This window comes from Hyperolius riggenbachi, chromosome 1 (genome assembly GCF_040937935.1).
Source record: "Hyperolius riggenbachi isolate aHypRig1 chromosome 1, aHypRig1.pri, whole genome shotgun sequence".
Taxonomy (NCBI): domain Eukaryota; kingdom Metazoa; phylum Chordata; class Amphibia; order Anura; family Hyperoliidae; genus Hyperolius; species Hyperolius riggenbachi.
This window is the reverse complement of record NC_090646.1, coordinates 580,994,834-581,139,012: the sequence shown is the minus strand read 5'-3', so window position 1 is coordinate 581,139,012 and position 144,179 is coordinate 580,994,834. Positions and strand designations below refer to the sequence as shown.

General features: G+C 45.7%; 2 protein-coding genes across 2 annotated transcripts; both read right to left on the bottom strand.

Moving 5' to 3' along the window:
• Positions 1-29,850: 29,850 nt before the first annotated feature.
• On the bottom strand, positions 29,851-95,669 carry LOC137538683 (baculoviral IAP repeat-containing protein 1g-like). The gene is made up of 5 exons (XM_068261008.1): positions 95,543-95,669; positions 92,352-92,513; positions 66,618-66,704; positions 32,348-32,512; positions 29,851-30,215 (listed from the first exon to the last, which is right to left on the bottom strand). Exons 1-5 carry the CDS (start codon positions 95,667-95,669, stop codon positions 29,851-29,853), a joined length of 906 nt encoding a protein of 301 aa, XP_068117109.1.
• A 3,241-nt stretch (positions 95,670-98,910) lies between these two features.
• LOC137538607 (baculoviral IAP repeat-containing protein 1-like) lies at positions 98,911-112,073 on the bottom strand. Its single transcript, XM_068260911.1, has 6 exons — positions 111,554-112,073; positions 111,334-111,433; positions 108,292-108,373; positions 105,034-105,082; positions 100,683-102,827; positions 98,911-99,059 (listed from the first exon to the last, which is right to left on the bottom strand). The coding sequence occupies exons 1-6, from the start codon at positions 112,041-112,043 to the stop codon at positions 98,911-98,913; spliced, it is 3,015 nt and encodes a 1,004-aa protein (XP_068117012.1). The 5' UTR covers positions 112,044-112,073.
• Positions 112,074-144,179: the final 32,106 nt, after the last annotated feature.

The following is a 144,179-nucleotide window of genomic DNA, read 5'->3' as shown; positions in this document are numbered from 1 at the left end:
CTTTACAGGGGTGCTTACAATTTAGCACCCCCCAAAATGCCAGGACAGTAAATACACCCCTCAAATTACCCCATTTTGGAAAGTAGACACTTCAAGGTATTCAGAGAGGGCTATGGTGAGTCTGTGGCAAATTTCATTTTTTTTTGTCACAAGTTAGCAGAAATGGAATTTTTTTTTTTTTGTGTCACAAAGTGTCATTTTCCGCTAACTTGTGACAAAAAATAAAATCTTCTATGAACTCACCATGCCTCTTTGTGAATACTTTGGGATGTCTTCTTTCCAAAATGGGGTCATTTGGGGGGTATTTATACTATCCTGGAATTTTAGCACCTCATGAAACCTGACAGGTGGTCAGAAAAGTCAGAGATGCTTTAAAATGGGAAAATTCACTTTTGGCACCATAGTTTGTAAACGCTATAACTTTTACCCAATCCAATAAATATACACTGAATGTTTGTTTTTTTTCATCAAAGACATGTAGCAGAATAACTTTTGCGCTCAAATGTATAGGAAATTTTACTTTATTTGAAAAATGTCAGCACAGAAAGTTAAAAAAGTCATTTTTTTGACAAAATTCATGTCTTTTTTGATGAATATAATAAAAACTAAAACTTGCAGCAGCAATCAAATAGCACCAAAAGAAAGCTCTATTAGTGACAAGAAAAGGAGGTAAAATTCATTTAGGTGGTAGGTTGTATGACCGAGCAATAAACCGTGAAAGCTGCAGTGGTCTGAATGGAGAAAAAGGCTCTGGTCCTTAAGGGGCGAAAAGACTGTGGTCCTCAAGTGGTTAAGCTATCAACAGAATCTGTCTAAGTGTGGATCCCCAGCTCCTGCGGGTTCTAGGCACACTTTCGGATCTGACTATGTGTCTGAGTGCTAACACGTAGCATATGCAACAGCAGACGAGGAACAACTGACAGGCCTGTTCTATATATACTGGAAGCGCTCCTAAGCACCGCCCCAGTCACTCAGCCAATCAGGATCAGTGCTGGAGTCAGCTGACCGGCTGATCAGCTGACTCCCCTTCTGCTTGCATAAAGAGCCTGTCTGTGCGTGCGCACGCGTAGACCTCAGTCTATGTGCGACTGAAGGAGCAGGCAAAGTTCCACCATGCGGCGAAAGCCGCTGGCTGAGACGCGGAGACAGCCACCATGCCACTCGGCGATGCGGCGGCTTCCTCCTCATTCCCCGCAATCCCAGGCATAATTCCATCATGTATCCGCGCGGCGGAAACCGCCGGCTGAGACGCGGAGATAGCCGCCATGCCACTCTCTGATGCGGCGGCATCTCCGCAATCCCTTACAGTACCTCCCCCAAGAGGAGTGGACTCCGGACGCTTCTTACACGGCTTTTCAGGATATCGCTCATGAAACTCTCTTTTCAGATCCTCGGCATGCATGCGGTACTCCGGAACCCAAGTTCTCTCCTCTAGACCATACCCCTTCTAATGGACCAAGTACTTTACAGAATTCTGCACTAATCGAGAATCCAAAATTTTTTCGATCTCATACTCAGGTTGATCATCAACCATCACAGGGGGGGAGGAAGTTGCAGCAGGCTTCAACAAGGAAACATGAAATGATCTCACACCTCTCATGCTGGCTGGGAGATCAATCATATATGTCACATCATTAATCTTTTTGGATACCGGGTATGGGCCTACAAATCTGGGTCCCATCTTGGGAGATGGTTGCTTTAACGCCAGATGCTGAGTAGACAAATGTCACCTGGAGACAATTTCCACTCCACAGACCACCTTTTATCCGCCTGTCTTTTCTGCGTTCGAAAGGCTTTTCCCAGATTCCTCTTTACCAGCACCCACACTTCCTTCAATGCCCTTTGCCAATAGTCTAGAGCAGGGTAAGGGGATGATGCCACAGGTAAAGGAGAGAATTTGGGAGATCTCCCTGAAACTACCTGAAAAGGAGAAAAACCTGAAGAAGATCTCTTCAGGTTATTATGCGCAAATTCCCCAAAAAGGCAAAAACTTCACCCAGTCTGACTGGGCATCTGCCACATAACACCTGAGAAATTGCTCCAGGGACTGGTTAACTCTCTCAGTCTGTCCGTTTGTCTGTGGGTGGTAGCCCGATGAAAATGACAGGTCCATATCAAGCTGTTTGCAAAAGGCTCTCCAGAATTCAGACACGAACTGGACTCCCCTATCTGATACCACATTCTCCGGAATGCCATGCAGCCGGAAAATGTGCTGGATGAAAAGATCGGCCAATTCCTGAGCTGAGGGGAGTCCTTTTAATGGGACGAAATGAGCCATTTTACTGAACCTGTCAACTACTACCAAGATGACCATCTTGCCCTCAGACCTGGGGAGTTCTCCCACGAAGTCCATAGACAAATGAGTGCATGGTTCACTTGGCACTGGCAAGGATTGTAGCGTACCCACTGGTGCCTGCCGAGAGGGCTTATTTCTGGCACAAACAGAGCACTCTCTCACAAACTCCTTGCAATCAAGTGCCAAAGAAGGCCACCATACACATCTAGCCAATAGATCCTGAGTTCGAGCAGCCCGGGATGCCCTGCATTCTTATGGGCGTGAAACAACTGTAGAAGTTGTAAGCGAAAGGGAAGTGGCACAAACAATACCCCCTCGGGCTTCCCTTCCGGAATATCCTGCTGATAGGGCGCTAAGGTCAGTGCCCAATCATGCTAGGTTTCCGTGGCGGCTACCACCAATCTTTGAGGTAGAATGGTCTCAGGGGTTGCTGGCTGAACTGTCTCAGGCTCAAAGCACCTAGACAGTGCGTCTGCTTTGACATTTTTACTGCCCGGAGTATACGTTATAATAAATCTGAATCTTGAAAAGAACAAAGACCAACGAGCCTGTCGGGGGCTAAGCCTTTTGGCCCCCTCGATGTACTCCAGATTTTTATGATCAGTATAAAACAGGTGCCCATACACTCGTCAGATTGGCAGCAGATAGATAAGAAATGCATCTGTGATCTATCTGATGCGTTTTTAGAACATTCTTTACCAGGATAGAATTCCAATAGATTTCAGTTTAAAATCTATTGAAATTCGATCTGATGGCATTTTTTTGCCATCAGATTTCCATTAAGGCCAATGCAAACTGATAAACAATCTCATCAGATCGACCTAAATTTTCCACCCTGCCAGTTCGATGGAAATCCATCGAAATCGGCCATTGATCGGTCGATTGGCCAACCGATTTGCAAACGATCAATCGATCGATCGATCGGGATCGATCGGGCGGCCAGAAAATCGGCTGAGTGTATGGGCCCCTTAATTGTATGTTCTGCCCCTTCAAGCCAGTGACGCCATTCCTCAAAGGCTAACTTGATGGCCAGGAGCTCCCGATTGCCGATATCGTAGTTTCTCTCGGCTGGAGAGAACCTACGGGAAAATAAGGCACAGGGATGCAGTTTGCCTTGTAGGCCAGATTGCCAGATCAACGATGAAGGGGAAGGTGACATCCACGTGTCTCAAAATAGGAGCAGAACAAAATAACTTTTTTAATGTGGTAAAAGCAGAGTGTGCCTCTGCGGACCAATGGTAAGTGTCAGCCCCTTTTTTGGTGAGGCTGGTGAGGGGTGACACCACCGAAGAAAACCCTTTGATAAACTTCCTGTAGTAGTTGGCGAAACCCAGAAACCTTTGGAGTGCCTTCATTCCCACGGGTTGAGGCCATTCCAATACAGCAGAGACTTTTTCAGGGTCCATGGAGAGACCCGAAGTGGAAATAATATATCCCAAAAAAGGGACCTTAGTGACTTCGAAGAGGCACTTCTCTAATTTGGCATACAAGGAGTTCTGCCTCAATTTCCTTAACACAAACTTCACGTGCTTCCGATGTTCAGTTAGATTGGGTGAGAAAATCAGTATATCGTTCAGATATACTAACACAAACCAGGGATGCTCGGATGTGCCTCATCCATGAATTCGGCAATCTGCGTGGTTGCAAAAAAAATTCCGCATTCGGCCCCGCCACATGCGGATTTTCGTCCGCGTCCACGCAACCACGCGGATTTTCTGCCGTGAATGGCGTAATCACGCGTGGATTCCCGCCCGGAGGCAGATTTTCTTTTAACGTTAATAACAAAGCCCCCATACATGCTACAATCCCCCAAATTGCATGGATTATCGAGGTGATAAGGGGCAACATAACTTCAACATAAAAAATTCCCCCCAAATTTTTTTTTCTAGAGAAAATGGATTTTAAAGTGAAATCAACACTTTAAATGGGGCTATTAATTGGTAATAAGTGGTTTTAAAAAGGGATATACGCGTTAAGCAGTCAAAGAGGTGAAGGCGAGTTCCAATGGCACTTGGCGGCGAAGGTACCGCTGGAGGAGGATGAGTGGCTGACGCCAAAAAGGCCCCAGAGAGGTTTTTGTAAATTTTTTTTGTTTTTTTTTGCAGCAATTAGCAATGACATTGCAGCAGAGTTGTCAGTGGACACGGGCAGTGTGAACGCAGAGTGCAGTGGTGGTAGCGACTGAGTCAGGAGAAGGACTATGCGGGCGGTCAGTTCAGCAGCACAGAAGGACCACGGCAACATACTGGTAGTAGTAGTAGCAGCACAGCGTCATAGTGCTGGCCAAAAAATTAAATGCACCCGGTGACCCGGGCAGTGTGAACGCAGACAGAGTACATTGGTGGAAGCGACTGAGTCAGGAGGAGGAGGACAAAGCGGGCGGTTAGATCAGCAGCAGCAGCACAGAAGGACCATGGCAACATACTGGTGGTAGTAGTAGTAGCACAGTGTCATAGTGCTGGCCAAAAAATTAAATGCACCCGGTGACCCGGGCCGTGATAACGCAGACAGAGTGCATTGGTGGTACCGTGGTAGCGACTGAGTCAGGAGCAGGAGGAGGACAAAGCGGGCGTTCAGTTCAGCAGCAGCAGCAGCAGCAGCAGCACAGAAGGACCATGGCAACATACTGGTGGTAGTAGTAGCAGCACAGCGTCATAGTGCTGGCCAAAAAATTAAATGCACCCGGTGACCCGGGCAGTGTGAACGCAGAGTGCAGCAGCGGGAAGCGACTGAGTCAGGAGGAGGAGGACAATGCGGGTGGTCAGTTCAGCAGCAGTAGCACAGAAGGACCATGGCAACATACTGGTGGTAGTAGTAGTAGCACAGTGTCATAGTGCTGGCCAAAAAATTAAATGCACCCGGTGACCCGGGCCGTGATAACGCAGACAGAGTGCATTGGTGGTACCGTGGTAGCGACTGAGTCAGGAGGAGGACAAAGCGGGCGTTCAGTTCAGCAGCAGCAGCAGCAGCAGCACAGAAGGACCATGGCAACATACTGGTGGTAGTAGTAGCAGCACAGCGTCATAGTGCTGGCCAAAAAATTAAATGCACCCGGTGACCCGGGCAGTGTGAACGCAGAGTGCAGCAGCGGGAAGCGACTGAGTCAGGAGGAGGAGGACAATGCGGGCGGTCAGTTCAGCAGCAGCAGCACAGAAGGACCATGGCAACATACTGGTGGTAGTAGTAGCAGTAGCAGCACAGCGTCATAGTGCTGGCCAAAAAATTAAATGCACCCGGTGACCCGGACAGTGATAACGCAGACAGAGTACATTGGTGGTACCGTGGTAGCGACTGAGTCAGGAGGAGGAGGAGGACAAAGCGGGCGTTCAGTTCAGCAGCAGCAGCAGCAGCAGCAGCAGCACAGAAGGACCATGGCAACATACTGGTGGTAGTAGTAGCAGCACAGCGTCATAGTGCTGGCCAAAAAATTAAATGCACCCGGTGACCCGGGCAGTAATAACGCAGACAGAGTACATTGGTGGAAGCGACTGAGTCAGGAGGAGGAGGACAATGCGGGCGGTCAGTTCAGCAGCACAGAAGGACCATGGCAACATACTGGTGGTAGTACTAGTAGCACAGCGTCATAGTGCTGGCCAAAAAATTAAATGCACCCAGTGACCCGGGCAGTGTGAACGCAGAGTGTAGTAGCGACTGAGTCAGGAGGACAAAGCGGGCGGTCAGTTCAGCAGCTCAGAAGGAGGACCATGGCAACTTACTGGTAGTAGTACCATAACACCAAAAAATTAACCAAGGTAGGCACTAGGCAGGTAGTAACTGTCTTTATAAAGGCAGGCATAGTTAACAACAGCACATGCAGCAGCCACTTCATGTCCCCCTGTGTCCGACAATAGGGGCCAGGAACTCAGCTTCCATCCGAGCCTGGTTGATTTTCAGGAAGGTGAGTTTGTCCACAGAGGCGTGGGAGAGCCGAGAGCGCTTCTCTGTGACCACGCCACCGGCCGCACTAAAGCATCTCTCTGAGATGACACTGGAAGGAGGGCAGGATAGGAGTTCCAGGGCGTACTGGGAAATCTCGCTCCAGATGTCCAGTCTCTTGACCCAGTACTCCAAGGGGTCCACGGGGCTGTCGGTGTCATTGAGCCCGCTGGATGACCCCATATAGTCAGACACCATGGTGGTCAGTCGTTGCTTGTGCTGGTTGGTGGTGGATGCTGTGGCGGGCACCTCTGTTCTGGGCTGCTGCACTGCATACAGGCTCTTGCTTAGGCTCTTCAGGTCTCCGGGGCGCCAGTTGCTGCTGCTGCTGCTGCTGCTGGTGGTTGTTGTTGTGCTGCTAGTGGCAATGGCAGGCACCTCTTGCTGGCTTGGCAGAGCAGTTACAGTGGGGGTGGAAGGCTGGGGGAATGCTTCCAGTAGTCTGCGCACAAGGGCCTCCTTCAACTCCCTTGTGCGTTGCTCGGTGGTGGATGGCATCATTAAGTCTCCCAGCTTCCCCTTCAGACGGGGATCAAGCATCAAGGTAATCCAGATGTCCTCCCTTGAACGCATCTGGATCACCCGGGGGTCCCTGCGAAGGCAGCGCAACATGTGCACAGCCATGGGAAACAAGTGGGCCCTGCCAGCAAGATCTTCCTCGTCCTCGCCATTGTCCCATAACGCATGCCTGTCCTCTTCCTGTGCCATGTCGTTGTCCTCCTCAAACCGCCATCCACGTACAACGCCTGCTGCACTCTGCTCCTCCTCCTCCTCCTCATTCAGGTTAGGGACCTCCAACTCTTCCACTACCTGCTGTGAGCCCTCCTCTGAGCTGGACTGTGCTGCCATCTGCTCCTGTTCTTCCAACTGCCTCAGGGCTTCATCCCCACGCTCAATTAAATTGTCCATTGCCTGCTCCAGTAGACAAACCAAGGGCACCCACTGACACACAGAGGCCCGCTCCTCACTGACCATCTTGGTTGCCTCCAGGAAGGGACTCAGCACCAGGCATACTTGCTGCATCAGTGTCCACTGAGTGGCAGTAATCATGGGGACTTGCTGGTTGCTGGGGACACTTGGGTCTAGCATGTAGGCCCTAAGAGCCAGCCTGTGCTGACACAGCCGCTCCAACATGGCCAGAGTCGAATTCCAGCGAACTGGCATGTCGATGATCATCCGGTGTTGTGGCCTTCCATACTGCTGCTGTAAGGTGGACAAGAGTGCAGAGGCAGTGGCTGACAGGCGGAAAAAGCGTACCACCGCCCGGGCATCCTGCAGCAGCTCGCTCATCCCCTGGTAGGTGCGCAAGAAGCGCTGCACCACAAGATTGAGCACGTGGGCCAAGCAGGGGATGTGCTGGAGGTTTCCCTGCTGCACTGCTGCCACCAGGTTGGCCCCGTTATCGGCTGCCACATACCCCACTTCCAGGCCTCTGGGGGTCAGCCACCTCCGCTCCTGCTTCCTGAGGGTGGCCAGGACGTTGGTGGCCGTAAGCCTCTCCTTCCCCAGGGTCACCAATTTTAAAAGGGCTTGGCAGTGCCGAGGCCACGGGCCACGTTTTCCACCGCAAACTTGTGGAGTGCTGGGATTGCGCTCCTGCTGAAATAGTGGCGACTGGGGACTTGCCACTCGGGGATGCCAAATTGGAGCAGCGTCCGCATGGCGCTCCCCTCCTGCATCAGGGAGTAGGGAAGCAGCTGTGATGCCATGGCCCGGGCCAGCAAGCCATTTAGTTTGCGGATCCGCCTGTGGCTTGGAGGCAGAGGCTTGGTCAGACCCTGAAAGGTGTCGCTCAGCAGGGTCTGACGACGCTGGGATGCAGGGGAGACAGAGGAGAGAGAAGAACACTGGCTGCCAGCCTCAATGTCTGTGTCCTGAGTAGCCGAGGTGGAAGAGCGCTTGCGTGCTACTACTGCTGCTGCTGTGGGGGATTCACGACCCTGAGGGAGGGATGATGCTGCTGCGCTGGTGGGCCTTCTGCTCTCAGGAACCCCTGCCAGCAGTGCCTGCTTCCTCTTAAAGTCTGCATACTCGCGGCAGTGGCGGCTTCTCAGGTGGCCCTGGAGGGATGAGGTACCCATCTTGCTCAGACTTTTCCCACGGCTCAATCTTTTGCTGCATAACCTGCACACCGCATACCTTTTGTCATCAGTACATTCCTCAAAGCAATCCCACACTGGTGACTTTAATTTACTGCGGCCCCCACTAGCAGAGGGTGCAGCGGAACAATGTGTGGTAGTAGTTGCCGGGGGTTGCATGGTGGTGGTGCCGGCTGAAGCAGTGTCCTGTCTACTTCCTCCACGCCCACTGCTGCCGATGCCCCTGCCTGACATATGGCGATATCCTTGCCTAGGCCGAGGTGACTCGTCATCCTGCTCTGCCTCTGACCATTCTTCCACGGACTCAGCAGGCTGTACATAGTTAGGGTCCACAACGTCGTCATCATCAGCAGCATCATCATAATCCAGCTCTTCCTCTGACTCCCCCGCCTCCTCTTCTGTCCCTACATCCCCAGACACAGACCCCTCTTCTTCATCACCAGAACTCAACAACGCTTGTGATTGTGGCCCGATCTCAATCTCTGCCACATCAGTCCCCAGTAAGTCCTGAGCTTCTTGCATCAGCAGGTTCCCAGAAGCCGGACTGAGGGACAGAACGCTGTCATCCTGGGAGGGCTGCTGACCAGTGGGTGCTGGGGTGGATGTCACAACAAGCGTGGGACGTTGGCTGCTGCTGCTGCTGCTGCTTGGAGTGGTGCTCACAGTAGAGGTCTGGGAGGAAGTCATGATGTCCATGAGTACGTCAGGTTCCATTTGCTCAACCACCACACGGGGACCAGAAACTTTAAAATATTTGGACAATGGCGTCCGCTGACTCGGCCCAGGCTTTGCTGCCCCCCTTTCTGCTGCATCACGACCACGTACAGCTGGGCGTCCTCTCCCTGGACGTGGAGTAGTCCCAGAAGTGGCTGAGGCAATTGAACTCCCTTTCCTCTCACCCCGCGAAACCCTGCCAGACATGTTGCTAGTAATGAATCACTGGATGCAGTGGGCACAGTACAAGGTCACTGAAGGATGCACCAGGCACAGTACAAGGTCACTGAAGGATGCAGTGGGCACAGTACAAGGTCACTGAAGGATGCAGTGGGCACAGCAGGGGGCACTGGATATACAACTAGGTCACTGAAGGATGCAGTGGGCACAGTACAAGGTCACTGAAGGATGCAGTGGGCACAGTACAAGGTCACTAAAGGATGCAGTGGGCACAGCAGTGGGCACTGGATATACAACTAGGTCACTGAAGGATGCAGTGGGCACAGTACAAGGTCACTGAAGGATGCAGTGGGCAAAGTACAAGGTCACTGAAGGATGCAGTGGGCACAGCAGTGGGCACTGGATATACAACTAGGTCACTGAAGGATGCAGTGGGCACAGTACAAGGTCACTGAAGGATGCAGTGGGCACAGTACAAGGTCACTGAAGGATGCAGTGGGCACAGCAGTGGGCACTGGATATACAACTAGGTCACTGAAGGATGCAGTGGGCACAGTACAAGGTCACTGAAGGATGCAGTGGGCACAGCAGTGGGCACTGGATATACAACTAGGTCACTGAAGGATGCAGTGGGCACAGTACAAGGTCACTGAAGGATGCAGTGGGCACAGCAGTGGGCACTGGATATACAACTAGGTCACTGAAGGATGCAGTGGGCACAGTACAAGGTCACTGAAGGATGCAGTGGGCAAAGTACAAGGTCACTGAAGGATGCAGTGGGCACAGCAGTGGGCACTGGATATACAACTAGGTCACTGAAGGATGCAGTAGGCACAGTACAAGGTCACTGAAGGATGCAGTGGGCAAAGTACAAGGTCACTGAAGGATGCAGTGGGCACAGCAGTGGGCACTGGATATACAACTAGGTCACTGAAGGATGCAGTGGGCACAGTACAAGGTCACTGAAGGATGCAGTGGGCACAGTACAAGGTCACTGAAGGATGCAGTGGGCACAGCAGTGGGCACTGGATATACAACTAGGTCACTGAAGGATGCAGTGGGCACAGTACAAGGTCACTGAAGAATGCAGTGGGCACAGCAGTGGGCACTGGATATACAACTAGGTCACTGAAGGATGCAGTGGGCACAGTACAAGGTCACTGAAGGATGCAGTGGGCACAGCAGTGGGCACTGGATATACAACTAGGTCACTGAAGGATGCAGTGGGCACAGTACAAGGTCACTGAAGGATGCAGTGGGCAAAGTACAAGGTCACTGAAGGATGCAGTGGGCACAGCAGTGGGCACTGGATATACAACTAGGTCACTGAAGGATGCAGTGGGCACAGTACAAGGTCACTGAAGGATGCAGTGGGCACAGTACAAGGTCACTGAAGGATGCAGTGGGCACAGCAGTGGGCACTGGATATACAACTAGGTCACTGAAGGATGCAGTGGGCACAGTACAAGGTCACTGAAGGATGCAGTGGGCACAGCAGTGGGCACTGGATATACAACTAGGTCACTGAAGGATGCAGTGGGCACAGTACAAGGTCACTGAAGGATGCAGTGGGCACAGTACAAGGTCACTGAAGGATGCAGTGGGCACAGCAGTGGGCACTGGATATACAACTAGGTCACTGAAGGATGCAGTGGGCACAGTACAAGGTCACTGAAGGATGCAGTGGGCACAGCAGTGGGCACTGGATATACAACTAGGTCACTGAAGGATGCAGTGGGCACAGTACAAGGTCACTGAAGGATGCAGTGGGCACAGCAGTGGGCACTGGATATACAACTAGGTCACTGAAGGATGCAGTGGGCACACAAGGATGTCACACTGTGTAATGAGATGCTTATATGCCAGCGAGCGAGCGAGCAGTGGGCACTGGGCACGGCACAAGGTCACTGACAGAATGAATGAACATCGCTGGCAGAGAGTGGCGGCGCCGGCGGTGTGACTGGCTGCCTGCAAATAGTACAAGTGTATAACTGTCACTGGAATATACAAGTGAACACTGCAGCTGCACTAACACAGATAATCCCCACTCCCACTACACTGACTACACTGCAGCACTGAACCTGCCTGCACTACACACAGTTAAATAATCACTAGACTCCCACACTCCCACTACACTACACTGACTACAACTAACTACAGCAATCACTCACTGACTAGCTAACTGTGTACAGTATAAGAGCAGTGTTAGCAAAAAAAAACGCTTTGTTTTTAACACAATAAATGCACTTGCTCAAACAACAATGGCCTGGAGATAATCCTCTCAGCACCACAGTCTAGCAAGGACAGAGCTTTTCATCATGGCCGCCGCTTTATATTCAGGAGGGGAGGGCATAGCTCCCCTCCTGTGATTGGTTGCTAGGGCCTGGCTGGGGCACTCTGATTGGCCTGCAATGTGTCACTTCCGCATAGTTTGACGCATTTCCGCAAACCACGACTTCAGCGCCGGGTTTCACGAGCGTGAATGCGGATTTCTGTCCGCATTCACGCGTAGCCGAAGCAGATTTTCGTGGTTGAAAATCTATTCACGGATTTTCGTGTCCGAGGCGGAATGCGTCAAAATGGTCGTGAATCCACGCGTAAGCGTGATCACGACCTGGCGGTGAGCACCACTGACACAAACTTTCCCAGAACTTCTCTGAAAACCTCGTTGATCAACTCTTGGAAGACGGCAGGGGCATTACACAACCCGAAGGGCATGACCAAATACTCGTAGTGCCGTCGGGCGTGTTAAACGCCGTCTTCCATTCATCACCATCCCTAATGCGTACAAGGTTGTATGCTCCTCGTAAGTCCAACTTAGAAAAAATACTGGCATTGGTAACTCGGGCAAACAAATCGTCAATCAACGGTAGTGGATAACGATTCTTCACTGTGATCTTATTCAACCCCCGATAGTCAATACAGGGTCGAAGCCCACCATCCTTTTTCTGTACAAAAGAGAACCCAGCCCCAGCAGGTGACCTGGAAGGACGGATAAAGCCCTTGGCCAAGTTTTCCTTACTGTATTCCTGCATTGCCAGCTTCTCTGGCCCTGACAGATTATAGAGATGACCTCTAGGGGGCATACAACCTGATCTCAACTCTATGGGACAGTCAAAACTCTGATGTGGCGGGAGTTTATCTGCTGATTTTGGGCAAAACACGTCAGAAAATTCTGCGTACTGCACTGGCACTCCTTTCACCTGAACCTTGGTGGCACAAACAGCAACTTTCTCCAAACAGTGATGATGACAATGGGCTGACCAGCTCTGTAGTTGACCTGAGGCCCAGTCAATCTGAGGAGAGTGAAGTTGCAACCAAGGCATTCCGAGGATTATGGTGGAAGTTGCCATTTGCAGGACAAAGAATTGTAGTTTCTCCTTATGTAGAGCCCCTATTTCACACAATAACAAGGGTGTCTGAGAAAGAGGCTGTCTACATTGTAGCGGAGAGTCATCTACAGCTGTGATCAGAATCTGACGGTCTAATGGGAGCAAGGGAATCCTCAAATTTTTCACGAAGTCATAATCTATAAAATTGGCTGCAGAACCTGAATCCACAAATGCTTCTGTGGCCGTGGTCTGACCATCCCAAGTAATGGAGCAGGGAAGGAGCAAGCGATTATTGATTAGAGGTACTGATGGCTCGCCTAGGGCATTACCTCTGACTACACCTAGGCGGCAGCGTTTCCCGACTTTTTAGGACAATTCTGGACAATGTGACTCTCCTCAGCACAATATAGACAGAGTCTCTCTGACCTTCTGCGATTCTTTTCCACTTGAGTTAACCTAGAATGTCTGATTTGCCTCGGCTCATCTTGTGATGATGGAGGTGGAGACGAGGCAAAGGAAATAGATCTTAAAGCATTTTTTACACGGGTTAGTTTTTGATAGCGAATGCGGCGATCAATCCGCACGCCCAATGAAATTGCCTCATCCAGGGATTTAGGCTCAGGATGCCCTAGCATCAAATCAGAGACTGCATCAGACAACCCTGACAGAAAACAATCTAATAAAGCATACGTTCGCCATCTAGCTGACACAGCCCACCTCCTATATTCAGCGGCATAACTCTCCACCGGATTACGACCTTGCCTGAGAGTTTTTAGCTTCCTCTCAGCTGTAATAGCCACGTCCGGATCATCGTAAATAACGGCCATGACCTTAACCACTTGAGGACCTAGCCTTTACCCCCCCTTAAGGACCAGCGCTGTTTTTTCAGATCTGTGCTGGGTGGGCTCTACAGCCCCCAGCACAGATCAAATGACAGGCAGAGCGACCAGACCGCCCCCCTTTTTTCCCCACTAGGGGGATGATGTGCTGGGGGGGTCTGATCGCTCCTGCATGCTGTGGGTGGCGGGGGGGGGGGGGCACCTCAAAGCCCCCTCCACCGCAGGATTCCCCCTCTCCCTCTCCTCCCTCCCTTCCCCGAGAGATCGGAGGCTGCACAGGAACGGATCTGTCCTGTGCAGCTTTTAACAGGCTCCCCGCTGTCATGTGACAGCGATCCCCGGCCGCTGATTGGCCGAGGATCGCTGATCTACTACAACGCTGCTACTGTAGCAGCGTTGTAAAAATGTAAACAAAGCGGATTATTTCCGCTTGTGTTTACATTTAGCCTGCGAGCCGCGATCGGCGGCCCGCAGGCTATTCACGGAGCCCCCCGCCGTGAAATGACAGGAAACAGCCGCTCGAGCGGCTGTTTCCTGAATAATTAGCCTGCAGTCGGCGACGCAGATCTGCGTCGCTGGTCCTGCAGCTGCCACTTTGCCGACGCGTGGTATGAGTGCGCGGTCGGCAAGTGGTTAAAGAACTCCTGAACTGAGGATAAAGCCTCATGCTCCGCATGCAGACCATATGCCCATGTTTGTGAATCTCCTGTCAAAAGTGTCTTTATAAATGTTACCCTTTGGGCCTCAGACCCTGACAGATCAGGCCTTAACTCAAAGTAAGATAACACACGATTTCTAAAATTCTGAAAATCAGATCTCTGTCCAGAAAACTTCTCTGGTACGGGCATGCGAAGGTCTGTTACTGGAGGGGATCGCACTGCATCGATCGTCGTTTGAAGTACCTGAACTTTTCCAGACAGTTGGGTGATCTGAGTCTGTTGGGTACCAATAACTCCGGTAAGATCGTTTACCGTAGTGATCAGGGCTTCAACTTGACTGCGCAGTGCGTCCATATTGTTTTGGTCTGCTGTTCTGTAACGATCGGTGTCAGCCAGAACAGATTTTCTGATTATTGGTGATCTGCAGTATCACCAACAATACAGATGTTATACCTGATTATGTGGTGATCTGCAGAATCACCAATAATACAAGTATAGCAAGACACACAGGATACAAAGATGTACGATGGTGTTTGGTGCAACAGTAAATATAGATGGAGATACCCACTGTCCAGAGGAGCTGGTGAAGGGGGTATCTCTAATCAACACAGTAATCAGTATTCCAGAAAGCTGAAGACTCGGAGGAGTAATGATAGGTTCACCCGAGGAGCGGGTGATGCACAGTAAGACAATGTAGCGAGATCACTCGAGGAGCGAGTGATTCAGACTGTACTGCAACAGGTGATCCCCTGAGGGGCAGGAGATGCAGACAGCATATAATGATAGCTAGTCACCTGAAGAGCAGGTGATTAAGACTGTACTGCAGCTATCAACCTGATGAGCAGGTGATTCAGACTATACTGCAGCTATCAACCTGAGGAGCAGGTGATAACTAAACTGAGAGCCCCTCACCAGGATTAACTCCCTGGTGAGGGCAGAAGAGTCAGACAAGCAGGTTCGGCAACACACGGACAGATACGATACAAAGGCAGAAGACAGAGTCAGAGTAAGGGATAGCCAAGTTGGCAACTGGATCAGATAGGCAAAGGCACAGAATCACGAGACAGAAGAGTAGTCAAGGCTAGCAGAGGGTCATAACAAATAATACAATTCAATTAGTACTTTAAGCTATCAACAGAATCTGTCTAAGTGTGGATCCCCAGCTCCTGCGGGTTCTAGGCACATTTTCGGATCTGACTATGGGTCTGAGTGCTAACACGTAGCATATGCAACAGCAGACGAGGAACAACTGACAGGCCTGTTCTATATATACTGGGAGCGCTCCTAAGCACCGCCCCAGTCACTCAGCCAATCAGGATCAGTGCTGTAGTCAGCTGACCTCAGTCTATGTGCGCGTAGACCTCAGTCTATGTGCGACTGAAGGAGCAGGCAAAGTTCCACCATGCGACCATGCGGTGAAAGACGCTGGCTGAGAAGCGGAGACAGCCGCCATGCCACTCGGCGCTGCGGCGGCTTCCTCCTCATTCCCCACAATCCCAGGCATAATTCCATCATGTATCCGCGCGGCGGAAACCGCTGGCTGAGACGCGGAGATAGCCGCCATGCCACTCTCTGATGTGGCGGCATCTCTGCAATCCCTTACAATGATCCAACACAAAGCAGGCAGCCGACACCAAAACGCTGACGGGCTGTCCCGGTGTTAGGGGGAACTAGACCCAAAAGCGCCAATGGTTGCTACGGAGGATGTCTTAGTGACAACCCCCTACACAGCATCAGGAGGGGGAGGTGTGACGCCAGGCGATGCCCAGTCGGCCAAAACGCAATCGCGGTCGGTTTGCGACACAAATCGTTAAACCGAGATGTGATATGTAATCTCCCTCTGACTAGGAGCAGCTGGGAGGTTTGGTCTTAGCTGAGAGAATTCCTGTAGAAGGCTGGGGGAGGTGTTAATTAGCTGGGACAATGCTTGTGTCCCAGAAGAATGTTTACTTTAATTACCTCAGGGGGATGTCCATAGTCATCCATTTGGTGAGGCAGCAAATGACACTTCCCTTACAGCAGGAGGCCTATTCAAAACCTGCTTTCCCACAGACTTCATGGCACAGATGGAGGGCAGATCTGAATGCATGTGTTGTATGATTTCTTGTCGGTATACGAACACCGTATATCGCACAGCTATGAAATTCATATAGTCTTATCCGTTAAAATCTGCCCAACATGCGGATATAAAATTCATGGCAATATCTCCTCTAGTTATTGCGGTATGAATCTTCTCAGGAACCTTATTCATATTGCATATTTAATAAACGACGTTCAAACATCCTTTGGTTATTCAGCTACCCTATTATTCAGCTATACACAGAAACTGAACCCAGACTTCTGGAGAGACGCTACTATTGTCACTAGCTAGACAGAATAGAGTGTGTTTAACCGTTTTATTTGCAGGTCTAGAAATAGCTAGCCAGTGGGTGCTTGTGTGTTAAGATACTACACTATGTGCTGCGCCTGTCTTTATTTTCAAGTATAAAGTTGAAGACATCTGCATGATTAGAGGCAACTGCAGCCAAGGGAAAAGAGCAACGAGCCAAGGGCTAGACGTATTGGGTTTTCCTGCTGTTTGTCATTGAGCAGCCATTACATCTGGTGAGCGCATTGCATTTATTGCACAGGGTGCTGCACTGGGGTGAGGTGGAGGTGCCAAAGAATGCGTTAAGATATTGCACTATGTTGTGTTTTCTTTCCTGATATATGTGGAACTGGAGGGGCTGGCTGGAACAAAAAGTCCATGATCGAGTGGCTATATGAGGCACGCGTGTATTGCTGTTTATAACTGAGCAGCCATAACATCTGGTGAGCGCAATCTATAATAAATTTGGAGTGTGCTGCACTGGTGTGATCAAAGGCTGGTGAAGGTTGCAACAATAACTATTTGACCTGACGTTATTACCCTATATAGTGTATTGTTTCTTCCCTTTATGTAAATCGACCTGAGGGCAGCTTGCACCTTCTGGGAACCTTGCAGAGGGAGTGAGGAGAAAGAATCGTGTGAAACGCCACCCCAGGATACCGTAGTAGCGCCTACACCTTTGGATTTGATTAGTGCGTGCTTCTGGCCCAGGAAAGCAGAAGTGGTGGCAGTTATACCCTGAAATAGTGTGTAATTTGTAAGTACCACACCCCACAGGCTCCCTTCTGGTCAGACTGCTGCCCAAATTCTGTCGGTTTCTGCCCACTGATCGCGACCACAGCTTGCATGGTCTGTGTGCTGAAACCAATTGGAAGGCAATTTGCGGTCTGGCTGCTTCTAGGGGCTCTGTGACTCTTTATTGGGGTTTAAAATAACTTGTTAGCTTTGTTAATAACCAACCAATAAACCAATGAACCTTTAAACTTTAAATAAATCTTTACCCATGAGATTAAAAAACATCAAAAATTAAAAAGTACCAACACAACAGTTTTCCACCCAACAGGGTGACATTGCCCATTGCCCATCTACTCATTTGTAATAAAAGACACACTCCCAATAAAGTTCATTGAGGCCTGTGTAACCCCCCAAAAGAGGGTTACAAAGTGCTAATGTATTTTTATGTGTGTGATGCTTTTAAGCCTCGGACGACTGGTTTGTGGAACTAAAACGGCGCATGAGAAGGGAGTGTAAGCATCCGCATGGTCACATAGACAGTTGCTAAGCGACCAGAGTATGCAAAGTAGCGAAATTGCTGGAACTTTCCAGAAGCCCCACGCAGCCTTTCAGAGAGCTATTGCGCAGGCGCAGGGGGCGGAGATAACAGGGTGTAGCCGGAGGGAACTGGCTTAGACCGGGAAAGCGCATCAGAGAGAGGAGGCGAGAGGACGAGACTTAGACCAGGAGCTGGTGGTGTGGAGCGGAAAGGAGGTGGACAGAGATAAAGGCCGTAGCAGTCGCCCGGAGAGTGAGAGGGGACCCGGCGGCCACAGGAGTGACCAACGCAGAGCAGTAAGGACAGCGGCAGCAGGTTGGACAGTGACCGGACTCCGGAGGTGACCGGAGTCCGAAGGTGCCCAGACCCGAGCTAGGCCGGAGACTACAGACAGATGAGTACAGGCCTGAGGGCCAACTACAAGCCACAGAGTGTGCTCTAAAGTAGTGTTACTAGAGACTGTTAGTGTGAGAAAGTTTTCCACACACAGCCACATTGTGCAAAGAGAAGTTACTGTTCATTATAAGAAGTGCATTGAGGCCTTGCTGCTGCTGACAGACTTGGTAGCCTCCCTAAAGTACCCACATAGCTAATTCAGCCCCCGATTTGCATTAAGTCCTGGTATATAAAGAGACATTGTTCCTGTCGAGTCCGTTTCAAGTCAGGAGTTAAAGTTATAAGGTACAAGTTCTTCAGTTGGTGTATTCTGCAGAATTACAGAGTTTGAGAGTTAAAGAGAACTTAACAGTATTGAAGAAGATAAGTGAAGGATGAGTTACATTGCATCTTGTGATACTAAAGTGAGCTGCAGGAAAAACAAGGTGAAACCTGATCGAAATACAGTGTCAACTAAGCTGGAGTACAAGTTTTGCATCAACAATAAATTAGAGCTTATTCAGCCTTGACGTTAAAGTGCACTTAAACAACGTTCTATTGTAAGAGGGTGATATTGGTGGTATAGAGGGGTTCATTGGTCACTTTAGATTTTATTTTATTTGCTTTTATTTTGCTTTAACCCTTTCTGATTATTTGATTTATATTTTATTTTGTTTGTTATTTTGGGAGGCCCTATCCCAAGGGGAGGTGTTTGGAGGTAAAGTAAATTGAGTGTGACCATACGCAGGGTAAAGAGCCTAACAGATCTGTGAACAAGTTGAATGTCCTGCTCAGGACCAATCAGCGAAATTGTGAATTGTTTCAGTACCATCTCAAGAACTGTCACGAGTTTCCCCAAGGTTTAGCTGAGCAATATAGCTTGGACTTGGTTAGAAGGGACTGAGAACTGTTTAGGAACTTAAAGGACTTATGAGGCGAAATTACTAAAAAAGTGAGCTTGTGCTTAGATATTGGCATGCAATGAGGATGACCAATCAAGAGGCTAAAAAGTCTTAAAAGCAAGCAGCAGCTCATGGCTGTCAACATTTCTCTCAGGACTGCATGAGAGGAGCAGCTCCCCTCCCTCCCACTGCAGGTGTAACCCGATTTATACATTAGCACCAGGTTCTCGGCTGAGTGAAATCCACCAGACACTGACACAATACAGTCCTCTGGTCTTCACTACCGGTGCATCGGTAAAGCTGCGGAATAAAAAGGTTAGTTACACACAAAGTATTTGAGCTACAAAGGTCTTCTCATACAACCATCCACTTTACAGCATATACAATACACAGTACCATTGTTGGGCATGGGCTGGGGGAAAGGGGCAGGTCTACTGAGCAATTCAGTTAAAGGACTTACGAGGCGAAATTACTAAAAAAAGTAAATTACCTGCCTCATCTTTTAAGGCACGGAGAACGCCCTCCGCGCCGATCCGCCGGGTCCCCCCCGCTCATTAGCCCCCCGGGCCGGCTGCCGACCCCACGGCCCGGGTCGGGCTCTCCGTGTATTGCTGTTTATAACTGAGCAGCCATAACATCTGGTGAGCGCAATCTATAATAAATTTGGAGTGTGCTGCACTGGTGTGATCAAAGGCTGGTGAAGGTTGCAACAATAACTATTTGACCTGACGTTATTACCCTATATAGTGTATTGTTTCTTCCCTGTATGTAAATCGACCTGAGGGCAGCTCGCACCTTCTGGGAACCTTGCAGAGGGAGTGAGGAGAAAGAATCGTGTGAAACACCACCCCAGGATACCGTAGTAGCGCCTACACCTTTGGATTTGAATATTTGTGACTGTTGTGGTGTGGCGAACCGGTACTAAACAAAGGTGTAAAAATAACTGTGGGTGGAGCGCAACATCTCTGAGAACTTTTTATCTGAATTAATTTGGTGTATTGCTGCATACCCTGCATACCGGTCATATAATGGATATATTTGAAATTAGAAATAGGGGTAATATTGATATAGAGAGTATCTTTGTCAAGGAGCCCGACCCCAATAATCCAGGGATGGATGGTTTATTTAAACAATTACAGAATGCTATGACTAAAGAAGCAAATGCATGGTGGGATTTGAGTAGTTATGGGAAATATATCAAAGAGGGGATTGTTCCCAAACGATTCAGGTGGGACATACTCCCTATGGATGGTGAGGAAAATGATGGAAATGATGCTGAATTGGGGGATTTCCTAAATGACTGTGGGGTGTGCCCTAACAAATTTGAGATTGCTGAGTAAACAGAAACAAAATAGGCTACATAAGCTGGAAGTAGAAATAGAAGAAATTAAGGTCAAGATGGATCAATATAAAGAACTTGAGCAATTCAAATTGAATTCAAGCATATTATTAAAAAATGTACAAAAAAGTGAGTAAGAAGGGAGTGAAGTGAGGATAAGCAGATTCCAGGCAGATTGGCAGGATTATAAAACCAAAAAAGCCTATAAATGGCAATTGGAACAGCAAAGGAAGAAAAATCCCCCACCACAGGAGGGGCCAAGACACCTTGATGAGGCTCAGCCAATTCCAGCTGAACCCCCAAGGAATCTAACTGCCCCCATAAGAAAACCTGGGGGGCAGATCCCAAGAGGGGGGAGACCCTTGAACCCCACCTATGGGAGACCAGGACGTACACAACCCCAATATGATGATATTAATAGGGGTGTACATTGGGGAACCAATCCCAGAAGGGATGAGAACCCAAAATATTGGGGTGGAGGAAGAAGTGGACACCCTAGGGATTTTAGTGGCCGTAAACCACAAAACCACCAGTTCAATAGAGGATATCAGAGCCCAAGGGGATACTCGGGCCCTCCCAGAAACATAGGGGGGTTGCCCACGTACAATAGATTTGAGCCCCTTGAAAATGAAACAGAAGAAATTATACACCACCATTTTTTAGGGGGGGGGGGGGGAACACCAAGGGAGCAGTGGCCAGAGAGGAACTATCCAGGTGGGGGGGCACATTCCCAGAAAAAGAGGAATAGAAGAGGAAGAAGAGGAGGGAGAGAACAAAAGAAGAAGGAACTAAGAGGGCAAGGCATATTTAATATCAGCGGGGTACCACTTACCAATGCAGAATTGACTATACTGGATAAAGGGCTGAAATATGCTCCGAGGCAGGGCCCTAACAAATTTGATGTGTTCATAGATGTGAATAAATATGTGCGCAAATTAAACATTAAGAAATATTTCCTGTCCAAGGGGGGACCTACTAGGAAGGCCAATCAAGGGGGGATTCAGCCCAAATATGTCCATACTCAATTAAGGAATCAATCTACTTTCAATCCACCCGATTATAAGAAAGGGGGGGCAATAGAAGTTTTTAAAAATGTGGTGCTGAATGAAGTAGATGACATGCAAATACGACATCACAAATCAGAGTTAAAAGCCATTAGAGAACTTAGTGAGAACAAGGAGGTTCTAATATGCCCCGCTGACAAAGGGGGAGGGGTGGTAGTTATGCATATCAATCAGTATAAAGCTGAGATGGAAAGTATTTTGAGTGATGAGGGGACATATCAGAAACTAAGGGGGGACCCTACGACAGTATATAAGAAGGAATTGATGAATATTTTGAGGGGTGGGCTAGAAGAAGGGATACTGCAGGACAGAGAATTTAGATACCTACTGATAGACGCCCCACGTATTCCAGTGATGTATCAAAATCCGAAAATACACAAAAGTTTGGAGAAACTACCTGGGAGGCCAATTATTAGTGGCATAGGGTCACTCAATCAAAGAGTGGGAGAATATATTGACTGTTATCTGCAACCGATTGTTAAAGAACTTCCGTGCTTGTTACATGATACAAAACATTTGCTCCAGATTCTGCAAGATGTCAGAGTCACCGCAGAGGACATTTTAGTGACAGCTGATGTTACATCGTTGTATACTATCATACCCCATGACGAAGCAATTGTGGCAGTGAAGGAGGCATTGGTCGCACAAGATAGGTTACCCTATGAGCAAGTTGAATTTACTTTGAAACTTTTGAAGTTTTGTTTGACTCATAACTACTTCTGGTATGGGGGTAATTTCTATTTACAGGTGCTTGGTTGGGCAATGGGGGCAAAATTTGCACCAAGCGTAGCAAATATTTTTATGGATAGGTGGGAAAGGTTCATGTTACCGTTAGTACAGAGCCAGCAAGTGCGGTTATGGAGGCGTTATATAGATGACCTCCTGATAATTTGGGGGGGTGGTCATAGCGATTTACAGGAATACCTTGAATGGTTAAATGCAAATGACCTGGGGATTAGATTAACAGCCAAAGATGATGAAAATGAGGTGGACTATCTTGACCTTGTGATATTCAGAGAGGGTGACCACTTGGGCACCAAGACCTTCTTCAAAAAGACCGACAGAAACGGGTATATCCCGAAAGGCAGCTGCCACCACCCATTATGGTTGAATAACATACCCAAGGGGCAGTTTACCCGTATAAGGCGAAATTGCTCAAATATTAAAGATTACCAGACTCAAAGTACAGTGCTATCGGAAAGATTTATAGAAAAGGGCTATAACAGGGAGCAGATTGAATATCAAAGACACCAGATGGAACAGAGTGATCGGCAGCCCTTATTGCGAAACTCGATGAGAACAATGGATAGGAATAAATATGACTTTGCCTTTTTCACTGCCTACAGTTCTGAATACAAGCAATTAGAGAATATTTTTGAAAGGAATTGGGGGATATTGATGAGTGACCCTGTGCTTAAAGATGTAATTCCCACATCTCCAAAGTTTGTGTATAGGAAATCGGAAAACTTACAAAGAAGATTGGTTAAGACCTATATTGAGGGCCCCAGGATTGGAGATAGTAAGGATATATGTGGACAGGTGGGTTTTTTCCCGTGTAGGGGGTGTGTAGCATGCCGGTCTGCGAAGGCTCAGAGATGTAGTGAAGTGGTATCAAAGGTGACAGGGCGTACACAAAAAATAAGGGAATTTATTACATGTGCTAGTACCCATGTAGTGTATATGATTTGGTGCACGTGTGGGCTACAATACAATAAATGAGCACATCAAAAATGTTAGAAAAGGATACCTGAACCATAGTGTTTCGAGGCATTTTTTAGAACACCATAGAAAAAACCCGGAGGAATTGTTCTTCTGTGGGGTACAAAGATTAACAGAGAGATGGCGGGGATGCAATAAGATAAGAGAAATATCAAAACTCGAAACAAGATGGATATACGAGATGAAGACTATGACCCCTGGAGGGCTGAACGTGGAAATAGACAACTGTTTTTTAGCAGATGATTAATGTGGGAGGTTACAGGTGGTGGGGGGGAGGGAGTTAGTTTTTTGGGGGTGCAAATAGGAGGTATCTATGTATGGAGAGGATAGAGCATTCTGGGTTTATGATGGGAATTTAATATCTAGGATATGCAAATTTTTCAAATAAGTAAAGGAAATGTCATTGGTGGTTTAATTTAATATATTTTGGGAAGATTAAGTGTATCTGGAAGATTGCGTATTGGTGTATGAAAACGGGGGTTACAAGCACTATGGAGTATATATACTATGTATATAGGGATCACTGGAACATATTGTGGCTGGTATGTGAATTTTACTGTAAATTTTGATGTTAATCGTGGGGGTTGCCTTGGAAATAAGATTGATTAAATGTGAGGTAGGGTGGGCGGGGTGTGTGGGCGCTGGACGGCAACCTTATTGGCTTGCGTGGGGAAAGGAGAGGTGGGTCCGTATCCCCGTTCGCCGCATTGTAAGGATCTTGTTTAGCGGCGAACCGGAAGTGCATTAGAGCATTGTGGGTAATGTAGTTCTAAACTCTGGCAGTCAGGAAATGCGCGCAGAGGGTTTGGGGTATTGTAGTCCCGGAAATACTGCCCGTAGAATGAAGGGAGGAGGTTCGTGAGCGGGGCAGGCTGGTTGCTGTGGAGCGCTCGTATTGGATAAGGAGGGTGGGGTTGGGATATTTAAACTTCTAGTGTGCTGACCAATCATTAGCTCCTGATGAGTCTCCGGACGAAACGCGTTGGGCGGGGCTAGAGGCTGGCACACTAAGGAGAGCATGCTGTACGAATCCAGGACGCTGGAATTTTAAACTTGTATATGCTTTTATCCTTCTGGAAAATGTGAGTGCATTTCTGGAGTTTTTTATATAATTATTAAAGTAGTACTGCGCAATGGAAATGTCTACACATTAAGAAGATTGGAATATAAGCCTAGGTTTAAAGCGCTTTCTAGCTGTTTGTGGATAGACAGCAGGAGGATCTGGTGAGCGTATAGGTTTACCTGATACTCACACCTATGGTGGGGTGCACGCTTGCTGTGTGTATTTAAAGAGGGTGGAGGTGCATGTGTGTTAAGATACTACACTATGTGCTGCGCCTGTCTTTATTTTCAAGTATAAAGTTGAAGACATCTGCATGATTAGAGGCAACTGCAGCCAAGGGAAAAGAGCAACGAGCCAAGGGCTAGACGTATTGGGTTTTCCTGCTGTTTGTCATTGAGCAGCCATTACATCTGGTGAGCGCATTGCATTTATTGCACAGGGTGCTGCACTGGGGTGAGATGGAGGTGCCAAAGAATGCGTTAAGATATTGCACTATGTTGTGTTTTCTTTCCTGATATATGTGGAACTGGAGGGGCTGGCTGGAACAAAAAGTCCATGATCGAGTGGCTATATGAGGCACGCGTGTATTGCTGTTTATAACTGAGCAGCCATAACATCTGGTGAGCGCAATCTATAATAAATTTGGAGTGTGCTGCACTGGTGTGATCAAAGGCTGGTGAAGGTTGCAACAATAACTATTTGACCTGACGTTATTACCCTATATAGTGTATTGTTTCTTCCCTTTATGTAAATCGACCTGAGGGCAGCTCGCACCTTCTGGGAACCTTGCAGAGGGAGTGAGGAGAAAGAATCGTGTGAAACGCCACCCCAGGATACCGTAGTAGCGCCTACACCTTTGGATTTGATTAGTGGGTGCTTCTGGCCCAGGAAAGCAGAAGTGGTGGCAGTTATACCCTGAAATAGTGTGTAATTTGTAAGTACCGCACCCCACAGGCTCCCTTCTGGTCAGACTGCTGCCCAAATTCTGTCGGTTTCTGCCCACTGATTGCGACCACAGCTTGCATGGTCTGTGTGCTGAAACCAATTGGAAGGCAATTTGCGGTCTGGCTGCTTCTAGGGGCTCTGTGACTCTTTATTGGGGTTTAAAATAACTTGTTAGCTTTGTTAATAACCAATAAACCAATGAACCTTTAAACTTTAAATAAATCTTTACCCATGAGATTAAAAAACATCAAAAATTAAAAAGTACCAACACAACAGTTTTCCACCCAACAGGGTGACATTGCCCATTGCCCATCTACTCATTTGTAATAAAAGACACACTCCCAGTAAAGTTCATTGAGGCCTGTGTAGCCCCCCAAAAGAGGGTTACAAAGTGCTAATGTATTTTTATGTGTGTGATGCTTTTAAGCCTCGGACGACTGGTTTGTGGAACTAAAACGGCGCATGAGAAGGGAGTGTAAGCATCCGCATGGTCACATAGACAGTTGCTAAGCGACCAGAGTATGCAAAGTAGGGAAATTGCTGGAACTTTCCAGAAGCCCCACGCAGCCTTTCAGAGAGCTATTGCGCAGGCGCAGGGGGCGGAGATAACAGGGTGTAGCCGGAGGGAACTGGCTTAGACCGGGAAAGCGCACCAGAGAGAGGAGGCGAGAGGACGAGACTTAGACCAGGAGCTGGCGGTGTGGAGCGGAAAGGAGGTGGACAGAGATAAAGGCCGTAGCAGTCGCCCGGAGAGTGAGAGGGGACCCGGCGGCCACAGGAGTGACCAACGCAGAGCAGTAAGGACAGCGGCAGCAGGTTGGACAGTGACCGGACTCCAGAGGTGACCGGAGTCCGAAGGTGCCCAGACCCGAGCTAGGCCGGAGACTACAGACAGATGAGTACAGGCCTGAGGGCCAACTACAAGCCACAGAGTGTGTTCTAAAGTGGTGTTACTAGAGACTGTTAGTGTGAGAAAGTTTTCCACACACAGCCACATTGTGCAAAGAGAAGTTACTGTTCATTATAAGAAGTGCATTGAGGCCTTGCTGCTGCTGACAGACTTGGTAGCCTCCCTAAAGTACCCACATAGCTAATTCAGCCCCCGATTTGCATTAAGTCCTGGTATATAAAGAGACATTGTTCCTGTCGAGTCCGTTTCAAGTCAGGAGTTAAAGTTATAAGGTACAAGTTCTTCAGTTGGTGTATTCTGCAGAATTACAGAGTTTGAGAGTTAAAGAGAACTTAACAATATTGAAGAAGATAAGTGAAGGATGAGTTACATTGCATCTTGTGATACTAAAGTGAGCTGCAGGAGAAACAAGGTGAAACCTGATCGAAATACAGTGTCAACTAAGCTGGAGTACAAGTTTTGCATCAACACTAAATTAGAGCTTATTCAGCCTCGACGTTAAAGTGCACTTAAACAACGTTCTATTGTAAGAGGGTGATATTGGTGGTATAGAGGGGTTCATTGGTCACTTTAGATTTTATTTTATTTGCTTTTATTTTGCTTTAACCCTTTCTGATTATTTGATTTATATTTTATTTTGTTTGTTATTTTGGGAGGCCCTATCCCAAGGGGAGGTGTTTGGAGGTAAAGTAAATTGAGTGTGACCATACGCAGGGTAAAGAGCCTAACAGATCTGTGAACAAGTTGAATGTCCTGCTCAGGACCAATCAGCGAAATTGTGATTTGTTTCAGTACCATCTCAAGAACTGTCACGAGTTTCCCCAAGGTTTAGCTGAGCAATTTAGCTTGGACTTGGTTAGAAGGGACTGAGAACTGTTTAGGAACTTAAAGGACTTATGAGGCGAAATTACTAAAAAAGTGAGCTTGAGCTTAGATATTGGCATGCAATGAGGATGACCAATCAAGAGGCTAAAAAGTCTTAAAAGCAGGCAGCAGCTCATGGCTGTCAACATTTCTCTCAGGACTGCATGAGAGGAGCAGCTCCCCTCCCTCCCACTGCAGGTGTAACCCGATTTATACATTAGCACCAGGTTCTCGGCTGAGTGAAATCCACCAGACACTGACACAATACAGTCCTCTGGTCTTCACTACCGGTGCATTGGTAAAGCTGCGGAATAAAAAGGTTAGTTACACACAAAGTATTTGAGCTACAAAGGTCTTCTCGTACAACCATCCACTTTACAGCATATACAATACACAGTACCATTGTTGGGCATGGGCTGGGGGAAAGGGGCAGGTCTACTGAGCAATTCAGTTAAAGGACTTACGAGGCGAAATTACTAAAAAAGTAAATTACCTGCCTCATCTTTTAAGGCACGGAGGACGCCCTCCGCGCCGATCCGCCGGGTCCCCGCTCATTAGCCCCCCGGGCCGGCTGCCGACCCCACGGCCCTGGTCGGGCTCTCCTGCCGCTTCCTCTGCGCAGTCCGCCTGGCTGCGAGTGCGGCTGCGCAGCTCTAGGGCCAACCTACGTAGCATGGATCGGGGGGGTTGGCCCTAGAGCTGCGCAGCCGCACTCGCGGCCAGGCGGAATGCGCAGCCGCGGCCAGAGTAAGCGGCCATGTTGCGAGAGGCAGGAGAGCCCGACCCGGGCCGTCGGGTCGGCAGCCGGCCCGGGGGGCTAATGAGCGGGGGGACCCGGCGGATCGGCACGGAGGGCGCAGACGGCGTCCTCCGTGCCTTAAAGAGAATCTGTATTGTTAAAATCGCACAAAAGTAAACATACCAGTGCGTTAGGGGACATCTCCTATTACCCTCTGTCACAATTTCGCCGCTCCTCGCCGCATTAAAAGTGGTTAAAAACTGTTTTAAAAAGTTTGTTTATAACCAAACAAAATGGCCACCAAAACAGGAAGTAGGTTGATGTACAGTATGTCCACACATAGAAAATACATTCATACACAAGCAGGCTGTATACACCCTTCCTTTTGAATCTCAAGAGATCATTTGTGTGTTTCTTTCCACCTGCAGCTATCTTCCACTGAAGTGTCAGGCTGTTTCTTCCTGCAGAGTGCAGACAGCTCTGCCTGTATGTAATTCCTCAGTATGTGAAAGCCCAGCCAGCTCAGAGGAGGATTTATCCAGCTTGTAAAAGATAAGAGAGAAGCTGTCCTAATCTAAATAATACACAGGCAGTGTGCAGAGAGGGGCTTGGAGGAGGGAGATGCATCACAAAACCACAACACTGAAGAACTTGGCAGCCTTCCAGACACAGGCTGACAAGTCTGACAAGAGAGAGATAAGTTGATTTATTACAGAGATGGTGATAGTAGAACATGCTGCAGTAAGCCAGAACACATTAGAATAGCTTTTGGAACTTGTAGGATGATAAAAAACAGGATGCAATTTTTGTTACGGAGTCTCTTTAAAAGATGAGGCAGGTAATTTACTTTTTTTTAGTAATTTCGCCTCGTAAGTCCTTTAACTGAATTGCTCAGTAGACCAGCCCCTTTCCCCCAGCCCATGCCCAACAATGGTACTGTGTATTGTATATGCTGTAAAGTGGATGGTTGTACGAGAAGACCTTTGTAGCTCAAATACTTTGTGTGTAACTAACCTTTTTATTCCGCAGCTTTACCGGTGCACCGGTAGTGAAGACCAGAGGACTGTATTGTGTCAGTGTCTGGTGGATTTCACTCAGCCGAGAACCTGGTGCTAATGTATAAATCAGGTTACACCTGCAGTGGGAGGGAGGGGAGCTGCTCCTCTCATGCAGTCCTGAGAGAAATGTTGACAGCCATGAGCTGCTGCTTGCTTTTAAGACTTTTTAGCCTCTTGATCGGTCATCCTCATTGCATGCCAATATTTAAGCACAAGCTCACTCTGCCAGCAACCTTAAAGGCCCGTACCCACTATGCGATTTTCCCACTAATTTTTTCGAAGACCAGTGATTTTTTTTCGAGCGACCAGCAATTATTTCTCTTGTTGTGAGTACAGGGTGCGATCGCACGAATGACATTTAGCGGCGCACGGCAATAATGTCCAGCACGGCAGATTGGATCCTTAAGATCCCTGACAACTAAAGCGATTGCTTGACTTTCCATCCATGTCCATCATGTGCCGTCATGTGTACCCACTGGCCGGACAAAGGACCGTGGAACGTTTGCCAGGGGGACGTCGATGGATCCATCTTCCTCCTTCGGGTGGGGAGTATTTAGCTTAAGACTCCTCCATCTCCTGCATCATGAAACAGTACAAACGAAAAGGGGTACAGGAGGGGGGGAAAGGCACCCAGTACCTAATATCCTAACTGAAATGCCCCCATCATATTAACTAAATTATAGTTCTAAAAGTTTTGGAATCAATAAAATGACAACAGTGCCCAAATTTATGCACTTGCCTAATTTTATTTAAACAAATATTGTGCACTTTCTGTAAATCCAATAAACTTCAATTCACTTCTCAAATTTCACTATATGTGTCTCCTATATGATATATTTAACTGACATTTTTTATCGTAACAACCAACGATTTATACAGGAAAAACATAATGATTAACAACGTTGCCCAAACTTTCACATCCCACTGTATTTAAGAAAAGGTAAAGAAGTCTCGTGGTCGTGGGAAAGGGAGTATTAGCTACTGATTTCGTTGAAGTTCAATCCTTGGTTAAAGTTCCTCTTTAAGTGTGCTGCTGTTAGCCATTTGTGTGAAAGAGCCCTAAGTGCGCAGAATAGGTGAGCTGATTTGTTCATTTCTTCTGAGTCCTTTTTAATGAGCTGACCCATAGTATTCCAATTTAAAAGTAGTGGCACTGGCATGGAAAGTTAAAAATATCTAATCCAGAATATTTGGTGGAAATGGTAAGGGCATTTGCCAAATGACTTCCAAGCTCTTTGACTGAGGATGTTTCTCTTTCATGTTGTTAAACATGTTGAAATCCTCTTTATCCAGCAGCCATCCCATCATCCATATTGTCATCAGGCTGGGCAGTCTGGACACAAAGCGCACAAAGGCGGTGACAGTGGTGGCATGCATCGCTATGCAGCAAATGGGCAGTCTAACCGCATTCAGGAGTTTTAACTCTGGCATGTTTCCAGCTGTCTCAAAAAATGTTCTCCATCCAGATTCTGAGACCATGTGATTTGCACTCAGCTGAAGCTCCTGGAGCCGTTTACAACAGCCTTTCCTTGTTACCTCTCCTATTAACACAAAATAAAGAAAGTAGACAAATGAAGCATAAGATTAGTTAAATACAGAAATTTCCCAAAACACCAGCTGATAAAGAGGTACCTGGACTTTTATGATCATTGTGCAAAGAGCTGATATTTTCTGCAGGGCTTTGCTAAGTCTATACTCTACTCACTATAGTTAGCCATACACATACAGATTTTCATCCAATGTTCCAAAAAGATTAAATCGTCTTTGAAAGGTAGGGATGAGCAAGCAAATTGTCATGCTTGATCTCGTGGCGAATTGAGCCTTTTTTGTTCGTTATGAATTTTTGCGATAATGGCATATGTATATGGTGGATACTGTAAATGAAATGCAGCAAAAGTTACCGTCCACATATGAAATGCTGTAAACGTTACATCCCACATATGGAATGCAGCAAATGCTCCCTCCCACCTATGAGATGCAGGAACCATTGAATGCAGCAAACGTTACATCTGACACATGTAATGCAGAAACCATTACTTCCCACATATGAAAAGCAACATATGTTACCCCCCACATATAAAATTTAGTGAATGTTACCCTCTACATATGAAATGCAGAAACACACACACACACACACACACACACACACACACACACACACACACACACACACACTCACACACTTTTATGAAATATGTCAGTGTTCAGACCGCACTGCATCAAATTGGTCTGCATGGCTGTCATCCCAGAAGGAAGTCACTTCTAAAGATAATGCACAAGAAAGCCTGCAAACTTTTTGCCGAAGACAAGCAGACTCAGGACATGGATGACAGGAAGCATGTCCTGTGGTCTGATGACACCAAACTTATTTGGTTCAGATGGTGCCAAGCATGTATGGCAGCCTACAGTCAAGCATGGTGGTGGGATGGTCATGGTTTGCTGCTGCATGAGTGCTGCCAGCACTGAGAAGCAACAGTTAATTGATGGGATCATGAATGACAACATGTACTGTAGCAGAGCCTGATTCCCTCCCTTCAGAAACTTGGCTGCAGGGCAGTATTCTAACATAAGGACTCTAAACACACCGCCAAGATGACCACTGCCTTTACTAAAGAAACTGAGGGTAAAGGTTCTGCACTGGAGAAGCATGTCTTCAGACCTAAACCCAATTAAGTATCTGTAGGAGATCCTGAAATGGAAGATGGAGGAGTGCAAGGTATCTAAGAATCAAAAGCTTTGTGATGTAATCATGGAGGAGTGAAAGATGATTCCAGTAGCAGCCTATGAAGCTCTACTGAACTCCATACTCATGAGAGTTAACGCAGTGCTGGAAAGTAATGGCAGGCACGCAAAATATTGGCACTTTCAGCACAATTTTTACATTATTCATTTAGGGGTGTGCTCACTTTTACAAGTCCTTTAGACATTACCCAGTTCATCACTGAGGGTTTTTTCCCCTTATGGACCAGAGCAATTTTCACCTTTCAGGGCTCCTCCCATTCATTCACCAATAACTTTATCACTACTTATCACAACAAAATGATCTATATCTTGTTTTTTTCCACCACCAATTAGGCTTTCTTTCGGTGGTATGTTCTGCTAAGAATTATTTTAATCTAAATGTTTTTTAATTGGAATAATAAGAAAAATTTGAAAGAAAAGATTATTCCTCAGTTTTCGGCCATTATAGTTTTAAAATAAAATGTGCTACTGTGGATAAAACCCACACATTTTATTCGCCCATTTGTCCAAGTTATTACAATATTTAAAATATGTCCCTAGTGCAATGTATGTCGACAATATTTTATTTGGAATAAATGTGTATTTTTTCAGTTTTGTTTTCATCACTAATTACAAGCCCTTATTTTCAAAGATAACAGTACCATACTGTATATACCGTCGTATAAGACGACTTTTTAACCCTTAAAAATCTTCTGAAAAATCGGGGGTCGTCTTATACGCCGGGTGTGTTTCTTATGCTGATGTGTATCTTTTAGAGCAGAGAGGAGGTCTGAGTTATGGTCCACTTTAAAGTTGCAGCGGCCTGAATTGTAAAAAATAGCCTGGTCACTGGGAGGAAGGGGGTGTAAGCCTGTGATCCTTAAGTGGTTAAACTGTAAACTCTTTTAATTATGAGTTAGGGGGAAAGGGTCCCTTTAAAACAGGTACTCACCAAGGACTGCAACACTTTCATCTTCCAGAAATTCAGTCATGTGTAGGAACTGGAGGTCAGGAAGGTTCTGCATTTGTTTAATGATCTGTGTAGCTATGATGGACATTCCTGGTCCTATTGGCAACCACAGTTTTTCCAAGTGAACAAGAAAGCCTAATGAAGTAGCTGTTAGAAAAAAAAATGTGTAGTGTTAGTTTCCAAACTTGCCATTCTCACAAATGTTGTTTGTTTTTAAAAACATTTTTATCACCACAATAATGTATAGAACAGATACAACTCACAGGCCCGTTTCTAGGGGCCATGCAGCCGTGCGGCTGCACTGAGCGCTATTGGGAGGAGGGAGCTGTAATGGAGGGGGGAGCCGCAGCCGCGGGGAGGGCAACCTGACCTCTCCCTCCCTTCCTCTCCCCGGGCCGCCCTCCATGCTCCCTCCTCAGATGCAGAGTGATTGCAGCAGGGAAGCGCTGTAAATAGCTACTCACCTCCCTGGTTCCAATCGCCAATCACTCACTTGCTGCCGGTCTCCTGCTCTGCATAGACGCTGATACACACACTGCTTCCTGCTAAACAGGAAAAGAATTAAAAAAAAGAAAGAAAAAAAAAAGAAAAAAGTTGACTGGGTCTCGACCTGGATTTATGCAATTATAGCAAAAGTTTAATTATACCAAAGCAGTAAAAAACACAACGTTTCGGCACGAAGCCTTTGTCAAGTGTTACCAAATACATCAAGAGCTCTTATATATATGTCATACAGATTAAAAAAACTGCTAAACAGGAAGCAGCATGTGTATCAGCGTCTTTGCAGAGCAGGAGACTGGCGGCAAGTGAGTGATCGGCGATTGGAACCAGGGAGGTGAGTAGCTATTTACAGCGGTTCCTTGCTGCAATCACTCTGCATCTGAGGGGGGAGCACAGAGCGCGGCCCGGGGAGAGGAAGGGAGGGAGAGGTTGGGCTGCCCTCGCTGCGGCTCCCCCCTCCATTATAGGGCAGCTACCTAATCTAACCGATACTGGGGGCAGCTACCTAATCTAACCTATACTGGGGGGCAGCTACCTAATCTAACCTATACTGGGGGCAGCTACCTATCTAACCTATACTGGGGGGCAGCTTCCAATTTAACCTATACTTGGGGGGCACCTACCTAATCTAACCTATACTGGGGGCAGCTACCTATCTAACCTATACTGGAGGGCAGCTACCTATCTAACCTATGCTGGGGGGCAGCTACCAATCTAACCTATACTGGGGGCAGCTACTTATCTAACATGTATTGGGGGCACCTACCTACCTAGCCTATACTGGTGGCAACTATACTGGCAACCTATATTGGAAGCACCTACCTAACTAACCTATACCGGGGGCACCTACCTATCTAACCTATGCTGGGGGCAACTATTCTGGCTACCTATATTAGAGGCACCCACCTAGCTAACCTGTACCGGGGGCACCTGCCTATCTAACCTATACAGGGGGCAACTATACTGGTTACCTATACTGGAGGCACCTACCTGGCTTACCTATACTAGGGGCAACTACACAGGGGCACCTATGCCTGGCTACCTATACTGGGGGGAATATAGCTGGCTACCTATACTGGGGGGACCTATACTGAGTGCAACTAGACCTGGCTAACCTATACTGCGGGCACCTATACCTGGCTCCGTGGGTGGGGGGGGCGCAATTTTTACACCCTCGGCCTGGGTGCATTTTAGCCTAGAAACTGCCCTGACAACTCATTTACACAGAACCAGGAAGATAATTACAGCAGAGAGAAATTAACGTTTAAAGGACCTCTGTCGCAAAATTCTTAAAATTTAAAATACAGTATATGTAAACACATACAAATAGGAAGTATGTTCCAGAGTAAAATGAGCCATAAATGACTTTTCTCCTGTGTTGCGGTCACTTACAGTAAGTAGTAGAAATCTACTACTTCCCTCCACTCCAATCTGCCCTATATAGCAAATTACAATCTTTGAAGGCCTGAACACACTAACATCTGAGTGCCCGCTTTTCACACGCTTCCATGGCTGAGTTTGCGCAGTTTGTTAAGACTGAAACTGCTATTGAACGCTGGGGTACCAACATTAGCCCTACAATATCAAGTTGGCTCACCAGATTTAATATGCTCTTAGAGATAGAATACTCACATCCCACCGAGGCCTCAATGGGCCTGATTCACCAACCGGCAGTAACCAACTTTGCACGCCTAAAGGCTTAGGACATGCAAAGTAGGGCGCTAAGTACTTTGCACCCACCTGATCACGCGCTATCGTTGCACCGCACGACATTATTGTCACACCACGCAACGTTTTCGGCGCACCGCGCTGCGCGCGATCAGGCCTGTTTGCTCGCACAAACATTTGTGTGCTACTTAGTGCGCGATTACCCGTTTAGCGATATGTCGCTAATGGTTAGCACCAATTAGTGATTCAGGCCCAATAACTGTTACCAACAAACAAAGCAGATGGATAAAGCTGTACAATTTCTGTTCTGAGAAATTCAAATACTAGCCATACTATTTTAAGGGTAGTGTTAATTAGCTATTGTTTACACCTCTACACTTTTCCTTCGGTGATTTCTCTTCTTCTTACCGTGTTGTCTGGCGGGTGGGACGACTGGGGTACAGGACAGCCCCCCAACTTTCATGTACTGCTTCTGGGTGTGAACGGGTGCTGATGCTGTGTTGTGTGTGTGTGGTGCCCAGTGTACGGCAGTGTGCAAGTTGTGTTGAGCCGAGGTTTGCATGGTTTCGTGTTTCTGTGGTTGCGTGCGCAAATTTTGTCACTGCGGCTCGAATTCGTAATTTCATAATTGCCACACAGACAATAATTTGGAATCCCGTGGGCGAGATTTTCGTCATGTGGTTTCGCGTTTTGGTGCAAGTTCGTGTTTAATGCGAGATTTCCCAGTTTCGTGTTCTCTATTGAAAATTATTTTGATCCCAAAAATGGACACGTGTTGTTGTGTTGTCGCCTTAGATGTGCCTGTGGCCACTTCTGGGAGGGGAGCTCCTTGCCGGACTGCACTTGGCGGTCATGCATGCTGAGACACTTGATTTTGGGCCTTGCGGTATCTGATAATACAAAGATCTCTGCTGTCACTTTAACCACTTCCCGACCGCCGTATTGACAATTGGCAGCCGGGAAGTGGACCCCGCAAGGACCGCCGTATTGACAAATGGCGGCGGTCCTTGTAGGGGCATGGGCGGAGCGATCGCGTCATCCGTGACGTGATCCTCCGCCGGCGCCTGTCTCCGCATACCCGCCGTAACATCCCGCCGGCCATACGGAAGCGCTGGCGGGATGTTAACCCGACGATCGCCGCATACAAAGTGTATAATACACTTTGTAATGTTTACAAAGTGTATTATACAGGCTGCCTCCTGCTCTGGTGGTCCCAGTGTCCGAGGGACCACCAGGGCAGGCTGCAGCCACCCTATGTCGCACCCAAGCACACTGATTTCTCCCCCCCCCTGCCCCAGATCGCCCACAGCATCCCTCAGACCCCCCCTGCCCACCCCCCAGACCCCTGTTTGCACCCAATCATCCCCCTAATCACCCATCAATCACTCCCTGTCACTATCTGTCAACGCAATTTTTTTGCCCCCCCACCCCTCAGATTCTCCCCAGACCCCCCCCCCAGACCCCCCCCCCCTCCACCTGTGTACTGTATGCATCTATCCCCCCTGATCACCTGTCAATCACCTGTCAATCACCCGTCAATCACCCCCTGTCACTGCCACCCATCAATCAGCCCCTAACCTGCCCCCTGCGGGCAATCTGATCACCCACCCACACCGATAGATCGCCCGCAGATCCGACATCAGATCTCCACCCAAGCGCAGTGTTTACATCTATTCTCTCCTCTAAACACCCACTAATTACCCATCAATCACCCCCTATCACTACCTGTCACTGTTACCCATCAGATCAGACCCTAATCTGCCCCTTGCGGGCACCCAATCACCCGCCTACACGCTCAGATTGCCCTCAGACCCCCCCTTATCAATTCGCTAGGGCATTATTTACATCTGTCCTTCCCTGTAATAACCCACTGATCACCTGTCAATCACCTGTCAATCACCCCCTGTCACTGCCACCCATCAATCAGCCCCTAACCTGCCCCTTGCGGGCAATCTGATCACCCACCCACACCGATAGATCGCCTGCAGATCCGATATCAGATCACCACCCAAGCTCAGTGTTTACATCTATTCTCTCCTCTAAACACCCACTAATTACCCATCAATCACCCCCTATCACTACCTGTCACTGTTACCCATCAGATCAGACCCTAATCTGCCCCTTGCGGGCACCCAATCACCCGCCTACACGCCCAGATTGCCCTCAGACAACCCCCTTATCAATTCGCCAGTGCAATATTTACATCTGTGCTTCCCTGTAATAACCCACTGATCACCTGTCAATCACCTGTCAATCACCCATCAATCACTACCTGTCACTGCCACCCATCAATCACCCCCTGTCACTGCCACCCATCAATCACCCCCTGTCACTGCCACCCATCAATCAGCCCCTAACCTGCCCCTTGCGGGCAATCTGATCACCCACCCACACCGATAGATCGCCTGCAGATCCGATATCAGATCACCACCCAAGCTCAGTGTTTACATCTATTCTCTCCTCTAAACACCCACTAATTACCCATCAATCACCCCCCATCACCACCTGTCACTGTTACCCATCAGATCAGACCCTAATCTGCCCCTTGCGGGCATCCAATCACCCGCCTACACGCTCAGATTGCCCTCAGACCCCCTCTTATCAATTCGCCAGGGCATTATTTACATCTGTCCTTCCCTGTAATAACCCACTGATCACCCATCAATCACCCCCTGTCACTGCCACCCATTAATCACCCCCTGTCACTGCCACCCATTAATCAGCCCCTAACCTGCCCCTTGCGGGCAATCTGATCACCCACCCACACCAATAGATCGCCCGCAGATCCGACATCAGATCACCTCCCAAGTGTAGTGTTTACATCTGTTCTCTCCTCCAAACACCCACTAATTACCCATCAATCACCCCCTGTCACTGCTACCCATCAGATTAGACCCCTATCTGCCCCTAGGGCACTCAATCACCCACCCATACCCTCAGAATGCCCTCAGACCCCAGCCCTGATCACCTCGCCAGTGCATTGCTTGCATCTATTCCCCCCTCTAATCACACCTTGCGACACCCATCAATCACCTCCTGTCACCCCCTAGCACACCTACCCATCAGATCAGGCCCTAATTTGCCCCGTGTGGGCTCCTGATCACTCGGCCAAACCCTCAGATCCCCCTCAGACCCCCTTCCGATCACCTCCCCAGTGCATTGATTGCATCTATTTTCCCCTCTAACCACCCCCTGAGACACCCATCAATCACCTCCTGTCACCCCCTAGCACTCCTATCCATCAGATCAGGCCCAATACAACCTGTCATCTAAAAGGCCACCCTGCTTATGACCGGTTCCACAAAATTCGCCACCTCATACACCACCAAATTTTCAGATGCTTATACCCCTGAACAGTCATTTTGAGACATTTGGTTTCCAGACTACTCACGGTTTTGGGCCCGTAAAATGCCAGGGCGGTATAGGAACCCCACAAACTGACCCCATTTTAGAAAAAAGACACCCCAATGTATTCTGTTAGGTGTATGACGAGTTCATAGAAGATTTTATTTTTTGTCAAAAGTTAGCGGAAATTGATTTTTTTTTTTCACAAAGTGTCATTTTTCACTAACTTGTGACAAAAAATAAAATCTTCTATGAACTCGCCATACACCTAACGGAATGCCTTGGGGTGTCTTCTTTCTAAAATGGGGTCACTTGTGGGGTTCCTATACTGCCCTGGCATTTTAGGGGCCCTAAACCGTGAGGAGTAGTCTAGAAAACAAATGCCTCAAAATGACCTGTGATTAGGACGTTGGGCCCCTTAGCGCACCTAGGCTGCAAAAAAGTGTCACACGTGGTATCGCCGTACTCAGGAGAAGTAGTATAATGTGTTTTGGGGTGTATTTTTACACATACCCATGCTGGGTGGGAGAAATATCTCTGTAAATGGACAATTGTTTGTAAAAAAAAATCAAACAATTGTCATTTACAGAGATATTTCTCCCACCCAGCATGGGTATGTGTAAAAATACACCCCAAAACACATTATACTACTTCTCCTTAGTACGGCGGTACCACATATGTGGCACTTTTTTACACCCTAAGTACGCTAAGGGGCCCAAAGTCCAATGAGTACCTTTAGGATTTCACAGGTCATTTTGCGACATTGTTGGTTTCAAGACTACTCCTCACGGTTTATGGCCCCTAAAATGCCAGGGCAGTATAGGAACCTCACAAATGACCCCATTCTAGAAAGAAGACACCCAAAGGTATTCCGTTAGGAGTATGGTAAGTTCATAGAAGATTTTATTTTTTGTCACAAGTTAGCGGAAAATGACACTTTGTGGAAAAAAACAATTAAAATCAATTTCCACTAACTTGTGACAAAAAAATAAAAACTTCTATGAACTCACCATACTCCTAACGGAATACCTTGGGGTGTCTTCTTTCTAAAATGGGGTCATTAGTGGGGTTCCTATACTGCCCTGGCATTTTAGGGGCCCTAAACCGTGAGGAGTAGTCTTGAAACAAAAATGACCTGTGAAATCCTAAAGGTACTCATTGGACTTTGGGCCCCTTAGCGCAGGTAGGCTGCAAAAAAGTGCCAATCATGTGGTATCGCCGTACTCGGGAGAAGTAGTATAATGTGTTTTGGGGTGTATTTTTACATATACCCATGCTGGGTGGGAGAAATACCTCTGTAAATGACAATCTTTTGATTTTTTTACACACAATTGTCCATTTACAGAGTTATTTCTCCCACCCAGCATGGGTATGTGTAAAAATACACCCCAAAACACATTGTACTACTTCTCCTGAGTACGGCGATACCACATGTGTGGCACTTTTTTGCACCCTAACTGCGCTAAGGGGCCCAAAGTCCAATGAGTACCTTTAGGATTTCACAGGTCATTTTGAGAAATTTTGTTTCAAGACTACTCCTCACGGTTTAGGGCCCCTAAAATGCCAGGACAGTATAGGAACCCCACAAATGACTCCATTTTAGAAAGAAGACACCCCAAGGTATTCTGTTAGTAGTACGGTGAGTTCATAGAAGATTTAATTTTTTGTCACAAGTTAGCGGAAATTGATTTTTATTGGTTTTTTTCACAAAGTGTCATTTTCCGCTAACTTGTGACAAAAAATAAAATCTTCTATGAACTCACCGTACTACTAACGGAATACCTTGGGGTGTCTTCTTTCTAAAATGGGGTCATTTGTGGGGTTCCTATACTGTCCTGGCATTTTAGGGGCCCTAAACCGTGAGGAGTAGTCTTGAAACAAAATTTCTTAAAATGACCTGTGAAAACCTAAAGGTACTCATTGGACTTTGGGCCCCTTAGCGCAGTTAGGGTGCAAAAAAGTGCCACACATGTGGTATCGCTGTACCCAGGAGAAGTAGTATAATGTGTTTTGGGGTGTATTTTTACACATACCCATGCTGAGTGGGAGAAAGATCTCTGTAAATGGACAATTGTGTGTAAAAAAAATTAAAAAATTGTCATTTACAGAGATATTTCTCCCACCCAGCATCGGTATGTGTAAAAATACACCCCAAAACACATTATACTACTTCTCCTGAGTACGGCAATACCACATGTGTGGCACTTTTTTGCAGCCTAACTGCGCTAAGGGGCCCAAAGTTCAATGAGCACCTTTAGGCTTTACAGGGGTGCTTACAAATTAGCACCCCCCAAAATGCGAGGACAGTAAACACACCCCACAAATGACCCCATTTTGGAAAGTAGACACTTCAAGGTATTCAGAGAGGGGCATGGTGAGTCCGTGGCAGACTTCATTTTTTTTTGTTGCAAGTTAGAAGAAATGGAAACTTTTTTTTTTTGTCACAAAGTGTCATTTTCCGCTTACTTGTGACAAAAATTAATATCTTCTATGAACTCACTATGCCTCTCAGTGAATACTTTAGGATGTATTCTTTCCAAAATGGGGTCATTTGGGGGGTATTTATACTATCCTGGAATTCTAGCCCCTCATGAAACATGTCAGGTGGTCAGAAAAGTCATAGATGCTTGAAAATGGGAAAATTCACTTTTTGCACCATAGTTTGTAAACGCTATAACTTTTACCCAAACCAATAAATATACACTGAATGGTTTTTTTTTTAATCAAAAACATGTTTGTCCACATTTTTCGCGCTGCATGTATACAGAAATTTTACTTTATTTGAAAAATGTCAGCACAGAAAGTTAAAAAAATCATTTTTTTGCCAAAATTCATGTCTTTTTTGATGAATATAATAAAAAGTAAAAATCGCAGGAGCAATCAAATAGCACCAAAAGAAAGCTTTATTAGTGACAAGAAAAGTAGCCAAAATTCATTTAGGTGGTAGGGTGTATGAGCGAGCAATAAACCGTGAAAGCTGCAGTGGTCTGAATGGAAAAAAAGTGGCCGGTCCTTAAAGAGACACTTAAAGAGAATCTGTATTGTTAAAATCGCTCAAAAGTAAACATACCAGTGCGTTAGGGCAGAGGTCCCCAACCTGGGGTCCGCGGCCCCCAGGTGGTCCGCAGAACATTTTATGGGGGGCCGCGGCTTCAGCCTCACTTTTAAGCCTCACTGTGTTTCACCGCGCTGGGACAGCCGCAGCAGCGGTCGGCGCGCATCATTGGACTCCAGCCCCGCCCCCTCAATCCTTGCGGCCAATCACCCTCTTCCTCATGCGGCGGCGACGTCATGAATATCGGAGGCGCAGTCCCGCCTCCTGGGGCCGTGCTACTGTGGCCGTGTATCTCGGAGGCCTTATGCCACGCCCCCTTCATCAAGCGACTATATCGGCACAGCACAGTGACCCGCCAGCCAATCATCATTCCCCCTCCTAAAAGTGCCAACCTCCAATGCCACCCCCTCTATCATACTAGCCAATGAATGGCTGCAATGATTGAATCACTGCGACGACTGTTGTGTCGCAGTGTAGTCAGAGAAGCATCTGGGCGCCATTACATGGACGAGGGTGACGCTGAGAGCCTGCACCGAGAGCCTGACAGCGAGTGACAAGTATGTAACATCCTCACACACTCTTCCCATTGATGTATACCCTTCCCATTGATGTATACATATGAGGGTTGCCCAGAGTTCTTCTGCAAGCAAACAGCTTTTGAGATTTGGAGGAAGTGTAATGGCTTCAGTTTTTAGCTTGCTGGGTACTTTGTAACTTTGAGTTTTTAGAATGAGGTTCTGAATAACCAGTTTAAAAAGCCAGTCAACCAATCCATACATGAGATAGAGATATATATATCTATATGGGTGAAAGTGTCAATGTCGGTTTATCGCTTATTATTACACTGGTGTATACACATAGGTAATGCCCACAAACATTTTTTAAAAGTGTGGTCCAAGTGGCAGACCTCTCTCCTCATATATATATATATATATATATATATATATATATATATATATATATATATATATAATGTGTGTGTGTGCTTCAGTTTGTCCAAGTGGCAGACCTCTCTCCTCGCTACTCAAAGTGAAGCACACACAATATAATATATATATATATATATATATATATATATATATATATATATATATATATATATATATATATATATATATAAAATCTGCCACTTGGACCACACTTTTAAAAAATGTTTTGTGGGCATTCCCTATGTGTATACACCAGTGTAATAATAAGCGATAAACTGACATTGACACTTTCACCCAGTTGTTTAGTTGTGGAGATGTTGGTGCTAGCCACTTCAGGGTAATAGTTCTACAAGCCAAAAATAATCATCTGAAGTATTTTTAAAGAGAATAGTTTTACAAAATTTGAGTGTACTGTACCTATAGATCTATCTATCTATCTATCTATCTATCTATCTATCTATCTATCTATCTATCTATCTATTTTGTTTATATATGCTGCAGCTACTGGTACTTTTGGGTAGTGGGGCAGTTAGCTAATGCAGGTAGGAAAGGAAACCTGAACCAAGGCTAAATATAAAAAGAAAGCTTTTTCTCATCTGGGGCTTTCTCCAGCCCCTTGGTCCAGCCGACTGTCCCATGCCGACCGATCCGCTCTCCGCCGCCGTTCACGTTGCCCACGGCGTACTGTGCAGGCGCAGTTCTGCGCCGTGGGCAACATAGCCATAATTGACAGCGGGGCTTTACGCAGGTGCAGTAAGAATGACCTCGGGGTTGGCCTTTGCACCGTGTGCGGGGAACGGCAGTGGAAAGGGGAGCGGTCGGCGTGGGACAGTCGGCTGCAAGGGGCTGGAGAAAGCCCCAGGTGAGAAAAGCTTTTTTTATTTTCCCTGATAACTCCTTTTATGATCAAACGATATGATATATCGTTTGATGACGTGCGGTGGCTGCGTGGTCAGGCTTTCAGCAGCCATCGCGTTCAGATGCGGTTGCGTTTTCTCTTCCCCTAGCCTAGGGGGACACTACCTGTCGCTTTTGGCTGCCCCTGGAAGCTACATGTAGCTTCCAGGGGCACCTTGAACGCAAGCAAAAATCGGGACCCATCCGCCGCGTTCGTGTAAATGCGTGCAAAAGCTCTGTGCAAACGCTCCCATTCACTTGAATGGGAGCATTTAACGAGATGTTCCGAACGCTTGCGGTAAACGCTCCACAAGCGTCCGTCTGAACCAGCCCTGAAGCTCTTATTTTTTTCAGACCTTTCAATTCCGCTTTAATGTAGACACTGAGCACAGTTTTATACTGCTGCAGCTTGGCAGCAGTATATGAAATAGTTGTAATTGCCATAAACAGAGGCAGATCTCCTTGCAGTACAACAGGAATCTGTGTGTGTACGATATCTAGGTTCATTGGCAGGTGGCTTAGTCTTGCAAGTTGTGGGTGAGAACGCAGTGTTCCCCAACCCTGTCCTCGGCCCACCAACAGTGCATGTTTTGTGGTAATCCACAGAGGTAGTTAATCAGCTCTGCTAAGACACTAATTGCCTCACCTGTGCATGTTTGTGGTTTCCTGCAAAACATGCACTGTTGGTGGTACTTGAGGACAGGATTGGGGAACTCTGGTTGAGAGCATACGCTTTTGAGTTATCAGGCTACTTCTTTCAATTGGGAGGAAAACCGTCAGGTCCTATCTTTGATTTGTCACATGGCTGGGTCTTGGTATGGGTCGAGAAATAACCAGTGAAATGTTGAAATACATTTTGACATCATGGACCCTAGTATAGCAACTTTATTTAATCTTTCCTAGGCTATATGCATATCCTGCAATTCAAGAATCAAGACACCAAGACCAGACACAGAACCAAGCAGCAGAGCCTGTAGAAGGACTTAACATTTTGCAAAGGCTGCATTGTTTCACTGCAAGCTCATGAGCACAATGAGTAAACAAAGATTGCTGGGGTGCAAAGGGGGAAGACCGAATGTTGAGGCTGCAGAATCTTCCAAGACTGCCAATCAAATGAAAACTGCAGCTAAAAAAAGAAAATACCAAGAGTCCTACTTAAATTATGGGTTCATTGCTGCAGGTGATACACTTTCTCCGAGCCCACTTTGTCTAACATGTGGTGAACGGCTATCCAACGAAGCTATGAAACCTTCAAAACTCCTACGACACTTGCAGACCAAGCACCCTGCACTACAAGACAAGCCTCTCACGTTTTTTTAAAAGAAAACAACGTGAATATGAAGGACAGAAACAATTACTAAAGTCCACCACTTCAACAAATGTACGTGCACTGAGAGCATCATTTTTGGTGGCTAACCGCATTGCTAAGGCTAAAAAGCCATTTACCATTGGTGAAGAGTTGATCCTGCCTGCTGCAAAGGACATTTGCGCTGAAGTTTTAGGAGAGGCTGCAGTTCAAAAGGTGGCACAAGTTCCTCTTTCAGCTACCACTGTAACAAGACGAATCGATGAAATAGCAGAGGATCTCGAGGCACAGTTAATAGAGAGGATAAATGCATCTCCATGGTATGCAATACAGGTTGACGAGTCTACTGACGTTGACAACAAGGCCATAATGCTTGTTTTTGTGAGATACATTTTTCAGGAAGATGTGCATGAGGATATGTTATGTGCATTATTACTGCCAACAAACACCACAGCTGCAGAACTATTCAAGTATTTGAATGATTACATATCAGGAAAACTGAATTGGTCATTCTGTGTTGGGATATGCACGGATGGAGCTGCTGCCATGACTGGACGGATTTCTGGGCTTACTACTCGAGTCAAGGAGGTTGCTTCTGAATGTGAATCTACACACTGTGTGATCCATAGGGAAATGCTGGCTAGCCGAAAATTGTCACCTGAATTGAACACCGGTATGAACAATGTGATAAAAATGATCAACTACATCAAAGCCTATGCTCTTAACTCACGCCTATTTGAGCAGCTCTGTGAGGAAATGGATGCAGACTACAAACGTCTTCTCCTATACACAGAAGTTAGATGGCTTTCTAAAGGCAAATCGCTGACCAGAGTTTTTGAGTTACGAGAGCCACTCCAGAGATTTCTTTTAGAAAAACAGTCACCACTGGCAGCACATTTCAGCAGCAAAGAATGGGTTTTAAAACTTGCTTACTTGTGTGACATATTCAGCCTGCTCAATGAACTCAATCTGTCACTCCAGGGGAGAACGACCACCGTGTTCAAGTCAGCGGATAAAGTGGCTGCATTCAAAGCCAAACTGGAATTATGGCTACGACATGTGAACAACAGGGTTTTTGTCATGTTTCAAACATTGTCAGGCATTCTGGAAGAAACCGACCCTGGGCCTTCATTTACTCAGATGGTGCAGGATCACCTGTCTCTGCTTTCACAAGAGTTTGAGCATTACTTCCCAACCTCAAAAGACCCCCGAACTGGAAAGAAATGGATCCGTGACCCATTTGTTAATAAACCCGATGAATCCACTTTGTCAGTACTAGAAGAGGGTCAACTACTTGAGATTGCAAATGATGGTGGTCTGAAAAGTATGTTTCAGACAACTTCAAATCTCTATAATTTCTGGAGTAAAGTCAAGGCAGAACATCCTCAGATTGCCACCAAAGCACTGAAAAGCCTCCTTCCATTTCCAACATCCTACCTTTGTGAAGCAGGCTTCTCTGCAGTGACTGCAACTAAATCAAGATTACGGAGTAGACTGGACATAAGGAACACACTTCGGGTGTCTTTGTCTCCCATCACCCCGAGGTGGGACCAGCTAGTTGCAGGGAAACAAGCGCAGGGCTCCCACTGATGTTGCACAATAATGTGTTGTATTACAGTTTATTTGCTTTTGTTTTATGATGTTATAATATTTCAGTGCATATTCTATTTTGGAAAGGCAGTTTTATTGAGCGGATGTAGCTTGGTTACTGTGGAATCGGGGAGATAGAACAAGCTTGGCCCCCTTTCATATCCTCTCACCCTCTGATATGGGCTACTATTGTGGGCTTTCGAAGGTGCTACCGGGAAACGAAATTACCAGGTCTGTTGACTTCCTTAAACTGAAAGGAGAACTGTAGAGAGAAGTGTATGGAGGCTGCCATATTTATTTCCATTTAAGTTATACCAGTTACCTGGCTATCCTGCTGATCCTCTGCTTCTAATACTTTCAGCCATAGACCCAGAACAAGCATGCAGCAGATCAGGTGTTACTGACATTATTTGCAGATCTGACAAGATTAGCTGCATGCATGTTTCTGGTGTGATTCAGCCACTACTTCAGCCAAATAGAACAGCAGGACAGCCAGGCAACTTGTATTGCTTAAAAGGAAATAAATATGGCAGGCTCCATATACCTTTCACTACAGTTCTTCTTTCAGGTTTCAGAAAAGATTTGTGCCTGGGCATAGTTCAAACTTTCTCCCAGGACTTTCAAACCTTAAACAACTGTTACTTCAGATGTATGGCCTGATTGGAATGCTATTTCATTGGCTGAGTTGACTGCAGATTTGTTGGTTATACTCCCTGTCTGGCAGTACTTACAAATGAGGAGTTTTCTCCTGGCTATAGCATCACCTGAGTTGGCCAAACGAGGGATCACTTGCTTTGAGCACTTAATACAGTACAGCTAACTTCGTCTCAACGAAATTTAATCGGCAGATTCTATCAACAGAAGGTGTTGTTAAAGGGAACCTTAACGGAGAGGGGTATGGATGTTTCCTCCAGTGTACCTTAACCCTGTCCTAAAGGCCCACCAACAGTACATGTTTTGTGGAAATCAATAGAGGTATTTAATCAGCTCTGCTACAACACTAATTACCCCACCTGTAAATGCTTGTGGTACCTAGCAAAACATGTACTGTTGGTGGGCCTTGAGGACAGGGTTGGGGAACTCTGTTTTAAACTATACCAGTTGCTTGGCAATTCTGCTGATCTCTTTGGCTGCAGTAGTGCCTGAATCACACACCTAAAACAAGCATGCAGCTAATCCAGTCTGACTTTGGTCAGAGCACCTGATCTGCATGCTTGTTCAGGGGCTGTGGCTAAAACTATTAGAGAAACAGGATCAGCAGGAGAGTCAGGCAACTGGTAGTATTTTAAAATTTAAAAGGAAAAATCCATATCCTTCTCAGTCACTATCTCAGAAAAAAGACCCACATATAAGTAGATAAATACTTGCTTTACTTAAACATATGTATTGCACTGTCCACATTTTTATTTCAGTTATTTTTCTATAGTTAAAAAAGAAAATCCATGTTAGGATTTTCCAGTTGGACTGTGTCTATCTTGAAGCCAATCCTGACAGCATTTCCTCCCTTACTCTGTCTGTGTATCATTGCCCTCCCTCCTCCCAGTCTTCAGACACTCCCAGCCAGCTCTGGAGAAGAGTGCATTGTCTCAGCATGAGAAATATTGGCCAATCAGAGAGGAACAGAGGTGTGGGAGGGGAAACCGGGAGATAAAGTGGCTTCAGCCAATCAGGCTATAGTATTTTACCTGTACTCATCACACTATGACGGTGTTAGTTGCAATGTCTGGTTTGGAGATATGGACCTGTTGTAATTTTTATATGTGCTGTTTTCCCTTGTTTATGTTGTTAAGAAGCTATTTTTCATAAGGGCTTATTTGGTGTGTATGTTTTAAGAAAGAATTGTTTGAAAAAATATAGAATATTATATACACTTTGTCGTGTTATGTGCTTGATTTCTCCCCATCCCGGTCTGCCGGGCCTCGGAAAGAATGTCTTACGTCAAAGGGGTCCTCGGGTCCAAAAAGGTTGGGGACCCCTGCGTTAGGGGACATCTCCTATTACCCTCTGTCACAATTTCGCCGCTCCCTGCCGCATTAAAAGTGGTTAAAAACAGTTTTAAAAAGTTTGTTTGTAAACAAACAAAATGGCCACCAAAACAGGAAGTAGGTTGATGTACAGTATGTCCACACATAGAAAATACATCCATACACAATCAGGCTGTATACAGCCTTCCTTTTGAATCTCAAGAGATCATTTGTGTGTTTCTTCCCCCTGTTCTCATGCACTGAAGTTTCAGGCTGCTCTTTTCTTCCTGCAGAGTGCAGACAGCTTTGCCTTTGTCTGTAATTCCTCAGTATGTGAAAGCCCAGCCAGCTCAGAGGACGATTTATCCAGCTTGTAAAAGATGAGAGAAGAGAGAAGCTGCTCTAATCTAAATAATACACAGACAGTGTGCAGAGAGGGACCTGGAAGGGGGAGTTCATAGCAGAACCACAACACTGAAGAACTTGGCAGCCTTCCAGACACAGGCCGACAAGTCTGACAGGGGAAAGATACATTGATTTATTACAGAGACAGTGATAGTATAAAGTGCTGCAGTTAGCCAGAACACATTAGAATAGCTTTTGGAACTTATAGGATGATAAAAAACAGGATGCAATTTTTGTTACGGAGTCTCTTTAAGCGAAAAAAAAATGATGATATTATGATTTGTATGTGTAGTACAGCTAAGAAAAAAAACATTAAGATCAGATACATCAGTCTAATTGTTTCCAGTACAGGAAGAGTTGAGAAACTCTAGTTGTTATCTCTATGCAAAAAAGCTATTAAGCTCTCCGACTAACTTAGTCGTGGAGAGGGCTGTTATCTGACTTTTATTATCTCAACTGTAATTGAACTGTTTACTTTTCCTTTGCTAGAGGAGAGTTCATTACTTCACAGACTGCTCTGAAAGACTCATTTTGAATGCTGAGTGTTGTGTAATCTGCACATATTATAGAGTGATGCAATGCTAGAAAAAACACTATATACCTGAAAAGAAAAATATGAGAATATTTTCTTTGCTGCTAATCTTCTAGTAATTATTCATAGTACACAACCAATTCATTATATCATATATTTTTTTTAGCTTCAGTGTCTCTTTAAGGGGGGTAAAGCCCACGGTCCTCAAGTGGTTAAATGTATCGGGAGGCTTTCCCTGCGGCCACTTCTGAGACAGATGCTCTTTGTAGAGGTACACTTGCCGATGCCGGTCATGCATGCTGGGGCACTTGGTTTTGGGCCTTGCAATATCTAATAGTGCAGGGGTCCCTGTGCAGGCTGTCGTTTTGAATGTGTCAGGGGGCTCTGGACTGGAGCACACTTTCGAGAGCGGCTGAGTTTCTACGTTAAACGCAAAGTTCCGATCTGTTTATGTTACGAAAACGGTCGTAACCATAAAGGTGATCAAGATTGCGAAGTTTCGCTTGGACGCAGAATTTTGCATTGCTTTGCGAGATTGTGAGTTTTTCCGATTCTGGCCATGGACGGGGTTTTGTGAATTGCGTGAAGTTTAACAGTCGCAATTAGGTCATGGCGCTCATTACTATGTGCAGGCAATTGATTGGTGGGATTGGTCAGCTTCGTCTGCCTCTGGGAGGGGTGATTGGCCCTCCCTGTCTCCGTTTGTCGGAGCAGGGGGGAGAGGATCGCGCTGTGCCCGTGGGGGCACCTCCTTCGCCCGTCTGTCCCCCCTTGTGTCCGGTACACCGGAGGATATGTGTAATGATCGGTGTCAGCTAAACAGATAACTGATTATTGGTGATCTGCAGAATTACCAATAATGCAGATGTATACCTGATTATATGATGATCTGCAGAATCACCAAGAATACAAGTATACAAGGAAGCCGGAGCTAATATGAAGATAGGTGCTTGGTGCAACAGTAATGGTGTAATACAAGTCTCCCGAGGAGCGGGTGACTTAAGACAGTACTGCAGCCAAGGATCTCCTGAGGAGCAGGCGAGCCAGACTGAGCAAAAACACTAGCACAATAGAAGCTGAAAGGTAAACAGAAGAATCGGAGTTAACCTCCTGGGGTGCAGGTGATTAACAGAGTACTGCAGCCGGGAACACCTAAGGAGTAGGTGTAAGCTACAGATCCCTCACCAGTGGCAGGGCCCACTGATGAGGATAGAGAGGTCGGACAAGCCGAGTTGTAAACTACCGGAGAGAATAAAGTACAGAAACAGAAGGCTGATTCAGTGTCAGTAAACAGGAAGGGTCGGCAACTTGAATCAGATAGGCAAAAGTACAATAACGATTAGAGTAAAGGATAGTCAGGGATAGCCAGAGTCATACACAGATATAAATAATATACAATCTTAATCTTAGGTGTGAAGTCCTTGGTTTCGACACCTGGGATCTAGTCTAAGGTCTGAGCGCTAACACAGAAGTATTCACGACAGCAGACAACTTGCTACTGACAAGCAAGTCCTATATGTACCCAGAGACCTGCACAGCGCCGCCCCAGACCCTCAGCCAATCCAGAGACCAGCTGGAGTCAGCTGACCGGCCTGGTCAGCTGACTCCCCTTCTACAAGCATAAAGTTCCTGTCTCCTCGCGCGCAAGCCTAAATCTGTGAGCCAGCAAGGGAGCGGACAACCCCCCGGGCAGCAACTGTGCGGTAGGGTCCACCGAGCTAACGGAATCCGCCGCCTGCACTGCACCGCCCGCCGGCAGAGATGCGGGAACCGCCGCTTGTGATGCGGAACCCGCCGCCACGTCAGTCCTGGCGGCGTTTCGGCTATCTCTCACAGTTACCCCCCCTCGCGAAGAGTGGACTCCGGACGACTCCCACCCGGTTTCTCGGGGTGTAACTCATGAATTTCTCTTTTTAAATCCTCGGCATGCATGCGAGCCTCCGGCACCCAAGACCTTTCCTCCAGCCCATACCGCTTCCAATGGACCAAGTATTGTATGGAATTCTGTACCCGACGAGAATCCAAAATCTTCTTGATCATTTTCAACCATCACAGGGGGGGGGGGGGGGAAGAGGAACTCACATGCACCGCAGGCTTCAATAAAGAAACATGGAACGACCTTACCCCTCTCATACTGGCGGGGAGGCCCACTACATATGTGACTGCATTTATTTTTTTAGAAACAGGGTATGGGCCAATAAATCGGGGACCCAACTTAGGTGACGGTTGTTTCAATGCCAAATGCCGAGTAGAAACCCAAACCATGTCCCCTGGTGAAAAGCTCCATTCTATAGATTGCCTCTTGTCTGCCTGTTTCTTTTGTGCCCGAAATGCTTTACCCAGGTTATCCTTGACCAAAGTCCATATCTCCTTTAAGGCCTTCTGCCAATCCTCCAAGGCCGGATAAGGAGAGGATATCACGGGTAGCGGAGCAAACTTCGGAGACCTCGATGACACCACCTGAAATGGTGAAAAGCCTGTGGAGGAGTTTTTGAGATTATTGTGTGCAAATTCCGCAAATAGCAAGAATTTGACCCAATCTGACTGGGCATCGGCCACATAACACCTGAGGAATTGTTCCAGTGACTGGTCAAATCTCTCTGTCTGGCCATTGGTCTGTGGGTGGTAGCCCGATGAGAACGAAAGGTTCAGGCCCAACTGATGGCAAAAGGCTCTCCAAAATTTAGAAACAAACTGGACTCCCCGATCTGACACCACATTCTCCGGAATGCCATGCAGCCAGAAAACGTGCTGAATAAAGAGATCCGCTAGCTCTTGGGCCGAGGGGAGTCCTTTCAATGGGACAAAATGAGCCATCTTACTGAACCTATCGACTACCACCCAAATGACCGTCTTCCCTTCTGACCTGGGAAGTTCGCCCACAAAATCCATGGACAAATGGGTCCAAGGTTCGTTTGGTACTGGCAGGGGTTGTAAAGTACCAACCGATGCCTGGCGAGAGGGCTTACTTCTGGCACAGACAGAGCACTCCCTTACGAACTCCTTACAATCCAGTGTCAGAGAAGGCCACATCTGGCTAGCAAATCCTGAGTTCGGGCTGCCCCAGGATGCTCAGCATTCTTATGAGAGTGAAATAATTGTAAGAGTTGAAGGCGAAAGGGAAGTGGAACAAACATAACCCCCTCAGGTTTACCCTCAGGGATGTCCTGCTGGTAAGCACCCAGAGTAGCAGCCCAGTTCTCCCAAGTATCAGTAGCTGCCAAAACCACTCTCTGAGGTAGTATGGTCTCCGGGATTGACTTTTGCACTGTCTCAGGTTCGAAGCACCTAGACAGCGCATCAGCCTTGACGTTCTTGCTACCCGGTGTAAAAGTAATCACGAATCTGAACCTAGAGAAAAATAAAGACCAACGGGCTTGTTGGGGGCTGAGCCTCTTGGCCCCTTCAATGTACTCTAAGTACTTGTGGTCTGTGTAAACCGTGATAGTATGTTCTGCCCCCTCCAGCCAATGGTGCCACTCCTCAAAAGCCAACTTAATGGCCAACAACTCCCGATTGCCAATATCGTAGTTTCTCTCAGCAGGAGACAATTTATGGGAAAAGAAGGCACATGGGTGTAGTTTACCTTGAAGACCTGAACGCTGAGACAGCACAGCTCCAACCCCAATCTCTGATGCATCCACCTCCAGAATGAAAGGAAGAGTTACATCTACATGTCTCAGAATGGACGAAGAGCAGAATAATTTCTTTCGAGTATCAAAGGCTGCCTGAGCCTCTGACGTCCAATGATCTGGATCAGCCCCCTTCTTGATAAGACTGGTAAGGGGGGCCACTACCGAGGAAAAACCCTTGATGAACTTCCTGTAGTAGTTGGCAAAGCCAAGAAACCTCTGGAGTGCCTTCAAGCCCAGCGGTTGAGGCCACTCCAAGACGGCAGAGACCTTTTCTGGGTCCATAGAGAGACCTGAAGTGGAAAGAATGTACCCCAGAAAAGGAATCTTAGTGACTTCAAAGAGGCACTTCTCTAGTTTCGCATACAGCGAATTCTGTCTTAATTTCCTTAACACAAACTTGACATGTCTACGATGTTCGGTAAGGTTTGGAGAAAAAATCAATATGTCATCTAAATAAACTAGCACAAATTTCCCCAGCACCTCCCTGAAGACCTCGTTGATCAACTCCTGGAAGACGGCAGAGGCATTACACAACCCGAAGGGCATAACTAGGTATTCGTAATGCCCGTCGGGCGTGTTGAAGGCCGTCTTCCCCTCGTCACCGTCCCTGATGCGTACCAGGTTGTATGCCCCACGTAAGTCCAACTTTGAGAAGATACTGGCATTGGTTACCTGAGCAAAAAGATCATCTATCAGAGGCAATGGATAGCAATTATTTACTGTGATCTTGTTTAAACCTCGATAATCAATACAAGGTCTAAGACCACCGTCTTTTTTTTGCACGAAAAAGAACCCAGCCCCGACCGGTGACCGGGAAGGACGGATGAAACCCTTTGCCAGATTTTCTTTAATGTACTCCCGCATTGCCAGCTTTTCAGGCCCTGACAAATTATAGAGATGACCTCTGGGGGGGCATACAACCAGATCTTAAGTCTATGGGACAATCGAAACTCCGATGAGGTGGGAGTTTATCAGCGGATTTAGGACAGAACACGTCAGCAAATTCAGCGTATTGCATCGGCACCCCTTTACCCTCTACCTTAGTGGCACAAATAGCAATTTTTCCCAAACAATGACGATGACAGTAGGATGACCAACTCTGTAGCTGACCTGAAGCCCAATCTATCTGAGGGGAGTGAAGTTGCAACCAGGGCATACCGAGGATAACTGTAGAGGTTGCCACGCGCAGCACAAGAAACTGTAATCTTTTTTTGTGTAAAACCCCTATCGTACACAACAACATCGGGCTCTGAGAGAGAGGTTGTCTGTATTGCAATGGAGAGTCATCAACTGCTGGATGGAATTCCCAATCCTTTTACAAACTCGTAGTCTATAAAGTTGGCCGCCGAGCCTGAGTCCACGAAGGCCTCAGTGCATGTGGTCTGATCTCCCCAGGAAATAGAACAAGGAAGGAGTAAACGATTATTATTTAGAGGTAAAGTCTGCTCGCCTAGGGTATTACCCCCAACTACTCCTAGGTGGCAGCGTTTCCCGACTTCTTGGGGCAATTTTGTACAATGTGACCCTCCTCTGCACAATACAGGCAAAGCCTCTCAGACCTTCTGCGATCCTTCTCTGCTTGTGTCAACCGGGACTGTCCAAGCTGCATCGGCTCGTCTGTTGGTGAGGTAAGTGAAGAGGAAGCGTAGGAAACAGATCTTACTGAATTCTTCCCACGAGCGTGACGCTGATAGCGTAACCGGCGGTCAACTCGCACGGCCAACGCAATAACATCATCAATTGATTTAGGTTCAGGGTGTCCCAACATTAACTCGGAGACTGCGTCTGACAGGCCTGAAAGGAAGCAGTCTAATAATGCGTGTGACCCCCAACCTAGCCGACACAGCCCACTTTCTAAATTCTGCAGCATAGATCTCAACTGAATTCCAACCCTGCTTGAGAGTTTTGAGTTTCCTCTCAGCAGTGATCGAAATATCCGGATCATCATATATTATGGCCATTGCCTTGAAAAATTCCTCAACTGAGGATAGGGCCTCATTTTCCGGTGGAAGGCTATATGCCCAAGCTTGCGAGTCTCCTGATAATAATCTCTTTATAAAGGTCACCCTTTGTTGTTCAGAACCTGATAAGTTAGGCCTCAACTCAAAATAGGACACTCCATTGCGAAAGTTCTGAAAATCAGACCTATGCCCTGAAAATTTCTCAGGTACTGACATATGAAGATCTGTGACAGAAGGGGATCGCATTGCATTAACAGCCGTTTGGAGGACCTGCACGGACCCAGACAGTTGAGTGATCTGGGTCTGTTGGGTATTAACCACCCCAATGAGGTTATTGACTGAGGTGGTTAGGGCCTCAACCTGGCTGCGTAATGCGTCCATAACATCTGGTCTGCTGTTCTGTAACGATCGGTGTCAGCTAAACAGCTACTGATTATTGGTGATCTGCAGAATCACCAATAATGCAGATGTATACCTGATTATATGATGATCTGCAGAATCACCAATAATACAGGTATACAAGGAAGCCGCAGCTAATATGAAGAAAGGGGCTTGGTGCAACAGTAATGGTGTAATACAAGTCTCCCGAGGAGCGGGTGACTTAAGACAGTACTGCAGCCAAGGATCTCCTGAGGAGCAGGCAAGCCAGGCTGAGCAAAGACACTAGCACAATAGAAGCTGAAAGGTACACAGAAGAATCGGAGTTAACCTCCTGGGGTGCAGGTGATTAACAGAGTACTGCAGCCGGGAACACCTAAGGAGTAGGTGTAAGCTACAGATCCCTCACCAGTGGCAGGGCCCACTGATGAGGATAGAGAGGTCAGACAAGCCGAGTCGTAAACTACCGGAGAGAATAAAGTACAGAAACAGAAGGGTGATTCAGTGTCAGTAAACAGGCAGGGTCGGCAACTTGAATCAGATAGGCAGAAGTACAATAACGATTAAAGTAAAGGATAGTCAGGGATAGCCAGAGTCATACACAGATATAAATAATATACAATCCTAATCTTAGGTGTGAAGTCCTTGGTTTCGACACCTGGGATCTAGTCTAAGGTCTGAGCGCTAACACAGAAGTATTCACGACAGCAGACAACTTGCTACTGACAAGCAAGTCCTATATGTACCCAGAGAGCTGCACAGCGCCGCCCCAGGCCCTCAGCCAATCCCCTTCTACAAGCATAAAGTTCCTGTCTCCTCGCACGCGCGTGCGTGCGTAAGCCTAAATCTGTGAGCCAACGAGGGAGCGGACGACCCCCCGGGCAGCAACTGTGTGGCGGAGTCCGCCGAGCTAACGGAAACCGCCGCCTGCACTGCACCGCCCGCCGGCAGAGATGCAGGAACCGCTGTTTGTGATGCGGAACCCGCCGCCACGTCAGTCCTGGCGGCGTTTCCGCTATATATCACCATATGGTACTTTCTTCTTCTTCTTCTCTGGAGGCAGATTTTCCTTCTCCCCTTGGTCTGTTTCTCTTTCCTCTTTCTTTATATATTTCTATGTAATATTTAAATTTGATTGGCAAACATGATGAGACTTTATGCCCAACACCAAGAGCGTGGTGATGAAGCCTATCAATATGGTTGGGCCTTCATAAACTGGGGCTAGACTCTGAGCTAATCAGGAAAAAAAGACTGAAACTGCACTTGCACAGAATGCCCCCAGCTATGGGAGCACTATGGAGGAGGCACGCTGCCGGGTAACAGTGTATGCGCAATGTCTCACAACCCAGCTGGATTGTGTGGACTTCACAGGAGCACAATAAATTGGACCAGAAGGGTATTGAGGGAGCTAACGGACTGCAGGGGGCTGGGAGGAGCCTCAGGTATTTAAAAGTCCTTTTCTCCCATTTGTATCAGGTTTACTTTAATCGCTAACTGACCAAGGTAACTCGTGGAAGAGCCTCCCTCCTACCCTGATGACAATAAAGGGTTGCCCATGTGTGGCACTTTTCGCCGGGCCCCAAATTAACTTGGGCCCCATACAGCAGTTCCCCTGTGATGCCCTGAAGGTGGCCCTGCACAGGACAGAAAACTGTGCTGGCTATATTGTGTTCTAAGGCAAACAACCACTGAGAAGAATCATCCCACAAGACATTGAGCTTGATTTTTAAAACTCAATCTGTGCTCTCCTGGATTTATTGAAGTCTGCAGTTGGCTACATGTGACTGCAAGTGTTCTACGGCTAAGGAGGAGGGAGGAGAGGAATCCTACCCTCTATTGGGGGGGGGCTGGACTCAAAACACACACGGGCCGTGGTTTGCCCAGCCCTGGTGTAGACTAAGTGGCACACTGGGTCTGCAGTTCAAGATTCCCTTCTCCTCCAGTTCATGCATATCCTAGATTTCCTAGCGGTACTGACCCTCTTGCATATCATTGGTGGGCCCCTAAAGTGGGCTTAAACTCAGAACTTTGTCTCTGCTCTAAAAGATAAGCAACAGCATAGAAACCTTTAAAGAAAAAAAATCTTAATTACAACTTATAGACACCCTACCAAAAAACCTGCAGTGTTATCTTTCTGGACATTTTTGGAAGCACAGAAGGGGTTAACCTTAAGCGTCAGTTCACATTAAGCTTATGAACTCTCCTGCGCTGCGTTCCGCTCCGTCAAGCGGAAGGATCGTGCATGTCGGGAACGTCCGCTCCAGTGAGCAGAACGCAGGGAGTGGAAGGGAGTGCAGCAATGTGAATTTTCCCATCGGGAAAGCATTGCTTCCACTGCAGCGTTCTGCTCATCGGAGCGGAACGTGGGCTCAATGTGAACCAAGCCTTAGGGCTCAATTCACAAAGCGGTGATAACCCAGTTAAAGACTTTAGGCGTGATAACCATTTTTATCATGCCTAAACTCAGTTTAGGCATGATAAGTTTAGGCATGATAAGTTTAGGCATGATAAGTTTAGGCATGATAAGTTTAGATAAGTTTAGATCGCGCGCAAAGTCCCGCACGCAAAGCAGCACCATTAAACTCTATGCAAAGTGCACCAGACCTTGCTAGCGCAAAACTTTTGATCAGCTGTGCACTGCGGTGCTAACCCAGTTGGTGCTTAAACTTATCACGCCTAAAAACTTATCACACCTAAACTTATCATGCCTAAACTTATCACACCTAAACTTATCATGCCTAAACAGAGTTTAGGCGTGATAAAGGGCTTTTCATTAGCGTGCTAACTGTTAGCACCGCTTTGTGAATCAGGCCCTTAGTGTTTATATATTAGCACAGAATCTGTGGCACAGCTGACAGCCCTGATTTACAATTGCTGTTAACTTGCTGATAACAGCTAATTAGACAGGCTGCTATATCTAAACACACACAGAGCAGGGCTGGGCCGAGGCAGAGGCAAGAGAGGCTCCAGCCTCAGGGCTCAGTGTAGGAGGGGGTGCACAACTCACTCAGTTATCATTCCCCTATTGTGTTTGAAGCAGAGAGAAATAAATAAAGGTGATAGATGGCAGTGCCTGCAAGCCAGATAACTAAAGATTAAGGTGTTGGGGGCCCTGGGGTGCCTCTTAGTCTAATAGCAATCAGTGTGTGATGGCTGGGGTGGGAGGGATGGGAGAGGGCTCACTTTGGTGTCTCAGCCCTGGGTGCTGGAGGACCTTATCTCAGCTCTGACACAGAGTGAACTTCTTAGCAACTATATGTGTTTTCAATGTCTGCTGTGCAAGAGTTTAGGTCCGCTTACAATGGCATACTTGTGATTCGGGACTGGTTGAGGAAACATTGCCCTTTTTGCAACAATTAATCTTTCACTTTATTGTTCCTTCATCTGAATCCTTTTGAGCTTTTCAAATTGCCCACTACCTACGATCTATGCTTGCCAAAGCCAATAAAGTCGAGACATTTGCCTCCATGACCCCATCCAAAAGGACCTAATTATATGCAGGGCTGGATTTAGGCCAAGGCCTCCTAGGCCATGGCCTAGCGCACCACAGGAGGAAGGGCACCAAAGCAGCAGCAGACTGAACTGGTGCAGCATTTGCAAGCTTGCAAATGCTGCAATGCAGGGAGTTCAGGCGAGCGCCTGACCGCGATATTACTCTGCTGCTAGCTCCCAGTGCAGCAGCCATCTTGCTCTCTGTGCACATTTACGTTGTGCCGGCGGCTATGGATTTGGGCAGCATTGGGGAGGGAAAGGAAGAAGAAGCTTCTGCACTGGAGAAGAGCGGAGAAATTAGTGACACAGATGCTTTGGTGTGAAGGTGAGCTGGCTACCTATACTGAAAGGTGGGGAGTGGGAAAAGGTGGGATTAAGGGAGTCATCTGGCTACCTAAACTGGAGGGAAAGGGGGGGGGGGGGTCATCTGGCTACATATACTATAGGAAAGGGGGGAGGAGTCATTTGGCTACCTATACTGGAGGGGTCTTCAGGCTACCTATAGTAGAGGGAAGGGGAGGGGTCATTTCGCTACCTATACTGAAGGGGGGCGGCTGTTGACAGTGGCCTAGGGCGGCAAAGAGTACAAATCCGGCCCTGATTATATGTCTGTATTACCTGCAGAACCAGCCACTTCAACCTGTGAAGGTGCATTTTATGCTTAAATGGGAGAGGAACCTGGGAATAGAGATGATTGCTTTGAGACTCTAGCCAAGGTCGGGAGAAGGGGTGTCACTGCATATCTAACATAAGACTTATTACACAACAACAAAACTTCACTTAATAGACCCTACAATTCCTAGCGCTTGTTTTAGAAGCTGTCAGGCTTAACCACTTGAGGACCTAGGGCTTTCTACCCCTTAAGGACCGGCCACTTTTTTTCCATTCAGACCACTGCAGCTTTCACGGTTTATTGCTCGCTCATACAACCTACCACCTAAATGAATTTTGGCTCCTTTTCTTGTCACTAATAAAGCTTTCTTTTGGTGCTATTTGATTGCTCCTGCGATTTTTACTTTTTATTATATTCATCAAAAAAGACATGAATTTTGGCAAAAAAAATGATTTTTTTAACTTTCTGTGCTGACATTTTTCAAATAAAGTAAAATTTCTGTATACATGCAGCGCGAAAAATGTGGACAAACATGTTTTTGATAAAAAAAACCCATTCAGTGTATATTTATTGGTTTGGGTAAAAGTTATAGCGTTTACAAACTATGGTGCAAAAAGTGAATTTTCCCATTTTCAAGCATCTCTGACTTTTCTGACCCCCTGTCATGTTTCATGAGGGGCTAGAATTCCAGGATAGAATAAATACCCCCCAAATGACCCCATTTTGGAAAGAAGACATCCCAAAGTATTCACTGAGAGGCATAGTGAGTTCATAGAAGATATTATTTTTTGTCACAAGTAAGCGGAAAATGACACTTTGTGAGAAAAAAAAAAAAGTTTCCATTTCTTCTAACTTGCGACAAAAAAAAATGAAATCTGCCACAGACTCACCATGCCCCTCTCTGAATACCTTGAAGGGTCTACTTTCCAAAATGGGATCATTTGTGGGGTGTGTTTACTGTCCTGACATTTTGGGGGGTGCTAAATTGTAAGCACCCCTGTAAAGCCTAAAGGTGCTCATTGGACTTTGGACCCCTTAGCGCAGTTAGGCTGCAAAAAAGTGCCACACATGTGGTATTGCCGTACTCAGGAGAAGTAGTATAATGTGTTTTGGGGTGTATTTTTACACATACCCATGCTGGGTGGGAGAAATATCTCTGTAAATGACAATTTGGTAATTTTTTTTACACACAATTGTCCATTTACAGAGATATTTCTCCCACTCAGCATGGGTATGTGTAAAAATACACCACAAAACACATTATACTACTTCTCCTGAGTACGGCGATACCACATGTGTGGCACTTTTTTGCACCCTAACTGCGCTAAAGGGCCCAAAGTCCAATGAGTACCTTTAGGATTTCACAGGTCATTTTGAGAAATTTCGTTTCAAGACTACTCCTCACGGTTTAGGGCCCCTAAAATGCCAGGGCAGTATAGGAACCCCACAAATGACCCCATTTTAGAAAGAAGACACCCCAAGGTATTCCGTTAGTAGTATGGCGAGTTCATAAAAGATTTTATTTTTTGTCACAAGTTAGCGGAAAATGACACTTTGTGAAAAAACACAATTAAAATCAATTTCCGCTAACTTTTGACAAAAAATAAAATCTTCTATGAACTCACCATACTCCTAACGGAATACCTTGGGGTGTCTTCTTTCTAAAATGGGGTCATTTGTGGGGTTCCTATACTGCCCTGGCATTTTAGGGGCCCTAAACCGTGAGGAGTAGTCTTGAAACGAAATTTCTCAAAATGACCTGTGAAATCCTAAAGGTACTCATTGGACTTTGGGCCCTTTAGCGCAGTTAGGGTGCAAAAAAGTGCCACACATGTGGTATCGCCATACTCGGGAGAAGTAGTACAATGTGTTTTGGGGTGTATTTTTACACATACCCATGCTGGGTGGGAGAAATACCTCTGTAAATGGACAATTGTGTGTAAAAAAATCAAAAGATTGTCATTTACAGAGGTATTTCTCCCACCCAGCATGGGTATGTGTAAAAATACACCCCAAAACACATTGTACTACTTCTCCCGAGTACGGCGATACCACATGTGTGGCACTTTTTTGCACCCTAACTGCACTAAGGGGCCCAAAGTCCAATGAGTACCTTTAGGATTTCACAGGTCATTTTTGTTTCAAGACTACTCCTCACGGTTTAGGGCCCCTAAAATGCCAGGGCAGTATAGGAACCCCACTAATGACCCCATTTTAGAAAGAAGACACCCCAAGGTATTCTGTTAGGAGTATGGTGAGTTCATAGAAGTTTTTATTTTTTTGTCACAAGTTAGCGGAAATTGATTTTAATAGTTTTTTTTCACAAAGTGTCATTTTCCGCTAACTTGTGACAAAAAATAAAATCTTCTATGAACTCACCATACTCCGTACGGAATACCTTTGGGTGTCTTCTTTCTAGAATGGGGTCATTTGTGGGGTTCCTATACTGCCCTGGCATTTTAGGGGCCCTAAACCGTGAGGAGTAGTCTTGAAACCAAATGTCGCAAAATGACCTGTGAAATCCTAAAGGTACTCATTGGACTTTGGGCCCCTTAGCGTACTTAGGGTGTAAAAAAGTGCCACACATGTGGTACCGCTGTACTCAGGAGAAGTAGTATAATGCGTTTTGGGGTGTATTTTTACACATACCCATGCTAAGTGGGAGAAATATCTCTGTAAATGACAATTGTTTGATTTTTTTACACACAATTGTCCATTTACATAGAAATTTCTCCCACCCAGCATGGGTATGTGTAAAAATACACCCCAAAACACATTATACTACTTTTCCTGAGTACGGCGGTACCACATGTGTGACACTTTTTTGCAGCCTAGGTGCGCTAAGGGGCCCAACGTCCTATTCACAGGTCATTTTGAAGCATTTGTTTTCTAGACTACTCCTCGCGGTTTAGGGCCCCTAAAATGCCAGGGCAGTATAGGAACCCCACAAGTGACCCCATTTTAGAAAGAAGACACCCCAAGGTATTCCGTTAGGTGTATGGCGAGTTCATAGAAGATTTTATTTTTTGTCACAAGTTAGTGAAAAATGACACTTTGTGAAAAAAACCAATAAAAATTAATTTCCGCTAACTTTTGACAAAAAATAAAATCTTCTATGAACTCGTCATACACCTAACATAATACCTTGGGGTGTCTTTTTTTTCTAAAATGGGGTCACTTGTGGGGTTCCTATACCGCCCTGGCATTTTACAGGCCCAAAACCGTGAGTAGTCTGGAAACCAAATGTCTCAAAATGACTGTTCAGGGGTATAAGCATCTGCAAATTTTGATGACAGGTGGTCTATGAGGGGGCGAATTTTGTGGAACCGGTCATAAGCAGGGTGGCCTTTTAGATGACAGGTTGTATTGGGCCTGATCTGATGGATAGGAGTGCTAGGGGGGTGACAGGAGGTGATTGATGGGTGTCTCAGGGGGTGGTTAGAGGGGAAAATAGATGCAATCAATGCACTGGGGAGGTGATCGGAAGGGGGTCTGAGGGTTTGGCCGAGTGATCAGGAGCCCACACGGGGCAAATTGGGGCCTGATCTGATGGGTAGGTGTGCTAGGGGGTGACAGGAGGTGATTGATGGGTGTCTCAAGGTGTGATTAGAGGGGGGAATAGATGCAAGCAATGCACTGGCGAGGTGATCAGGGCTGGGGTCTGAGGGCATTCTGAGGGTGTGGGCGGGTGATTGAGTGCCCTAGGGGCAGATAGGGGTCTAATCTGATAGGTAGCAGTGACAGGGGGTGATTGATGGGTAATTAGTGGGTGTTTAGGGTAGAGAATAGATGGAAACACTGCGCTTGGGTGGTGATCTGATGTCGGATCTGCGGGCGATCTATTGGTGTGGGTGGGTGATCAGTTTGCCCGCAAGGGGCAGGTTAGGGGCTGATTGATGGGTGGCAGTGACAGCGGGTGATTGATGGGTGGCAGTGACAGGGGGTGATTGATGGGTGGCAGTGACAGGGGGTGATTGATGGGTGATTGATAGGTGATTGACAGGTAATCAGTGGGTTATTACAGGGGAGAACAGATGTAAATATTGCACTGGCGAATTGATAAGGGGGGGTCTGAGGGCAATCTGAGCGTGTAGGCGGGCGATTGGGTGCCCGCAAGGGGCAGATTAGGGTCTGATCTGATGGGTAACAGTGACAGGTGGTGATAGGGGGTGATTGATGGGTGATTGATGGGTAATTAGTGGGTGTTTAGAGGAGAGAATAGATGGAAACACTGCGCTTGGGTGGTGATCTGATGTCGGATCTGCGGGCGATCTATTGGTGTGGGTGGGTGATCAGTTTGCCCGCAAGGGGCAGGTTAGGGGCTGATTGTTGGGTGGCAGTGACAGGGGGTGATTGATGGGTGATAGGTGATTGGCAGGTGATTGACAGGTGATCAGTGGGTTATTACAGGGAAGGACAGATGTAAATATTGCACTGGCGAATTGATAAGGGGGGGTCTGAGGGCAATCTGAGCGTGTAGGCGGGTGATTGGGTGCCCGCAAGGGGCAGATTAGGGTCTGATCTGATAGGTAACAGTGACAGGTGGTGATAGGGAGTGATTGATGGGTGATTGATGGGTAATTAGTGGGTGTTTAGAGGAGAGAATAGATGTAAACGCTGCGCTTGGGTGGTGATCTGATGTCGGATCTGCGGGCGATCTATTGGTGTGGGTGGGTGATCAGATTGCCCGCAAGGGGCAGGTTAGGGGCTGATTGTTGGGTGGCAGTGACAGGGGGTGATTGATGGGTGATAGGTGATTGGCAGGTGATTGACAGGTGATCAGTGGGTTATTACAGGGAAGGACAGATGTAATTAATGCACTGGCGAATTGATAAGGGGGGGGGGGTCTGAGGGCAATCTGAGCGTGTGGGCGGGTGATTGGGTGCCCGCAAGGGGCAGATTAGGGTCTGATCTGATAGGTAACAGTGACAGGTGGTGATAGGGGGTGATTGATGGGTGATTGATGGGTAATTAGTGGGTGTTTAGAGAAGATAACAGATGTAAACGATACATTTGGGAGGTAATCTGACGGCGGGTTTGCGGGCGATCTAATGGTGTGGGTGGGTGATCAGATTGCCCGCAAGGGGCAGGTTAGGGGCTGATTGATGGGTGGCAGTGACAGGGGGTGACAGGGGGTGATTGATGGGTGATAGGTGATTGGCAGGTGATTGACAGGTGATCAGTGGGTTATTACAGGGAAGAACAGATGTAATTAATGCACTGGTGAATTGATAAGGGGGGGTCAGAGGGCAATCTGAGCGTGTGGGCGGGTGATTGGGTGCCCGCAAGGGGCAGATTAGGGTCTGATCTGATAGGTAAAAGTGACAGGTGGTGATAGGGGGTGATTGATGGGTGATTGATGGGTAATTAGTGGGTGTTTAGAGGAGAGAATAGATGTAAACAATGGATTTGGGAGGTGATCTGATGTCGGATCTGTGGGCGATCTATTGGTGTGGGTGGGTGATCAGATTGCCCGCAAGGGGCAGGTTAGGGGCTGATTGATGGGTGGCAGTGACAGGGGGTGATTGACGGGTGATTGACGGGTGATTGACAGGTGATTGACAGGTGATTGACAGGTGATCAGGGGGATAGATGCATACAGTAAACAGGGGGGGGTGGTCTGGGGGGGGGGGGGTCTGGGGAGAATCTGAGGGGTGGGGGGTGATCAGGAGGGGGCAGGGAGCAGGGGGGGGGATAAAAAAAAAATAGCTTTGACAGATAGTGACAGGGAGTGATTGATGGGTGATTAGGGGGGTGATTGGGTGCAAACAGGGGTCTGGGGGGTGGGCAGGGGGGGGTCTGATGGGTGCTTTGGGCGATCTGGGGCAGGGGGGGGAGAAATCAGTGTGCTTGGGTGCAGACTAGGGTGGCTGCAGCCTGCCCTGGTGGTCCCTCGGACACTGGGACCACCAGGGCAGGAGGCAGCCTGTATAATACACTTTGTAAACATTACAAAGTGTATTATACACTTTGTATGCGGCGATCGCGGGGTTAACATCCCGCCGGCGCTTCCGTATAGCCGGCGGGATGTTGCGGCGAGCGAGCGGTGACAGGCGCCGGCGGAGGATCGCGTCACGGATGACGCGATCGCTCCGCCCATGCCCTTAAATGGACCGCCGCCTCTGTGGGTGAGCCGGTCCTTAAGGGCTCCACTTCCCGGCCGCCTCTGTGCGTTAGGCGGTCGGGAAGTGGTTAAGTTACATTGATCCAGATCAAGTGGAGTTGCAACAAAGTGTCTAGATAACACAACTCACAAATTTTGGCACAGACCCTTTCACAAATATCACAGGATGGGTTGTGTTAGGGCTCGTTTCCACTAGGGCACTGAGCGGGTGGGCGGGATTGCAGGCGAATCCCATGAGCCGTGCCATGCACGGCTATGGGAATCGCAGCCTCCGCCACGAATTCTGTGGAGGGTTCCGGCCGAATCGCTACTGCAAGCGATTCGGCCGGCGGCGCCGTTATCCCCTATGGCAGAGTTTCCACGCGCGATTTGCCTGTGGGGAAACTCTGCGGATTCGCGGCCTTTTTCCGCGACAGTGGAAACGGGCCCTTAAACATCCTAAACATAGATTCATTGAGCATGTACCTAATGTTGCAAAAACCCATGTAGCAGCAAACTGGGTGCCCCTCTCAGCTGTTCTATAAAAAAAAACCTAGACTTTATAGTGATTTCAGAGCGGGTAAATGCTAGAATAGCTGATAAAACAGAAATTTTCCAAAAAAACCTGTGCATTGCCTTTGGGGGTAGAGCAGCCTCTGGAGTTATTTCATAAACCTTCTGAAGACGAAGGACTGGCTTCTCTTGAGTCTGAATACATGTCATGCTGACACAATCCTATGTCTGGATTTATTCTGGATCTTATGTGTTTTGCTGTATTACGCTAACGTATTTCCTTGACGTTCTACATGCACTACATGCTTCCTTTATAATCCTGATATGTAATGTTTGTTTACTCTGAAATGGTTTTTTTTCATGTGTTTTATTCATTTATATTGAAACATGGATGGCTACAGGTATATGTACCAGCGTCTAATAATTTATTTGCTCATATAAAGATATTTTTAAATTGAAAACTGAAGAAAACATTCTTAGCTTACAAGTGAATTTAAAAAAATAAACAAAACTCACAGCTTGCCATGGTAAATTCAAAGAACAGTTTTTAATCAGAGTATGTCATCAAGTCAATGAAGCTTCTAGGCCAGAGGTGTTAAACTCAAATTCAAAGTGGCCGAAAGTTAAACACTGGGCCCAAGTCGCGGGCCAACCTCATGACCACTTCCCTCACTTATTAGGTTCCGTGCTTTCTAATGGTCCCCCTACCTTATATAGTTCCCTTGTGTCTAGTGGCTCTCTCTTATACAGTTCCCTGGTGTCTAGAGGCCCTCCTCCCTCCCCTATACAGTTCCCTTGTGTCTAGTAGCCCTCCCCCTCCCTTATTCAGTTTCCTGGTGTCTGTTGGTCCTCCTTCTCCTTTGCAGTTCCCTGGTGTCTATTGATCTCCCCTCCCTCCCCAATACAATTCCCTGGTGTCTAGTGCTTTCCCCCTCCCTCCACATGTGGCTTCCCTGGTGATCTAGGTCTTTACCTCCAGTATAGCTTCCCTGGTGGTCTAGAGTGGGCCAAACATAATGCAAAGTTGGGAAACCACTTGGGGGTCAAATTTGATGGCTTTGATGGCCAGATTTGGCCCACGGCTGGAGTTTGACATGTATGTTTTAGGCTGTCAAACTGATCAATTAAGAAGCAGAGGGGATTGTTAATCAGCTTCTGTGGTTTTAGGCTTGATTTACACTTAGATGCGTTGTGTTGAGTTGCATAGCGTTGCATCCCATTGAAAAAAGCATGCTACCTGCAACACAACATGACGCAACTTAATGCAACACATCTAAGGCCCGATTCACATTATTATTGTAAATCCAGCCTTAAAACCAGTTAAACCAGCAAAGTCATTTGCATCCTTTATACAGTGTACTTTACCAAAGCTTTCAGCGACATCTGCTGTACAAATTATGTGGCGGTCCAAATTAAGAACTTTTAAAGTTGTTAAGTTTTTCAGTGCTTCAGCTGTGAGAAAACAGAGAATACTAAGTAATCATAACATAACATATCAAAGCCCAACTCCCACATACATGCCATCTAATAGCTCACTTAGCAAGGAGAGAAGCAGACAGGGCTAAACCCAAAATTGAACAAGGCAAAGCCTCAAAGCAGACATGCTGATTAGTGTAAATTATAAGTATTAGCTTTGGAAATTAACTTTTTAAACTCAAAAAGTTCTGATTGCTTGTAGTTGTACACCTTACCATATAGACTTATAGTAAACCTGAAATGAAAATATGCTGATTGATGAAGCAGAGTGGTAAGTACATGCAAAAAGGCACCCGGTATAACAAGTAACAATTCTTTACTGAAGTAAAAGTAATGTAGCTTACTGAGAACAGAGAAAAACACAGAGTGAATACAGGAAGTCACAATAACATACAGATCATCACAGCACATTACAAACGGAGACATCTTGTGGTTGCTTAAAGGTGGCCATACATCAGGCGACTTGGCAGGCGATTGACATCCGATTTGATTATTATAATCGAATTGGATAAAAATCAGTGCCGCCAAGTGTATGCCTGACCGACAATGTGACCACTTTTGGGACTACCAAGAAATCGTCCTTAAATGGTTAATCATGGCAGGAGATACAAATGCAGTTTTTGACCCAACCTTAGATAAAGCCTCTCCTTACCTCACCTCTAATCATTCATCTTCACAAGATACAACTCTATCTGCTAAATTTAAAGCATTAGTTACATTTTTGGATCTATTAGATTCATGAACAGAGTTAATTGCAGGAGTGAAGGATCTTTCCTTATCCAATCCACATCAGAATTTGTGCTGCATAGATCACATACTGATAAACTGCTCTTTATCCCAAACATGGTTAATGCTAAAATAATCCCTGTGACACGGTCTGATCATTATTATTATTGATTTATAAAACCCCAACATATTCCATGGCTATGTGCAAAGGTGAAAAAACGGCTCTGCCCTTGCAAACTTACATTCTAAAGGAATGTGGGGGGGGGGGGGGGGGGAAGAGGGGTAGGATACAATAATCATATCTAGAGGCAGTGTGTGTTTAGGTTATCTAGTAAGGAGTGCAACTTGACCTTAGGTCAAAGGGGAATGGCCTAAGGTATAGTGTTGCCAGAAAAAAGTGAGTTTTGAGGGAGTGTTTAAAGGACACATCCAAGCACCATTAAAATAAAAAGAAAAATCCACTTACCTGAGACTTCCTCCAGTCCTTGCTAGCCATCCAGTGCCCTCGCCGCAGCTCCGCTCCCTGCCGGTGGCCTGGGGTCCCCTCCAGCGCAGGATGCCCACAACTCTCAGAGATGTGCTGACGTCATCTGGACTGTACTGCACAGAACATCAGTGTGACTCAGTGGCCGCATGGTGAAGATGCCGAACTGGCAAGGTCGGCATCTGCACCGGAGGGGACCAGAAGCCACCGGAGCTGCAGAAATGGCACAGGTCGGTTGCAAGGGGTTGGAGGAAGCTCGAGGTAAGTTGATTTTTTATTTTTATTGTGCTCGGACCTTCCCTTTAAAAATATATAAGGTTGGAGAGTGACGGATGTGTTGTGGAAGGGCATACCAAAGTAGGGGTGAAGGACGTGAAAAACCTTGTATACTTGAATATGAGGAGGTAATTCTAGAGGAGGATAAAAAAAGGTCACGTACAGATCTAAGATTGCGATTGTGTTGGTATCTGGAAACTGGTGAGGAGATGTGCAGGAAGAAAGATTGTGGAGAGCTTTGAAGTGTAGGGTTAAGAGTTTGAACTGGATCTTCTGGTTAATTGGTAGCCAATGAAGAGCATCAATAAAGAGCAACAGAGCAAGGAAGAGTGAGAAGAAAGGTGAATGAGATGCCAGGTCATTATCCAGTGTGACTGTCATAAACTCCTCATTAGTTATGGGAAGGCGCAGCTTTAGATAGAGGTTTAATGAAGCTTTTCTTATGACTAAAGGTGGCCATACACTGGTCGATTTGCCATCAGATCGACCATCAGATAGATCCCTCTCTGATCGAATCTGATCAGAGAGGCATCATATGGCTGCCTTTACTGCAAACAAATTGTGAATCGATTTCACTATGAAACCGATTCACAATCTGTGGAGCTGCCGCTGTCACCCCCCCGCATACATTACCTGTTCCGGCCGGCGCGAGTCCCCTGGTCTCCGCTGTTTCTTCTCTGCTCTGGGCTCCAGGGCTACAGCTTCACTTTACTTCCTGCCGGGGAAGTTTAAACAGTAGAGGGCGCTCTACTGTTTAAACTTCCTGTCGGAACAGGAAGAAGTGAAGCCAGCCGGAGCCCAGCGCGGAGAAGGGACAGCGGAGAGAGCGGGGACACGCGCCGGCGGAACAGGTAATGTATTGCCGCTAGCGTCGGTCATCGGACATTCGAATGCCGCTATCGACCCACTCCCGACCCGCCGGTCGATCGAGCGAAATCTTCCGCACGGACGTATTGACGGGAACAATCGATTTCAGACAGAAATTGATCGTTCGGTCAGCGTTTACGCAATGCTTTCACAGCAGATTTGATCACAGTGATCGAATCTGCTGTATATCGGCGGGAAAATCGTTAAGTCTATGGGCCCCTTAAGGGAGGAAAAAGTGTTATGTTCCAACATGAAAACTTTCCTACAAACTTATCTTAATGAATATATTGCTAATAATCAGATGGCTATGTCCTCCCCATTAAAGATATGGAAAGCTTTGAAGTTTACTATGAAGAGTCATTGTATCAGCCTTGCAGTAGCTGGATTTCAGACCTAAATTTGATTCATCGCTTGCAGACGAGGTGGAGAAGAGGCTTCAATGGTAAAAAAAAAATCAAAACTTTTGATGAAATAATAGGCCACATGCGTTGTTATCTAAGCTTGCCATCAGTCAAGAAAGATAGAGAACCCCAACTTCTGACCCTACACAAATGGTGACTATTTTTAGCAAATTTTTGCAAACATTATATAACAACCCTGGATTTTTTACAGGTAGATAAAGCAGAGGCATTCTTAACCACTTCAGCCTTCAGTCGTTTTCACTTTATGCATCCGAGCAATTTTCACCTCCCATTCATTAGCCTATAACTTTATCACTACTTATCACAATGAACTGATCTATATCTTGTTTTTTCCGCCATCAATTAGACTTTCTTTGGGGGGTACATTTTGCTAAGAGCCACTTTACTGTAAAGGCATTTTAACAGGAAGAATAAGAAAAAAACGGAAAAAATGCATTATTTCTCAGTTTTCAGCCATTATAGTCTTAAAATAATACATCCCTCCATAATTAAAACTCACGTATTGTATTTGCCCATATGTCCCGGTTATTACACCGTTAAAATTATGTCCCTATCACAATGTATGGCGACAATATTTTATTTGGAAATAAAGGTGCATTTTTTCCGTTTTGCATCTACAGTGGTGTGAAAAACTATTTGCCCCCTTCCTGATTTCTTATTCTTTTGCATGTTTGTCACACTTAAATGTTTCTGCTCATCAAAAACCGTTAACTATTAGTCAAAGATAACATAATTGAACACAAAATGCAGTTTTAAATGATGGTTTTTATTATTTAGTGAGGAAAAAAAACTCAAAACCTACATGGCCCTGTGTGAAAAAGTGATTGCCCCCCTTGTTAAAAAATAACTTAACTGTGGTTTATCACACCTGAGTTCAATTTCTGTAGTCACCCCCAGGCCTGATTACTGCCACACCTGTTTCAATCAAGAAATCACTTAAATAGGAGCTATCTGACACAGAGAAGTAGACCAAAAGCACCTCAAAAGCTAGACATCATGCCAAGATCCAAAGAAATTTAGGAACAAACGAGAACAAAAGTACTGTAATTGAGATCTATCAGTCTGGTAAAGGTTATAAAGCCATTTCTAAAGCTTTGGGACTCCAGCGAACCACAGTGAGAGCCATTATCCACAAATGGCAAAAACATGGAACAGTGATGAACCTTCCCAAGAGCGCAGAGAAAACTCATCCGAGAGGCCACAAAAGACCCCAGGACAACATCTAAAGAACTGCAGGCCTCACTTGCCTCAATTAAGGTCAGTGTTCACAACTCCACCATAAGAAAGAGACTGGCCAAAAACGGCCTGCATGGCAGATATCCAAGGCGCAAACCACTTTTAAGCAAAAAGAACATTAAGGCTCGTCTCAATTTTGCTTAAAAAACATCTCAATGATTGCCAAGACTTGTGGGAAAATACCTTGTGGACCGCCGAGACAAAAGTTGAACTTTTTGGAAGGTGCGTGTCCTGTTAAATCTGTTGTAGAAGTAACACAGCATTTCAGAAAAAGAACATCATACCAACAGTAAAATATGGTGGTGGTAGTGTGATGGTGTGGCAGGGCCAGGCCGAGGCATAGGCTGGAGAGGCTCCAGCCTCAGGGGGCAGTGTAGTAAGGGGCGCACAATTCATTCAGCTGTCATTCCTAATTGTGTATGAAGCAGAAAGAAATAAGAAAAGGGGATACATGGCAGTGATTGAAAGCCAGATAACTAGATATTAAGGTGTTGGGGAGGTTGTGGATCCTGTGGCCCTCTTAGTCTAATAGCAATCAGTGTGTGACGGCTGGGGTGGGAGGGATGGAGGGGCGCACTTTGGTGTCTCAGCCTTGGGTGCTGGAGGACCTTGTCCCAGCTCTGTGGTGTGGGGTTGTTTTGCTGCTTCAGGACCTGGAAGGCTTGCTGTGATAGATGGAACCATGAATTCTACTGTCTACCAAAAAATCCTGAAGGAGAATGTCCGGCCATCTGTTCGTCAACTCAAGCTGAAGCGATCTTGGGTGCTGCAGCAGGACAATGACCCAAAAGACACCAGCAAATCCATCTCTGAATGGCTGAAGAAAAACAAAATGAAGACTTTGGAGTGGCCTAGTCAAAGCCCTGACCTGAATCCTATCGAGATGTTGTGGCATGACCTTAAAAAGGCAGTTCATGCTAGAAAACCCTCAAATAAAGCTGAATTACTACAATTCTGCAAAGATGAGTGGGCCAAAATTCCTCCAGAGTGCTGTAAAAGACTCGTTGCAAGTTATCGCAAACGCTTGATTGCAGTTATTGCTGCTAAGGGTGGTCCAACCAGTTATTAGGTTCAGGGGGCAATTTCTTTTTCACACAGGGCCATGTAGGTTTTGAGTTTTTTTTCTCACTACATAATAAAAACCATCATTTAAAACTGCATTTTGTGTTCAATTATGTTATCTTTAAACATTTAAGTGTGACAAACATGCAAAAGAATAAGACATCAGGAAGGGGGCAAATAGTTTTTCACACCACGGTATCACTATTTACAAGTTTAAAATAAAAAAAAAATTAGAAATATTTCATCTTTACATTGATATTTAAAAAGTTTAGACCCTTAGGTAAATATTTACATGGTTTTTTTTGTTTTTTATTGTAATGTTGTTGTTTTTTTTGTATTAAACATTTTATTTGGGTATTTTTGGGAGGGTGGGATGTAAACCATAGTTTTATAATGTAAATGTGTCTTGAGTTTTATTTTTTTCACTTTAAGTTGTAGTTTTACTTTTTGGCCACAAGATGGCGGCCATGAGTTTGTTTACATGACGTCACTCTAAGCGCAACATACGCTTAGAGCGACGCAGGGGGGACGTTACAGCCAGAAAAAGCGAAGCTTCCGAGAGAAGCTATCGCTTTTTCAGCGGGGGAGAGGAATCAGTGATCGGGCACCATAGCCCGATTCACTGATTGCCAGGCTAACGAACCGCGGCCGGGAGCGTGCGTGCACGCGCACGATCGGCCGCGGGAGCGCGCGGACACGCACATGGCCTCCTGGGCGTAGCTAGTAAGAACAGAAAGAGTTTCTTAATTGTGACATCACTTCAGAGGAAGTACTGTCAACTCTCAAATCTCTCAAGCCAGCTAGGTCCCCAGGCCCAAACAGATTTTCTGCTTCCTTCTACTGTATATAACCCTAATGTCCCTGGCATTCAGTGTCCTCAGGATTCTTGTGCAAGAAGTGATCTAATTAATTTTCATAACCTTTTTTTTTCCTGTTATTTGCCAAAATGTCTCAAGCAAGGGTCTAGTACACAATGCAGGAGAGAATGAACGTGTATGCACGTCAATACTGTTCACAGCATGTTTTGTACTGACGTGTATAACCGTCAATACCGTCAGGGAGGTTAAAGGATTCACTGGAACCTCAGTCAATTCCTTTAATGCATTGACATAGAACTAACTACTCCACTTTGCAAGCTACTATTGTAATGCTTCCTAAAACAGATGATGATACATCAGTGCCTTCTCTGTTCTGGCCCTTTCCACAATTAAATTTAAATACTAAACTTTTAAACAACAACTGAAGTGAGAGGGTTATGGAGGCTGCAGCAATATGTATTTTCTTTTAAACAATACCAGTTGCCTGGCTGTCCTACTGACCGTCTGCCTCTTATACTATACTACTTATAATACTCTTAGCCATAGACCCTGCGCAACATGCAGATAAGGTGCGTTGAGTAGTCTGACTGGATAAGCTAAATGCTTGTTTCAGGTGTGTGATCCAAATACTTCTGCAGCCACATAGATCAGCAGGATGCCAGGGAACTGGTATTGGTTAAACGGAAATAAATATGGCAGCCTCCATGTCCCTCTCACTTCAGGTGTCCTTTAAGTAAAATAGCCAAAAGAATTCTCTCCTTTTTGTCTCAGATAGTGAGTGACGATCAAGTTGGGTTTGCATATGGCCACCAGGCATATGGCCTAAATCTTATTAACTTTTCTCCTGAGTTTTCTCCAAGGAGACATTTTAAAGTTTTACCATTCAAATACATTTAAAGCTCCCAGCATGTAAGAAACTACACAAACGAAGTTTGATAATACTTTTGTCACAATCTGCATCTGCTGGTGACATCATGAAGGAACTACCTTTGTTTCACCAGCAGATGTGATTGTTCTCCTCAGGGATTTGGCAGCATGAACTTCTTTTTGCCCACCAGCAGAGGGCTCACTTCTCCACGAATGGTATTTCTCCACAGACTGTTGCTAGGAGGAAGTATGGACTGTCACATGATCTCCCAGCATGGTACTTAAGACACACCTGAACATTCACCTGTTGCTAGTAGTGATGCTCAAATACCCCTTTTTAAAATTCGAGTTTGGTCGAATTCGAATAGTAAATTATTCGAGGTCAGTCGAATATTCGAGTCGAATAATTTTTACTATTCGATTCGACCTCGGACTTCGAGCTCACTATTTGAGTCGGTATTCGAGCTAACTATTCGAGCTGACTATTCGAATTGGCCTTAAATAGCTTCCCAACACTTGTTTTGAGGGTTAATGATGCAAGAAACATATTTTTTTCCAAGTGACAACAGCAAGTGATTATGTGGGGATGTTCCTTTAAAAAAAAAAAAAGGTGAAAAGAGAAGTTGTGTCCAGAATTTTGTTCAGTACTGTATATACTTCTTCTTCTTCTTCTTCTTTATCTTCTATATCTTCTTCTTCTTCTTCTATATCTTCTTCTTCTTCTTCATCTTCTTCTTCTTCTTCTTCATCTTCTTCATCTTCATCTTCTTCATCTTCATCTTCTTCATCTTCTTCATCTTCATCTTCTTCATCTTCTTCTTCATCTTCTTCATCTTCTTCATCTTCATCTTCTTCATCTTCTTCTTCATCTTCTTCATCTTCATCTTCTTCATCTTCTTCTTCTTCTTCTTCTTCATCTTCTTCTTCATCTTCTTCATCTTCTTCTTCATCTTCTTCATCTTCATCTTCTTCATCTTCTTCGTCATCTTCTTCATCTTCTTCATCTTCATCTTCTTCATCTTCTTCTTCATCTTCTTCATCTTCATCTTCTTCATCTTCTTCTTCTTCTTCTTCTTCTTCTTCTTCATCTTCTTCTTCATCTTCTTCATCTTCTTCTTCATCTTCTTCATCTTCATCTTCTTCATCTTCTTCATCTTCATCTTCTTCATCTTCATCTTCTTCATCTTCTTCATCTTCTTCATATTCATCTTCTTCATCTTCTTCTTCATCTTCTTCATCTTCATCTTCTTCATCTTCTTCTTCTTCTTCTTCATCTTCTTCTTCATCTTCTTCATCTTCTTCTTCATCTTCTTCATCTTCATCTTCTTCATCTTCATCTTCATCTTCATCTTCTTCATCTTCTTCTTCATCTTCTTCTTCTTCTTCTTCTTCTTCTTCTTCATCTTCTTCTTCATCTTCTTCATCTTCTTCTTCATCTTCTTCATCTTCATCTTCATCTTCTTCATCTTCTTCTTCATCTTCTTCATCTTCTTCATCTTCATCTTCTTCATCTTCTTCTTCATCTTCTTCATCTTCATCTTCTTCTTCTTCTTCTTCTTCTTCTTCTTCTTCTTCATCTTCTTCTTCATCTTCTTCATCTTCTTCTTCATCTTCTTCTTCATCTTCTTCATCTTCTTCTTCATCTTCTTCATCTTCTTCTTCATCTTCTTCATCTTCTTCTTCTTCTTCATCTTCTTCTATATCGTCTTCTTCGTCACTTATTTCTCTTTTCATTTTTTTTTTTTTAAAGAAATGCAGCTATTTTTGAGCGTAACAACAAATAGCTGGTGGCGCACGCATGTTGGAAGCGCCATTGTATGTGCTCCCTGGCAGTGGAAACACACAGACAGCAGGAGGTAAATTTAGCAGCAGGAGGAGGAGGATGAGTGTGTGGCAGCATGCAGTCAATGAGGCAGGCAGCGTGACATAATAGCCCTGGTACCTAGCGGTGATACCATGGCTGTAAATAAACACAACAGGAGGTCCCAGACAGCGGTCGTGCAGCCCACATTGTGTCCAATACACAACTGGGACAACACAGTTTTCAACCCGGGCACCTCAGAAAAATTAAACCTTTTTTTGTAATGGTTTTGTAGTTTTGGTTTTACAACCAATTACACAGATATATAGCTATTTTTTGACGTAATAGCTGGTGGCAGAGTGGCAGCAGAAGGTAAATCTGTGTACCCTGGCGGTGGGAAACACAGACAGACAGCAGCAGCAGCAGGAGGAGGAATGGAGGAGAGTAATTATGTGAGCAGCTATTGTTTGACGTAATAGCTGGTGGCAGTGTGGCAGCAGAAGGTAATTCTGTGTACCCTGGCAGTGGGAAACACAGACAGACAGCAGCAGCAGGAGGAATGGAGGAGTAGTGTGAGTGTGGCAGCAGGTAGGCAGCGTGACATAATAGCCCTGGTACCTAGCGGTGATACCAGGGCCGTAAATAAACACAACAGGAGGTCCCAGACAGCGGTCGTGCAGCCCACATTGTGTCCAATACACAACTGGGACAACACAGTTTTCAACCCGGGCACCTCAGAAAAATTAAACCTTTTTTTTTTTTTAATGGTTTTTTGGTTTTTGGTTTTACAACCAATTTAGCTATTTTTGGACGTAATAGCTGGTGGCAGAGTGGCAGCAGAAGAAGGTAATTTTGTGTACCCTGGCAGTGGGAAACACAGACAGACAGCAGCAGCAGGAGGAGGAATGGAGGAGTAGGCGAGCAGCTATTGTTTGACGTAATAGCTGGTGGCAGAGTGGCAGCAGAAGGTAAATCATCTGTGTACCCTGGCAGTGGGAAACACAGACAGACAGCAGCAGCAGCAGCAGGAGGAGGTATGGAGGAGCAGTGTGAGTGTGGCAGCAGGTAGGCAGCGTGACATAATAGCCCTGGTACCTAGCGGTGATACCAGGGCCGTAAATAAACACAACAGGAGGTCCCAGACAGCGGTCGTGCAGCCCACATTGTGTCCAATACACAACTGGAACAACACAGTTTTCAACCCGGGCACCTCAGAAAAATTAAACCTTTTTTTTTTTTAATGGTTTGTTTGGTTTCGGTTTTGCAACCAATATAGCTATTGTTTGACGTAATAGCTGGTGGCAGAGTGGCAGCAGAAGAAGGTCATTCTGTGTACCCTGGCAGTGGGAAACACAGACAGACAGCAGAAGGGCAGTACACAGCAGCCCACTGTAGGTGTAAAATGTGTGGCTGCAGGCGACGTAATAGTCAAAGTGAACCAGGCTGGCTTAGTGAGCAGGAGCCAGGAGGTGGTAAAGGGTGGTAAGGCACATTAACGATGGTTCCGGCAGCCAGTTCATGTCCCCCTCTCGCCGACAACAGGGGCCAGGAACTCGCCTTCCACCCACGCCTGGTTCATCTTGAGAAACGTCAGTCTGTCCACAGACTTGTGAGACAGACGTGAGCGTTTCTCGGTGACCACGCCACCAGCTGCACTGAAGCAGCGCTCGGACAGCACGCTGGAAGGGGGGCAGGACAGCACTTCCAGGGCGTACTGCGCTAGCTCGCTCCAGATCTCCATGCGCTTGACCCAATACTCCATGGGATCAACAGGGGCATCGCTGTCAAGCCCGCTGTACGACCCCATGTAGTCAGCCACCATGCGGGTCAGGCGCTGGCTGTGACCGGAGGAGGATGCTGCTGCATGCATCTCCTCTCTAGTCACTGCTGCCGGAGCCTCTACAGTCCTGTAGAGCTCGTGGCTGAGAGACAGCAGGTCTGTGGGGCGCTTGCTGCTGCTGGATGCAGGCACCTGCTGCTGCCTCTGTGCTGGCTGCTGGACAGTGGGGGTGGAAGGCTGGGGGAAGGCTTCCTCCAAGCGCTCAACAAGGGCCTGCTGCAAGCTCCTTATTTGTTGCGCTGGGTCTCCTCCTGCAGGCGGCAGGAACTGGCTCAACTTCCCCTTGAGGCGTGGGTCCAACATCATGCTGATCCAGATGTCCTCCCTCTGCTTCATCTGGATCACCCTGGGGTCCCTGCGCAGGCACGCCAGCATGTGCGCTGCCATTGGGAAGAGGCGGGCCACGTCTGCTGGCACATCGACGTCAGTGCTGTCCTCATCCTCCTCCTCTGCCGCCTCATCCTCTCTCCACCCCCGCACCAACTCAGCTGCGCTGTGCTGATCCCCCTCATCAGCAGCCAGGTCAGGGACCTCCACCAAGTCCTCCTCCTCCTCCCCCTCAGAGGTGGACTGCGCAGCTGGTTGCCGCTCCTGCTGGTCCAAGGCTGCCGCTCCCTGTTCCAGCAAACCATCGAGGGCCCTGTTCAGCAGAGAAACCAGGGGCACCCACTCGCAGACCATAGCATGGTCCCTGCTCACCATGTTTGTGGCCTGCAGGAAGGGAGCCAGCACAAAGCACACCTGCTGCATGTGCCTCCAGTCATCATCGGGGACGATGGACGGGATGTTGCTGGTCTTGTCCCTTCTCCGAGCTGCGGAAACAGTGGCCAGGGCAAGGTACTGGTTGACAGCGTGCCTCTGTTCAACCATACGCTCCAACATCGCCAGGGTGGAGTTCCAGCGAGTCGGAACGTCAATGATCAGCCGATGGCGTGGCAGATCCAGCTCCTTTTGCACGTCTTCCAGGCTCGCACAGGCTGCAGCCGAGCGCCGGAAGTGACGCACAACATTCCTTGCCGTTTCCAGCAGTTCGCCCATCCCCTGGTAGGTGCGCAGGAACTTCTGCACCACCAGGTTCAGCACGTGGGCAAGACAGGGGATGTGGGTCAGGTTTCCCCTGTCTATGGCAGCAACCAGATTGGCCCCATTGTCGGACACCACCTCTCCGACTCTGAGGCCTCTGGGGGTCAGCCAAATCCTCTCCTGCTCCTGGAGTTTGGCCAACACGTGGGCTGCCGTCAGCTTGGTCTTGCCAAGGCTGACCAAGTGCAGCAGCGCTTGGCAGTGGCGGGCCTTCACGCTGCTGCTGAGGCGGGGGGTTTGGCCAGGTGTGGCGGAGGATGGCAGAGGATCGGAGGAACCCGCTGCAGTTCCCCTGACCCTGCGGGGTGGCACCACCCACTGTGTTGCTGCTGCTGCTGCTGCTGTGCCCGCTGCTGCTCTCCCATCCTCACCCCCTTCCACCAAGCTGACCCAGTGGACAGTGAAGGACAGGTAGCGGCCTGTCCCGAAGCGGCTGCTCCAGGAGTCCATGGTGACGTGGACCCTTTCACCAACCGCGTGCTCCAGCCCTCGCTCCACATTGGCCATCACAAAGCGGTGCAGTGCTGGAATGGCCTTGCGGGAGAAAAAGTGTCTGCTGGGGAGCTGCCAGTCTGGGGCTGCACAAGCAAGCAGCGCCCGCATGTCGCTCCCCTCCTGCACGAGCGTGTACGGCAGGAGTTGGGAGCACATGGCCCGTGCCAGCAAGCCGTTCAGCTGCCGCACGCGACGGCTGCTGGGAGGCAGAGCCCTAACCACCCCCTGGAAGGACTCGCTCAAAAGGCTCTGGCGTGGCCTTTTGCTGACACGGGAATCACCAGACACAGCGGAGGAGGCCACTGAGGACTGGCTGCCAGAACAGGCCTCAGTGTCGGCGGCAGGAGTTGCAGAGGGGGGAGGAGCAGTGCGTTTCCGCACTCCTGCTGGTGCTGCTGGAGGAGCAGGAGGGCGGGTGGCTGCTGTTGCTGCTGCTGAAGGCTGTGCAGTGATGGGTGTGGTGCCACTGCCAGCACCAGATGCCTTCAGCCTCTGGAACTCCTCATGCTGGTGGAAATGTTTAGCCGCAAGGTGGTTGATCAGCGAGCTGGTGCTGAACTTTAAGGGGTCTGCACCTCTGCTCAACTTCCGCTGACAGTGGTTGCAAGTGGCGTACTTGCTGTACACAGTGGGCATGGTGAAAAAGCGCCAGATTGGTGACAGAAACATCCCCCTACGGCATGGAAGCGCTGCTGCCTGTCTCCCTGTGGTGGTTGGGGGGGGGGCTTGGGTGCGGCTGGTGGTGGTACTGGCTGATGCTGCTGCTGCTGCTGCTGAGCCTGAGACACCAGCAGGCTGTGGGTCGCTGCCAATGCTTGCAATGATGCGCCTCCTTGCAAGGCCCACAAGCGCATCCTCCTCCTCCTCCGAGCTGCTGAGGACGACATCCCCTGGAGGTGGTGGCACCCAGTCTCTGTCTGTCACCGGGTCATCAACATCATCCTCCCCCTCCTCAAACATGTCCTGCTGGGATGATGACCCCCCAAACTCCTCTCCTGATGCATGGATGGGCTGCTTGACTGTCGCCACAGTCTTGCTGTCCAATCCCTCATCCCCCAAAGTGCCCATCAGCATCTCCTCCTCAAAATCGCCAACAACAGCAGACAATTGACTCATCATGCCTGGGGTCAAAAGAGTGCTGAATGAGAGGTCGGCGACTGACGGTGAACTGGCCTCCTCCCCAGACCCTGCTGGGCGGCTGCTGCGAACAGGGGTGGTGGTGGTGGTGGTGGTGAGGGTGGAGGCCTCGGATGCAGAGCTGATGGCGGGCTGCTCATCCTCCGTCATGAGTTGCACCACAGTGTCTGCATCCTTTTCCTCAATGGGACGTTTCCGACCCGGCTGGAGGAAAATCGGAGCAGGTGCTACACGCTGCTGCTGCTGTGTCTCTGCAGCGTGAGTTGCAGATGCTCCTGCTGGGCGGCGCCCAAGGCGTCCACGGCCAGTGGCTATGGGAGGAATGTTAGCCACTGACGCTGCTGCTGCTGCTGCGGAACTGTGCATGGTGGCGCGCCCGCGGCCGCGGCTTGCCACAATGCTGCTCCCTCTCCTCCTGATTCCCTTGCTGCCCTTCCCCTTGCCCAAACCGCGCTGGCTGCCACTTCCAGACATCTTAAATGTTTTGGGCGTATAGACAAAAGTTTTGTAAAAGGGCGGGTGAAAAGTGGGGTACTTTAATGGAGTGGGTTGGTTGGTGAGGTGACTGAGTGAGTGTCCCCTAGTACAGTAAGTAAGTAGTAACAGTCAGGAAGTACAACTAGCAGTTACAATAATCAGTAGTAATCACAAGTAAATTTAGTGTGTGTACACTCAGACAGTGAGTGCACGCACGCAGGAGCTAGTAGCCTATGAACACAGTGACTGAGTGTCCTAGACTCCTAGTACAGTAAGAGTAAGTAGTAACAGTAAGTAGAACTAACTAATTACAATAATCAATCAGCGATCAGAAGGAAATGGAGTGTGGGTGGTGTGTGTACACTCAGACAGTGAGTGACCGCACGCAGGAGCTAGTAGCCTATGAACACAGTGACTGAGTGTCCTAGACTCCTAGTACAGTAAGAGTAAGTAGTAACAGTAAGTAGAACTAACTAATTACAATAATCAATCAGCGATCAGAAGGAAATGGAGTGTGGGTGGTGTGTGTACACTCAGACAGTGAGTGACCGCACGCAGGAGCTAGTAGCCTATGAACACAGTGACTGAGTGTCCTAGACTCCTAGTACAGTAAGAGTAAGTAGTAACAGTAAGTAGAACTAACTAATTACAATAATCAATCAGCGATCAGAAGGAAATGGAGTGTGGGTGGTGTGTGTACACTCAGACAGTGAGTGACCGCACGCAGGAGCTAGTAGCCTATGAACACAGTGACTGAGTGTCCTAGACTCCTAGTACAGTAAGAGTAAGTAGTAACAGTAAGTAGAACTAACTAATTACAATAATCAATCAGCGATCAGAAGGAAATGGAGTGTGGGTGGTGTGTGTACACTCAGACAGTGAGTGACCGCACGCAGGAGCTAGTAGCCTATGAACACAGTGACTGAGTGTCCTAGACTCCTAGTACAGTAAGAGTAAGTAGTAACAGTAAGTAGAACTAACTAATTACAATAATCAATCAGCGATCAGAAGGAAATGGAGTGTGGGTGGTGTGTGTACACTCAGACAGTGAGTGACCGCACGCAGGAGCTAGTAGCCTATGAACACAGTGACTGAGTGTCCTAGACTCCTAGTACAGTAAGAGTAAGTAGTAACAGTAAGTAGAACTAACTAATTACAATAATCAATCAGCGATCAGAAGGAAATGGAGTGTGGGTGGTGTGTGTACACTCAGACAGTGAGTGACCGCACGCAGGAGCTAGTAGCCTATGAACACAGTGACTGAGTGTCCTAGACTCCTAGTACAGTAAGAGTAAGTAGTAACAGTAAGTAGAACTAACTAATTACAATAATCAATCAGCGATCAGAAGGAAATGGAGTGTGGGTGGTGTGTGTACACTCAGACAGTGAGTGACCGCACGCAGGAGCTAGTAGCCTATGAACACAGTGACTGAGTGTCCTAGACTCCTAGTACAGTAAGAGTAAGTAGTAACAGTAAGTAGAACTAACTAATTACAATAATCAATCAGCGATCAGAAGGAAATGGAGTGTGGGTGGTGTGTGTACACTCAGACAGTGAGTGACCGCACGCAGGAGCTAGTAGCCTATGAACACAGTGACTGAGTGTCCTAGACTCCTAGTACAGTAAGAGTAAGTAGTAACAGTAAGTAGAACTAACTAATTACAATAATCAATCAGCGATCAGAAGGAAATGGAGTGTGGGTGGTGTGTGTACACTCAGACAGTGAGTGACCGCACGCAGGAGCTAGTAGCCTATGAACACAGTGACTGAGTGTCCTAGACTCCTAGTACAGTAAGAGTAAGTAGTAACAGTAAGTAGAACTAACTAATTACAATAATCAATCAGCGATCAGAAGGAAATGGAGTGTGGGTGGTGTGTGTACACTCAGACAGTGAGTGACCGCACGCAGGAGCTAGTAGCCTATGAACACAGTGACTGAGTGTCCTAGACTCCTAGTACAGTAAGAGTAAGTAGTAACAGTAAGTAGAACTAACTAATTACAATAATCAATCAGCGATCAGAAGGAAATGGAGTGTGGGTGGTGTGTGTACACTCAGACAGTGAGTGACCGCACGCAGGAGCTAGTAGCCTATGAACACAGTGACTGAGTGTCCTAGACTCCTAGTACAGTAAGAGTAAGTAGTAACAGTAAGTAGAACTAACTAATTACAATAATCAATCAGCGATCAGAAGGAAATGGAGTGTGGGTGGTGTGTGTACACTCAGACAGTGAGTGACCGCACGCAGGAGCTAGTAGCCTATGAACACAGTGACTGAGTGTCCTAGACTCCTAGTACAGTAAGAGTAAGTAGTAACAGTAAGTAGAACTAACTAATTACAATAATCAATCAGCGATCAGAAGGAAATGGAGTGTGGGTGGTGTGTGTACACTCAGACAGTGAGTGACCGCACGCAGGAGCTAGTAGCCTATGAACACAGTGACTGAGTGTCCTAGACTCCTAGTACAGTAAGAGTAAGTAGTAACAGTAAGTAGAACTAACTAATTACAATAATCAATCAGCGATCAGAAGGAAATGGAGTGTGGGTGGTGTGTGTACACTCAGACAGTGAGTGACCGCACGCAGGAGCTAGTAGCCTATGAACACAGTGACTGAGTGTCCTAGACTCCTAGTACAGTAAGAGTAAGTAGTAACAGTAAGTAGAACTAACTAATTACAATAATCAATCAGCGATCAGAAGGAAATGGAGTGTGGGTGGTGTGTGTACACTCAGACAGTGAGTGACCGCACGCAGGAGCTAGTAGCCTATGAACACAGTGACTGTCTGACTGAGTGTCCTAGACTCCTAGTACAGTAAGAGTAAGTAGTAACAGTAAGTACAACTAACTAACAATAATCTATCAGTAATCAGAAGGAAATAGAGTGTGTGTACACACAGACAGTGAGTGAGTGCACACACGCAGGAGCTAGCTAGTAGCCTATAAACAGTGACAGTCAGTGAGTGTCCTACTCCTAGTACAGTATAACTACAATACTATTAGTAAAGGACAGCAGAAATACTGGTATAGATGAGAGAAATAAACAGAGGACAGCTGCCCACAGAGGCAAGGCCCCCCTGAGGCCTAAACCTGTAAGCTTGCAGCAGCTGCCTGTCTCTAATGTAACACACAAGCTACTAACTAAAATACAATGTCTATCTAACTAACAACAATATAGGTGTATATGGCAGGTGTAGGTGAGCAAAAACGCTAGGTAAATGATCACAATAGAGCACTTGCTAAGCCAAAGCACAAAGGAGCAACTCTCTCTCTGTACAAGTCTCAGGCAAGCATGGAGAAACGGAACATGGCGGCCGCTATTTATAGGGTAGGGGCTGGCCAGGGTCCCCCTCTGTGATTGGCTGCCGTCAGAGGGCCTGGGAGCCCTCTGATTGGCTCTAAGGACATCAATCTGGGCTATGACGCTATTCGAGCTCGGTACCGAGCTCGAATAGCGCCGAGTTGCTCGAATAGCTCGAATAGTGAATGGGCTATTCGAGTGTACTCGGATAGCCCATTCGAATAGCTCCAGCTATTCGGAGCTCGAATACCGAGCTCGAATAGCTGAAAAAGAGCTCGAATATTCGAGCTACTCGAATATTCGAGCTCTGCTGAGCACCACTGGTTGCTAGCTTATTGTTCCTTGTTCTAGCCATCCTGTTCCGAGTTCCTTGTTCCTGGAGAAGTTCCTAGTTATCCTGTATCCCTATGCCCTGTAGTGCTCCGTGTATGACCTTGTGCTTGTATTATTGACGATTCTTTGCCTAAGGGATTACTGGTATTTGATGGTATTTGTTTGATCTCCTGGTTATGACTTATGCTTGTTGACCTTCCACTTGCTTGCTCTTTGTGTCCTGCATATCGTGTTGTCTATATCTCTTGTGTATATATGGTATATTGTATATTGTCAGGTTTTCAGATATCAGAATTTAATAGAGATTTATTAATTTAATAAAAACATAATTAATGTCTTTTAAAAATATAGCCTCATAGGATTGCATGGTCTATTATAGATATTAGCAGGTGATTTATATTATAGATGAATGCATGTTAGATTTGTCATATGGATTGTAAGAAATAGATTTCTTTATACTGTTTTATATCAAATGTAATTCTGACTCAAAAAGAAAAGCAAAGAGTTTCTTTTCTCTAAGTTCAGACTGCTGACAAAGTGTTGATCAAGATATACGTGACTACTCTTAATCTTTAGGCAAATCTTAAAAAATTTACTTTGTCTTGGACAATATTGAAGCCAATATTAAAGTGTCCTTGTTTACAGTCCAAGGGGCAACAAGCTGGCCAGAGACAGCTTGAAGTTGCAAGGTGAAGATTCTGATATAGAATCTCTTATAATCTTATTATCAGGAATTCTATATATGTATGTCATTATATACCGTACATATATAGTAATGTAATAGGCATTATTCCATATTATTTTATACATTTAAGTGGATAGTATATGTGAATATATACTTAAATATAATATATCAGCTTATGTTCAATTTTAACTGTTTTCCCCAGAGACGGTCAGAGCTGGCATGTATATTTTAGTTATAATCATTAACTCTTAGACCAGACACTCAAGAAACTCAAGAGCTGTAGTTACTGGGAAAACATTCTTAGATTATGAATGGTTGTTCTCAAACAGAGTCATAACGTTTTGTTGACCAGCTGAATTTGCCCAAAGAGCTAGTCTTGACCAGTTTTATGTGTTAAGGAATTAAAAGAAAGGAACCTTTAATGAATTGTCAACATAGTGTTGAACATGGTATTAACAGGTCAATAGGTTATTATTTTATTTTTGAATAATATATCTTATATGAGTGTGGCCCCTGCTGGAGGAAATTACACATCCAGAAATAATGTCACATGATTTATATAAAGCTGATAGTTAAATGAGCTAATTAATTAGAAATTTGAAAGAAGACGCCCACCAACTCCAATTGGATCTTAGTTAATCCGTGGAGGTTGGATTATTGATAAGAGGAAACATAAATAATGAGTGCATTGGACACTCGAGACACTCATCATTTCAAAAAGACACTCTCTAAAAGAAACAGACTCTCCTCTGAAGGCACACACACTCTCAACCTCTGAAAGAAGGGACATACTTTCAGACAGACAGACGGAAAAGACTCTCAAGCACTACCAGCCTTGAGGCCACTCCCAGATCGTGTTAGCGCACTGTTAGATCGGGTTAGCGCCTGGCAAGATTCCTTACTCCACTTTATTGGTAACTATACATTTTTAATTATATCAAAGCCAACTAAGTTATGGGGCTTGGATTTTCAATGATTCTACACCTAATATAGAATACCCTGAACATGTGACCTTCCTGGAATTGCAACTAGGAATATCCGTGTTTGATTTGGGTTCATTTTTCTCTACATTTTATATTAATGTATGTTTTTCCTCCAAGCTTATAACTTGTTAGAGAGAGATAAAAAATTGGTTGACATATAAAGGTTTCATTTACAGATCAGGTCATAATTGCATAATTTCTTATCTTTTTCCTTTGATTTAAAATCAAATTCTTTTTATAAAATAAGTGATTATAGATCAGTAAACTTTAAACTTGTTTTATATATTGAGGTTTTTAGACCAGCTAGATTTGCTTTCATATTTTTTCCCATGTTAGATTGTGTTTTACAATCAAGCCTTGCAAATAAGATAAAATGTCTGTTATCTTGTGGTTGCACAGCCTATTGTGATTGTTTGATTTTATTGGTTAATATCTGTGGTCAACTTTGCTCTGAAGTGTATAGTCAACTTATACCGAGAAGTACCTTGTGATTACTAATATTTGGTGGTTATTGTTTGATTCCTATTATTTGATTTGTAATCATTCTGACAACTTTTATATATTTAATAAATCAATTATTTTAAAAGTAAACAGTTGTCCTGACTTTTCACTCTTTGTACCAGTAGCTTGAGAAACTCGCTATAAGAACTTAAGGTTGGGCGTTTTAATATAACAAGACTCATCCCATTATTATTTTTTTGTAGGAGGCCTTCGTTTTTCATTTTATACATACGGTTATAGTTTATATAATTGTATCGTATAAACGCCTGACAACATATTTATCAGATTCCAGGGTCAGTGTGCACACATTATATACACTGGGTTTGCTTTGCATAAATCACCTTATGCAGGGAGGCCCTTGTATATACCCTCACTGGCGAACGGAGGGGGCTATTCCGGGTGTCTGGAACACCACCCCTGCACTGAGCTGTGTATTCAGCCAGGGAAGCCCGCATAATATAAACAGCCTCATTCTCCCTCCCTTCTTACTTCTGGTGCCTCCCTCCAGCTAAAAGAATGAGAGAGGCAGCCGAGCTTCCCCCACAAGAAGATGCAGCCTGCAGTGAGAGAATGTTGATTCTGGAGTCCTGGACTCTCCACAGCACAGAAGTGTCAGACATGATGCAATTAGAGGGCAGGCAAGCTGGTAAATATGCACAGCATGACGCAGAGCTTGCCTGGACTCAGGGTCCGTGGGCAAACATCTGTCTGGTCTCTCTCCATTGTTATAATGACTCCATGTGTGGATAAGGTGTTAAACAAGTTGAAAAGTTTTTGCCAGTCCCTTGACTCCAGGAGGGCTTCTTTCTGACTTGTGTGGGAGACTGGCAGGGACAGGAGTCCGATTACAGGCAAGTAACCTGTCTGATGTGGGACTGCAATACAGATAAGTTCTCTGCTCCATCTCAGGCTATTCTCAATTTCTCCACTCCTCTCTCTGGGCTAGTGCATCGCCAAAATGACAATAGCAATCGCTAGCAATTTGTGAGTGTGATTTTGTGAAGCCATTTTCAGAGCGATTTTTGAATGAATCGCTCAAAAACATGCTACATGCAGTATACGTGCGATTTTGAAAAAGTCACAACGCTGCTGTGAGAACACTGTCATAGGGTAACATTAGCAAAGCACTTTTCAAATCACTGCTGATTTGAAAAACGCTCAGAAGCCCTCTTGGTGTGCACCAGCCTCCTTCATTCACCTTTGTTTCCCTCTTTCCCTAGTGCTGAGTGTCTGTGTCTTCTTGTCATACAGGAAAGCTAAATAAAAGTGCAATCCTGGTTAGGTAAAATATTATTATTTAGTATTTATATAGCGCCGCCATCTTCCGCAGATGCATATATCCCTGCATCATATGGGTATCGCTTGCGCTATGTGACACTATGTGGCATATTCCACTGAATTGTCCAAACTAAGTCTATCTCCCGTTCCTCTCTCGGGGAGTTGTTCCAGCGCTGTCCCCTGTTCAAATTTGCTGCTACCAGAAGCCCTCAGAAACACTCGTGTCTTTGAGTACTTCCAAAGATAGGCAGCTCCGTAATATGCCAGCGCACTTTTGTGCATGGGCAGTATGGAGCCACCTGTATTCGGAAGCACTCGAGGACATAAGTGCTTCTGGACCTTTCAAGAATCCCCTCCTTAAAAATCCTGTGTTTGCCCCTGACCCTGAATTATGTGTATGCTATTGAATACATTTGCATGCAAGACATTGTCTGTTCATACCTGATCATTGTGGTTGTGCATGTATGTCTATTGGATACATTTGCCTGCAAGACATTGTCTGTTCATACTTGATCATTGTGGTTGTGCATGTATGCCTATTGAATACATTTGCATGCAAGACATTGTCTGTTCAAACATGATCATTGTGGTTGTGCATGTATGCCTATTGAATACATTTGCCTGCAAGACATTGTCTGTTCATACCTGATCATTATGGTTGTGCATGTATGCCTATTGAATACATTTGCCTGCAAGACATTGTCTGTTCATACCTGATCATTGTGGTTGTGCATGTATGCCTATTGGATACATTTGCATGCAAGACATTGTATGTTCATACCTGATCATTGTGGTTGTGCATGTATGCCTATTGGATACATTTGCCTGCAAGACATTGTCTGTTCATACTTGATCATTGTGGTTGTGCATGTATGCCTATTGAATACATTTGCCTGCAAGACATTGTCTGTTCATTCCTGATCATTGTGGTTGTGCATGTATGCCTATTGAATACATTTGCCTGCAAGACATTGTCTGTTCAAACATGATCATTGTGGTTGTGCATGCATGCCTATTGAATACATTTGCATGCAAGACATTGCCTGTTCATTCCTGATCATTGGGGTTGTGCATGTATGCCTATTGAATATATTTGCCTGCTAGACATTGTTCATTGTTGCTGTGCATGAGTTTAATGCACAGCATATTACTTTGTTTCATTACTAATAAAATCTCCATTATTCTTTATACCTGTTTTTTTCAGTTCTTTCCTATCTGTGACATTTCTGCCTTGTTGCGGGTTTGTGCGTTGCTTCATGTGCTGCGCTGCATGCGATCTCCATGCGATTTATTACAACTTTTTTTACCTACTTTTTAGTACTTTTTCGATTGCTTGGTATTGAAAAGGTATTTTTTAGATAGTATAAAAAATGATCTCCTGGCAGAAAACTCAGCAGAAAAACTGAACTGGATAAGGGCCTACAGTGTATGTTTTTGACATTTTACTGACTACTGCCAGTAAAGATTGTGACATATGCGCAGTCACCCTCCAATTCCTGTTCCTTTTGCTGCAGTTTACCATTCAGCCTCAGAACCTGAGGGAATCCTGAAGCCAGTCAGCACTGCAGGCAAAGTAACATTTTGGATTGTTTGGTGAGTCCACACACAGTCCAATTTCCATTGTATGTACAATCGATACAATTTGTGAACTCATATAGAGACCAGGTCGTTGCCATCAATACGCAATTAAGCATGCGATTACGCTAAGTCTAACTTTAGCTAAATCCTGTAGGAAAACGGGTTAATTCATAACCTTTCTAGAGATAGAAAAAAAATACAACGTTAATTATATCAAACGGTTATTGTAACATCTCTCTTAGGAGATGTGAACTCTTTGCAGAGATTTTCAGAACAGCACTTAGACAAACATTTTTTTTAATAGTTTTTTTAAAGAAATAATGCATAACTAAATATAACAATTGAAACAAATCAATACAATGAAAATAATAAGGATTAAAAGTGAAAATAACTGAATATAATGTCTGAGCAGTCTGTCTAGTTACCGTATGTGCTTTGCAATAATAAATCCCAACGGAAAATATTATTGTCCAATTATGGAAAGTTCTTTGGATAGAATTCCATGGCTAACACTGCCAATCCATGATGGTATATGGATGGCTGGAGTCTCTCTCCCTCAGCCTGGGTGTCCAGCCAATTTAACCCTTTCTCTGCTAGAGGATGGGGAAGGTAACAAGAGATGTTCCCCCTCCCTTAGCAATCTGACATCAGGCTGGAAACTTGTAATTAGATAAACAAGGAAGATCGTGGAAAGCTTTTTAGGTTGGAATTTGAAGTGGATCCTATTGTAAATTGACAACCAATTAAGAGCTTGAGAGAGAGAGAGGAGTAGCAGTTCAGTACAGATTGGAGCAGTGCCAGTCTGTTGGTAGTCCACAAAGTAGTGTATTGCAAAGCGTCGATCGCGATCTACCAGTAGATCGCGAAGCACTCCTGGGTAGATCACGGCTGGGTGTTTTAAAGTAGTGTGCCGGACAAGTACTATCTAATTGTGCTGCTCTCTGCTGTGCTACTCAGAGCAGCATGTGGCCAGTCAGAGGAGGAGAGGAATAGCCAGTGAGAGTCAGCGTCTGTGGCCCCTCCCATCCAGGACGCACAGAGGAAACAGCAGCACAGAGGAAACAGAGTGAATGCAGGAGACAGCGTCATGTTTTACGGAGCTCCAGGAGGGGATGAAGGGAGACTGGGAAGGCTGTCAAAAGAAGCTGAGAGCTTCCTGCAGAGAAGGGTGAGTGAGTCCACATGCAGATATCTCAGCTGCTGGCTGATCACACTGTAATTAGTCTTCAACACCAGCCAGCAGCACACTGTGATGGGAGCACAAATGTGGTGTTTGTAGGACTGCTTTGATGCCTCACTGATATTTCACTGGGTAAATGAGTAGTTAATGGATCCTCTTTGATAAGGATCTCTGTTAACATTGTAAATAGTTCAAAGGAATGGATTCCAAACACTGCATACCAGCTAGCTTGTAGAGTGAACCCATCTATACTGGACATACAAGGACAATTCAATCTTATGTACACCTACTGATTTGCTTTTTAGAAATAAGGATGGGGGGGGGGGGGGGATTCTACAGCTGCCCAATTATGCTGCATTTTTGGGGGGGGGTTGGGTGGAAGTTGGTAGATCTCTTAGGCTCTGTAATTTTCAAAGTAGCTCACGAGCCGAAAAAGTGTGGGCACCCCTGATTTAAAGGGTACCTGAGATGAACTAAATGTCAGGTTTTATACTTACCTGGGACTTCCTCCATCCCCCTTGAGTCCATGGGTCCCTCACCTTCTCTCTAGGCCGCTCTTGCGCATAGCGACGAATTGCAACTTGGGCAGAGTACCGGGCCATCCTGTGTTGGGCAGGAGCAGCCCGGGGGGACAGCAAGGGACTGAGCGGCCTCAAAAGGGCTGTAGGAAGCCCCAGGTAAGTATAAAACCTGACCTTTAGTTCATCTCAGGTTCCCTTTAAGTTAAAATAATGATTAAAAAGTTATAGTTCCATTAATGGTGATAATGCAAATCTCCGTTAAAAAATCGTAACAACGTTGTAGCAATGTGGGGGGAAATTTTGCACTTTCCTCGGTATTGTGTTTAAAGGGAACCAGAGATGAACGTTTCAAACAAAATAAACATATCAGTCGATAGCTTGTAAAGAATAAATGCTCTACCTGATAATTTCGCCGCTCTGGTGTGCCTTTTTTAGTGTTTTTTATCCATTATTGCTTCAGGAAAAATCAAATATGGCCGCCGGCTCAAATCCCTTCTGCTTCCGGGTTATGAGTTGTTCTGTATGTGCTGTCTAGGCTATATGAGACTAGGCTGCTATCTAGGCTATATGAGAAAGGCTGCTGCAGCCTTTCATCTGTGTGCTTTCATTTTGGTATGATGTGCAGCTGCCTGTAGGAAGTCTCTCTCATAGGAATGAAACTGCAGTCATCAACAGTATCTATACAGAGTGCACACAGATCAAATTGCAGCCACACGTGTCTGTTTCAGAGATTCTCTCTCAGCAGCAGCAGCCCCTCCCATGTCATCACAGCTCTCAGTATGCAAAGCAGGAAATCTGAGCCAGGAGGGAGCAGGCTTGGGCTTGAAAAGACTCCACAGAAGAGTGACTCAGCTCTAATGATTCCAGGTCAAACCTAGACTGAGCCAGTCAGGGATTCTTATCACAGCTGCTAATAGACTACAATGGTTTGAGAGAAAGAGAGCCCATATATACAGCACCACTCATAAATAATTCAAAAAATATAACAATTTTATTTCACATACTTCATGTAATATGACATAATGGGGAGTTCAACAATCTTAAAAACAATTAAAAAGACCACATTATCCTCTAATACCAGCTGCAATAATTCATATATTCTAAGCATGTAAATAAATGAACACACATGTAAATGAATGGACTGATTCCTATAAAATATGCCAACTTGGTGGGCTACAAATAAGAGCCCACCAGTGGTAGAACCCGGGTTCAGTACCTAAAATAAAGTGCTCAGTGATAATGACAATTCATTAATAAACAAAGTGCATAGTGCAAAACAATATATGTTGTAAACCAAAACATGGACTGCATAAGTTCAACTATAATGACAGGAGCAGCCTGATAGATAAAGTGCATAAGAGCAGAGAGTGACAGTGAAAAAAAGAAGAGGAGATACTCAGCCCAGGTCGCTTAATATGAAGAGCAGCTGGAGAAGACTGGGGTCCCCTCAGACATTCCAACTAATAGACTAATTAAGCAGATAAGAATTAAACTAAAAGCAGGGTAGGTGTTTACTGTCATGTTCCCACTGATAAATGTAATAAAATACATGAGGATGCTTCGTCTCTGGTTCTCTTTAAAGAACTAATGTCCTGTCTTCTTGCAGGCTTGTTCATGTCATCAGAGTAATAAAATCATATATGATACATTATTAAATAATTTAAATATTTTACCTAGATATCCCATATCATCTTCCTTGAGATTCGATCCAAATAAACTCAGTTCTTCTAACTTCTTACATGTCACGAGGGACTTCATTAAGCCTTCAAAATCTGGGTAATATTTAAAAGACAAGTGCAGAATCTCCAAATCCTCAAAGCTTTGGATAAAATGAGCTGTAAAATAAATAGAATAAAGTTACATAATAATATAGTAAGATAATTATTTCACTTTAATATTCTGCATCGAATGCTGGTCCTGTAAATCCTCATCTTCTTAAAAGAGAATATTTTAAGTGACAAAAAACATACTTTTATGGTCAAGGAAATAGTAAATCAGTTTTAAAATATGACCATCTGGAAATGAATAAAAATCATTTCACGATCTACAAAGTAATGACTATGAATGAGCAAATACTTTCAGAAAGATGGTGTAGATCATTTTTGTCCAGAAAATAATTAAGTCTTACATTTTTCCATTGTTATATACAGTAGACAGTATGTAACTGGTACTTAATTTGAAAAACAAAACAAAACCCTGAACTGATTTATATGAAAGGGACCACTGCTCAGTAGCATAGCTAAGGTGCTTTAGGCCTCTGTGCAAGTTTTACATTGTTTCCTTCCCCAAGCACTCTAAACATGTTTAACCCTTTAGCAGTCAATGTATTTAGAAGCTTGCAAGTGCTCCAGGCCAATTTATTTTAGAACATTTTTTTAATTTCTTAGTTGATACATTTTCCTGCTTCTAATTGGTACTGCTGTAATGTGTATTTATGTCCACAAGTCACTAGGGGGCAGAGTGATACAATAACAGAGGAATTCTGCTTTCACTTTCCTTATTTTCTGCTAGTAGAGAGAGATCAAAGCATTCCAAGAATTTACAGTACAACAGTAATGACGACTGAAGGTAAAAGCAATGCACTTATCTCAATTAAGATAACTCTTTTGAAGCTGCTAATCGGTTAATAGTGTAAGCAAAAACAGTATTGCTATTCACCTAATTAAAAACAGCAACAAATAGCCAGCATGTAAATAAGCCAGAGGAATTTTACAGTTGCGCCCAGTGGCATTATATACCAGTCCATCCAAAATATATGGATTAGAAGAGAAGCAATTTCCAGTGGAATATACTGAAGCAGAAATCAGATAATTTGCATGCACAACACAGATAAATGCGTGCACGAATATGTGCACGTTCAACAGTCAGATGCAACTGAAAATGTAGACAAACAATTCATTGACCTCAGACATGGAGCAGTCATAAGATGAAAACTATAATATTTTCACAGGTTTACTTTACTTCACAAGATTTGGACACAGGTTCTCTTTTCCACAGATTATTGTCTTGATGAATCCAAGTACAGAATTCAACACCCCATAATACTCTGATCTTCTGCACTAGTTCAGCCTTACCACAAGCTTTAGGGTTCTCTCACACAAGTGGCTGGCCCCACATTTGCCGCCGCCGCCCACCGCATTGTCCCCATGACAGCTTGCTCACTTGGTACCAACATTTGCCTAGCACTCAAAATCACAAGGCAGGCACTGGCATAAAGAAAAATGCAGAATGGATACTTTCACAAACAAGTGCATTTAGAAGGTGTTCTCCACCTCAAACATACTGCTTGTGGCATTTATTTGACCATTTGTTAAATGGGACACTAAACAAGCCATTTGTACCTTGTCGTATTATTATGGTGCAGGTGAGGTAAGTGGTCAAAAACTCAGGTGGAGATCTATAAACCTTACTCCACTCGAGTGTCCAGATGGTACTGAATTCAATCACACTCTTAGTAAAAAAACAACCAAGGTCATAGAAGTGGCCAAGCCATAGAAAGCCAAGTTACACCCCTTCCAAAGGCTCATAGCACCTTTCGGCACTTTAATTGGCCTGAGAATAAAATTAATTGTCGCCATTAAGGTAAGCTACCACATTTTTTCTTTTTAATTGTTTTAACAAAGTTTTATCATACATCTGGGTGCCTTTTTCCCCTGTGTGTATTATTATGGTGTTCATTTTCTCAGTGGTGAACTGACTCCGTGCCACTTATGTGAATCTAGCCTAAGCAATCTGACCTAGCCTGTGCACAGAACACAATAAACATACAGTAAAGACTTTATATCACTTTTTTTCTCCCAGCAAACTCAAAGTTACAGAGCTGCAGCCACATAGGGGTGCGTTCCAAAGGCAACCAGCATCATTAGGGAGGGTTGCCCAAAGACTCCTTTCTATTTTATGTACTGCCATGCACGGGGTTTCCAACCCTTGTCAAAGGGCTCAAATCTCACATCAAAGGCAACAGCCGTACTAGTACAATATCCAGCTGACTATCGAAACTCTTCTAAACATAAATCAATAATAAATATAAAAAAAAATCGCAAAATGGTTATGATCGATGCAGCCGTGTGATTATGCCCGAATTGAAAAAACATACACGCTCACTATGTATTTCAAGCAAATTGTAAAGATGCATACAGAGCTGGATCTAGTAACAATGGGGTCTCAGGGCAAAATTAACCTGGGACTCCCAACGACACCCCCCAACTAAAAAACAGCATTAGGGGCCCTTTGATGCGGCCAAATTTCCCTCCTGGGCCCCTGAGCCAGCTGCTGACCCTCCCTCCCAATCACCTCCCAACTTAACTGTGCTCCCTGGGGCCCTACATAGTCGTCTTTGGTAGTGTAGTGTCTTACCTGCCCACCAGCACAGAGGCCCCTACTCTGCCAAAGACTCTGCAGGGGCCCCAGGGAGCAACAGTTAAGATGGGGAGACACCTTGGGGGCCCTTACAGGCTCTGGGGCACTGGGGCGATTGCCCCCTTTGCCTCTATGGTAATGCTGGCCCTGGATGCATACTATATTTACATTATAAATACAGTATATATAACATGATGGTAGTTTTTTACAGTTATGGTAAAGGAATATGAGACTAGGATAATTTTATAAAATATTCGATCAAGATAGAGATGGTCAATAAGATGCAAATGAATCCAGCTTGTTTACCAATTGGATGCAACTTACAATTTGGCCAAATTTAAATCAACAGGAAATGCATTCGATTGGACCAATTTCAAGTTCCTTACAAGTTGCATAAAATTTGCACACAAGCCAAAAGCATTATTATTTGACTATAGAACAGGAGGGGGTGCTGGGAAGCAATGTCTGGAATATTTCAGTAAATATTTCTACTCTACACACTTGCCAAATCTGATTGATCCAATGCTATATCCTGTGCAGCCGAATGCAAGTTTTCTCATTCTGTGGAGCTTTTCAAATCCATCTGGCAAATGATTTAGCACCTCAGGGTTTTCCAAGAGGTAGACAGTCATGTTGCTTAAATGTTCAAATTTGTCTATACCACGAATCAGAAGTTCTATAAACAAAAAAAATGTTAATAATAAATAGTGATGATAAAAAAAATAATGCACTTAAAAAGGTTTTCCACTTAACTGAACAAACTACATGCTTAGGCCCTTGTGAAATACGTGATTCCCTTACCAGCAATACTCTGCTAAATGCAGTTAACGCAGCCACGGTATAGTTACATACAACAAAGTCCCCGGTATCCTGCAGGCGGGGATCGCCTGGTGCCGGATACATGTGATTGTTGGTTGCTCGAGCAACTGGCCGAAAAAGCACTAACCTCCTCTCCTGTGCAATAAAATACTCACCGAGTGTCCAGTGCCGTCTTCTAACCTTCCTGTAGCTCGAACTGGCTTTCTGAGGTCCTCCGTGCACTGCTCCTGGCAAGTCACCTGACTTGCGTCAGGTCACGTGACACACCGGAAGCCGTACAAGGGTGCCAGAAAGCTGCTAGGAGCTACAGGAATGTTAGAAGACGGCACTGGAAACTTGGTGAGTATTTTTTGCCCTCCAAAACCCCCTGCAAAACCCCAAAATCATAGCCCCCGTTATCCCCTCAGGCATGCCGGTTAGTTGAGACTTCTGGTTGCCTGCGTTCTAGATAACGGGGACTTTGCTGTAATTTGATTGAAAAAAAGACATGCATCCATCAAGTTCAATCAGAAGAAAAAAAAAGTCAATGTCCTGAACCCATACATTTCTACGTTGATCCAGAAAAAGGCAAAAAACCTTTACAGGTTTGGGTCAATTAGCCTTGAAGGGGAAAAATACCTTCACAACTCCAGATGGCAGTCAGATAACTCCCCTGGATCAACTCTACCTGGAATTACTTAGTAATTATAGCTGTGGATGTCCTTAAATGCCAGGAAAGCAGACAAGTCCCCTTAAAATGCCGATATAGAATTTGCCATAACTACTTCCTGAGGTTATTATAACTATTTATTGTATTTATAAAGCGCCAACATATTACACAGCACTGCACTATAGATCAATGGGGTTAACATACAAAATAGGGCATACACAAAGCACAGAACAAGAACAAGAAACAGGATCATGTAAATTTATTGTCTTTGGTAACAAAAGTTGAATGTCTTGTGGTAGAATAGGCCATGATGGGGGGGTGCTTGAAAGTGAGAGTGCATGATCAAGTTGAAACACTAGGGGGAGGGCCCTGCCCCTTTATAAATAGATTGCAAATCTGTTTTCCTCCATACGTAGGTCATGTCCTGCCATCTGTTGTACAAGCCTAGAGACAAAAAGCTCATCTGCCAAGCTTTTGTATTGCCCTCTGATGTATTTATACTTGTTAATCAGGTCACCTCTCAGTCTATTTTTTCAAACTAAAAAAGCCTAGTTTTTCCAACCTTTCTTGGTAATGATCAGAGAATGAAGCAGCAGAGCAATTGGTCAATCTGGTTGTTAGTGCACAAAAGCTATATAATACATGCTGCGGCTGTGCAATTATGACCTACAGTGATTTGTCCTTGATAGTCATTGCACAGTAAGTACTTTATATTAATATTGTAGGAGCTGTAAGCAGGCCCGGGCCAAGGCAGAGGCAAGAGAGGCTCCAGCCGCAGGGCGCAGTGTAGGAGGTGGTGCACAACTCACTCAGCTATCATTCCCCTATTGTGTTTGAAGCAGAGAGAAATAAGAAAAGGGGATACAAGCCAGTTAACTAAAGTTAAAGGTGTTGGGGGCCCTGGGGTGCCTCTTATGGTGGCCATACATGGTACAATTTTTTCATCCAATCTTACCATTTCTATATAGTTTAAGGGTAAATTAAGTGAATATATTGAAAGTATAATTTAGGCAGTTCCCTTATATTACATAGAAATGGTAAGATTGGATGAAAAAATTGTACCATGTATGGCCACCATTAGTCTAATAGCAATCAGTATGTGACGGCTGGGGTGGGAGGGATGGAGGTGCGCACTTTGGTGTCTCAGCTTTGGGTGCTGGAGGACCTTGTCCCGGCTCTGGGTGTAAGTAATTCAGATCATGATTGGGAGGAAACAGAACGAGTTTATGGAATGGAGTGAGTGGTAATATGGGAGATGACAGAAGTGAAATCAGTAGCTGCAAATACCTGCACAGCATGTAGGAACTTTGTAGCTTTCTGACAGCAATAAACCTCAGCTTTATTATCACACCATGGTTAATGAAAAGCTGAAATTAGAGTCTCTCTACAATCTGTGCAGATATGACTACTAGTTGTTCCCAGTCTACAGCACCTCTTCATGATCCCAACTTGTTAAAATACTGCAGGATGTCTATGCTTCAGTATTCAGGTTTTATATTACATAACTGTAATAATGCACAATCACACGGAAATGTGCACAATGATAACCAGTGGCGTAGCTAAGGAGCTGTAGGCCCCGATGCAAGTTTTACAATGGGGCCCCCCAAGGACTCTATACATAACAATTGCTATGGCGCACCAAAACCTGCCAATGGCAACTACAGTGTCCCAGAGGTGCAAGAAGGGGATGGGGAACAGTTTGTTAATGGTTACCACTATTCAAAGTATCTATAGAAGTGTTTATTAGGCCCACAGGACCAATAGAGAGCTAATACTGTAGTTGAGGGAGGGCCCTTCGGGGCCCCTCTGGCCCAAGGGCCCCGATGCGGTCGCTACCTCTGCACCCCCTATTGCTACGCCCCTGATGATAACCATTATGGTAACTGTAAAAATGCAGAGTCACTTGTAAATGTGCATAACATTAACCTTTATGGTAGCTGTAACAATGATCAAGTGCATGAAAATGTGCAGTATACAATATCAATATTCACAGGAACTGTAATAAACCACAATTATATTGAAATGTGAACAAAGTTAACGTTCCATTTACAATAATGGGAAAGAAAACAAACATACACAAAAAATCACATAGTGATATATCGGTAATAGAATGTCCTCCTATACTCATTTCCCTCACAGGAGGAGGTGTATATCTGGGAGCTGCCTTATTAAATGATGCTTCAAGACCCCACCATCAGTTACTTCAAGGACCTACCATGCTACCATCACATTCATATTTACTCTCATCTCCTCCTGCACACTGGAGGTGGTAACAAGCCACTTGTCATTGACAAGGATAAAGTTTATTTTATTTTATTTTACAATAATTTTTGCCCCCACTTGCAGAGTACCTCTCCTCCTATTTCAAGAACCCTGTAGCCTGGCATTTTTTATATGGTGAAATCCTATGCTGGCTGACACTCTTCAAAGTTCAAAGTCACTTCTCTAAATGCACCTACCATAACTGGGATCACTTTGGCCTTCACTTTCCACATCTTCTCTAGTTCTTTTTTAGGACCTGATACTTCTTTGGTTACTCCTTCTTCCCAAGGAACTATTTATACCAAATAAATAGTTGGTATTAAAGGTATAAATAGTTCCTTGGGCTGTGATGTATTTAGTAGGCTGGATAACTTTGAAAAAGAGAAGAAGATCCTTTAGAAATGTTGATGGTCATTCGAGCCTCATGTACTTTATCCTGAATGGAGCTATGTAATGGATATTAAAGCTTCTTAATTGCAATTTGAAGACTGTGCTGGGTCTCTACTCCCTCTACACTTAACCTTAGTGTGCAACCATTGCATCTACTATACCTCATTTGCATAATATGACCTACCCCAAAAATAAGCCCTATCATAATTTTTTCAGGATTTTTGAGGATGCTCGAAATATAAGCCCTGCTCCAAAAATAACACATAGTTACCGTCCCTAAAAAAAAGTCAAATCAAATAGTGTCCCAGCAGCTATGGTATACAATAAAATGCAGCAGGACACATATACCCTTCACCAAGGAAAGCAGACACCCCCAAAAGAATAACACTCAAAACCACCCGTGACTAGACGCAACACTATAAGGATTCGCAAGTGCTGGACTTTCGATAAATGTAGATTGCTGTATACAGATTATGCTGGCACTTTATAAATTATTAATAATAATAAATAATGTGTAAAAAGGAAGTAGAGACTTTATGAGAAATTCACGAGGAATTCAGGATTTGGAGAGTTATGATGATTTTCCAGTATGTAATGACATGACAATATTTGAATAAATGTTGTTGATTTTTTTGTTTAAGAATAAATGTAGATTGTTGTTCAGGGAAAAATAAGACATCCCCTGGAAATAAACCCTTTTTTTTGGAACTAAAATGTATATAAGACCCTGTCTTATTTTCGGGGGAAATAAGGAAAATGTTTACTAAAATGCTTTTAAAATAAAATGAATACCATATATATTTACATTACTTTTAAGACTCTCAGGAAAATATACACATACTTTAATATGTTTAAGTGCTATTTTTTCTGGAGCCTGACTTCAGTTTCTATCAAAACTTTACAGGCACAGTGGGGTTCCTGCTGCTGACTGTACAATGCTTTACGAGATTTATTTTATTATTTTTATATCTTTACACATTCTTTCTGGAAGTGTGCTTAAACTCTTTTTATTGTATTCTGTTAGTTATATAGTTGAAATTGCATTACTATGGTGCACACCAGAGAAAGTATTTTTAATTTTATTTTTGATTCTGAACTGTCAAAAAAGATATTGTCAAATAACTTATTATTAGTGTTTGTGCTTGAATTAAAGATCCTGCATTTGCAAACCTGAATTATGCCAAACACCACACGTTAACACCCAAGCTAGTGGACAGGGTCCTGGGGAGGTCACTTACATGCGGTTCAGCATCAAGTGACTCCGATGTGTCCTCCTTACTCTTCGATGCTTGAACGGAGGAAGCATCGGGGTCACGTGAACTGTGACGTGGACCAAAACCCCATTACCCTGTCCACCAGATTGGGTGCTGAAGTGTGGTGTTCGGCAAAGTTCCGAATGCAAGATCCTGAATTCAAACACCAACACTACCTATAATGAACATTTTCTTGTAAACACATTGTACAACAACATGACAGTTTATTAGAGAAGTATGAAATGGACAGTTATATTAGCACTAACTGATACCTGGGTAGTTTTCACCACGATTGCACCCAATCTCAAGGCATTCCAGAGAAGACATCTTCAGTATTATATCTTGTTCTTTGGGCGTTAAATAGGCGTCACACACACTGAGCTTCTTGAAAGAACCCAAGAACTGCTCAATTGCTGGTCCAATGTGATCCACAAAATCTCTACACTCACTGAGCTGGAGCACGATATGATCAGATATTGCAAAAAAAACTTTGAATGTTTCACTGTCCAGCTTAGAGGCCTTATTTCCACTGACTTCAGAAACTTCTAAATCGAAAACGGGTACTTTGTGGCCTTTAAATGACATAAAGGGATGAATAATGGAGTCTCGTAGTTCAATTTGTTCTGGAAAAACTGAATAGAATTCATCACATTCCTTCTTTGACTTCTCATTGTCTTCATTTGTTTCGCTAATAGAAACATAAGCAGAGGAGTAATCATCATCTATGGTTGGGACACCATACCTTTCAAGAGATCTTGCTAGGTTTGAATATTCTGGTGGCATTACTTGGTTTGTTGCATCAATTACACATTTAATGCAACTTAAAGTACTAATACACTCTGGATATTTCTGAAGGAATCGGAGAATACTTTCAGCATCATTGTTGGTTATGACTTTCACTGAAAAGCCAACAGTCTTTCCAGCCAGAAATTGCTTAATAATAGGTGCACAGTCAGGTAGACACTGAGTTTCATCTGCAGCTTCGATTGCAAGAGTTGCCAATAAGTTAAACAAACGGAAAGCAATGTCTATAGCGACACATTGACGTAACATGAGGAGATAATGTTCCTCAATCAGTTCAAGCTCTGGATGTCTCTGTAAATGTTCTCTACTTTCTAGATAACAATCCAGTGCTTCCGAGTTGTCGTAGAGAGTGAATAAGAAGGAAAGAATCTTTACAGTTGCCTTTGCAGAAATTCTGCTGGCATATTTCAGAAAATAGCTGTAGCGTCCTATAAGCTTGAGGAAACTATTAACCTGATGAAGGTAGTGCAAACCCTTCCCCTCATCCTCTAATTTATCAGACTCTAAAAATTCACTAAGTCTGTTTCCAGCAAGAAACTCTTGGAATGACGGGTCGTAGAATCTGTACATGGACTGCAGCCTCTGTGCTGTGAATTTGCTCAAAAGGCCAAGCTTAATGGCCATGCCACTGTCCACACTAGATGCCTTTAGGTCTTCATCTGAGAACTGAAATTTAGATTGAAAAAGACCTTTGAGTGCGAGATCTCCACATGATGACACTTGGCATTTCACCACTTCAGTCTCTTCAGGGAACTTCAGCATGATGCATTTTAAGTATGTTTTAAAAATATTTATGTCATCAAATTTATAGTTACCGGGACATTCGGTCCATGAAGAAAACTGAGCAACAATAATCAAAGGAGTCTGCAGAATGGCTGGTAAGTTTTTGGATGCCACTAATTCCAGCAAAAATTCATCTACTTTCTCATCATTTAGTAAAAGAATTTTCTTCACCAAGTAAATGCTACTGTATAAAGGAAATTTCTGAATATTCAGTATAGTTCTCGCATATTGTCGCAACATCCATGACTTGTCTGTGCAAACTGTAACTGTTATAGTTACTCTGTTCCAGGGGTTCTTCAGTAGGAGTTCTTGTATAGCTCTAGGAATACCGTCCTTCATGCCATAATCATCCAGGAGGAATAGCACTTTGTCCTTGAAATGCTTTATTATCCCCCCCAGAGACTCTTCAGGGATGGATGTAGTGGTGGCCACCAGCTGCTTGCAGATGATATCATACAGGGACTGCTGGCTGTTGGTGGAAGACAGGGAGATGTAGAACACAAGGCTGAACCTGCGGAGGAGAGGACATTTCCCTGATGCCCAGAGAATGGCAATCTTCCTGAGCAGAGCTGTTTTCCCACTTCCAACTTCTCCTTCAATCATGGTGATGTCCCCCAGCTCTGACAGGATGTCCGGTAATGTGAGCTGCCTCACTGGCTGATTTCTGATGTCCTTCATCATGATGGAGACATCTGCAAACAGTGACTTCAGGTCTACGGAAATGGAGTCTCTCAATGTATTATGGAAAGCAGAATCACTATATGTTTCAATGAGCTGGTCCGTCAGCATTTGTACCTCTTCTAGCAGCATAGCTTTTCCGTGGGATATTTCTACAAGGAAATTGTTCAGTTTCAGTAAGCAGTACATTTTTTAACATTTCCTACAACACATCTTAATAAAATCTAAATAGAAAAACTGGGACCATGCAAACATCTTAGTCAGGGCCGGCCCGCCCATGAAGCAGGGTGAAACTTTTGCCTCAGGCGGCACTTCTGGGGGGGCGGCACCCGCCCGTCCGTGGGTGTGAGGGGCCACCCGAGCTGGAGGGGATAGCGGGCAGGAAGGGGGTATTGGGCCTAGCGGCGGGGAGGGGGGCTGGACCCCCCCCCTCCCTCGCCTGGGTCCCCCGTCCTCCGCTCCCCTCCAGCTTTAAAAAGTTGTGTGGCTGGCTGGCTGGCTGCAGCTGTAAGAGGCAACGGGCGGGGATCACTCACCTCTTCCTCGTTCCAACGTGCGCTCCACTGACTTCACTTCCTGCGGCATAGCAGGCTAGGCTGGAACGAGGAAGAGGTGAGTGATCCCCGCCCGTTGCCTCTTACAGCTGCAGCCAGCCACACAACTTTTTAAAGCTGGAGGGGAGCGGAGGACGGGGGACCCAGGCGAGGGAGGGGGGTCCGACCCCCCTCCCCGCCGCTAGGCCCAATACCCCCTTCCTGCCCGCTATCCCCTCCAGCTCGGGCGGCCCCTCACACCCACGGCTGGGGGGGGGGGGTTGCTGAAAGCTTGCCTCAGGCGGCAAAAAGTCTAGGGCCGGGCCTGATCTTAGTAGATGAGCAAAGGCCTCTTCTCACTAAAGTGTAAAAGGCTGCATTTACCAGAATACAGTAAAAAGCAAGAATGGATGGTAAATGCATCCTATGTTATCAATAGAATGTGTTTACATTGTCAAATGCATGACACAATCGCTTAACTGCAAATGTAAAATGCAGATCTGCAGCAATTTACTGCAAATGCTGGATCTCCGAACACAAATCAGGTGTAATGGAAACCTATGGGAATGTATGGTTCCCACTAGGCTTCCAGCCGCACAAAAAATGCATACTTGTGCTGTAGAAATTCGGTGCCATCGTCCCCGTTTGTCCCCTCTCTGCTCATCTTGGAGACTGGGAAGCAAAGGGCTTCCAGTTGACTTGCAAAAGAACGAATGAGGATCTTCCTACAGTACAAATAATTATTATTGGTTCATGTGGACCAATGAGAATCCTCCCTATTGCTAAGTAGGATTCACATTTCTTTTTACAAACCAACATGCTTCCTGGTCTCCAGGCAAGCAGTGAATAAATGGTGATGAGAGTGGATGGGGCAGGCGATGAGAAAACTGGCTGCAGTACCGGCAGACTGGTGGTGATGCAAATGCAGCGGGCATTCTAAATGGCGCCACCACATTCGCTGTTGAATTTTCTGGAATGATCTCCTGAAAATGCTGAAATTTATTTTGTAAGACTGTTTTTTTCAGTCTTGAGAACTGCATTTCTAAAAGGTTTTTATTTATTTATTTATTTTCGGGATTTTCCCTCAGCTATAAAAATACATAAGGGACATGAGTCCCTGCAACTCACAAAGAAACATTTGGAATTCTCTGTGTGATTTCCCTTCATCGCTATGCCTTCAGTGATTGCTTGCTTATAGGGTTATATCCTATCTTAGGTGATAAGTAGCTTGCGGATGGCACGAGAATTATCAGCAAATCCTATTACCGGTTTGCAGGGACGGATCAAGACCAAGTTGCGCCTGGGGCAAGGTCAGGATTTGGCGCCTAAAGGTCAGGTTTTGGCGCCTAAACTGCCATTAATTTTGCCGCCTTCAACAAACTGCGCCTGGGGCAAGATACCCGCTTGCCCCCCCCCCCCTAGATCCGTCCCTGCCGGTTTGACTTATGCGATCATGGCCAATTGTTAGGGAGCACAGGGCTTTCCATTGGCCCACTGTCTGGAGCCAAGATTTCAGTGGAGCCAGGGCTGGTTCTCATGCTCAGAAAACCATGGGAGTTTTCTGTTTCTTACAACACTGGCAATTGGTGGTTGGCATCCAGCCTGGCATTCATGGCTTCATGATGCTGGGGGATTTAAAATTTCAGTCTCTTGGCTTCATCAATCAGGCGCACCGAGATAGTTAATAGGGCACTACAAATAACAGCGCAGTTGTGCTGCAACCAGTATTCTTCAGCTATTCAAATTAGTAAGTTACACCCGTTGACAATGCACCTGTTGTAACATGCATCATATGTCCTTTAATATATAATTAGAACACACCTACCTTTCAGTGGCAACTCTGCTTTCTGCAATACACTTGTGAAATAGGCACCCTAAAATGAGCAGCATGAATATTAATTTTTTGTAATCATATTATATTTAAAACTATAGTAAGTGCAAAATATAATAAATACTACAATTAAAATACCTTTCCTCTATATTTAGCCAGTGATATGGATGCTATCAGCCAGAAAATATATGGCGCCACCCAATGTATAGTCCAAGCCAGGTAAGACCTTGCCAGCAGTACGGATATGGGCGAGCGAGAATTAAAATTCGATCTTGTGGTGAATCGGGCCAAATTCTCTTACTGAACATTTAGGTGAAAATGCGGTTTCTCTGTCGCTGAAAGATCATGGGCACAGTTAACTGGGCATTATGGTGGGAAGAATTTGGTGGTAAGTGCTTTGTTGGGAAGTGGTGGGAAGTGAATTAGTGGGAAGTGCCTGTTGAATTATCTCACCTTACTTATTAACTCACAATGTATCTCTCCTTAACTGACTTAACTCATGATGTATCTATCCTTATTTAACTTAACTCATAATTACCTCTCCTTATCTGTTCATCTCATGAATTATCTCTCCTTATTTGTTTATCTCATGTATTAGCTCTCCTTACAGTTAAGGTGAAAAAATAAAGTAGCTTTGTGAATCGACTCCCAGGAGAGATAATTTATGAGTAGGAATGATCAAGCATGAGTTAAGTCAATTAAGGAGAGATACCAGTAAATCATGAGTTAGGTTAGATAAGGAGAGATAAATCATTAATAAAGTTATTTAACCACTTCAGCCTTAAGTCATTTTCACTTTTCGCATCCGAGCAATTTTCACCTCCCATTCATTAGCCTATAACTTTATCACTACTTATCACAATGAACTAATCTATATCTTGTTTTTTTCGCCACCAATTAGGCTTTCTTTGGGTGGTACATTTTGCTAAGAGCCACTTTACTGTAAATGCATTTTACCGGAAGAATAAGAAAAAAACAGAAAAAAATCATTATTTCTCAGTTTTCAGCCATTATAGTTTTAAAATAATACATGCCTCTATAATTAAAACTCACGTATTGTATTTGCCCATATGTCCCGGTTATTACACCGTTAAAATTATGTCCCTATCACAATGTATAATATAATATATATAATATTTTATTTGGAAATAAAGGTGAATTTTTTCCGTTTTGCATTTATCACTATTTACAAGTTTAAAATAAAAAAAATATAGAAATATTTCATCTTTACATTGATATTTAAAAAGTTTAGACCCTTAGATAAATATTTACATGTTTTGTTTTTTTTTTGTAATGTTTTTGTTTTTTTTCATAACAAACATTTTATTTGGGTATTTTTGGGAGGGTGGGATGTAAACAGCACTTTCATAATGTAAATGTATGTTGAGTTTTATTTTTTTTACTTTTAGTTGTAGTTTTACTTTTTTACATGAGTTTGTTTACGTGACGTCACTCTAAGCGTAATATACGCTTAGAGGGACGCATGGGGGACGCAACAGCCAGAAAAAGCGAAGCTTCTGAGAGAAGCTGTTGCTTTTTCTGCGGGGGAGAGGAATCAGTGATCGGGCAACATAGCCCGATTCACTGATTGCCTAGCTAACGAACCGCGGGCCAGGAGCACGCGTGCACGCGCGCGATCGGCCTCAGGAGCGAGCGGACGCGCACATGGCCTCCTGGGCATAGCTAGTACGACCAGGAGGCCAAAGTAGTTATGAAGAGATAAATTGTGAGTTAATAAGTAAGGTGAGCTAAGTCAACTGAAAAGCTTTGTGAATCCCCCCATATTTTTTGTTTCACTGCCATTCACAATTTCATAATGTCCAAGTTATCAACATAACAACTGTTATACTGTGCATTGCCCACCCAAAGGAATCATCAGCCAAAAATAAAGTAAATAACATTTACTTACCTGGGGCTTTCTCCATCCCCTCGGAGCTGTCTGTCCCACGCTGACAGCTCCGCTCGCAGCCGCTGATCCGGGGTCCCCGCACGGTGCAGAGGACAACCTCAAGGTCGTCCTTACTGCACCTGCGTGAAGCACCGCTGTCAATCAAGCCAACGTTGTCTGCGGCGTAAAAATGTGCAAAAAAAAAAAAATTGGCCTGGAACACTTGCAAACCTTTAAATAAATTGTCTGCTGAAGGGTTAAAAAGTATTCCTTGCAGTATGTTGTACTTATAGTACATGCAGTAAGAACACTTATCCCCAACTCAACCCCTCCAAAACAAAAATAGGGCCTTTTACTTAAACAGTTTCAGTAGAAGAGTTTCAGTAGCCCTACATTTGTTTAAGACACAATGGTCTCAATTCACTAAGCTTATCTCCTGCCTTTAATAACGTTTCTAGAGTTATCATCATGGTGATGAGGCATGTAGTATTCAGGAAACATTTTACCTCAGGCACACCTAAACTTAACTCTTCTGTCTTTAAGTTAACTCTTCAACCCTTAAAGCGGACCCAAACCAAACATTTTTTTAATTCAAAATATTTAGTTGCACTGCTCTGACCCATACAAAGATAAATAAACACCCCCTCAAGCCTATGAGCATTTCAGTGCATGCTTTTCACCCTTTTCATAACTAGGGTTATACAGGTGGCAGCCATTACTTCTGAGCTTAGTAGGAGGTTTTAGATCATGGGTGTGTTTGTCATCAGCTACCCTCCCTCACAGGGGCGTCATCTATGTGAAATCTCACACAAGCTGAGATCACCTCCCCTGTGACATCATCAGTAGCAGCCTGTGTTTTGTTTTTTATCTCCTCCACCATTCTGCCGGATTCTTTCCCGGCAATATGAAAGGAAGGTAGGGGTTCCTACAATACATTTTAAATATTTAATGTTTGTTATCATGCAGCTAAAAAAAGACGGCTATTTATTATTATAAGTTAGAAAATAGATTTTATTTCTGAAATCTTGTATTTTTAATTTGGGTCCTCTTTAAAATAACTCCAGAATTCTAAAGCTAAAGACAGGCTGTTAATTAACTGTGTGTGAAAATAACTACAGAGAAGGTAACTTAACTACAGAGGAGGTAACTTAAGGAATGAAGAGATACGATAACTCTCTCACTGTGTGGAGGTAAGTTTTCTCTTGCCTTATTATCTGCAGCATGATCTTAGTGAATTGAGGCCATTACCTAAGTTAAATATAGTTACATACTCATTTTAACCCTTTGTACAATGAAGCTCATTTGTAAAATAGCTTCTTTCACAGACAGTGATAAGTTGTAAATGAACCCAAGATGATATTTACCGTCACTCCAACAAATCCGCAATAACTCAAAATGTATTGTTCAATTTCATCCCTGTTTTTTTGGCTTTGGAGGAATGAACAGCTAAAACAGAACAGAAAGTTGTTTATTTTTCAGTAACTTAAACAGGATGGTGGTATTGTGCAAAGAACTGGGACAAATCATAGATATTTGAGTTATATGCTAGTTAATGGGTGTGATTAAACAGAGAATGATCAGACTACTGATTTAGAGGAGTTAACATGCTTGTATGTTCAGAGGATCCCAAACTGATTCACTAATGCTCAGCGGGAATGTGGTACTCTGTGCACTAGGTAGCAAATGTGTGTACTTACTGCACATTTGATTCACTATTGCTAATGTAAAGTTTATTTCATGTGCAAGCAGGGGCAAGGCAAACTGTTCCACTACTTAGATACTGATTCACTAAACTGTGGTGAGATTGCCAGCCATGGGCTAGCAGTGTACAGCAATTTAATAGTACTAATGTCGTGGGAGCACCACCCATTGACCTATCAGCGTTTCTATGGTAATGCACGCTGTGCTGTGTGTTACCGTAGCAATGGGATCATTATCCTGATAAACAGAGTAGTGCTATTAGGTTAATGGGCAGTTTGTAACATCAAAAAAAGGGGCATCCGTGGGCACCAATTGATATAAGCAGACTTTACTCCATAGACATCCGCATCAGCATGAATGACAGTAAAGATGTTCATACTTCACCTTTTGTTGGTTGCTGTACAGCTCATAAAGACAAAGGATGGTCGACAATTGTTTTGCGCAAATCGCGCATCATCACGGACCTCTAGGTGGATTCCATGGCGGGGAGAAAGCTTGTCGCCATGGCGGGGAGGCTTGGCATATATATGCGCAACTCCTCCCCTCCGTAAGGCGGGCCGGCAGCGTCATGCTCAAACCCCAGAACTGATCTGTGTTTAAACGCAGAGCTCACTACCAGTGCTTCCGGATCAATCTTCTCCACTACCCTTGCAACACGCTCGCGAGAGCCGCTTGCGGTTGCCTAGAAACCGACGCCTGAGTACTGCTCATCAAAAACGGGCAGACAAAAGTCTCCCTTTTGACAAGATATTGGAATTGATAAGAGTAAGTGAGACGCTGCCTTCCCGCCTGTTTCCAAGCGTAATTAATTATCAGACATAAAGGAGCAGGAAAAGGTATAAAAGTATAAAGCACCCGATTAGTGTAATGGTGTTCAGTAACCAGATGGGCCCATTAAAGTGACAGCGCGAAACAATTGTCGACCATCCTTTGTCTTTATGAGCTGTACAGCAACCAACAAACGGTGATGTATGAACATCTTTACTGTCATTCATGCTGATGCGGATGTCTAAGGAGTAACGTCTGCTTATACCAATTGGTGCCCACGGATGCCCCTTTTTTGATGTTACAAATACATGCTGTTTACGTGGAGGCACAGTTGTCATGCAGAGTACTTATACATCAAAGCAAGCAAAGATCTATGTTTGAAGTACTTTACTAGCCATCTGAGTGCAAGGGCTTAGACTGTTTTTCTTAATCTCTACACAAGGTTAATGGGAAGTGTTGTTAGTACTGTACTGGTAACATTGCCATGCCCTACCTGCTCTGGATCCCATAGAGCCTTCCCGGTCCTCTGTCCATCTACTCATTCCCCTGCTGTGCCCTGTTCAAGTCTGGCACCTTAGGGACTCCTCCAGGGGTAAAGCAATAGCCAAAGCAGCTGCTATGGGGCCCTGAAGCAGAGGAGGCCCAGGTGGTACTTGATGTATTTACTAATAACTATATTGTTTTCCTCCACCCTCTGACTGTGTCTCAGTGCCCATGGATTACAAGTAGTGTAGATGAGATTGAAAATTGGCCACATATCCATAGTTAAGGAGCAGGTGGCAATGCTCAGAAATGCCTATATCTGATGGCGCCATTAAAGTTTTGCTATGGCTCCACATAAACTCTAGCTACACCAATGGACTCCTCGGAAGACTTCTTCCCAGAGTGCTTCTGAAGATGGGCGCATCCATACTATGTGCGAGCGCGGACTTGCGCATGTGCAGTACGGATCCGCAGGTCGCGGAAACATATACTTCTAAAGGCTGCTCAAGGAGGACTGAAGATGTATTCAACATGCAGGTCGAATAATTTCATTGGGGAGACAGCACTGCAAAAAGACACAGAGAGAGAGCCAGGAAGGCTCTATGGACTCTATAATGTTTAATCATTTAAGCCGCCTGGACGTGATTGTCACGTCCAGGCGGCTGCTGCTGTGCAACCCCCCATAGCCCGGAGATCAATGAATGGGAACATAGTTCCCTTTAATTGATCTAAGTCCCCGGCAGAAAAACTGATGGCTTTTTATCAGAGGCCGCGGTCTTTCTGACAAAAACAAAGTTTCCCGTCCTCCATATGCGATCCATATGCGATCCGATCGCGCAGGCGCAGTGCAGAGCGACCTCCAGGTCGCTCTGACGTTATCGCCGGGGACCGGGTCGGAGCTCCAGCAAACGGTTGCGGGTACAGCTGAGACGAGGGAGGTCCTGGGAGCTTGGGGCTGGAGGAAGCCCCCGGTAAGTAGCATTTATTTTATTAAAATTGCCCTGACAACTCCTTTAAGTACAGTTTCAATTGCAGACTGCAAAAGTTATTTTAAACAGAAGATGAAAAATTCTCCTAGGAGAAAACTTAGAAGCAAAATTTAATTGCATCAAGCCCATCGTGCTCAATACTGTTTGAATAAAAAATCACTAAAACCACCTGCTGTACTCCAATGGGACATGCTACCACCAGGGAAAGGAGATCACAATCTCCCCCTTATTTGCTTACACTCACCAACTGGATGCTTGCCACTTTGCATGTCATAAACCTGTATTGGTCCTAGCAATCACATCATGCCAGGCAACGATCTTTAACTTTTAAACTTTAATCACTCCACAGAGTGGGACCTCAAAATATGCACCCGCCGTGGACTAGAGTCAGCAGGTTGCAGATCTGTTACCAGCACTTCCGTATACAGCTCGAGCGTCAACATACCATATTTTTATAGCACTTACTCAGGAAACCATTTTGCATGTTCCTTCCAGGGATCATCATCTTTCTCCCAGTTCCCCAGACATCCTCCACAGGAGAAGCACTGCACCGTGTCTCTGATTCCTGGATTATTTAACATAGGAAAAAGAAATAACAATAAAATATTTTATACTGTACATATATAATATTACACATTGCTGTAAAGAAAAGTCTATGCAGGCATTAGGAGGAGAATAAGATTACCTGTAAAGAAAAAGCCAGCTTGCACAAGACCAGATGGGTCCACCAAAGCGTAGACCGGCCAGTGGGAGAAAGACTTCATCCTGCTTTGCTCTTCATCCATAGCTTCCATATGGTCTCCCTGAGACTCATCCGTAGGTTTCACACGAATATCATACTTTGATATATTGCCAGTATCACAACCTTTAACAAATTCACAGTTGGGGTTGAATTTTCTGTGCTGATCCATAGGAGTAAAGCTGAAAGGCTGCCTGCAGAGTACCAGTCCACAGGAGAAACACTGGCAGCTGTTCTGCAGACCTGTACGGAAGAATCCAGCTGATGTCATCTCTTTTGGAGACCAGCTAGACAATGGATCCATAGCCATGAGACTATTCAGCCTTTTCAGTTCACTTCTCATGGCGTAGTTGGGTCCTCTGGGCAGCTGTTCTCTTATTTTCCTATGCTTTTCTTCAGCTCGGTGGAAAGATTTGCTAACATCTATGTGCTTCATATGTGGTGGCAAAGGGATGTTTTGAGATGAGTCAGAGAGCTCCGATATATTGATCAGATCCATATTTTTAGGATTTACGAAGTTACTTCAGCCAGTGGAATGATAGCTAAAATGTTAATGTTTCCATACACAGGTTATGTAGCAGAGATATCTACAAGATAATAAAGGGCAAAAAGTCATAAGCTCAGTGTAAACTATTCCCTTGAACTGTGAGTAGATGTAAGCTTTGCTTTATGACCTAACCACGTGGTGGTTTAAAGGGCAATGTAATGAGCAATCCTACTGATCACTGAGTACCACTCTGCTGCTGGTTTTGAAGAATTCATTGAGCCAGATTGCTCAGTTGATGTTTAAAGTGAACCGAGCACCATTTTTAGCACAAGGGCATCTCAATAGCACATTAAAAATTCATGCCGACAATGTGTGTCATTATTGAAAAAATGTTCCACTTTACCTTTATTTTTTTACATTTAAAAGTTTAGAGGTTTTATTAGCCTACTTCCACGGCCAGCCCCTGCCCGAACCTCAGACATTTCAGGCAGCCAAGGACTAATATAATTGTTTTATTGCACACATTAGCACTTTCATCAACAGAGGGGGGTGGGTAATTAGGCCAACTGCTTCAAAGAATTTACAGAAGTCACAGATGCTATCTTCATACCTTCCATCTGGATAAATAAGGGTAGCTAGAAGGGGGGGGGGGGGGACATGTAGCTATTAGAAACCAGGAGAAATTCCAGGGGAAAAAAGGGTGCTTAGTTCCCTTTAAGTAGCAGCACAGAACCACTTGGCTGCGAAACTCCTGCATGCAGCATTCAAGCATTGTACTTCCATTGCAAACAAAAAAAGCAAAACAGAATTTAAACTAGTATTTAAGAACTTAGTACAACATCATATAACTTTAAAATGATTATTGGCTATCAGAGAGAATATAATTGTGAGGTGTTTATAGATTGGATACCAATATTTGCAAACAGATAGAGAACTCATCAATGGATTACATTTATTCTTTCTCATCTCACGTAGGCCTTTATTCAATTCACCTTTTCTTCCAAGTTTTCTCCTCTGAGCTCATTTTCATCTTCTGTTTAAAATTACTTTTCAGTACTCTGGAATTGAAAAAGTACCAAAAAGGTGAAAAAGTACTGTCAAAATGATTCTGAGTATTTACCTGCTTTTTAGTGGCTTAAAAGGCATTTTATTGATAAGGGGCTTGATTCATTAAGCTGCACTGTTAAGCAGCGCACCTTAATGTGAAGTAGCGGCCGCTAATGCATGCCTTACATAGCAGTGCTCGCTGCTATGTAAGGAGCGTGCCTTCCTTAGGAGCGTGCCTTCCTTAGATAGGAGCGTGCCTTCCTTAGATACGAGAATGCCTTCCTTAGATAGTGCCATGATCGCTGCTGCAGCAGGTATTGCTGGAAGTAGTAGTGCTGCAGCTCAGGCATTTCTGATCTCTTTCCATGCAAGCTGCATAGCTTTGTCTGCCTTTCCCTGCTGTCAGCTTGTGACTGATTATCATTCACCTGTGTGGGAATCTGCATGTCTGCTCCCATTGGATGACCTCAGTATAAAGATCTGCTTCCTGCAGGACTCCTCGGGTTATCATAGCTTCAGTTTAAGCTTGTCTTGCTGTTGCTTCAGCCCCAGAGCGTGTTTCTTGTTCTAAAGATACTTTGCTGGTCTTGCATCATATATTGGTTCATCGCCAATATATATGCATACCAGCACGTTTATTATTTTCCTTGTATTCGTGTTACGTTGATACATCAGTGTCGCTGATGTATACGTACACAAACTGTTTATATCCTGTGTTCAGTTAGTCAGCTTTCCAGCACGTTTTGGTAGGTTGCGCGTATCGTGATCACCCATGCTGAGTTAGGTATCCTGCTCCTGGTTCTGTTTGTGGATTGCGTTCATCTCTGCGAAGAGATAACGAATCCTTCTGAATCCTGTTCTGTTACCGTTTGTGTATTGCGTTCATCTCTGCGTAGAGATAGCGAATCCTTCTGAGTCCTGTTCCCTGTATTGCTCCAGTTCATTGCCGATATATACATATGTTAGTCAGACGTTACAAATAGTTTCATTGATAGCTGTAATTGTAATACGCTAGGAAAACATACTTATTGTATGTTTGTCTGTGTTACGTTCATCTATCTTGATCCTGCTATTTCCTGACTATCCTGTCCTGTCTTTGTGAGGCACGCCATCGCTGCAACGCATTGCTGCCTCATTCCAGTCTGTCTTGTTGTGGACGCTTGCTGTCACTAAGTAGCGGCTAGCTAGCAAGCGTTCATTCTGTCTACCTGTCCTGATCTCCTCAGTTCTGGTTTATGCGCTCAGCGCTACTCTGCGCTGAGTCGTTATAGCGAAAGTATTGTTTGTGGTTGTCGGATCTGCACCGGCTCTGTGCGCCACAATCTCCTATTGGAGTCAGTCCTCCCCTCCACTATACTAGGGATAGCCTGTTTCCTTGTGCTAGTGTGTGTACCTCCTTCATGTCAGCTCATGCGTTGCATGCTGACTGTGGAGAATACACCACCAAGCCTTACAGATAGGAGCGTGCCTTCCTTAGGAGCATGCCTTCCTTAGATAGGTGCCTTCCTTAGATAGGAGCATGCCTTCCTTAGATAGGAGCGTGCCTTCCTTAGATAGGAGCGTGCCTTCCTTAGATAGGAGCATTCCTTCCTTAGATAGGAGCATGCCTTCCTTAGATAGGAGCATGCCTTCCTTAGGAGCATGCCTTCCTTAGATAGGAGCGTGCCTTCCTTAGATAAGAGCGTGCCTTCCTTAGATAGGAGCGTGCCTTCCTTAGATAGGAGCATGCCTTCCTTAGATAGGAGCATGCCTTCCTTAGATAGGAGCGTGCCTTCCTTAGATAGGAGCATGCCTTTCTTAGGAGCGTGCCTTCCTTAGATAGGAGCATTCCTTCCTTAGATAGGAGCGTGCCTTCCTTAGATAGGAGCATGCCTTCCTTAGATAGGAGTGTGCCTTCCTTAGATAGGAGTGTGCCTTCCTTAGAAGCGTGCCTTCCTTAGATAGCAGCGTGCCTTCCTTAGATAGGAGCATGCCTTCCTTAGGAGCGTGCCTTCCTCAGATAGGAGCATTCCTTCCTTAGATAGGAGCATGCCTTTCTTAGATAGGAGTGTGCCTTTCTTAGGAGCATGCATTACTTAGATAGGAGCGTGCCTTCCTTAGGAGCATGTATTACTTAGATAGGAGCGTGCCTTCCTATACATAGCAACTATACATAGTTACTATGTATAGGAAGGCACGCTTCTATCTAAGGAAGGCACGCTCCTTAGAAAGGCACACTCCTATCTAAGGAAGGCACACTCCTATCTAAGGAAGGCAAACTCCTATCTAAGGAAGGCACGCTCCTATCTAAGGAAGACACGGTCCTAAGGAAGGCACGCTCCCTACATAGCAGCGAGCACTGCTATGTAAGGCTTGCATTAGTGGCCGCTCCTTCACATTAAGGTGCGCTGATTTAGCAGTGCAGATTAATGAATCAAGCCCAAGTTTTGAAAATATCACCAAGGAGAAAACTTAGGAGAAAAAATGAATTGAATAAGGGCCTATGTCTTATGTACTAACTTTTATGACATGCATCTTACAACATGCATAGGGAACCTGAGTTTGGGATTGGCTATGACAATGGATATGTGGCTTTAACTCATATCCATGAAATATGTAACCAATCATCTCTATACTGGAGGTCAGTAACCTGTCAGTCACAATCTACATCCTACGTTCGGCAGATCACATCACTGTGCTGATGCTCCATACAAAATCTTCCATGACCTATATGTACAGTGGCACAGGCAGCGCTATCATAGTTACCTGTGCGGATTAGGGATGGCCCTGCATAGGAGAACTCCCAGAGAAGCATGTGATCAGTTTGGTCAGCTGATAGATATGTAAGGTTCTGATTGATTTGCTATGATGACTTCCTGGTTTAACACATGATCATGATGACCAGCAAATCAGAGCCTTACAAATCTATTACCTGACCAAACTGATCACATGCTTCTCTGTTAGTTCTCCTAGACAGGGCCGTCCCTAGTACTGATGTGTCTGATGCTTTTTCTCACATCCACCAGGGATGGGTGAAACTGGACAACTCAGCCTATTGGGTTTTATTGAAAATCGATATACAGAATGTGGTAGGAGTCAATCGTTCTCTGATCAAATTCCAATAGTAGAGGAATCAATAATTTTACCACATCCAGTGGCAATCTATCAGTATGTGGCTAGCTTTCGTCAAAGAGAAGGGCATCAGATTAGGCTATGTTAGGTAGGTGAAAATGGAGAGGTTAGGGGTCATGAAAATCCCCTAAAACTAAGTACTGGGAGAAATCTCTAGTTCTTTTTTTGGTACCCAAATTACATGCAAGGATACAGCTGTCATTGCCAGGATCTAAGGAACTCTCCCTGCTTCTCATACACTGCACACACTACAATTTAATTTCTCTGCTTATTGTACTCTACATACTGTATATATACTTACCAATCAAAACTCAGTGGTGAAGAGAAAGAAATCTGAGGGTAAATGATGACTGAGTCACAAAACGAAATAGTATTGGCGACACAGCTGCTGCTTCTTGTACTGCTGCTGTTTTCTGTGAGCAGAGAGGAAATACTAGTCTTACAATGTCATTGTTGATACCGTATTACAAGGGCATTTAACAGGTTATGTGTCTCTGAAGCTGATAAGCTGTGTTTCCGGCGACCAGTGAAAGCAACATTTGAAAGTCACCGAGCACCGCGCCGTTCATCTAAATGGTAACATTTTTTGTCAGCATTTGCTAGCTTCTGTGAAAGCTTTGCAGTCGATCCCGTCGTCACGTCTCGAAGCCAGTTGCTGTTGCTGGCGTTGTCTTTGAATGCCGGCAAACGCCACTAAAATCTTCAAAAGGCCTTCAAATGCAGGTAAAGTCTTTAGAAGGGGAAAAAACAGGAAGAAGGAAGCCAGGAACCACAAAAGCCAACAGAAGTCCAGAAAAAGAAACACTCTCAAACGTAATGCACTGAAAGACATTAAAAAAAAACTTCAAAAGATGTCAAACAGTAAATTCTGGAGTTCATAAAAACGAGGCGTTCAAACAGGACGCTGAGCAGAAGAATGGGAGAAGCACGTGTGAACCAGGTAGCATGGGAACCCAGAGGGCCCCCGTATAGGTAGCCAGAAGTAGCTCCCCAAAAATCAGAAACCAGAAGAACAACCCTCCAGAAGGCAGAAGGGCACCTGAATAGGTAACCAGCTGTAGCGCCCCCCCCCCCCCCCTCCCAAGTTCTATTGTCTCCAAGGCATCTTCGTCTTTATGTTGTGCTCCTTTCTAAGTATAGTCCACAAACACAATCCTGGATGTAGACCTTTTGTATATTCCTGTAGATTATACGTATGCAAGGGCAGAGCCCTTTTTTTGTTGTCTCTTGTAAAATGCAGTATTTTGTCAATCACTGCACGCTTCTCACAATTACGATCATGCAGTCTTCTACTCCTGTAGTTTGTACCAATGTCTGTATTGTACTGTACACAAGCGTGTGTATATTATGTACACTTCTTTGTTACTTTCTCTTTACACTGCTGATATATAGATAATCAGTAACAGTAATAAAATAATAGTGAAGGAAGTGTTTACACACAAACACGCAGGTGAATTATTCCTTAGCGCATTTCCCAGGCAGACTTTGCTCAGTAGCTGGTTGTTTCCTTATCACATTAACAAGATCATAAAGCAAACACTGCAACTCACATTCCCAAATTTAAACATTTTTAAGGGAACATGAAGTGAGAGCAATAGGGAGGCTGCCATCTTCATTTTCTAATAAATCATTTCAGTAGCCTGACTTCTGTGTTGATGCTCTGCCTCTAATAGGATAAGTCACTGATCCAGAAAGAGCATGCAGATCAGAACAGTGTTGGACTGGGAGCTGGTAAAGCTGAGGAAATCCACTTGCTGGTCAAGCAGCAGTAATCAGGTTTTGCTGCTCACAGTGAAAACTTGCTGCAGGTTTCTATTGGAAGTGATAACACAGGGTTACTGCTGCTTGGCCAGCAGGTGGATTTCCTCAGTTTTTCCACCTCCCAGTCCAACACTGGATCAGATGCTTTAACTCTGCTCTGACTCCACTGGCTGCATGCTTGTTGCAGGTGTGTGACTCATAAACAAAGCCAAAACTTCAGCTCTAGGTGTTCTTTAAATACAATATCCTTTTATCAAGCACATTAGTGATATAACGGATGCAATCCTATTGGAGTGGTCAGTCTAGGAACATGGAAAATTGAGGTCTAGGCATTTGCACAGAAACTCAGTTTCTTAACCACTTCTGGACCGCGCTAGTTGAAATCTACATCCTGTTTGGGAGCTGTTATTCCTGACAGGGCGTAGATTTCAACTTCCCTGCCATTCAGATTCGCCGCTACTGCTGATAACATCGCTCTGCGACTGCTACAGCTCACTCACTCTCCGTTAGCTGGTCAGGAGCTGAATTTATTGGTTCCTGACCCCTTGATCACTGTGAGGCAATTTTATTGGCTCACAGGAGCTCAAAGAGCACTGCCATCATAGCGACAGAAGAGTAAGTGAGCTTCAGCGGGGGGAGAGCAGAGCGATTGGCGGTAGTGGCGAATCCATGCGGCGTGACGACGGTAGGCTCCATTTTTCATACCAGCGGTACTTAAAGAGAAACTTTAACCAAGGATTGAACTTTATCCCAATCAGTAGCTGATTTCCCCTTTCCCACGAGAAATCTTTTCCTTTTCTCAAACAGATCATCAGGGGGGGTCTGTATGGCTGATATTGTGCTGAAACCCCTCCCACAGTGTGATGTCATGACAGTTTGTTGTCTGTGAACTTCATTGTATTGGGGGAAATGGTGGCTATTTCCAACTGCCAAGCAAGCAGAATCCACCTCTGTGCATAGAACGCTCAGTAACAAACATTCCATACAGATCACCAGGCAGGACTAAAGATGTCACTATCATGAACAATTTGTGAGGAAATGCCAGAAACGCAATCAATCAATTTTCTGATTGTGTTTCACGTTGCCAATTTGAATTGCCTATCTAGGGACAGCAGAAGGCAACTCTCTGGGGTCTGTCTATTCAGCTGGATACAACTGTTCTTCTGGGGATTACAATGTTTGTCTTTAATTAAGAGGAACCAAAGGCGCTCCCCTTAATAGACCACCTCACAGTTAAGTGTGAATTGCAGACCTGAAAAAAAAACATTTGGTGATACAAGGCAGAAGCAAGCTTCTACACTGTAGGACAGCAGACTTGCTGGTACCATTGTAGCATATTGGGAATAAATGTATTGTATGATTTTTGCCTTTTTAAGAGATACCGTACTTATGATAGGTATGTAAATTATATGATTTTATTGGTCAGGACCCGCTGAGTATTCTCTTATGTCTTTATGCCACTGACATACCCAGCAACTGAGTTATTAAACTTCTCAGTGGCAGAATGTCATAAAATATTCATGTCTAGTGTCAATGAGATCTATATTTTTTGTGGATTGTCGATTTGCTATTATAATTTGTGTACAAGGAACGTGAGCTGAGATATGAAAATATCATATCTTTTGGACTTAAGCTTCCTGCCAAAAATAAGATACCACCCAAACCCCAGCCCAGAGGCTGGCTCTGAGCTCTGCCCCCGGAGCAAGTTTGGATAAAAGAACCACAGCAATTTCAGCAAGGAGTTCTCCATTTTTTTTTACCATCATAAGGATTGCAAACAGCTAGCACGAGAACCTAGGCCGGCTGCCATTTTGACAGAAACTTTTGAAACAAAGGATCGCTCGATTTTGTTTGTTGCTTTCCACAAAGGACATATTTCTTCCAGAACTAAGTATTCATTTTGTTTTGTTGTTTTGTTTTTTTCTTTATCTGGGATATTCTTTAATTATAATTGTTACTTTTAATAATTTTCTGTATAGATTCTTTATATTGCATTTATAATAAAAGACTTTAAAGCAGGGGTCTCAAACTCAGTTTACCTGGGGGACCGCAGGAGGCAAAGTCAGGATGAGGCATAAGGAATTTCACAATCGCGGCGCTTCGCCACCTCTGCCCGCCCCTCTCACTCTTCCTTCACAGAGAGGGGCGGGGAGAGGTGGCGATTGGCGTCAGGAGGGGCAGAGCTGAAGCTGAAAGCTCTGCCCCTTCCAGGAAATGCCGGCGGATTTCCCCCCGGGTGATTTAGGGGCTCTGCAGCCCTCGTTTAGCGGCGGGGATACGGCGGATTACTTGGGAGCACTGAAGCGAACTATAAGGATGCTTTTGCCGGCGAGGGCCACAAAATATTGTATGGAGGGCCGCAAATGGCCCGCGGGCCGTGAGTTTGAGACCCCTGCTTTAAAGTCATTTTCTCAGCTGCAAACCTGCTTTCAGCCACGCAGAAAGAATCCTAGCCTTTCTGAAGATTCACTACCCTGAAGTATTGTCTTGTTTTAGCCAGAGCAGAGTGTTTTAACCATTTTTATTTGCAGGTTTAGAATAGTCAGAAGATTTCTTTCAGCCTATAAATGAGAGTGGTGACAGACCGGTAACCTGAAATAGTGTGTAGTAAAGTGTTTCTGTCGTTCACACGCTCCCTTCTAGCCTGTCTGCTGCCCAATTTCAGCGATTTCAGCGCACTGATTGCATCCACAAGGTTGGAGAGTCTGTGGGTTGAAATAGATTGGAAGCATTGAGCGGTCTGGCCACTAGGAGGCATGTGACAGTCGCCACCAATGATAAATATCAGAATGTAAATCAGGGAGAGGAAAGATTTTACAATGGGCAAACATTGACTAAATAACCTATAAATGAATATTGTAAACAATAACCAATTTTATTCATTATATTTTCATTACATTTCCTCTTTAAAGGGACCCTGAACAAAGGTAAAAAAAAAAGCAAATTTGGACTTACTTGGGGCTTCCTCCTGTCCCCCGTAGCCCGCGAGGTCCCTTGGTGTCCTCTTGGTCCCCTCCGTGATCCCGCTTTGGCAAAAGTTGTGCATGTGCGGCACTATCAGGCACCCGACGCCTCATCGCGCCTGTCGCCGTAAGGGTACTGTGCGTGCGTGATGCTCCAAAGACTGAATTGCACATGCGCAGTATCCTTACGGCGATGGACCATGAAGTGCATGTGCAACTTCAGCTGAAGTCACCATGTTTACTTCAATGCTGTTCAATTATCAATAGAAATCAATTTTCAATAGATTTCTTGCTGAAATCTATTGGAAATTGATGTGCAGTGTGTGGTAGGAATCAATCCTTCTCTGATCAAATTCCAATCGGAGAGGGATCAGTAGTTTGCCACATCCAGTGGCAATCTATCAGAGTGTGGCTAGCTAGAAGGGCATCAGATTAGGCTAGATTAGGTAAGTGAGATATGGAAGGCTTTGGGGTCATAAAGATCACTGCACACCACAATTTAATTTATCTGCTCCTCACACACTACATAAATTTACTTACCAACCAAAATTCAGCGTAAAGAGAAACAACACACGATGAACATCGACAACACAGCTGCTGCTGCTGCTTCTACTGCTGCTATCTGTGAGTAAAGAGGAAATACTAGTCTTACAATGTTGTTGCTGACACTGTATTTATAAGGGTTTCTAACAGGTTATGTGTCTTTGAAGCTGATAAGCTGTGTTTATGGCAGTGCAGAGTCAGTTTTCAGGAAAGAGAAAAGGGAATATTTATGTATGGTGACTGAAGGAAGCCTGTTACATTTCTGAGAAATCAGCTTCAGCAAACAGCTAAACGATGCGTTAAATGGACCGTATTATAGCTGTCGATTGCTGGGTTGAAGCATCCTTTGTTTGGAAAATAATGCAACCAAATGGGATCATTAGTGTGTCAGTGGTTGACACAGGTTGCGGGTACCGCGGGTTAAAACAAATGCCGCATGTAGCGTCCAGGGCTGGCTGCCTTAACAAAGGACTATAGCTTCCAATCAGATTCTGATTGAAAGCTATAGTCCTTTGTCAAGGAAAAAGTATCTGAAGTGGATGTGGTGGATCACTCGTTAAAGGGGAACTGAAGGGAGAGGTATATGGAGGCTGCCATGTTTATTTCCTTTTAAGCAATACCAGTTGCCTGGCAGCCCTGCTGATCCTCTGCCTCTTATACTGTTAGCCATAGCCCCTGAACAAGCATGCAGCAGATCAGGTGTTTCAGACTTTAAAGTCAGATCTGACAAGACTAGCTGCATGTTTGTTTCTGGTTTTATTCAGATACTACTGCAGAGAAATAGATCAGCAGGGCAACGTCCTATTCACAGGTCATTTTGAGGCATTTGTTTTCTAGACTACTCCTCACGGTTTAGGGCCCCTAAAATGCCAGGGCAGTATAGGAACCCCACAAGTGACCCCATTTTAGAAAGAAGACACCCCAAGGTATTCCGTTAGGTGTATGGTGAGTTCATAGAAGATTTTATTTTTTGTCACAAAATGACACTTTGTGAAAAAAACAATAAAAATCAATTTCCGCTAACTTTTGACAAAAAATAAAATCTTCTATGAACTCGTCATACACCTAACAGAATACCTTGGGGTGTCTTGTTTCTAAAATGGGGTCACTTGTGGGGTACCTATACTGCCCTGGCATTTTTACGGGCCCAAAACCGTGAGTAGTCTGGAAACCAAATGTCTCAAAATGACTGTTCAGGGGTATAAGCATCTGCAAATTTTGATGACAGGTGGTCTATGAGGGGGCGAATTTTGTGGAACCGGTCATAAGCAGGGTGTCCTCTTAGATGACAGGTTGTATTGGGCCTGATCTGATGGATAGAAGTGCTAGGGGGGTGACAGAAGGTGATTGATGGGTGTCTCAGGGGGTGGTTAGAGGGGAAAATAGATGCAATCAATGCACTGGGGAGGTGATCGGAAGGGGGTCTGAGGGGGATCTGAGAGGTTTGGCCGAGTGATCAGGAGCCCACACGGGGAAAATTAGGGCCTGATTTGATTGGGTAGGTGTGCTAGGGGGTGACAGGTGGTGACAGGAGGTGATTGATGGGTGTCTCAAGGTGTGATTAGAGGAAGGAATAGATGCAAGCAATGCACTGGCGAGGTGATCAGGGCTGGGGTCTGAGGGCGTTCTGAGGGTGTGGGCGGGTGATTGGGTGCCCTAGGGCAGATAGGGGTCTAGTCTGATGGGTAGCAGTGACAGGGGGTGATTGATGGGTGATCAGTGGGTGATTAGATGGAAGAACATATGTAAACAATGCACTTTGGAGGTGATCTGAGGGCAGGTCTGGGGCAATCTGATGGTGTGGGAGAGGGATTAGATGCCCGTAAGAGGCAGGTTAGGGTCTGATCTGATAAGTGGCAGTGACAGGTGGTGATTGACAGGTGAATGACGGGTGAATGACAGGTGATTGACAGGTGATTACAGTGGAGAATAGATGTATACAGTACACGGGGGGTCTAAGGTCGTTCTGAGGGTGTAGGTGGGTGAATGGGTGCTCTAGGGGCAGATAGGGGTCTGATCTGATGGGTAGCAGTGACAGGTGGTGATTGATCGGTAATTAGTGGGTGTTTAGAGGAAAGAACAGATGTAAACAATGCACTTGGGAGGTGATCTGACGTCGGATCTGCGGGCGATCTGATGGTGTGGGTGGGTGATCAGATTGCCCCCAAGGGGCAGGTTAGGGGCTGATTGATGGGTGGCAGTGACAGGGGGTGATTGATGGGTGATTGACAGGTGATCAGTGGGTTATTACAGGGAAGAACAGATGTAAATAATGCACTGGCGAATTGATAAGGGGGGGTCTGAGGGCAATCTGAGCGTGTGGGTGGGTGATTAAGTGCCCGCAAGGGGCAGATTAGGGTCTAATCTGATGGGTAACAGTGACAGGTGGTGATAGGGTGTGATTGATGGGTGATTGATGGGTAATTAGTGGGTGTTTAGAGGAGAGAACAGATGTAAACAATGCACTTGGGAGGTGATCTGACGTCGGATCTGCGGGTGATCTGATGATGTGGGTGGGTGATCAGATTGCCCGCAAGGGGCAGGTTAGGGGCTGATTGATGGGTGGCAGTGACAGGGGGTGATTGATGGGTAATTGACAGGTGATTGACAGGTGATCAGTGGGTTATTACAGGGGGGGTAGAGGCATACAGTTCACAGGGGTGGGGGGGTGATCAGGAGGAAGCAGGGGGCAGTTTAGGGCATAAAAAAAATTAGCGTTGACAGATAGTGACAGGGAGTGATTGATGGGTGATTAGGGGGGTGATTGGGTGCAAACAGTGGTCTGGGGGGTGGGCAGGGTGGGTCTGAGGGGTGCTATGGGCGATCAGAGGGAACGGGGGGAGATCAGTGTGCTTGGGTGCAGACTAGGGTGGCTGCAGCCTGCCCTGGTGGTCCCTCGGACACTGGGACCACCAGGGCAGGAGGCAGCCTGTATAATAGGCTTTGTAAACATTACAAAGCCTATTATACACTTAGTTACCGGCAATCGGGCAGCTAGTAACCCGCCGGCGCTTCCGAACAGCCGGCGGGTTACAGCGCGGGGGGGCGGAGCCTGTCACGCAATCGCTGCATAACCACGCCCGCAGCCGCCCCCGCCGATGGGCGTATTGCGGTCGTTTAGGCCCAGTCTTTGCCGCCGCCCACCGGGTGTTTTTGCCCTTCCCTTTGAACGGTGCCCTTTCCCAACTATATATGAACAGGGCTGGCTGCCGCCGGCTCTGATGCACATACAGTCAGGGCCAGCCCTAGACTTTTTGCCGCCTGAGGCTAAATTAGAAAAAAATCGCCTCCCCCCCAGCCGTGTGGGGGGGGCGAGCTGGAGGGGTAGCTGGCAGAAAGGGGGTATTGGGCCTAGCGGCGTGGTGGGGGGTTGGACCCCCCCCCTCCCTCGCCTGGGTCCCCCGATCTGCGCTCCTCCTCCAGCGTAAAGTACCAGCCAGCGCAGAGGAGTCACTAGGGTTGGCGTCACCCGGTGCGGAAATACATGGCGTCACCCCCCCTCCCCCCAAAAAAACACATCCAATACCAGACCAAATGAGCATGGCTATATTGTGCAGGCGCACGTTTGGCCATGCATAGTAGCACACTATGAAGATTTACACTGGCAGACTTTCTCCTGACATACCCAACAGGTAGATTCCTCTCTGATCATCATCTGATCAGAGATGGATCTATCACTGACACACACTATACATTGCTTTTCAATAAATAGCATGAAGTCTATTAAAGATCCACTGCCACCGCTGCCCCAGGTGTCTCACCTGCTAATGCTGCACACCCAGGGGCCCTATGCAGAGTATTAGTGCAGCAAAGGACTCTAACTCACCTCTTCAGCCAGCATGCTCCCTCCTCTGTGCTGCTGTCATCTCCTGATGCCTGTAGTGACCCGCTGAGAGCATGTACACAAAACATCAGTTTACGGGTCACTATGGGCACCGGGAGATGACAGCAATGAGAAGGAAGCACCCTGGGAGGAGGGGTGAGTGAAAACGCTTTGCTGCACTAATACTCTGCATACCAGACTTCCAAGATGAAATTTGCTAAAAATCGATGTGCAGTGTGTGGCAGTAATAGATCCATCTCTGATCAGATGTCGATCAGAGAAGAATCTGTTGGGCACATCGGGAGAATGTCTGCCAGTGTATGGGGCAGGGTTTAGAGACTGTCATAAAGGCAGGAGGAACAGAAAGGTCTAAGTGGTAGTGTGCTGTTTCTTTGCAGCATTATATTACTAGAGGTGCTGCATTGCTCTGTGTTAGGTTTAGCTTCAAACCTGGCCTGCAACACAATTCAGTGCACATAGTATAATGGGGGAGAGGGTGGACTGGCTGCCTCTGCAGAGTGTTTCTGGCTGGGGGAGAGAGGCTGTGATTGCAGGGGGTGGACTGGATGTTTCTATTTACTGCTGTGTTCAGAGACCCTGCGTTTCCTATCCCTTCCACTCTGCAGTGCTCACCCGCTCAGATCCAGCTTCAGAAGCTGCTGCGTTCCCCAAACTTCATCAATCAATCGGGACAGGAGCAGAGTTAACACGGAACAGCTTCACTTGTTGCATAGCAATGCAGACGCTACCCATTAGCCCCAGTCACGTGCTCAGGTCAGAGCAGCTCAATACAGCTGTCTGCAGGGGGAAGTAAACGCAGATCTGCTGTAAGGTACATGAGCTGGCAACTGCAGAACTAGCTGGGGAGTGCAGATTTTACCTCTCCCAGCAGTAATAAAAGTACAAAGCCATAATTTTCAGGGGAGTGTCAAAACACAGCTCTGCTGCAACAGAACCTGGTGTCACCCCCTCTGATAGTGGAATGGTGGAACCCTGGTGCGGATCGCACCCCACGCACCTGGCTAGCTACGCTAGTGAGCCAGCGTGCATATGTTGAAGAGGCAACGGGCGGTGGAATCACTCACCTTTTCCGCGTTCCATCGTGCGCTCTACTGACGTCACTTCCTGCAAGGCCGTCCACTTACAATACAGTGGGCGGCGTTGCCGGAAGTGACGTCAGTGGAGCACGCGATGGAACGCAGAAGAGGTGAGTGATTCCCCCGCCCGTTGCCTCTTCGTTCGTCATATGCACGCTGGCTGGTACTTTACGCTGGAGGAGGAGCGCAGATCGGGGGACCCAGGCGAGGGAGGGGGGGTCCGACCCCCCTCCCCGCCGCTAGGCCCAATACCCCCTTTCTGCCCGCTACCCCTCCAGCTCGGCAGGCGGCCCCAGCGTCCACGGAGAGGCGGGTGCCGCCCCCCCAGATTTGCCGTCTGAGGCAAATGTTTCACCCCGCCTCATGAGCGGGCCGGCCCTGCATACAGTGGTTGCAGCAAGTGCTTACAGCCGGCTGCAAGTGCCCAGCACAGAAACAGGAGTGGCTGACAAGCAGTTATGTGCACTGCTGTAAGCCATTCATCTGAAACAGCCCTTAGCCTGCAGCCCTCTATTTTTTAATAAGAAAGTTGGAAAACAAAAAAAAATTGTGACAAAAGTCCACCAAAATAATAATGAGGCTGTTTAGTAAAATTATAATATACAGTGGGTTGCAAAAGTATTCGGCCCCCTTGACGTTTTCCACATTTTGTCACATTACTGCCACAAACATGCATCAATTTTATTGGAATTCCACATGAAAGACCAATACAAAGTGGTGTATACGTGAGAAGTGGATCGAAAATCATACATCATTCCAAACATTTTTTACAAATAAATAACTGCAAAGTGGGGTGTGCGTAATTATTCGGCCCCCTGAGTCAATACTTTGTAGAACCACTTTTTGCTGCAATTACAGCTGCCAGTCTTTTAGGGTATGTCTCTACCAGCTTTGCACATCTAGAGACTGAAATCCTTGCCCATTCTTCTTTGCAAAACAGCTCCAGCTCAGTCAGATTAGATGGACAGCGTTTGTGAACAGCAGTTTTCAGCTCTTGCCACAGATTCTCAATTGGATTTAGATCTGGACTTTGACTGGGCCATTCTAACACATAGATATGTTTTGTTTTAAACCATTCCATTGTTGCCCTGGCTTTATGTTTAGGGCCATTGTCCTGCTGGAAGGTGAACCTCCGCCCCAGTCTCAAGTCTTTTGCAGTGTCCAAGAGGTTTTCTTCCAAGTTTGCCCTGTATTTGGCTCCATCCATCTTCCCATCAACTCTGACCAGCTTCCCTGTCCCTGCTGAAGAGATGCACCCCCAGAGCATGATGCTGCCACCACCATATTTGACAGTGGAGATGGTGTGTTCAGAGTGATGTGCAGTGTTAGTTTTCTGCCACACATAGCATTTTGGCCAAAAAGTTCCATTTTGGTCTCATCTGACAAGAGCACCTTCTTCCACATGGTTGCTGTGTCCCCCACATGGCTTGTGGCAAAATGCAAACGGGACTTCTTATGCGTTCTGTTAACAATGCCTTTCTTCTTGCCACTCTTCCATAAAGGCCAACTTTGTACAATGCATGACTAATAGTTGTCCTATGGACAGAGTCTCCCACCTGAGCTGTAGATCTCTGCAGCTCGTCCAGAGTCACCATGGGCCTCTTGACTGCATTTCTTATCAGCGCTCTCCTTGTTCGGCCTGTGAGTTTAGGTGGATGGCCTTGTCTTGGTAGGTTTACAGTTGTGCCATACTCCTTCCATTTCTGAATGATCGCTTGAACAGTGCTCTGTGGGAGGTTCAAGGCTTTGGAAATCTTTTTGTAGCCTAGGCCTGCTTTAAATTTTTCAATAACTTGATCCCTGACCTGTCTTGGACCTGTCTTGTGTGTTCTTTGGACTTCACGGTGTTGTTGCTCCCAATATTCTCTTAGACAACCTCTGAGGCCCTCACAGAACAGCTGTATTTGTACTGACATTAGATTACACACAGGTGCCCTCTATTTAGTCATTAGCACTCATCAGGCAATGTCTATAGGCAACTGACTGCACTCAGATCAAAGGGGGCCGAATAATTATGCACACACCACTTTGCAGTTATTTATTTGTAAAAAATGTTTGGAATGATGTATGATTTTTGATCCACTTCTCACATGTACACCACTTTGTATTGGTCTTTCACATGGAATTCCAATAAAATTGATGCATGTTTGTGGCAGTAATATGACAAAATGTGGAAAACTTCAAGGGGGCCGAATACTTTTGCAACTCACTGTATCTATAAACACGCGCCACACACCCCAATGGTTACAAATTTATGAACTTTTAATTGCAATTTAATAAAATGCAGAGTTGCATGCAAGATACCGCTCCTGCTTGTCTCTCACACACAAGCACACTCATATGCTCACAAAAGCAATTTAGTAAAAATGCAGAGTTGCATGCAATTTAAACATGATACCGTTCCTGCTTGTCTCTCACACACAAGCACACCCTATACACCCACAGAATTGCCCTTTTGATCTATAATGCAGGTTTTCTAGAAATTATAATACTTAGGAATTTGAGGGACAAGCAGGGCTGGTTCTAGACTTTTTGCTGCCTGAGGCAAATCTGTGAGGTTGCGCCCCCTCCCCCCATCTGGAATGATCGCACTGCACCGACACCGATTTGCACCGCATGTTATAGCCACGGTTCGACAAAAAAACAAAATACCCTCAGTACAGGTAGGTATCCAGGTATAGTTGCCCCCAGTATAGCTAGTCAGGTAAAGGTGCCCCATTTTAGGTAGCCTAGTATAGGTGCACCAGTATAGGTAACCAGGTATAGGTGCCTCCAGTATAGGATGCTGCCCTTTGGAAGATGCAGCTTGACGCATGCGGTTCAGGCGGTCCGGCCCTGTGGACAAGGTTGCTATTTTTGGCATAGACATCTGTTTAAGCAGACCTATCACATTCCCCATAAATCAGCATGGTACAGAAACTCGGGAAGGTCCCCTTACAATTTTAAGTAAACATACCACTTTCATACTTTGAATAAAGAGTTATGAAGACACATACATGGAAAACTAGAGAAAAAAATTAGCAGATAACTAGAACAACATATTAAAATCATTGTTTATTTGACAGCTTAAATATGGTTGCTTTGGTAAGGCCCCTGCGCTGTGTTGCTCCGCATTATCCAGCAGTGGCTGGATAGTGTAATGTAATGGTTAAGAGCTCTGCCTCCGACACAGGAGAACTGGGTTCAAATCTCAGCTCTGCCTGTTCAGTAAGCCATCACCTATTTCAGTAAGGAGTTTCTTGGGCAAGTCTCCTTAACACTGCTACTGCCTACTGAGTGCGCTCTAGTGGCTGCCTCACAAGCGCTTTGAGTACGACAGGAGAAAGGCGCTATACAAATACTGCAATTATTATGCTTCCCCACCGTATCCCTGCCGCAAGGCCCAAACAGGTCTATTTAGACTTGCACACTTCATGCAATGCCATTCAGTGCACCGGAAGTATCAAGTCGCAGCATTGCTGGAGCAAAGTCTGTAGCACATTGCCGCATGATCCGTGCCTGCCACATGTATTATGCAGCAGTGCAAGTCAATGGGCGAAACAGCAAGCGTGAAGTGTGAGTAACGGGAGTGCGGTGCAAATGCCCAGCATGGAGTACATTAGTAGCCGGGGGCTGGTCCTATGCACATGACCCTGTTGGCGCACAGTGTTGACTGGAAATAAGCTGTTGTTTAACACTTCAACATTATTCATGGGCTTAAACCCCCCTAGTGACCAGGCCATTTTGCATTCCTCCTGTTCCCACACCACCCTTCCACAACCCTCCAGCCAGCAGCGGTGACCCCCCAAAGTTGGCCAGCCGTGGCCAGTCACAGGTTACTACGCATGTGCGGCTCTGAGCTGCGTGCATCCTGATCACCTCTGCACATGTGTAGTAGCCATTTTCCTATACTGGGCATGGGTAGAACGCTGCTGTGCACAGGGACGGGATGAGGAGGCGCATGGCCGGCCAACTTTGAGGGGGTTGCCACTGCTGGCTGGCCACTGCTGGCTGGAGGGTCGCAGAAGGACATTGCATGCACAGGATGACTGCAGGGGGCTGTAACACAGAGGCATAGCAAGGGTTTTCAGCTCCCGGGGACCAAGACAGTTTTTGCGCCCCCCTCTGGACAAAATGGGCGTGGCCACACATAAAATGTGGTCATGGTCATGGGTGGAGTAAAAAGTTATTTAGATAGCTATATGTGCCCCCTCAACCCATTTAGATAGCTAGATGTTCCTCCTTTTAGATAGCCTTATTCTGCTGCTGTTAACACTTCTGCAGAGGGAGGGTGAAAAGCAGGGACTTCAGGCAGCCAGCGAGCCGCCTCTCATGCAAGTGGGCGTGCAATGGCCATGCTGAACACCCTCACAGTGCTGTGCCTGGGGACTTCTGCCCCCCCTTGCCCACCCATAGCTACTCCTCTACTGCAACAATACCCAAGTAAGTTAAATTGCATTTTTTTAAGACTAACATATTAGTGAGAGAGAACATGCTTGTCTGAATGCTGTTGACTGTGACAAATACTGTAAACTCCAGGGAAAGCGCTGATGTCATGTCATATGAATGTTCAGTTCTCTTTTTTTTTAAGACAGTGATGAGGAGATAAGAAAGGGGAAGATGCCATTGTGGTGACGGAAATTCAAAGACATTAATAGCGAAACATGCTGATGAATGTTGCCTAGGCTTCAGCTACCACTAATGAACTTTAAATAAAATTACAGTTTAAAGCTCTAATGAGAAACATATGTACAGAACATACCTATGTACATTGTACTCATTCTATTACTTAAAGTGTACCAGATATTAAATAAATAAAAGTTTTATACATACCGTTTGAAAAAATTACGTTATAGTTTTTGAATTTTTTTACCATTTTGAAAATTAGACCATTATAGTCTTTTTCAAGCCTGCGCTCTACCTTAGGCCAGTTCCCCTTTAGACCTCTGGTCAAGTTGTACGCCTACTAGATAACCTAAACCACACTGCCTCTAGGTAGGAACATTGTATACTACCTGACCTCTTGTCATCCCCCCCCCCATTCCTTTAGACCTTTAGATTGTAAGCTTACAAGGGCAGGGCTCTCTCATCCTTTTGTGTCTTGGAATTTGTTATACATTTATTTATATTAACTTTGTCACTGTACTAACCAGTTTTGTACTTTGTACCATTTGTTTATTTTGTACCAACTCTATATGTTGTATATTGATATATACCAATGTCTGTATTATTTGTACCCCATGTATTTTTCTTTCTTTGTACAGCTCCATGGAATATGTATTTTATAAATTAATAATAATAATGTTTTATATTTACAAATGATTTGTTTTTAGCAATTATCATTTTGAAATTGGGTTTTGTATTTACAAATGTTTCATTTTTGAAAATGAGTGTTTGGAAATGTATTTTTTTTAAACATTATAAGGTTAGTAAGAGGGGTTCTATGGTTAGCCGTCAGGAAGGGGGTTTAAGGGTTAGACATCAGGAAGGGAGGTTTTAGGGTGAGGCATCAGAGAGGGGGTCTTAGGGTTAAGCATCAGGAGGTGGGGTTTTAGGGTTAGGCATCAGCAAGAGGTTTTAGGATTAAGCGTCAGGAAGTAGGGTTTTAGAGTTAATCATCGGAGGGGGGAGGGTTCTGTGTGAGAGTAGGGTTAAGTTAAAGGATACCTTAGCGATAAATATTTTTCAAAAAGGACGCCTAATGTGTCTGTGGAAAGTTGTGCAGATGCTTACCGCTAGAGATGTCGCGAACCTCCGATTTTCGGTTCGCGAACCGGGTTCGCGAACTTCCGCGGAAGGTTCGGTTTGCGGGAAAAGTTCGCGAACCGCAATAGACTTCAATGGGGAGGTGAACTTTGAAAAATAGAAAAAATTATGCTGGCCACAAAAGTGGTGGAAAAGATGTTTCAAGGGGTCTAACACCTGGAGGGGGGCATTGCGGAGTGGGATACATGCCAAAAGTCCCGGGGAAAAATCTGGATGTGACGCAAAGCAGCGTTTTAAGGGCAGAAACTACATTGAATGCTAAATTGCAGGCCTAACGTGCTTTAAAACATCTTGCATGTGTATACATCAATCAGGGAGTGTAATTAGAGTACTGCTTCACACTGATACACCAAACTCACTGTGTAACGCACCGCAAACAGCTGTTTGTGTAGTGACGGCCATGCTGGACTACTGCGCAACATGGCGAGATTGCTCTTCCTCACTCAGTGATGTCAGGTAATGTGTGACTTCCTTCTCAACTTTCCATGGCTTTGTTAAAAAGTTTACGTTTTATTTTTAAATTACATTTTCTACTTGCTGTGTACTTGTTCAGTACCGCTACAATGAGAATCCTGGTTGGTTGGTGGAGGGTGGACCCGGAAGGACTATGGCGAGGAGTTGGACTAAAGAACGTCCGCATGTCCGACATCACCCTAAGATCGCTGGAGCATCCTGTTCTTGCCTGCGTGGACTTGGGAGGAGGAGGGTTACTGCCAGTGGTACCTTGATTGCGTTGTGCAGCCACATCACCCTTAAATGCATTGTAAAGCATCATCGACAGCTTGTTCTGCAAGTGCTGCATGCTTTCCGCCTTTTGTTGAGTTGCTAAGAGGTCCGCCACTTTGTGCCTGTACCGAGGGTCTAGTAGCATGGCCACCCAGTACAGGTCATTCGTTTTGAGTTTTTTGATACGGGGGTCCCTCAACAGGCTGGACAACATGAAAGAGGACATCTGCACAAAGCTGGATGCAGACGTACTCTCCATCTCCTCTTGCTCTTCCTCAGTGACGGGACGCAACTCCTCTTCCTCCCCCCAGCCACGAACAATACCACGGGAACGTGGAGCAGCAGAAGCCCCCTGTGATGGCTGCCGCGGTTGTTCTCCTTCCGCCGCCTCTTCCTCCTCCACAGGAACACCTTCCTCATCATTGCCATCATCAGAGTCTGACTCCTCTCCTTCCCCACACGACTCCTCTTCTTCCTCCTCCTCCCCCCTCTGTGCTGCCGCCGGTGTTGTGGAAACATCGGGTTCGTGTGTAAATGGCTCCCACGACTCCTGCTGCCCTAACTCTTCTTGTTCACGCTCCTCCACAGCTGTATCCACCACTCTACGCACGGCACGCTCCAGGAAGTAGGCATAGGGGATCAAGTCGCTGATGGTACCCTCATCGCGACTCACCAGTTTGGTCACCTCATCAAATGGCTCCATGACCCTGCATGCATTTCGCATCAGTGTCCAGTTGTTGGGCCACAACATCCCCATCCTCCCAGATTGTGTCCAGGTACTGGGTGACGGCTTTCTCCTGGTCTAGCAGGTGAGAGAACATCAGCAGGGTGGAATTCCAGCGAGTCGGGCTATCGCAAATCAGGCGTCTCACCGGCAAGTTGTTTCTACGCTGAATGTCCGCAAAGCGTGCCATGGCCTTGTAAGAGCGCCTGAAATGCCCACACAACTTCCTGGCCTGCTTCAGGACGTCCTCTAAGCCTGGGTACTTGGACACAAATCTTTGCATGACCAGATTAAGCACATGTCCCATGCAGGGTATGTGTGTCAGCTTTCCCAAATTCAACGCAGCAATGAGATTGCTGCCATTGTCACACACCACGTTGCCGATCTCAAGCTTGTGCGGGGTCAGCCATTGCTCCACCTGTTTGTTAAGAGCAGCCAGGAGAGCTGCTCCAGTGTGACTCTCCGCTTTCAGGCAAGACATGTCTAACACTGCATGACACCGTCGCACCTGGCATGCAGCATAGGCCCTGGGGTGCTGGGGCTGTGTAGCTGGAGAGGAGATGGCAGCACCAGCCAAGGAGGAGGAGGAGGAGGATGACAACAGCGAAGCGGTGATAGCAGGTGGAGAGGAGGTGGCTGGAGGCCTGCCTGCCATCCGTGGAGGTGTGACAAGTCGGTCCTCTGCGCAGCCACGTACTCCCTGCTTGCTGCCATCGGTCACCAGGTTGACCCAATGGGCTGTGTATGTAATGTAGTAGCCCTGCCCGTGCTTGGCAGACCAGGCATCCGTGGTCAGGTGGACCCTTGACCCAACGCTGTGTGCCAGAGATGACACCACTTGCTTCTCAACTGCACGGTACAGTTTGGGTATGGCCCTTTGTGAAAAATAATTGCGGCCTGGTATCTTCCACTGCGGTGTACCAATGGCCACAAACTTACGGAAAGCCTCCGACTCCACCAGCTTGTATGGTAATAGCTGGCGAGCTAATAGTTCCGCCACGCCAGCTGTCAGACGCCGGGCAAGAGGGTGACTGGCAGACATTTGCTTCTTCCGCTCAAATACTTCCTTCACGGACAGCTGGGTACTGCTGTGGGCAGAGGAGAAGGAACCGCTCAAGGGAAGAGGCGGTGTGGAGGAGGGTGGCTGTGAAGGTGCAAGGGAGAAAGTGGATGAAGACGATGCACCTGAAGGAGGAAGAGGAGAAGGAGGGTGGCTTGTCTTTTGAGGGGTGCTGCTTTTCCTCAGGTGTTCTTGCCATAGCTGTTTGTGCCTTCTCTCCAGGTGCCTTCGTAAGGCACTTGTCCCTACGTGAGAGTTGGCCTTTCCACGGCTCAATTTTTGCTGGCAGAGACAACAGATGGCTTTGCTCCGATCTGAGACACACACGTTAAAAAATTTCCAAACCGCTGAACCCCCCTGGGGTGATGGCGCTAGGGTGGCATCAGCAGCTGACGTTGAAGGGCATGTTGGCTGGCTGGCCATAGCTGGTGATACATGGCGCCGGACACTGCAGCTGTTTCTGAGGACGAGCTCCCTCTGCTTCTATCATGGAGTCGTCTCCTCCTACTCCTCTCTGACTCCTCCTCTGAACTGTCCACCTGGTCATCTCCTCTACCGGGAACATATGTGGTATCCGTATAATCGTCATCATAATCCTCCTGGCCAGCTGCGCTTTCCTCAGACACCTCCTCAAGTGCACCAACTTCAGGTGGTCCACCATCATCCCCATCCACACACGTTACGTCCATACTATCGCCACCTAACTCAGACATAGGAGGTGGTGTACCTGCGCCTTCTTGTTGTTGTTGCAGTAGTGGCTGGGAGTCAGTGATTTCACCACCACCACCAAATAACTCCTGCGAAGTGTCAAATGCAGCGGATGTGGTGCTTGTTGTAGCGCTGGTGGCTGCGGGAGATGAGGTGTTCTGTGTTAAATACTCAATCACCTCCTCACGATTTTGGGAAGTGATGGCACGTGCCTTCTTCTGAGCACTGTATTTTGGGGCAGGTCCACACGAAATCACAGCAACACCACCTCGCACAGCCACAGAACTGCCGGTGCCTGGTGGCCTTCCTCTGGGTCTGCCTCTACCTCTTCCTCTACCTAATTTGTCCATTTTGTCCATCTCGGGGGTATGCTAGCTATATGCAGTGCGGTGGGTTCTCACTCAACACAACAGGTAGTTAGATGCAGTGAGCTGGGTTCACTGAACAGTAAAGGTACTTAAGATGCAGTGAGGTGGGTTCTCACTCAACACAACAGGTAGTTAGATGCAGCGAGGTGGCCAGGTGGGTTCACACTCAACACAACAGGTAGTTAGATGCAGTGAGCTGGGTTCACTCAACAGTAAAGGTACTTAAGATGCAGTGAGGTGGGTTCTCACTCAACACAACAGGTAGTTAGATGCAGCGAGGTGGCCAGGTGGGTTCACACTCAACACAACAGGTAGTTAGATGCAGTGAGCTGGGTTCACTCAACACAACGCTAGGTATATGCAGTGATGAGGTGGGTTAAGTAAACACAACAGGTACTGGGTAGTTAGATGCAGTGAGCTGGGTTCACTCAACAGTAAAGGTACTTAAGATGCAGTGAGGTGGGTTCTCACTCAACACAACAGGTAGTTAGATGCAGTGAGGTGGCCAGGTGGGTTCTCACTCAACACAACAGGTAGTTAGATGCAGTGAGCTGGGTTCACTCAACACAACGCTAGGTATATGCAGTGATGAGGTGGGTTAAGTAAACACAACAGGTACTGGGTAGTTAGATGCAGTGAGCTGGGTTCACTCAACAGTAAAGGTACTTAAGATGCAGTGACTGAGGTGGGTTCTCACTCAACACAACAGGTAGTTAGATGCAGTGAGGTGGCCAGGTGGGTTCTCACTCAACACAACAGGTAGTTAGATGCAGTGAGCTGGGTTCACTCAACACAACGCTAGGTATATGCAGTGATGAGGTGGGTTAAGTAAACACAACAGGTACTGGGTAGTTAGATGCAGTGAGCTGGGTTCACTCAACAGTAAAAGGTACTTAAGAAGCAGTGAGGTGGGTTCTCACTCAACACAACAGGTAGTTAGATGCAGCAAGGTGGCCAGGTGGGTTCTCACTCAACACAACAGGTAGTTAGATGCAGTGAGCTGGGTTCACTCAACACAACGCTAGGTATATGCAGTGATGAGGTGGGTTAAGTAAACACAACAGGTACTGGGTAGTTAGATGCAGTGAGCTGGGTTCACTCAACACAAAGCTAGGTATATGCAGTGATGAGGTGGGTTAAGTAAACACAACAGGTACTGGGGTATATGCAGTACTGGGTAGTACAATGTGCAGCTCCCTGTCACACACACAGGTAGTCACTGAATGTACTGGGCTGCTGGCAGTGGCACACACAATATCAATTAGCAAGGCTGTGCATGCAACAAAAGTGTCAGTTTGACACACAGAAAAAAAAAATGTACAGGTTGAGCTCTGAAAAGAGCTGTTGCTGGGTGCTTTAAAAGCAATAATAATCAGTCAGGAGCAAGCAAAGCAGCCTAGAACCTAACTAATCTGTCCCTAGGAGAAAAAGTCTGCAGCAGCTGTCCCTTTCCTCTCTCTAGCAGGCACACGAGTGAGGCTAATGGCCGCCGGACCCTGCCTTATATAAGGGGGGGGGGGGGCTCCAGGGCTTAGTGTAGCCTGAATGGCTACAATGTGCCTGCTGACTGTGATGCAGAGGGTTAAAGTTGACCCTCATAGTGCATTATGGGGCGAATCGAACTTCCGCAAAAGTTCGCCTGGTGCAGGCGAACGCGAACCCCCTAAGTTCGCCTGGAACCGTTCGCCGGCGAACCGTTCGCTACACCTCTAGTAATGATCACTTCTATAGATGCTTTAAATAGTAATAATGCTTAGCAAACTGTTTCCCATCCCCTTCTGCAGCCAAATAGCTACAATAAAGATAAAGCTCACTTCAGGGAGGGAGAGGGGATGGGGGCTGCTGCTCATTATTTACATGTCTTTCCTCCCCCAGCAAGACAAACAGCTCAAACTGCAATCCTGGGAAGAAAAATGTCTCTTTCCTCCTACACTTTCCTCACCATCACATTCTATCTCTGTCTCTCTCAGCCATCGTATGGCTCATACACACGAGCCACCGCTGTGGCAAGAGCCATAAAAGAAAAAAAAAAAAAACACAGCGACAGCTCGTCGCCAGGTCCCTCTGTGCAACAGCCGTACACACGGTGCACAGTGGGACACAGATTTGGTGGAAGCTGTCGCCGAAGGTTCATCCTCCCTGCCGGAAGCTCCATACATTGTGTATGGAGTTGCTGTCGCTAGTCCGCATACACACGGCGGACTAGCAACAGTTGCGTCGAAGTTGCGGCGGCAGCTGTTGCCAGGCGATTGGCCAAGTCAATCGCCTGGCGACAGCTCTGACAAGAAGGTTCGTGGCGCGCGCCTCATACACACGGGCAACCTGTCGCCGCAACACGCGTGCCACGTGGTTGCGGCGACAGTTGTAGCCTGTGTGTATGAGGCTTAATGCTCTCTTCCCTCTCATTTCTATCCTATCTTGCAGTCTGTAACCCCCCCAAACCCCCTTAACAACACTGACATCATCTGCAGTATATTGTGGAGTACATAATCATGTCACTGACTGTCCTCAGAGGAGCTCACAATCTAATCCTACCATAGTCATAGTGGTGAAGACGTGTGTCAGAGGAGCTCCTGACTTCCAGCAGAGGGTCTCCGGTGCTGTGGACTGTAGCCGACTTCCTTGCCAGTTCTTTGGGTAGGAGTGGGACTTGAGGCCCCTGCTTAAGGCCTAGGCCTAGCAGGGACCTTTCCTGTGCTAGCCGGCTGCTCCGGTCATGGAGCAGCCGGCTCATACCCCCCCTAGCCTGGCTTACCTGGGGACGGGGCACGTGGCTGGCAGATCTGTTGCCGATGATGTCGTCGGGTGGATGACAGCTGTGAACCTCTGCAACACAGAACTTTCAAGTTTGAGATTAAACTTCATCGAGATCAAGCACAGATATGGTGCATCATGGAGTAACAAACTACTTCAAACAGACAAGAGGTTGGTGGAGATAAAACAAAAATATGAGGAACATAAGCTGCGCCTAAAACAGCTTGAAGAAAATGGTGAGCCCCTAGCGGAGAGCCTGCAGTGCCAAAAAAGGTTCAAGCCCTCAGCACCAATAGAGGGTTTGGACTGTGAAGTGGAGGAGGGAAGTAAAGGAGGAAACGCTGAACAAGAGAAAATACAAGCCATTCATGCCCTGGGAAAAGATCTAAAGGCAGACAAGGACGTGATGTTTGTGAGCATGACCCCCGCTCTAAAGGTGTCTGTCGCTCATGCTGGGGTGACCAGAGGTGCTGCTAGTCAAAGTGCCCCTGGGAGCTCTGGTGTGGGCGTAGAGGGTGCCAGCGGGGTGGTCAGGAGGACATCCCAAAGAATTGCCCAGAGAGAAGAGAAAAGGGCTATGGAAAGTGAGAACCTGACTCAGACGCCTGCTGTTGGTGCAGAGGAAACTGGGGGTGCCAAGCTGCAAGGTGCCTCTGGGGAAGGTGTGGAGAGTGATGATGGAGAGTTTGTGGAAGAAACTCCAGAGGAAACCTACCTTTCTGGGGTGGAAGCTGAGAAAATGGCCGCCGACAGGGAGATCCAAAATAGCGCTGATGTTGTTGGAGGACAACAAAGAGAGGATCCCATTACCAAGAAAGAGCCTTGTGTTGGTGGTCTGGGAAGAGTCTCTGCTGATACACAGGATGGAGTGCACTTCGGGATGATAGAGAATGTTTCTTTGTCTTTACAACCAATTGCCAGTAAGGAGCTGGTGTCTGGAGAGTTTTCCCTGCAAAATGGCCACCAACAGGAAGTGGCTGCTGGTGGGAAGCAAGGTGAACTTCCAGCTGTGGACTTTGAAGAAAGTTCTCAAGTAAAGTCATGCGCACCCCCTGGAGAGGATGCTGAACTGCAGGATGGTGAGGAAAAACTTTCTGTTGTTTATGCAAATAGAGAGGGTGGGCTTATGTGTGCCTCAGATCTCACACAACAAGAGCTGCCCAGCGCTTTAATGGAAAGTACTACTCTTTGTAGTGGAGATGCAGGTGTGTTTGAGCAGCAGGAAGAGCTGCCCCCTCAAAAAAGTGAGAAAAGTTTAGAAAAAAAAAATATTGCTATGGGTGGTAACAAGAGTGAGTCTATGGACACTGACAATAGTGAGCCTAGTGCTTTCATAGCTTGTCTAGCATTTGGTGACTGTGCAGCGCCTCCTAGTGGGGAGCAAGGTGGCAGCACTAGTAAAAGAGATGTTAATGAAATAGTGTTTTCTCATGATGTAATGGGAGAGGGAAAAAGAATTAAGTTATCAGAAAGTACATCCCCTGTTGGTAGAGAAAATGAAAAGGATAAAGATGTTCTTTCTTCTTCAGTAAAGAAAACTGAGAAGAAAAAACATAAGGGCCACAACAAAGCTGTTAATCCTGGTAATGGTTTGTCAGATACTGAGAATATGGAGGAGGAAATCGTATGTAATCCAGATGGTGGGAGTGGGGAGGTTAATAATGAAAAAGATGTTGGTACTTCAGGTGGTCAAGGGGTATCAAGTAAAAATTGTCCTGAGAAAGGACTTTCAAAAAGAATTGATGTATTATATGAAATGTTTGGGAGAGATCCCTTCAGGGAACGCAGAGAGAGGAAAAAAGCTATACGCAGAGAATATAATGAACATGACTCAGAGTCAGAGAAAGAGTTTATTGAACCTCCCGAGGTGATTCCAGAGGCGGTTATAACGGAATTCTGCTCCTACGATATGATCTATAGGATAGAAAAAAAGAAGTTTGTCATTTTAGACGGACATTCAGATGAGGTAATGATCCACACACTAGAGTGTGGGGGGAATTTCGAGAAGATCCATTCAGTAGGAGCAGGAGACCCAGATTGCGGCTTGCAGGCTGATTTTAGGGCAGGTGGCCAGAGGTTCATTGTCACAGGGGACAGGATCCTCTGGCATAACCAGTCTGGTAAACAGGTATTTGGTGACTCAATAATAGGTTTGGGTAGACATGCCCCTGCTGCAATCAAAGAGGCATGTAAGGCGTATATTTCTGTACGGCTTCGTGTTCTGCAGGAAATAGAAAAAGCAGAGAAGGCAAAGAAACCTATTGTTGTAGAACCTGTTGCATCGGAGTTGCCGGATTTGGAGAGTGTGGTCAGATGTGGAGATTTTCCCCCTCTGGGACCCTCTTCAAATCCAGCAGCTCTTGCTCCTCCTATTGCTCAGAACCAAAGGGCACAACCCTTATCTTACACTGGGGCTGCACGGAGTATGCCCAGTGAAAGGAGGGTGCTGGCCCCCCTGGAGACACAGTTGGAAACTGGCATGCCTGGGAGGAGGAATGTTGTCCGCCTCAAGTGGGAAGGCGAGGGGGTGGTACCCGATAAAAAAGCTTTTGTGGCACTCCTCCTGGGCATGGGATGTAGACCAGTCGATATCTTCGCAATTTTGGCTCCAGGGGACCCTCCTGCTTATTATGATCTAAGTTTCGTGTCACAACATGGGCTGGACTCCTCTATGGAGGAGCGTTTAAAAGACACAGTGAATTCCAAATGGCATGGGTTCACTGTGATCCCATTATCTAGGCAATCATTACTCAAGAAAGCCCATGTTGTGACAATGAACGAAAGCATCCCTGTACGTGATGTTGTGGCGTGGGTCCAGCACTTTTCTGACGTAATGGGCCCTCCACAGCGAGTCCTGGATGACCTGGGGATATGGTGGGGGAAATATGAGGTGGCCATCAAGTAACGTGTTAAAGACGGGGTGGTCACCCATAATGCCAGATCATCCTTGATCGGAAAAGACCGTGTCACTGTTTTCTACCCAGGTCAGCCCAGGACTTGCAATCGCTGTGGCAGGAGGGGCCATTTCGCCAGTAGCTGTCCCAACCCAAGGTGCAGTCTGTGCCAGGAATTTGGACACTCTGCTAAAGATTGAAAGACCATTAAGTGCAATTTTTGTTTTGAAATGGGTCACCCATATACGGAGTGTCCAAACTCCTGGTGGCAGTTGCCCTTGGAGTTAAAAAAAGCTGTGCTGGCCTCGATGGAAGAGGAAGATTGTGAGTCTGCCCAAGCTATTCCTGATGTTTCTGGTCAGTCAAATTCTCATGTGCCCCCTCCTACGTCAGTCTTATCCCGCCCTTCTGTGTCCACTTCCTCTGTTCCTCAGGCCGGCACGGCCACAGTGAAGACTGGACCTGCGAAACAATATCACGTCAGGGATGCAGCTGGAGGTGCCATGGGCCCTCCTTCCACTGGGCAACAGCCCAAGCCTCAAAGAGGATCTAGGGGTAGGGGCCCTAAGCCACCTTCGCCTTCCACCTCTTCTGAGGTAACCACAGACCCTTCTTCTTCCCGGCCCCACACCCGTTCCCATTCCCTTCCAAGATCCCTTCCCTCTTCCCAACCCAATCTCCAACCTGTCCCTTACCCCCTCCCACCTCCCATCAAGAAAGGCCTTCGACCTCCCTCTGAGGAATCCGTTGACTCCCGGGCAGAGGATTCTCGAGCACGGGATGATGGGGATCACTTAGAGGACAGGCTGAGATTTATGAAGAAAAAGGGAGGAAAAAAATCAGTTGACGAGCGGAGGTCTTTAACAAGGGCTGAAGTCAGCCGCAGGAGGTCTGACATCAGACTCTCTAACAGATTTGAAACCTTGACCTCTGACCAAGGTGAAGGGGTAACCCTTTCTTCAGAGGAAGAGGCTATGGATATAAGTGGGCCACCTCCTGATCAAGGAGGTACTGTCTAATGTGTATATGTTCTTGGTTTTGTTAATGTTGTGGTTTTATTTTTCTTTTCTGTTTTTGTCTAGGGAAGACAAAGGGAAGCCTCAATTACTCTGATGGCTGCTCCCCCACCACTCATGTTGGCAACGATCAACGTTGCCAGCATTCAAAATCCCCGGGCTCGAAAATTGGCTTTTTCGATTCTGGCCAGCTTTGATGCTGATATTTTCTTCCTGCAGGAGACTAGACTCACCTCTGTAGCTGACATATGGTCAGCTGAGAGGGACTGGAGGGCCGGTCCGAGCTTCTGGTCTCTTGCGGGAGAGCCTGGTAGTGGTGTGGCAGTTCGGAACTGATATGGTAACATGCCGGCGAGTAATTGAGGTAGAGTTGGGGAGGTGTTTGGTTTTAGACGTCTGTGTGAGGGGGCAAGACCTCCGGCTCATCAACATCTATGCCCACCCCCAGTCTAGGGTTGAGAGGAAACGCCTCTTCACGCAGATCAGGCCTTTCCTTTTTTGTGCCTACCCGGTAATCCTTGGTGGTGATTTCAACACCGTCACTAGGGTTAGAGACAGGTCAAGTACCAGGGACCGGGTAGACATTGATAGTAGGTATTTAGTTAGACTGGTTAGTGAGGCTGATCTGGTGGATGTACACATTCGACATTCACCGGATCTCACGGGTTTCACGTTTACTAGAGGTAGTCATAGGAGTAGATTACATAGGTTTTTTGTTTCCGAGGGTCTTGCTACTTCAATCCCCGGGTTGTTGGCAGTGGAATTCTCGGATCACCTTATCCTATCGGTGTGCTTGAATACTTCAAATGCTCCTCCCAGGGGTAGGGGTATTTGGAGGTTGAATTCGTCCCTGCTGCTGGAAGGAAGGGTAAGACAATCCTTCAGGGAATTTTTTCATGCACAGGTTTCCATGCTGGACTGCTTTAACAGTAGGTCTGAGTGGTGGGAATTAGTCAAAAAGCGTGTGATTAAATTTTTCAAAGGTCTAGCGTTAAAGAGACTCCGTAACAAAAATTGCATCCTGCTTTTTATCATCCTACAAGTTCCAAAAGCTATTCTAATGTGTTCTGGCTTACTGCAGCACGTTCTACTATCACCATCTCTGTAATAAATCAACTTATCTCTCTCTTGTCAGACTTGTCAGCCTGTGTCTGGAAGGCTGCCAAGTTCTTCAGTGTTGTGGTTCTGTGATGCATTTCCCCCCTCCAGGCCCCTCTATGCACACTGCCTGTGTATTATTTAGATTTGGACAGCTTCTCTCTTCTCTCTTATCTTTTACAAGCTGGATAAATCCTCCTCTGAGCTGGCTGGGCTTTCACATACTGAGGAATTACATACAGGCAGAGCTGTCTGTACTCTGCAGGAAGAAACAGCCTGACACTTCAGTGGATGAGAGCTGAAGGGGGAAAGAAACACACAAATGATCTCTTGAGATTCAAAAGGAAGGGTGTATACAGCCTGATTGTGTATGGATGTATTTTCTATGTGTGCAGGCCCGGATTTCTGCAAAGGCCTCAGAGGCCACGGCCTAGGGCGATAAAATCAGATAAGATCAGAAGGGCGGCATGACTTGGAGAGAGAAGAAGTCATATGTCAAAGTAAATCATCTCCTCTGTTCCTGCAGCGCAGCCAGCCAGCGCCCTGCTCTGCACTAATAGAGGAATTCCAGAGTTCCCCAATCCCTGCACCTCTCACTTCCTGATGTGTTATAACAATCAGGATCAATCATAACTGTCACTTGATGA

Excerpts from the sequence above, each read along its gene's own strand:
- LOC137538683 (XM_068261008.1), bottom strand. The coding sequence starts at position 95,669 with ATGACTGTCTACCTCTTGGAAAACCCTGAGGTGCTAAATCATTTGCCA. Across the intron at positions 32,513-66,617 it reads AGATGTCGCTGAAAGCTTTG|CTACTTCATTAGGCTTTCTT; the intron begins GTAAAGTACACT and ends TTTTTCTAACAG. Across the intron at positions 30,216-32,347 it reads TGAAAGTGTTGCAGTCCTTG|GAGAGGTAACAAGGAAAGGC; the intron begins GTGAGTACCTGT and ends TTGTGTTAATAG.
- LOC137538607 (XM_068260911.1), bottom strand. The coding sequence starts at position 112,043 with ATGAAGCACATAGATGTTAGCAAATCTTTCCACCGAGCTGAAGAAAAG. Across the intron at positions 108,374-111,333 it reads CATGCAAAATGGTTTCCTGA|CTGTTCATTCCTCCAAAGCC; the intron begins GTAAGTGCTATA and ends GTTCTGTTTTAG. Across the intron at positions 102,828-105,033 it reads AGCAGAGTTGCCACTGAAAG|AAATATCCCACGGAAAAGCT; the intron begins GTAGGTGTGTTC and ends ATTTCCTTGTAG.